Raw genomic sequence first — 144,179 nt, forward strand, 5'->3', positions numbered from 1 at the left:
TGCCTGCCATGGGGGAGACCCTTCATAAATTATTGGTCAATAAACATCTTAGTGGAGAATAGTTGACAGTCACTTGAGATAGAGCCTAGTGTTTTACGGGACAGAGGCAATTAATCCAAAAGGAAGAAAGGAACCTCAGAGGGGCTTGGAAGTTTTCCAAAAACAAACACATCAACCTTTCCACTCAACTTTACATCATTTGGCTTACATGTGTTCCGAGTTCCACCACGTCCAAGCATTTATACATATAATATTCAATTTGAGGGCAATGAGGAAGATGTGATTAACCCTATTTTTCTGATGAAGAAACCAAAGCTCAGGAAGGGTAAATTATTCACCCAAATTTATGGTATGAGATAGTGGAAGAGCATTAAGATCCACTCCCAGCCTGGCTGACCGTTCCCTACTCTGACTACTCCTTTGAGCATGTGCCACAGTTGTCCACCCCTGCCTGAAGGAAGTAAAAATTAATAGGGCCTTTGTGCTGGACTCTATGCATCCCATCTGTATTTCTGAATTGCCTGTCCTCTGGATGACTCCCCAGCCCTGTACCATGCTCCTCTGACCTCCAGACGTTCTAGGCATTGCTTTCACCTCCAACAAAGCACTCAGCTTCCTTTACTTCTCTTCCCAAAACACTAATAAAAATGGAAAAGAGAATGTTTGAACTGAAGTTTAATAGGTACAGCCAGACAGGCCAACAGCCCAGTGAGCCTTTCCCATTTTACATCTTAGAAATCATCTAATCTCCCAGACACAGCCTTCTAGTTCCAGGATGATGGTGTCTTCCACCTTGGGAGTGTTGGGGGTCAATGCCCCAGTCTAATGTGCCTGGGGTTGATCCCTTTATGCTTGTCTGACATGTATTTTATCACATTTATTTCCCCAGTCTGTCTTCTGGTTTTTATAATTTCTACTTATATATCTGCTTTACACACTCTGCTCAATTGTCTCCACATCCCCCTGAAATTTGGGTAAAGTAGATAAAATCTCTTTTGCTTTTGCCTCTACTCCTTAGCTTGAGAGTTTCCTTTAGATCACCTCTTTTCAGGTCCCATTACTCTCTGTCATCTGGAAAAGGAGCTGAATTCCCTCCCATTGATCATTTTTTCATTTGTTTAATGTCATACTTTAATTTCTTCCTCTTTGAGGAGGAAATTGCTCAATCTCTTTATACCTTTGCAAAATTTCTCAGTTTTGCATTTATTTTAGTTATTATCGTAGATACAATAGCATGCTTAGAAAGATGCTGTCCTTAACCTAAATGCCCATCAACAGACGAATGGATAAAGAAGATGTGGTACATATATACAATGGAATATTACTCAGCCATAAAAAGGGTCATTTGGGTCATTTGAGTCATTTGTTGGGTCATCTGTTGGGTCATTTGTTGAGACGTGGATGGATCTAGAGACTGTCATACAGAGTGAAGTCAGTCAGAAAGAGAAAAACAAATATCGTATATTAACGCATATATGTGGAACCTAGAAAAATGGTACAGATGAACCGGTTTGCAGGGCAGAAATAGAGACACAGATGTAGAGAACAAACGTATGGATGCCAAGGGGGGAAAGTGGCGGGGGGTGGTGGTGGTGGTGTGATGAATTGGGAGATTGGGATTGACATATATACACTAATATGTATAAAATGGATAACTAATGAGAACCCGCTGTATAAATAAATAAATAAATAAAAAAGAAAGAAAGATGCTGTCCTTATGGTGTGGACTTTGGTCTCCAACAACCAAGAAAAACAAATAACTTTGTGTAATGTTTTCCAGCATGAAAATTGAGTCACAAAATCTGAGGACACAGCAGAGAGGGCTTTAAGCCCCCTAAAATAGTAATAGTAATAATAATATCGGACAAAGTAATAAACTTTCACATACATACACTATCCAACTGATGGCCCTCCTCAACCCTTAACAACCATATAAGGTAAACAGGGCAGGGCAGTTTCCAGCAATAATAAAAAAAGAATTACTGACTCCAATGGTATGTACTCACAAAGATTTCTGCCCTTGTGTTTTGTTTGTTTTTGCCTTTTTGCATGTGACCTGGTGTACTCAGGTCTTCCTTCTCCTTGAGAAAGAAAGATTGGATTGGCTGAAATGCTCACCTATGAACTCAGAAAATTAATTCACTTTTCCAAGGTTTCTGTCAATTCCAGGAGGCTTATGTCTTATGTGTCTGACTCTGATTTCATGTCACTTCTCAACTCTTGGTCTCATTCTAACTCATACAGTTGTTTGCCCTCTAATTGACCCAGACATGGAACTCAGCCCCATTCTTTAATTTACACACACACACACACACACACACACACACTATGCCTTTGTAAATAAGGAAGACTGTATTAAAGGTCTGTGGACAAAGAGGAGTGTGTTTTTTATGTGAAAAAATAATTCAAACCTTCTAAAACTGGACATTAGATTTCCCTGTTCAAATGGGTAGATCTTCCTACCAATTTGGGCAGGCCACCTGCAATCTCTTCCTTCCCCTGTCTTCCTTTTTCTCCACTCTCTTCCCATCTCCCAAGTTCATATCCTTTTCTATGGGAGAACCAACTACCATCTTTTTATCAGGTCTCAAGTTCCTGTTGTCAAATTCTCATCTTTTGCCCCAAGCAGTACACCAAGGTGTTTCACAAAACAAAAACAGGAGGAAATCTGGAGATAGCTACAGAGATCATCTCTTTGAGTTACAAATACAAACAAGGAAACTGAGGCTCAAAGGCTTTATGTGACTTCCTGAGACTAGATAGTTGATATCATTTCTAATCCTCTGTCAGGTGCAAGACACAAAGCCTCAGAGACAAAACTTTCCAATAAAGCTCCCAGTGCCAGACTGTGGGCCTATTTTAAGATGCAATCAATTGTGCTTCCAACATTTTGGGGAGACATCATGGCCTTCTCCACCAATCTCCATGAGGTGTTTGTGAAATGAAATTGTGATGTGTGACCTGCTTGATACTTGCCTCATGTTGGTACTGGATTGTGGGTGTTGCCTCAGGAAGTGTAAACACTAATGTTATTTTGATTCCACTGTGTGTGATACTTACTGAGCAATACAGATGAAATTAGTTTCTGTTCCAGTAAACACCCAATTTAAAGAGTGTCTCTGTTTTTCTCCTTCTCTTTTATATTGTGTTTTTCCTATACTGTTCATTCCCTTTATTATAATGTGATTTGGTCTTGCTTTCCATTCATAGTTTCCAGCAGAAATAAAAATAAATACTTATTCCAAATGGTAAATGCTCACTAAGAGTTCTACCCTCATGTTGTATTTATTTAGCCTGGACTGAGCCCAGGGTTGCATTTTCTGAGTAAAAACAGCACACATTAGAGCACCCCACACAATCAGTCCCTGGGGATCCACACACCAGCTCTTCAAAACTTCCTGTGGTATCTCCAGACACACGTCCCCAGCACAATTTGGATGGGGCAGTCCAGGAGGGGTAGGACTTGAAACGAAGGAGGAGATCCCAAAGCTGGTGCTGAGAGAAATGTTCCTCATCCCACAGGGACAGCATGGTGACAGGCAGGCCTGGCCTCATCAGAACCTCTAGTGGAATGATGGATGTGTCCTGGCAGGGGGCAAAGTGGGGCAAATCCAGGAGCAGCAAGAAGGGAGGCAGCATGAGAGGAGTCCATGAGCAAGTATCAGGGTTCAATCACCAAGGTGGAGTTTGGAGATCTCCTTGACACCCAGGGGGCAAGGGAGTGTCGAGAGTGAGATAGGGCAATAACTCTCAAAGGACTGGGATACTGGGCAGGTTACCAAGATGAAGCCCTCACCTCATTCAACAAATATTTTGTGAACAACCACTATGTATCAGGCATTGCTTTGAAGGCTGGGGAAACAGCAATGACAAAATTAAACATAGTTCCTACCCTCATGGAGCTTATAATCTAGTGAGGAAGACAGATCATAATTAAATAATCCCAGAATTTGACTCATGATATGTGCTGTGAGGAAAAGGTACAAGGGGCTTTAAGGATGCACAATAGTGAGACTTCGCTGGGTCTGGGAGGTCAAAAGCATTGCTGAGGGAGTGGCATTTAGGTTGAGCTCTGAAGGATGAGCTGGCTATACCTGAAAGACATTCGCCAGAGAGAAAAAACCTCAAAGGAGAGGGAAATCAGCATGTGCGGAGCAGTCCTGCACTCAATAAGTATTTATTAAGTACCCACTATATGCTGGCATTTGGGATACATTAGTGAACAAACAGGCAAAGATCCCTGACCTCATGGAGCTTATATGTTTGCAGAATGTGAAAATGGAAAACACATAGGGTGAGAACTGGGCAATGCTAATCACCTCGATGTGGCCAAATGTAAATGGGAGAGCTTGGAGATTAGGCTGCAGGGTAGGAGGGGGCCAGACTGCAAAGACTTTTTCATCACACAGAGAATTATATCACAAGGAGCCCACATCCCTGGATTCTGCAAAGACAAGGGCAGCATCTTACTCATCTTTGTATCTCCAGCACTTAATACAGTACCTGACAGATGACAGTTGCTCAGCACATGAATGAATGAATGACCTTAGACAGGCCAGTGAACAATGAGAAGTACATTTTAGAAAGATAATCTTTGGTGAGAGGGAGATAAATTAGAAGTTTGGGATTAACGTATACACACTACTGTGTATAAAATAGATAAACAACAAGGACCTAATATATAGCACAGGAAACTATATGCAATGTCTTATAATAACATATAATAGAAAAGAATATATATATATATTCTTTTTCAGATCACTTTGCTGTACACCTGAAGCTAACACAACATTGTAAATTAACTATACTTCCATTTTAAAAAAGAGATTGAAAAAAAAAAAGATAATCGTGCAATACAGAAGATGGGATTGAGACAAGGAGACCAGCTGGAAGGAATTGCAGTTGTCTAGATTGGTAGTTGTCATATGGGTTTGCCTGTTTATTTATAAATTGTATACCTCAGTATCACAATACTGATATAGTCATTACTAAAACACACATAAAAATAGGAATTTTATTATTTTCTTCCTCTGCTCCAGTGGAGATTGTTCTGGAGACCAGTGCTCTGGATGATGAGGATTGAGTAGTGAAAGAGGCAAAGGAGATGGAGATGGAGAGGGGTGTGTTTAAGGACAAGTGGGGGGTCTGTGTCCCACACAGTACAAGAGCTAGACAGCGGCCAGCCCTGACAAGAAGGAACATACATGGATAGAAAATAGCGCTGAATTGCCGCTCCAAGAAATTCTACTGTCTGACCCACGTGGAGGAATCTGGTCAAACACACCTCATCCAGGATTAGTTGGTGTTTGGTAGGATAACCTGAGGGTGCGGTAAGAAGGGAGAAAAAGGGAAGGTGTCTAGAAGACATGTGGTTGAGGCCAAAGCAAATCCAGAGAAGGTAACTGCCTTCTGCCGAGGGTGTTTACTGACCTGGATTTACCTGTGAGTGGAAATCTCACCTGGGGCCTCAAGCTGTGAAATCAATTTACAGTTTATTCCCTCTAGTCATGAAGCCAAGAGGGGCAATAGCCAGAAGGCCCATCCACGCTGATGATTCATCCACTCTGGAAAGTCTTATAGGCAGAAATAGTATTTTCTCTGTCCGCCCAGACTCACACTGCCCATCACCTACCCTGGTGATGATGATCACCGCCATTTAAAGAGTATCCACCAAGTGCCAGGCATTGACTTAGGAAATGTACATTTAGTTAATGCTCACAGCAGCCCCGTGAAGGAGACATTGTGCTCTCCCTGTCCTCATGCTGTAGATAAGAAAAATGAGGATTAGGGACAATGACATTGTACCACCGGTACTTGTCCAAACGGAGATTAGAACCCAGGTATGTCTGACTCCAACTGCATTAGCTTTTCACTATACCTGCCTCTGCCTCATGTAGTTACTGGGAGCTGTGGGCTCTGGTCCTAGCCTCCCTTTTTGACCTTATCAATCCCCATGCCTGCCCTCCCAGGTGCTATGCTCTGCCGCACTAAACTTCCTGCTGCTCCCCTACACACCGTCTTCTTCATCATGCTTCTCAACTTGAATGCCAATGCTGTGGGTCCACAGGCCACATTTTGAATAATAAGGACGTAGAAACTCACTACAAATGCAGAAGCTCATTTCTGCCCCACCTCAGACCTACTGAATCAGAATCTTTAACAAGATCCCCAGGGGCTTTATATGTGCATTATAATTTAAGAAGCATTGGTCTCAACCTGAAATACCCTTTCCTTAGTTCTGCACCAGACCACCCTTTACTCTTTTGAGCATTTACTATGTGCTAGGCACTGTGCTTAGAACTGAAGACACAAAGTCAAATTAAATATGAGGCACAAACTTAAGATGATGATAATGTCTCCATGAGAGACATGTAAATAAACAGTATCTTTTAAAGGGTGAGTGCTATGAACAAGGTAAGGGTAAGAACAGGATGTAGGATTTTCCATACCTCACTATCTCTAAGCACCATCATAATACCAGATACCAAGAAAAGGTCAATGGTATTTCTGTAAGAAAGTAAAGGGAGGAAGGTAAGACATAGAAAGGGAAGGAAAGAGAAATGATAGAAGGAATTGCACTAAACTATAATTTCTAGGGACTTCCCTGGAGGTCCAGTGGTTAGGACTCTGTACTTCCACTGCAGGGGACACGGGTTTGATCCCTGGTCTGGAAGATCCAGCAAGCCACTCAGCGTGGCCTAAAAAGACAAATAAATAAAATAAACTATAATTTCTAAAATGACGACTCAAACAAGATATACCCATCAGTGACTTCCTCAAGGGGCATCTTCACTTGGACACTTGGATACCCTGATAACAAGATCACTGTAGCCCCCAATCCACCAAACTCTCCTTTACTCATGTGATTCATTTGGACAATGGTGTTATCATTCAGTAAACAATTAGGCTAGAAATCTGGATTTATCCTTGACTCTTCCTTCTCCTTTGATCTTTGTATAAAGCTATTAAAAACTGCTATTATTCTATTCATTCTTGTATTAGTTACTCAATGTCCAAGGAATGTTCTGAGTAGGAGGTCAGGGGTTGAAAAGATCATTTCTAGCTGAAGTGTTTGCAGAATTTCTCATGAGAATCAGGAGGTCAGAGCGTGTGGTCGGACAGAGATCTGAATCCTGGCCCAGCCGCTTGCTAGTTGTGATGTTAGGGCAGTCCCCCACTCTCTTTGCAGCACTGTCTGTAAAAGAGCATGACGATATTACCTCACAGACTTAGGTAAGGAATCAATGAGACATACACCATTGCTATTATTATCATTGTCATGGAGCAGGGTGGGATATGAACGTGCAGTTGATGACATAGCTTAAACAAAGAGAAGAGGAAAGGATGGAGACCTGTTAAGGGAATGGTGAGCCATCTGCTTGGCCTGAGGCCCAGGGTATAATAGAAGCAGAGGAAAAAAAGGCTAGAACAGCTGCTTGGGGTCCCCTCATGGTGTACTTCACTACCAAGTCAAGAGATCTGTGGTGAATTTGATAGTAACAAGAAAACACTGAACGTTTCTACAATAGGGGGAATCATGATAAAAATTTGCTCTGCCTTGACGTGTGGGAGGAGAGTGGCAAAGATAGAGATGGAAGAACCTTCAGGTAGAAACAGGGTAGTTGAGATTGGTTCAAAATGGTGGAGTAGGGCTTCCCTGGTGGCGCAGTGGTTGAGAGTCTGCTTGCCGATGCAGGGGACAGGGGTTCGTGTCCCGGTCCAGGAAGATCCCACATGCCGCGGAGTGGCTGGGCCCGTGAGCCATGGCCGCTGAGCCTGCGCGTCCGGAGCCTGTGCTCCGCAACGGGAGAGGCCACAACAGTGAGAGGCCCACGTACCGCAAAAAAGAAAAAAAAAAAAATCAACGGTTTATGCCTGCAGGAGTTCAGACGGGAGGAGGTACCCTCAGAAAATACTACCCTGGGGGAACCAGGGAAAGCAAGAGGGATCAGAGAAGCCAAGAGGAGAACTGGGATTTGCAGAATCATGGAATTAAAAGAAGAGCATCAAGTCCTGCAGATAAAGACTAAGATAAGGACTCTGTGGCAGAGACACGCACGAGTGACCTTCAACAGGACAGCTCACAGACTAGGGCATTCTTGGTAGCCTCTGCAGCCTACTGTAATGTGAGGCTGGTGGGAAAAGCTTGCTAAATATTGGCTACCTGAAGCAGCTGCCATACCTTGGGCTCAACGCATTTAGCAAAGCAGTCAGAGTCCATTGTCAGGGTCCACCTCCTGTAGAGCTTCTTAGCCTAGCCTGGAAGGGAAATTGGTTACTCTGACTTGAAGTGGTCATTGGAGGAGTTCATCCCAAAAAGAGTTGTTTCTTTAATCCTGTTCTCTTGGACATTGAAGATTCATTTAACCCCTTGCCTGCCTTCAGCCCATATAAGCAAGATAGAAATTATTTCCCTTTTTAGCAGTTCTGGAGGTAATTTCCCAAAAAATTTGGTAGTCTGTTCTACAGTTTCTAAAAACCCTTGCCAAGATCAACTAGAAAATAGGCCTTTGTGGCCCGAAGTTTCTAAAAAGCTCACTTGACAAATTGAATAATGAGTCAACTGATAGGAAAAATAAAGTCAGAGATTGCCCTGCTTCTGGAAAGATGGAGCATGGGGTCATTGGAGGCTAAGGGAATGGATTGTAAAGGGGGCGCAGAGGCCAGCGACCTGGAGAGTGTGCTCTAAGGGCTCTAACTCAGGGATCTGAGGGGCTCTCTCATGCTCAAGAATATCACAAGCATGAAGTACAAAGGAGTATTTGTGCTGTGCCCTGAGAATAAACTCAAATGAAGTTATTCACAAGGAATGATTGTCATCCAGGTCCTGTCATTGAAGTTTTTCCATTTCTTGGTGCCTAGAACTGATAACCCTTGAGAGGAGATTTCGTGCTCAAAGACAAAGGGCATCACTTTTACATCCAGGAAGGACGCTGGGGGGAAAGACGGTGGGAAGACAAAGAGGTACCATGCAGAAAGAAGCAGATTAAAAAAATATGCTCATTGTAGGTAAGGAGACAGAGCTTATAGTTAAGTTATGGAAAATAGCATTTTACCAGATTAAAAAAATAAATTTAGTCATTCAAACATTTATGGAGCAGCTCCTAGGTGCCAGGCACTAGGCTAGACAACAGGGCATGATGACACATCCCCTTGAGCAGTGTACAGCCTATTGAGGGAGACAACTGTGAAACAGCAGGAAAGGTGCTCACAGAGGCAGGTACAGGATGCTAATAGAAGCAGGGGAGACTTACTTCACCAGGAGGGAAAGAAACTTAAAAGAGCAGCACAGAGACATTGTTGTACTTCTGAAGACTTTGGTTTGAGCTACATGTAGCGGCCCACTGGCATTTGCAGGCTGAATGTTCATGGATGAAAATAGTCTCCATTGAGTGATCTGAAAGGTCCCTGTAGTGAGGTAATTTGCTGAGACACAAATCTGAATGGCCTGCTAGGAGGCCAGAGTGTACTTGCCAGCCACTTAGTTAGTGAATGAACCACACCCAACACCTGGCATTTGTGCACCAGCACAGCTTAGCTCTTCTCATTGACATCTATGTAGTAATTCTCATACTTTGATTGACTTTTTTTTTTCTTTGCAGAGTCAGAGGAATATGGAGTTAACAAGGTACAGATGTAATGAAGTAAAGAGTTTTTTTAATGGCAAAATTTATTTAAGTAGCTTTTGAAATTACCTTGGTGCCATATTTATAGAACCATTAAGAGTCTAAAAATGATCCCTTACATTTTTCAGTTACACTTTACTGCTTTTTATAGTGAAAATTATATGTCATGGTGACATTCATGATTCTGGATACTCAGGAAGGTCATGGATGAACCCTTTGAGAATGTCAAGGGTCCACGTCTGGGAATGATGAGTTATATTTTATTGGCACTCCACTGGACATAACATGGTCTCATTTTAAGTTTGAAAAGTAAGATATATTCTCCTTTATATAATTTTCCTATTTTGGAGAAGGCTACTATTGCCCTTCCTTATTTATGCAGGCGTACCATGTATTACCAGAAGACAAAGGATAATATTTATCCACAAAATTGCAGCCTGACAAGCAACTCAAATCAACAAAGATAACTAAATTCCCCCAGGTAAATGCTTTTCTCTTGGTCTATTTCTTGGAACTTAATAACCACTGAAACTCAAACTCTGGCTCCCTCCCCAAAATATACTCCATGTATCTCAAATTTAACATGACAACACACAACCTCAGTCTGCTTCCACTTCTGTCACCTTGTTTTGGCTATTAGGATCACATGTATTTAACTGAAGCTGGAAAACTCAGAGTTGACCAGACTCTTCCCCCAGCATCTCCTCAGTTACCAAGTAAATCAGTTTTACCTCTTAAATGACTCTCAAAAGCAGTCAGGCCTCTCCAGTCCCATGGCACTGCTCTAGCTCAGGGCCAAATCATCTGTCATCACAATATCCTGACACAGTGCCTCTAACCTATCCTTCCTCTATCCTCCAAATTGATATAGAGTAATTTTTCTCAAAATGCAAATCTTGCATTCATTAGTTTCCACTGAAGATCAAAATATGGTCCCATCAATAGCTAGTTCCTGGCCAGTGAGTCTGATGCCAATGGTCTACACATAACACTTTGAGAACTGCATTGACTGTGAGCTGTTTATGTCCCTAAACATGCTGTGTTCTTTCATACTTCTGTGCATTTTTGCATTTGTCCAACTCTCATCCTGCACTGCCCTTTCACTCTTCCACTCTTAATGAGCCTCTTATCGGACCTTCCAGATCCAGTTCAGATGCCACTACTTCAAGAGAGCCACATGTAAATCTCTTCAGTGCCTCTCCTATCTGGGTTCCTGTGGCCCTCAATACACACTATTAAAGCATGTGTCACTTCCGGGAAAGATGGCGGCGGAAGAGTAAGACGCGGAGATCACCTTCTTCCCCACAGATACACCAGAAATACAGCTACACGTGGAACAACTCCTACAGAACACCTACTGAACGCTGGCAGAAGACCTCAGACCTCCCAAAAGGCAAGAAACTCCCCACGTACCTGGGTAGGGCAAAGCGGAGAGATTCCCGCACAGAGGATCGGTGCCGACCAGCACTCACCAGCCCGAGAGGGTTGTCTGCTCACCCGCCGGGGCCTGCGGGGCTGGGAGCTGAGGCTCGGGCTTCGGTCGGAGCGCAGGGAGAGGACTGGGGCTGGCGGCGTGAACACAGCCTGCAGGGGGTTAGCGTGCCACGGCTGGCCCGGAGGGAGTCCGGGGAAAGGTCTGGAACTGCCGAAGAGGCAAGAGACTTTTTCTTCCCTCTTTGTTTCCTGGTGCGTGAGGAGAGGGGATTAAGAGCGCTGCTTAAAGGAGCTCCAGAGACGGGCGCGAAAGCGCGGACCCCAGAGAAGGGCCTGGGACGCTGCGGTTGCTGCCGCCGCCACCAAGAGGCCTGTGTGCGAGCGCAAGTCACTGTCCACGCCCCACTTCCGGGGAGCCTGTGCAGCCCGTCACTGCCGGGGTCCCGAGATCCAGCGACGGCTTCCCCGGGAGAGCGCACGGCGCGCCTCAGGCTGGTGCAACGTCACGCCGGCCTCTGACGCCGCAGGCTCGCCCCGCCTCCGTGCCACTCCCTCCCCCTCCCCCGCCGCCTGAGTGAGCCAGAGTCTACTAAGCGGCCGCTCCTTTAACTCCGTCCTGTCTGAGCGAAGAACAGACGCCCTCCGGCGACCTACACGCAGAGGCGGGGCCAAATCCAAAGCTGAGACCTGGAAGCTGTGAGAACAAAGAAGAGAAAGGGAAATCTCTCCCAGCAGCCTCCAAAGCAGCGGATTAAAGCTCCACAATCAACTTGATGTACCCTGCATCTGTGGAATACATGAATAGACAACGAATCATCCCAAATTGAGGAGGTGGACTTGGAGAGCAAGATTTATGATATTTTCCCCTTTTCCTCTTTTTGTGAGTGTGTATGTGTATGCTTCTGTGTGAGATTTTCTCTGTATAGCTTTGCTTCCACCATTTGTCCCAGGGTTCTAACCATCCGTTTTTTTGTTTGTTTGTTGGTTTATTCTTTTTTTTTTTTTTTTTGCGGTATGCGGGCCTCTCACTGTTGTGGCCTCTCCCGTTGCGGAGCACAGGCTCCGGATGCGCAGGCCCAGCGGCCATGGCTCACGGGCCCAGCCGCTCCGCGGCATATGGGATCCTCCCAGACCGGGGCACGAACCCGTATCCCCTGCATCGGCAGGCGGACTCTCAACCACTGCGCCACCAGGGAGGCCCTGTTGGTTTATTCTTAATAATTATTTTTTATTTTAATAACTTTATTATATTTTATCATACTTTATTTTATTTTACTTTATCTTCTTTCTTTCTTTTTCTCCTTCCTTCCCTCCTTCCTTCCCTCCTTCCTCCCTCCCTCCCTCTTTTCTTTCTTTCTTTCTTTCTTTCTACTTCTACTAATTCTTTCTACTTTTTCTCCCTTTTATTCTGAGCCGTGTGGATGAAAGGCTCTTGGTGCTGCACCCAGCAGTCAGTGCTGTACCTCTGAGGTGGGAGAGCCAACTTCAGGACACTGCTCCACAACAGACCTCCCAGCTCCACATAATATCAAACGGCAAAAATCTCCCAGAGATCTCCATCTCAACACCAGCACCCAGCTTCACTCAACGACCAGCAAGCTACAGTGCTGGACACCCTATGCCAAATAACTAGGAAGACAGGAACACAACCCCACCCATTAGCAGAGAGGCTGCCTAAAATCATAATAAGTGCACAGACACCCCAAAACACACCACCAGACGTGGACCTGCCCACCAGAAAGACAAGGTCCAGCCTCATCCACCAGAACACAGGCACTAGTTGGCTCCACCAGGAAGCCTACACAACTCACTGAACCAACCTTAACCACTGGGGGCAGACACCAAAAACAACAGGAACTACGAACCTGCAGCCTGCAAGAAGGAGACCCCAAACACAGTAACATAAGCAAAATGAGAAGACAGAAAAACACACAGCAGGTGAAGGAGCAAGATAAAAACCCACCAGACCTAACAAATGAAGAGGAAATAGGCAGTCTACCTGAAAAAGAATTCAGAATAATGATAGTAAAGATGATCCAAAATCTTGGAAATAGAACAGACAAAATCTAAGAAACATTTAACAGGACCTAGAAGAAGTAAAGATGAAACAAGCAACGATGAACAACACAATAAATGAAATTAAAAATACTCTAGATGGGATCAATAGCAGAATAACTGAGGCAGAAGAACAGATAAGTGACGTAGAAGATAAAATAGGGGAAATAACTACTGCAGAGCAGAATAAAGAAAAAAGAATGAAAAGAACTGAGGACAGTCTCAGAGACCTCTGGGACAACATTAAATGCACCAACATTCGAATTATTGGGGTTCCAGAAGAAGAGAAAAAGAGAGGGACTGAGAAAATATTTGAAGAGACTATAGTTGAAAACTTCCCTAATATGGGAAAGGAAATAGTTAATCAAGTCCAGGAGGCACACAGAGTCCCATATAGAATAAATCCAAGGAGAAATACACCAAGACACATATTAATCAAAGTGTCAAAAATTAAATACAAAGAAAATATATTAAAAGCAGCAAGGGAAAAACAACCAATAATACACAAGGGAATCCCCATAAGGTTAACAGCTGATCTTTCAACAGAAACTCTGCAAGCCAGAAGAGACTGGCAGGACATATTTAAAGTGATGAAGGAGAAAAACCTGCAACCAAGATTACTCTACCCAGCAAGGATCTGATTCAGATTTGATGGAGAAATTAAAACCTTTACAGACAAGCAAAAGCTGAGAGAGTTCAGCACCACCAAACCAGCTTTACAACAAATGCTAAAGGAACTTCTCTAGGCAAGAAACACAACAGAAGGAAAAGACCTACAATAACGAACCCAAAACAATTAAGAAAATGGGAATAGGAACATACATATCGATAATTACCTTAAATGTAAATGGACTAAATGCTCCCACCAAAAGACACAGATTGGCTGAATGGATACAAAAACCAGACCCATATATATGCTATCTATAAGAGACCCACTTCAGACCTAGAGACACATACAGACTGAAAGTAAGGGGATGGAAAAAGATATTCCATGCAAATGGAAACCAAAAGAAAGCTGGAGTAGCAATTCTCATATCAGACAAAATAGACTTTAACATAAAGACTATTAGAAGAGACAAAGAAGGACACTACATAATGATCAAGGGATCAATCCAAGAAGAAGATATAACAATTGTAAATATTTATGCACCCAACATAGGAGCACCTCATTACATAAAGCAAATACTGACAGCCATAAAAGGGGAAATCGACAGTAACACATTCATAGTAGGGGACTTTAACACCCCAATTTCACCAATGGACAGATCATCCAAAATGAAAATAAATAAGGAAACACAAGCTTTAAATTATACATTAAACAAGATGGACTTAATTGATATTTATAGGACATTCCATCCAAAAACAACAGAATACACATTTTTCTCAAGTGCTCATGGAACATTCTCCAGGATAGATCATATCTTGGGTCACAAATCAAGCCTTGGTAAATTTAAGAAAATTGAAATTGTATCAAGTATCTTTTCCGACCACAATGCTATGAGACTAGATATCAATTACAGGAAAAGATCTGTAAAAAATACAAACACATGGAGGCTAAACAATACACTACTTAATAACGAAGTGATCACTGAAGAAATCAAAGAGGAAATCAAAAAATACCTAGAAACAAATGACAATGGAGACACGATGACCCAAAACCTATGGGATGCAGCAAAAGCAGTTATAAGAGGGAACTTTGTATCAATATAATCCCACCTTAAGAAACAGAAACATCTCGAATAAACAACCTGACCTTTCACCTAAAGCAGTTAGAGAAAGAAGAACAAAAACACCCCAAAGTTAGCAGAAGGAAAGAAATTATAAAAATCAGATCAGAAATAAATCAAAAAGAAATGAAGGAAACGATAGCAAAGATCAATAAAACTAAAAGCTGGTTCTTTGAGAAGATAAGCAAAATTGATAAACCATTAGCCAGACTCATCAAGAAAAAAAAGGGAGAAGACTCAAATCAATAAAATTAGAAATGAAAAAGGAGAAGTAACAACTGACACTGCAGAACTACAAAAGATCATGAGAGATTACTACAAGCAACTCTATGCCAATAAAATGGACAACCTGGAAGAAATGGACAAATTCTTAGAAATGCACAACCTGCCAGGACTGAATCAGGAAGAAATAGAAAATATGAACTGACCAATCACAAGCACTGAAATTGAAACTGTGATTAAAAATCTTCCAACAAACAAAAGCCCACGACCAGATGGCTTCACAGGCGAATTCTATCAAACATTTAGAGAAGAGCTAACACCTATCCTTCTCAAACTCTTCCAAACAATATCAGAGGAAGGAACACTCCCAAACTCATTCTACGAGGCCACCATCACCTTGATACCAAAGCCAGACAAGGATGTCACAAAGAAAGAAATCTACAGGCCAATATCATTGATGAACATAGATGCAAAAATCCTCAACAAAATACTAGCAAACAGAATCCAACAGCACATTAAAAGGATCATACACCATGATCAAGTGGGGTTTATTCCAGGAATGCAAGGATTCTTCAGTATACGCAAATCAATCAACACCATATTAACAAATTGAAGGAGAAAAACCATATGATCATCTCAATAGATTCAGAGAAAGCTTTGACAAAATTCAACACCCATTTATGATAAAAACCCTGCAGAAAGTAGGCATAGAGGGAACTTTCCTCAACATAATAAAGGCCATATATGACAAACCCACACCCAACATCATCCTCAATGGTGAAAAACTGAAACCATTTCCACTAAGATCAGGAACAAGACAAGTTTGCCCACTCTCATCACTCTTATTCAACATAGTATTGGAAGTTTTAGCCACAGCAATCGGAGAAGAAAAGGAAATAAAAGGAATCCAACTCGGAAAAGAAGAAGTAAAACTGTCACTGTTTGCAGATGACATGATACTATACATAGAGAATCCTAAAGATGCTACCAGAAAACTACTAGAACTAATCAATGAATTTGGTAAAGTAGCAGGATACAAAATTAATGCACAGAAATCTCTTGCATTCCTATACACTAATGATGAAAAATCTGAAAGTGAAATCAACACTCCCATTTACTATTGCAACAAAAAGAATAAAATATCTAGGAATAAACCTACCTAAGGAGACAAAAGACCTGTATGCATAAAATTAAAAGACACTGATGAAAGAAATTAAAGATGATACAAATAGATGGAGAGATATACCATGTTCTTGGATTGGAAGAATCAACATTGTGAAAATGACTCTACTACTGAAAGCAATCTACAGATTCAATGCAATCCCTGTCAAACTACCACTGGCATTTTTCACAGAACTAGAACAAAAAATTTCACAATTTGTATGGAAAGACAAAAGACCCCGAATAGCCAAAGCAATCTTGAGAACGAAAAACAGAGCTGGAGGAATCAGGCTCCCTGACTTCAGACTATACTATAAAGCTACAGTAATCAAGACAGTATGGTACTGGCACAGAAACAGGAAGGTAGATCAATGGAACAGGATAGAAAGCCCAGATATAAACCCACATGCATATGGTCACCTTATCTTTGATAAAGGAGGCAGGAATGTACAGTGCAGAAAGGACAGCCTCTTCAATAAGTGGTGCTGGGAAAACTGGACAGGGACATGTAAAAGTATGAGATTAGATCACTCCCTAACACCATACACAAAATTAAGCTCAAAATGGATTAAAGACCTAAAGGTAAGGCCAGAAACTATCAAACTCTTAGAGGAAAACGTAGGCAGAACACTCTATGACATAAATCACAGCAAGATCCTTATTGACCCACCTCCTAGAGAAATGGAAATAAAAACAAAAATAAACACATGGGACCTAATGAAACTCAAAAGCTTTTGCATAGCAAAGGAAACCATAAACAAGACAAAAAGACAACCCTCAGAATGGGAGAAAATATTTGCAAATGAAGCAACTGACAAAGGATTAATCTCCAAAATTTATAAGCAGCTCATGCAGCTCAATAACAAAAAAACAAACAACCCAATCCAAAAATGGACAGAAGACCTAAACAGACATTTCTCCAAAGAAGATATACAGACTGCCAACAAACACATGAAAGAATGCTCAACATCATTAATCATTAGAGAAATGCAAATCAAAACTACAATGAGATATCATCTCACACCAGTCAGAATGGCCATCATCAAAAAATCTAGAAACAATACTGGAGAGGGTGTGGAGAAAAGGGAACACTCTTGCACTGTTGGTGGGAATGTGACTTGGTACAGCCACTATGGAGAACAGTATGGAGGTTCCTTAAAAAACTGCAAATAGAGCTACCATATGGCCCATCAATCCCTCTACTGGGCATGTACCCTGAGAAAACCATAATTCAAAAAGAGTCGTGTACCAAATTGTTCATTGCAGCTCTATTTACAATAGCCCGGAGATGGAAACAACCTAAGTGTCCATCGACAGATGAATGGATAAAGAAGATGTGAAGAGGGAAGGGATGTGGGAACAGATGTATATGTATGACTTATTCACATTGTTATAAAGCAGAAACTAATAATAAAAAAATAAAAAAGAAGATGTGGCACATATATACAATGGCATATTACTCAGCCATAAAAAGAAACGAAATTGAGCTATTTGTAATGAGGTGGATAGACCTAGAGTCTGTCATTCAGAGTGAAGTAAGTCAGAAAGAGAAAGACAAATACCGTATGCTAACACATATATATGGAATTTAAGGGAAAAAAATGTCATGAAGAACCTAAGGGTAAAACAGGAATAAAGACACAGACCTACTTGAAAATCCACTGAGGATATGGGGAGGGGGAAGGGTAAGCTGTGACAAAGCGAGAGAGAGGCATGGACATATATACACTACCAAACGTAAGGTAGATAGCTAGTGGGAAGCAGCCGCATAGCACAGGGAGGTCAGATCGTTGCTTTGTGACCGCCTGGAGAGGTGGGATAGGGAGGGTGGGAGGGAGAGAGACGCAAGAGGGAAGGGATATGGGAACAGATGTATATGTATAACTGATTCACTTTGTTATAAAGCAGAAACTAATACACCATTGTGAAGCAATTATACTCCAATAAAGTTGTAAAAAAAAAAAAAAAGCATGTGTCATAGTTTACAGGGACAAACTGTTCACAAGGTTATCTTCTCCAGTGATCCACAAGCTCTTGTCTTTGAATCCTAGTACTCAGCACAATGCTTGACTGCTTGGCTCCTGCCAGGCGGTCATTGTTTGCTGAATGAAAGGATCAGTGATTGAGATCGGTGGCTAAAATTGTAAAATGAGAGAAGTGTGTTATCAAAGGGCAAAACTGCTTTTTTGTTAACTCTAAAGTGAATCAAGGTACCGGGAAAGTTAAAATAAGGATGAAGAGTGCTTTTAGATCTCAACTGACTTTTAAATTACTCATCACATCTGTCCTAGCTAAAGACTAACTCTAGCCAGCCTCCTGTGCAGCCTGTTAAGTCAGAATATTTCACACTTGGACACCAGATCCAGCAAATGCTCAATGATCATGGAAGAAATACTTAAAGAGAAGCTATTGGCTTTGAAAATACAAATGTTAAAAAAATAAACTGCCCAATAAGACCATTTGCTAATTTTTTTTCTGTTTGGCATTTTAGACCACAATATTAGACACAGGGCATCATACTGTACACGATGTCCAATATCTGTGGTGGCAGTTTCTACAGGACAATTACAGTGAGGCTTTTTCTGTTCACTCATTCATTCATTCACAGACAACTGTTGCACAGCTACTATGTGCCAGTCACCATGCCGTGCCCTGGACAAGCAAAGAAAAGAATAGGTCCTAAGATTCCAGGCTTTCTGTAGGCCAGATGGATTACTACAAATGGGTACCCTGGACATGTATCATTAAGCAGTTACTATTTAAATCCAGCCCGGTTCCAAAAATGTTCTCAAGTTCTCCTTGTACTTAACAGGTCCCAGGTTACCTTGGGTAACCTCAAGAAGGCTGTTAAGCATTCTAATCCAGCTAGTTGGTTCTGTAAGGCACAACCTGTCTCGGGATGCAGCTACATTCAAAAGGAAGTGTTTAGGGTAAGTCCCTTCCTGCTCTAATTCCCCAATGTGCGGGGGTTTGTTGAAAGAGCGTTTTCTAAGAAGGAAAAGATTTGGATGAAGGCAGGCGATGAGTAAAACTGAGCTCGAGCTTCAATCAAAACTCTTGGGAGTTTTGGTGACTTGGTGTTAGGGCACGGAAGGATTCTTTGGGTACCTTCCCCATATACAGTGGTGGAAAGAAAAGCTTCCAGAGAAAACCCAGTCAGGGAAAGACGGAAATCCACTGCATGTAGCAACATACTGGAGCCCAGACCTCAGCCTAACTCTAATCCAACAAACTACATTATAAACAACGGGCCAATCTCAGATGTAGCTGCTCCCCTAACCCTCAGGCTGCCCCAAAGACTCACTGCTGGGTTCCTTCCTCGACCCTGGACAGCGCCGCGCCCTTCTCGGCCCCACCCACCCAACCAAGGAGGGGTCCCCACAGCCCCCACGCCCACCCCCGGAACACCACCCACCGCGGCCCCGCCCCTCCCAGGCCCCACGTGTCGGGCCCCACCCCGGTGCTGGCTGCCCTTTAAACACCCCCACCCTTACACAGTACCCCCCCAACCCCGGCAGCCGGACGGCAGCCGGAGAGGGACAAAACTGATGGCGTACAGCCAGTTTCCTCCGCGGATCTCGTCTGGGGTTGCCCAGCCTGTGGGGCCCTCCACCCTGGGCCACAGTCCCCTGGCGCCCCCCCCCAGCCCGCGGCGGCGGGGCAGAGGAGTGTCGCCGCGGCCCAACTGCGGGGCGGGGCCGGCGGGAGCGCAGGTCTCCGCCGCCGCCACTGCTGCCTCCGCCTGCCGCTCGGGCCGCCCGCTCGCCAGCCTCTGGGTGCGCTGCACGCGGGGGGCAGCCGCGGTGCAGAGGTTCATGCAGCGGCGGCGGCGGCGGCGGCGGCGGCGGCTGCTGCTGCTGCTGCTACCGCGGAGGCAGACAGACCCGGCGCTGCCGCCGCCGCCGCCGCCCTCCCCCGGCTACATGCCGCCGCCGCTGCCGCCTCCTCCTCTCCGGCGAGGGGCGGGGGGCTCCGGCCCGGGGTGGGCACCACTCCTCGCAGTGCCGCTCCCCTCCCTGCCCTCCGCGCTGGCCCTGGAGCCGGCGGGGGCGCCCGCCGCCTCCTAGGAGCGCACGCTCCGCGCGCCCTGCCGCGCCCTGGAGAGAGGGGGCGGGCGTGGGCAGGGGCGGGCGGGCGTCGGGGCAGCGGAGACCCGGCACGGCGGCGAGAGGAGGGGGCTGCCTCGGAGAATGCCCGGCGCCGGCTCACCGCTCCTAGGCACGGGCTGAGCCGGACCCGGAGCGGGCGGCGCGTCGCCATGCCGGTGTGACGGGCGCCCCCGGCTGCCCGCGCGGTCCCCCGCGCTGCCCCACGCCGCGCCGCGCCGGCGCCGGGCGGCAGGATGGGCTGTATCCAAAGCATTACCTGCAAGGCGCGGATCCGGCGCGAGAACATCGTGGTGTACGATGTGTGCGCCACCATCGACCAGTGCCCCACGCGCATCGAAGAGACCTCGCCCATCGTCCTGCGCTACAAGACCCCCTACTTCAAAGCTTCGGCCCGCGTGGTCATGCCCCCCATCCCCCGCCACGAAACCTGGGTGGTGGGCTGGATCCAGGCATGCAACCAGATGGAGTTCTTCAACACCTACAGCGACCTGGGCATGTAAGCGACCGGCCGCGCGGAGTCGGAGCGGGGTCCCTGGCCCCGGTCTCTTCTGATCCCGACCCTCCTCCCCAGCTCCTTTTACTGCCCTCCCCATCCTCTTTCTAAACCTTCCTCCCGCCTCTTCCATCTCCCTCCTCCCTACGCTTTTGTTTCAGTGACAGGGCGGGTGTGTGTAGGGAGGCTCCTCGCGAAGGCATTTTCTCGTGGTTTGCTTCTGACTCCCATGAACGCGAGAACGGTGCGATAAGGAGGGTTCGAGAGGCGGAGGTGGGGGTGGCTGGCTAGTGCCCTGGGAGTTTCGGGGCGCCGCCTGTGCTTTGTGGGGCTTCCCGGGAAGAGTTTGGGGGGGGACCTGTAGAGAGGAGTGGAGTGGAGTGCCGGGGGCGCGTGGGCTGTGCCGCGCGTCCTTTGGAGAAACCCGAGCGGGCTTGGAGGAGGAGGTCCCGGGTGTCCCAGCTGGACTTGGTGGTTCTGCCCTTGTTCCCTCGACTGTTGACTTCGAGCCCTTGTCCCCCGGGCCGGGAAGCCTGGAGGCATTTGCATCCGGAACCGCAAACCCTGGAGAGCCGCTTTTCTGGCTCGGCTCCCTCTGGACGAGTACTGGGGTGGTGGGAACTGGAAGGCACCGGGCGCGTCCCGGTGGAGCAGGGCTGATGGCCTTGTGCGAGCAGCCTCTGGCTGGCGTGGTGCGGTGTGTATCTTATGCTCAAGGAAAGTATGGGTCTCTTGTCGGTCTAAAGTCTTTATTTACTCCAAAACTTTACTGATTGCGACGCTGGAAGTGGTTCCCCAGCGCCCACCGCCGAATTCTGTTGGCGATCTGGGAGCTCTCCAACTTCTTTCAGCAGCGCCGCTGGGTGCGCGCCGGGCTCGGCGGCTGCGGTGGAGTCTCGAGATCGCGGCGACTCCTCTGCCGCCAGGGGCCGACAGCCTGCCCCGGAACCGCAGGCTGCTGACAGTCGCGTCCAGGACTTTTTTATTTACTAAATTTTCATGACTCCCTTCCAGCCTCCTTTCAGAAGTAGACTATGGGCAGTTGGCAACTACAATGGCTAAAAGGTCTGGGGCCTGCGTTCTACCTGCTGTTACAGTGTAGGTCTAGAGCACCCTAATTAGCTTGCAGCCTGTAGGGAAACCCTGTTCTGGAAAGGCAGCCTCATTTCGTTATTAACCTAAAACTCTAGAGTTCCCAAGTTTCATCTTTTGAATATGGATATAAGGTAGGAGAGTTTCCATTTTAAAAGGTCAGACTATCTCTTTAACAGCAGTTTGGAGGCTTTTTATTGCACTATGAGAGCATGTAAGCTAACACTAGTCATAGGTGCTAAAAGGAATTTTGACAGGTCTCTTTGTTTCTGCCCCCTCCCATCCCCACCCCAAAGAGTCTGAACTTTTCTCTTTAACCATAAAAGCTAAATGCTGGAGAAAGTTCCTTCCTAGGGAAGATGTGTGACAGCCCAGTTTCCTCTGTGCCTCTGCACATAGAGTGTTCTTGTCTTTCTGTATGGCAGCTGGATATGAGACATGGGGGACATACTATTTGGGGTGAGTCATGCCATTTAAAAACAAACACACCCTCAAAAGAATGATCATATCTGAACACATGTGTCTCTTAAAAGATTTTTTTTAAGAAACTTATTTTTTCCAGCCAAATCAGAGAAAGCCCCAGACAGGGCAAGGGCACCCTCCCTTTTGTCCTGTTGGCCTGGCCCTAATGGCAGTGTGCAGCCTTGCTGAGGGGCTGTAATTGCAGCCTGGGGCCCCTCTGGAGGAGGCTAGGAGACCCTGAGCCGAAACAGCCTTACTTTTCCCAAGACTGCACAGCCAAGGCTCTCTGTTGCCTCACATCTCTTGTAAATTAGTAATCAGAAAGCAAATAACTCATTCTTTCCGTAAAAGAAAATATATTCTACCTCAGGAGAAGCCGAGGTGAGTATAAACAGACATGGTAGTTGAACTTCCTTGACTATGAGAGGATATGCCCTCATGGGAACCTGCTTTAATGGGCATGAGTCGGTGCCTGCCCAGAGGGTCACATCTTCACTGACCCTTCCTTGCTGAATTCTTGCCTTTGGGATTTGGGAAAAAAGTTTTGCCTTTAAACTACCACTTTCAGTATTTTAAGATTCTTGGTTTTCCTGTTGTTGATGCCAGGGAGCAAAAATAGTCCCCAAGAAATCAGAGAGCATATTATTTTAGAAATGGGTCAAGGGTCTACCTGTCTCTTCATGGCTGCAATAATTGCTGTGTGTCTAAGGCCACTTTGAAGCCCGGATTTGATTGAACCAATTTCCACAAAATGTTTCTGCCCTGAAAACTTCGTCAGTGTAAACTTTTTGATGGAAACTCATATTGCATGAAAGTCACTGAAGTCTATTAGTTATTATGTCCACTTTAGCCAGTACCTTGAGTGGAAAAAACACTGCAGGCTGAATTTTCACCCCTGTGCAATGCTCTTGTTACATGAAGCATGACATGATGAGAGAGTGTAGGTTAGAAAGCTACCTTTTCAACATTTAAAAGGGACTGTGCCAGAGGAAACCCGCAACTTAAAATGCCAAGAAACTTCTATCTATAGGTCTAAAAGAAAACATGAGCTTTTGTGGTTTAAATTTGCAACATTTCCAAAAAAGAGTAGGTTTCTACAGGAGCATTTGAAATAGTTGATGGTCAGGATGGCCGGAGCTTAATTTGAACTTGAACTCAAGTGACTTGGAACTTCTTCCAATGATTCTACAGGATGCAGGCTATGAATGCTTGTGGCACCCACTTATTTCTCATTTGGCCCTGATGAGCCCTGGTCATGCAGCCCTGCTGAGACCACTGCAAGGCTTCATCCTTCAGGGAGAAAGGGCTACTGTATATTCTCAATCAAGCCATCAATAAACAAATATTTACCAAGCACCTCTGATGTACCAGCGCCAGCAAAGAAAACAAAGGAATAAGCACGCAGCGTCACTGATCCTCAGTGTGGGAGGTAGGGGCACACACAGAAAAAGCCAGTGCTCCCAAGCAGTGTAGGAGAAAGGCCAGAGAGAGGGGCAGGGGACCAGGCCGGGTTTTCTAGATGTGTAAGGACTCAAGCGGAACGTGAGAGGTGGATAAGATTCAGTGAGGCAAGGAGGAGGGACTAGTTAGTTCTAAAGGGGAAAAACAAAGGTATGGAGGTAGGAAAATATAAGGTGTCTTAAGGGGGCATGCGTAGGTAGTAGAGGAGCTTTCAAGGGGAAGAACAGCGGGAGATGAGGTCAGAAAGGGTCTGTTGGGGCAGGCCTAGGACAATAGATCTGGAAAAGAGAAGGTTAAGGTCAGGTCTTCTTAACCAGAAGAGTATAAGGAGGATCTTCATACCTTCTCCATGCCTCTTGGGCATACAGGAGCTTCTCAGTAGAGGCATGAGACCTTTATGATGGAACAGTTTCTTTCTTTTAATTTCTTTTATTGAAGTATAGTTGATTTACAATGTTGTGTTAATTTCTGCTGTACAGCAAAGTGATTCGGTTATACCTATGTATGCATTCTTTTTCATATTCTTTTCTATTATGGTTTATCACAGGATATTGAATAGAGTTCCCCGTGCTATACAGTAAGACTGTTGTTTATCCATTCTATATGTAATACTTTGCATCTGCTAATCTCAGACTCCCAATCCATCCCTCCCCGACCCCATGATGGAACAGTTTTGCACGCTAGAGTACAATACCCAAGAACAAAGAGTGGGGTTCACGTGCCAAGGATGAAGGTGAAACTGAGGTCAAGGGGAGAGCCGGCAATGGCTGGCTGGAGGCCCTTCCCACTCCCTTTGAGCCCATGTGCGTTGTCTTCTAGAGCCGTAGGGAAGTCTCTGGTCAGCTTAGGGCTGATGGTGTAGGATTTGGAGGACCTTGTCCTGGGTGAAGCTTGAGGAGGTCAGAGCTCACTCCTCTCAGGAGGCAGCTCCTGCCTGCCTCTCTACTCCTCCTTCAGAGCCGACACTGTTGAGGCTTTGACTATACCCACCCACCTCTGTTGACTGTTCAGTTCAATCCAAGCTGGTTTCTATCTGTTCCAAATTTGTTCTTGCTCAGTTCGTCTGGGCTTTTCCATGTTGCCAGATCCAGCAGGCACTTTGAGACACACCCACCTTTTCATCAATATTCCACATAGTTGACAGCCTCCTGTGTCTTGACTCCTTCCATCATTTAGCTTTCACACTACTTTTCTGGCTGTTCCTCTATCTGACCTCCTAGTACAGCTTATCAGGACATTTCTCACTCCATACTGGATGGACAGTAATTTCATCCATCCCAATAGCAGCAGATGGTCTCTGTGATACACAGTCACCTGCAGTGTAGGTGTGTGTGCCTACATACAATTTCTACTTGGCTGTCTGAAAGACATCTTGAACTTAATGTATCCAAACCCGAACTCTTTTTTTTTTTTTTTTTCGCGGTATGCGGGCCTCTCACTGCTGTGGCCTCTCCCGTTGCGGAGCACAGGCTCCGGACGCGCAGGCTCAGCGGCCATGGCTCACGGGCCCAGTCGCTCCGCGGCATGTGGGATCTTCCCGGACCGGGGCACGAACCCGCGTCCCCTGCATCGGCAGGCGGACTCCCAACCACTGCACCACCAGGGAAGCCCCAAACCTGCACTCTTGATCTCTGCTGTAGCTTCCACCCAAAAGCTGCACCTCCACCATTCTTTCCCATCTTAATAAATAACACCTCCAGTCCCTGGATTGCTTCAACTGAAAATCTGGGTGTCACTCTGGATCCTTCCCCAGACATCCAGTCCATCCTCACATCCTGCTGATCCCATCTCAGGACAGCCCTCATCCAGCCACCACGTCTACACCTTCCATCTTAGCACATGTCCCCATCACCTATCATTTGCTCTGACGGAGGATTTCTGACCAAACCTGCCACCTCCGTTCTTGTCCTCCCTCTAGTCTATCCCCCATATGATAGCCAGAGTGATACTTTAAAAACATAAATGCTGTCGCTTTCCTGCTTAAACCCTTTAATGACTTTCCATTGCAAGCAAGATAAAACTTGAAAATCTCTTCCCACTCTTCGGATTTCTGTTCTTAAGCCCCATCAGCCTTTTTCCATTTCTTCAAAGGAACCAGCTCCAGCCCAGTTCAGAACTTTTCCACGTGCTGCTCTCTGTCTGAAGGGCTCTTCTCGGCCACCCTTGTCTAGCAAATGCCTACTCTCCATTCAGGTCTCAACTGTTACCTGCTCAGAGAGGCAACCCTGAGTTCATAGTTTAAATTAGGGTGCTCCTGTTCTCTTGAGGAATACACTCTTCTTTTAGTTGTTACAGTTAGTAAGCAAGTACTTGTATGTTTATTTAACATCTGACTTATCTACCAGAATATAAGCCCCATTGAAGCAGGTATTATATCCATTTTATTCTCTGTGAACAGTGCTTGACCCATAGCACATGTTCCATAAACATTTGATAAAAATAAATAAAGGAGCCATTTTTCTGACCTCAAATAGTCTGTGTACTATTCAACAAATCATGCCTCTGCAGAATTAGCTTCTCATATAAAACCTACGGCAACCCCACAAAGCTGACCAACTCTTGACATTCCAGCAGTCACTTAGCACATACAGTTTAACTCCGCTGTGCTTCTGTGTCATTGTGACCTGCATCGTCCCACCAGATCCACTACTCCTCAGCCCAGGGCTCGTGTCTGTCACTTCTGTCGCCCTGAGTTGTTCTGAGCACCACAGCAAACACTGAAGCCTCACTGTCACGTCCCCTACTACAAAGTGGCATTCACTGTCTGCCCAAGGAGATGGGACATAGGAACCTTGTCGTAGCACAGTTCCACCTGCATCATTAACTCGCGGCCTGAACCCCAGGACTTCTGGAGGTGATGGCCCTAGCAATCACTTCAACACCTTGCCTGGTAGGGTCATCGCCCCCAAAGTGAACACCTCCCCCCTTGTTCACGGCTGCCTGTGCGGCATGGCTGTGAGTGTGGCTCTCACCGGTCATAGAGATGCCTCCTTCGGGTATTTTGCTCTTGAGGGCCAACTCGGCTCATCTGTCCTGGGAGCCTGATGAGTCTCCAGGTGCATTGTCCTACCAGGTCCAATGCGCCTCAGCACAGGGCTCACATCTGTTACTTCCTCTGTCTCCCTGCGGAGACTTGCATCAACAACCATCCCCCATTCCCATTACACCCCCCAGTCAGGGGCCTCGTGATCCGGAAGTAGCAAGAGCTGTTCCTCATCAGAAATGATGGGGACCCTCAGTCCCAGAGCATCAGATGGGAAAGCAGGATCCAATTCCGTTATTAAAGTCCCGAGTGCCCTTGAAGGGGAGGCGGCCTGACCCTTTGCCTCTAATCTTCTCCATCTCCGCAAAAGAGGAGCAGCAGAGGATTAGCTGGTCTTATCAGGAAGCATTAAGCTCTCTGGAGATAAAGTGCAACTCTGGAGCTGGAGGGGAGGTATAGGAGGAACAGGGGGAGGAAACGCATGATTCAGAAAAGAGAAGGGGAGAAATAAATGGGAGTTAACCACGAGTTGTGGCTTGTGTAGCCTGGGATGCTGAAATACAGGTACACGGGATGGAGAAAGCAGGGACAGGTGAGCTGGGAGGTGTTGGACTGCAAGACGTCAGCGACCTTCCACGTGACAGCAGAGGCAAATGCTGTTTGCGGGTCAGGTCTGCAGATGCTTCGTGTTCCAGGTTAAAGAAGGCTGGCGATTGCATGAGGAAATGCAGAATCTGGTGTAAGATGCCAAGATCCCAGATATCCCCTTTCCCTCTGATTTGTGTAGCGCTCTGATCTTGTCTGACCCTCCCTATGAATGACCCTGGGAGCTAGAAGCTACTATTACACCCGATGAGGAGACTAAGGCTCAGGGGGGGGGGGTCAGATGAGAGCATACGTCTAGTAAGTGGCTGAGCTGAATCTTTGTGAGAGTGTGGAGCCAGGAGGGCAAGGGACCAGGTCCATCCACTGCTGAGAAGCTCATTCCCTGGGAGCAGGGGGAGGCCTTCTCAGCTCTCAGGGACCCCAAGCTGGCCAGTCTGGACTGCAGGTTTTAGCCCCGTGCTGTCTTCGCCAGAATCTTCCCTGGGGATCACATGTCAGCTCAGATGGACAGCCCTGGACCCCAGCAGGCAGTCACCCAGACCACTCAGTTACTGGACTTGTGAGCCTGTTCATCCCTCAAACACTCCAGACAATTGCTGTTTGGACAGATGATTAGGAAGAAAAAGAGGACCCCCTTCTGGTGGTGGGAAGGACCCCTGGCTCTACCATCAGCCCATGGGACATTCCGCTGGCTCCCAGGAATTCTTATATTATTATTCCTCTTCCAAGGCCCCCTCAGGCCAGTGTGTTAGCTGTGTGGACCCTGCTCCCTTGGTGGCTCCGATACAAGCCAGTTGGAACTGTTCACTGTGCCAGTTGAAGGTATAGCAGCTGGCTCCCCAGCACAGGGATTCGAGTCAGAAAACCTGGGTTCGATTTTCAGCCGTGTGACCTTTGGCAGGTTCCTTAACAATCCAGTGTCTAGTTTGTATGCATGTAAATAGACAATGAAAAGATCTGTCTTGTCTCCTTGGCTGGGGGGTCAGGAATCAAGTGAGATGAAAAGTGTGAAAGAACTCTCCAAACTGTAGTGTATTGTGCATGTGTTATTTTTTATTATTATAGAGTGTGGCTGTTATTATTACTAGAGAGTGACTCTGGATCAGCCTCAAGGGACAGGGAGGTTTTGGCCCTGTGGTTTCCCCTGGCAGAGAGAAGCATTTACCCTCTGGAGAGGGGTCCCTCATGCATCAGCCACTGCTCTCCCACAGCCCCGCTCAGAGCCAGAGGGGAGGAGAGAGACTCGCTTTGTAAACCCTCCAGAGCCAGGGCTGTTTTCCATTCTTACTCAGCGGAGGGTGGTAGCTACTACCTCTTGTCCCACCCAGAGGTCGCCCTCCCAGATCTGCCCCGAGCTGTGGGCTCTGAGCAGCATGCAGGACCCTGGCCACTCCCAGTCCCTGGTTCACTGCCTGCAACTCAGCCATGTCCTCATGGGGACTGCCTGCCCCGCCCCCAGGTCCTCCTGAGGTGTATCAGTCAGGCCCCAGATGAGAAGCCAGGGACTCGGGGCTGGGGTGATACTAGAGCATGTAAGCCATGCTGTCCAGGCTCAGGAAGGTCTGCAGTTTCCAGCCTGGGTGGACGATGAGACCCACATGTGAAATAATTCGTGTCCGAAACGATTTCTAATATATTCTTTCCAATATATCTTTAGTATATCTTTAACATATACTTCCATGATTTTGTTTCCTTATAAGAAGAAACCATGAGGAAAGAAACCATGAAGAAGAAACCCTTTATAAGGGGACCTCACATAATCCCCAAACAATCATGGAACCTATTTAGGGTAAACATTTTTCCCATTTTAGATAAGCAAGCTGATTAGATAAGTAATGTGCTCAAGGTCACTTGAGGTCATGAGGGCAGGCGCTGGTAGAATCAGGGCTCCCAGCTCCCGCCCTCGTGCCCTCCTGAGCCAAGGGCACGGTCAGCGCCAACCCGGGAAAGGAGGTGGGGATGCGAGAGGTCATCCTCAGAGAGCCACGTGCTCAGAGCCATTCAGCACCCCAGGGTCAGTCGGCACATGGGCACTTTTGGGGGCATCATGTATGGCCTCTGAAGACAAGAGAAGGTAGATAGAAACGTCTAAATATGGTCAACAGAAGCAAAGAGAAATTTTCAGGCTGTCTGATTAAGAAAATAAAAAAGGCCATGTGCCACGTGATGGCACCTTGGTGGCTGGCTTCCTCTCTTGAGACCTGACCTTTCCAAGCTGGCGTGTGGGCTGTCAGGCCGGGGTGCTCCGAGGCTGTCAGAGGTCTGGCTAATGGGAAGCAATAAATCAGCATTCTCAGTCTGCAAGCTCTGCAGCATCCTGAGGGGGCATGCAGGCCAAGGAGGTCATGGCTTGAGGGCATGAGTGGTGACAGGGACAGCCTTTGGCAAACCTGAGAACTGCCAGAAACAGACAAATGAGATGTTCCTTTGCCCTAGGCGTGGGCGGGCGGAAGGGTGCGGGAGCTGCTCTGTGTGGGGAGGGAGAGGCTTGACAGAGAACAGGATGTGGCCTTCTCATTCTTCCACCTCCCAAGAGCCACCAGCTGAGCCTCCATTCCAAAATGGCAGCCTCCACGGCTGAGCCTGGGGAACTCACTTCAAGACCAGGTTTTAAGCGACTCAAATATTTGAGACTCCGTTTCAAACTTCCATAAATAGCCTTCACCTTGTTTAAGGAAGGAGAAGAGATTTGTGCCAAAAAACTAAACCCAAACTCCTGTTGAAGATTTCTTCTTGGCCTTCAGAGCCAGGGAGCCTGTCTTGCTGGGACATGTGTACACTTTAAGGAGTGGGCAGGTATCTGCTTATTGTCTGTCTCCTGAGGCCATGAACAACATACTCAACTTAATGATGATCAACTTAACGTTGAACACTTATCCAGTGCTAAATGCTTCGTAGGCACTGTCTGAGAGACAGGTGCCATGCTTTCCCCATATTAGAGATGATGAAACAGAGGCCCAGAGAGGGTAGGTAACTTGCCCAGCATTACCCAGCTCATAAGTGACAGATCCAGGATCAGAAACCAGAATTCCAGTGATTCCTTATGGTGTTTCACTGCCACATTAAGAACGAATGATTGCACGATACAGTGAATGAATGAGCAAATGGATGAGCAGGGAGCATTCAGGCTATTTCCTGAGTGCTTGCTTTTGTCCTTGCTGTGGGGACCTGGGGAACAAAGGGTTGAAATCACTTTGGAAACAACCAGCCTCCTCACCTCCCAGCTGGTTTGCTCAGCTGGTCAGGGCATGTTAATGAGATCGGGGTCTCGGGGTCAGACCCAGGAGGCCATCCCAGCACCCAGGTCAGCACTCTGCCCTTCCAGCTGCCTTGCACATGACTGCTTCCAGCTGCCAGTCATAGCAGAGTCTAGATGACAGGGCAGAGAAACAGCCGGGAAAATGCACGTGGTGGATCAACAGAGTCCTCCTTGACTTGGGGGTGTCAGGGCCCTGTGGGCAATCGTCTGGCCCAGCTGCTCATTTTACAGATGGGGACACTGAAGCCCAGAGAGGACACTGAACTCCAGCGAGGGAGTGCTGGAACTGGGCCTCAGACCCAGGTCCCTCCGACTTCACAGACAATTGTGTTCTTCACCACCGGGCCACACCGGACCTGAGGGGGAGCAGGTTGCTCACTCCGTGGGTCAAGGCTGGGGGCACCCCTGGTCTGTAAAGCAGTCATCAGGGGTCACCACCACCTGTTTTTCCACATCCCCCGTCCCCCGTTTGCTGGGGGGCCGAGTCTGTGGGCAGAGATGGCCACGGGCCCAAGGGAGGAAGCAACACAGCCCTGGGCCGCACAGAGAGGAACTCAGATGGGCCCAGGGGATGTCTACACAGTTGCCAGGAGCAGAGAAACCAGCCTTTTCCCAGTGTCCATAGGCAGTGATTAGCAAGCCAGAAAACAGAGGGGCTCCCCAGAGACGCCCATCACAGATGGCAGGAAATGGGAGGGCTTGGCAGCCCAGGGGAGGAGGGGTGTATGGAAAAATTGGAAACTGAGATTCAGCGTGGATGCCCAACAACACAGAAACCCTTTTCTCCACCCCTCAACACCGCCCCCCTCCCAGGCCAGGTGCTGATGCCATCCCTGGGCCCCTGGGCCCTGCCCACAGACAGGCAGGATAGCTCCATGGCCCCTGGCAGCTCCAGAAGAAACGGGATCCAAGTGGTATCAGAGATGACAGATTGTGAGGGGGCCAGGGCCCTCCCCTGACAGCAGGGCTCAGCTGGGCAGCCCCTGGGGAACAGAGCAGGTGGGGGAGTCTGAGAGGGAGATCCTAGCAGCCTGGAGGCTCTGTTTCTGTCGTGGCTTTTAGTTGGGTTTTCTCCATTTTCTCCCCCCCCCTTTTATTTTTTGTGAACTCGATACATTTTAGCATAGGGGCCTGAGCCAATTGTCCTGTCTGCTTACTCTAAAGGAGGTGGGAGGCGGGGAAGAGCAGGAGCCAGCGGGTCGGGGCTACAATACAATCTGCTTTGCCCTCGTTGGGATCTGAAGGGACCGAGTTTGTGCCTCCGAGCAGCCTGTCACCTCTGCCTGTCTGGCTGAACCCAGGATCTTTGCACCACTCCAGACTGCCTTTCACGAGGAAGACTCTGGAAATCCAGTGCGATGTCAGGGGGTCTGCCTTCCCCATACACGGTCCCATTCCAGCTTTGGCCCTCCCTCTCAAAACTTGCACTTGGGACCTACATCTGGCCCTCCCTGGAGGAGGAGGCACCTTTAGGTCTCCTGGCCTCCTTGGGACTCTCTCCATTGTCCCACCAACCTGGCTTGGCCTTTTCAAGTCCTGTTAACTCTCAGGGCTCCCTGTACCTGTCTGATCAGCCCTGCTGCCTGATTTTTCAGTATTTGAAGTATATGAAGTATATTTTTCAGTATCTGAAGGCTCTGCCTGCCTTCGTCCCTGTCCACCACTTGTGCTGTCTCTGTGTCCATCTCAGTGTCTCCCTGCTTGCTCTCTGACCCTCTGGTTTCCCTGCTCGGGCCAGGCACTCTTCAAGCTGCTGGGCCTCAGCCAGACGCCTGCCCCCAGGGCCCCGTCCTCCTGGGTCCTCCCTGTTGGGCTTACTCTCTCCCTCTGAGGGAGGAGACACAAATGCAGAGGGGACCGCCGCTGGGGGAGCCCATGAGATCCTCCTTGGCCCCTCTGAGACTGCACTGGGCTTCCACTCTCATCTCACGAGTAGGGATGCTCTTTATGAGGAAAATTTCTTGTGACTTAAAGGGGCAACTAAACTAGAGTTCCAGAGGTCTGGTGAGGAAGCTGAAACAGCTAGGACCCGAGCATTGGGGACACCCCCAGAGTGGGTGGGGGCAGGGAGGAGGGGATTCACTGGACAAGCATTCAGGGCTGGTCAACGCACAGCCTGTAGCAGAGAGAGGGAGCATGGAAGGGGGTTCAGAACATGCTCTACTGCCCTTGCCTTCTCAGCAGCCATCAGAAAGGCCTGGGTGTCAAGAGAAGACCCTAAGATAAAGAGGACAATTGACGGGGGGTGGACAGGACCCAGGGAAGCCACATTCAGCCTAGTTCCTGTCCAACAAGTCAGGACAAACTCTTGACCTTTTGTCCTGCCGGGTGTGAAGCTGGGGGCGGGGGAGGTGGGGTCCAAGCAAAGGTGGCAGCTGCTCTCACCGCCTCCCCGCCCCGATGCCAGAGAACAGCCACCCCCCCCAGAGTCTTCTCTGTGGAAAAGCCCCCTAAGGTAACCATCTCCAGGCGGGTGGCCAAGCTGAGTGGCCCCAGCTGAGAGGCTTCTGCGACGCAAGGGAGGGTAGGAGCTGGGAATGCCAAAGCGGCCCCTCTGTGGTCGAGGCAGGCATCCTCCTGCGCTGGCCAGTGCCGGCTCCTCTCAGATGTGTCTGGAGAGCTTGTCTTTTCAGGACCTGAATCCCACAGGGAATCCAGACCAGCTGGGTACCGGTGGGGTTGCTTAGTCACTGTTGAAAAGACTTTCAGAGATGGACCTGCTGCATACTGATACCGAGGGTTGGACCTGGAGAAAGGCTGACGGAAAGGGGTCACGGTGCAAATGTAGTGCTGAGGGCCCGTTTCTCCCGCAGTAACCACCAGGCCTCAGTGCCGAATGGAAGGGGGGAATCTGTCCACATGAGGAAGGTGCATTTGCCGACATGAGAAAGTTTTTCATGGAAACCCCGTCTGTCGACCTTAGGATCTGTGCACCGTTACTTTTTTATGAAGCGGCCAATGTCTTTCACCAAATGGATGAATAGTGGTGTGGGTCCAGCACTGAAGCCGAGACGCTCGGGCACAACCCCCACGGGGGACTGTTTGCGACCACTTAGAGTTTAAGACGGTTTCCTCTCCACTCACATGGGGCCACAGTTTCTGCGGTTTGTATCAATGTCTTCAGACTCAGGATTGAGGAGTCATAGGCCAGGTACCCCACAATTGGACAAACAGCCACCACTGAGCCCAGAAGAGTAGGGATGCTTCTAGATCAGAACCCAGGCATGTTTAGGTGGTTATTCTAAGAAGGAAATCCCCTACTTGGATGCCGAGAGGGTTTTTTTCCAAGATTTTCCCTCAGCATCTCGTGCTTCCTGGAATGTCTGGGCATCAGGATTGGGATCTAGGATTACACGCAAGTGTTGATGACTTTCCACGAAAAGGAAAAGCATCTTGGGGTGTTGTCGTGCCATTTTGAAAGAACAAAGGCATTGAAAAAGTATTCTCTTAGAAACACCTCTGATTAAGTGGAAGCAGAGTAGCCAGAGAAAAAGAAGTGGGTGGAATGGTCAGGCTGTCTTCCCTGGGACAGGTCAAGGGCTAAGTATATATCCAGAGTTCAAGAGCGCAGACCAATTTACAAGGTAACAAGGAACTCCTGAGCTGTTATAACTCTACATGCAATCATTTCCAGTCTCAAGTGTTCATTTTCTTCGGATGCCATCCCCGTTTGTCAGCGGTGTGATATATGCATGACCCAGGACAGAACTGAGATGGGTCTCCCTGGGGGAAATCACTTTCCACGTGAGTTCAAAATCCCAGTTCCGGGTCACTCCATCCAACTTCTGAACATTTCTGATTGGCTTCTATGTATGCTTTAAATGAATGTGTTTTCACTATTTCTTATGTCTGTAAGCTCAAGTTTGTTAGCTGTGTTATACAAATATTCTATATTCTTGCCAAGTTTTATCTGCTCGATCTATCAATTACTGAGAAAGTCTGTTGAAATTTCTCCCTCTTGCTTGTGTGTTCATGACTCTTCCTGCAGGGCTGTCCACTGTTTCTTTATACGTTTTGAGGCTGAGCCTGTTTACCTCTTTGGTTTTCAGTTTCCTCTTCATTTCTGACCCCTGGGGGTTTATTTTGCAAGCTCAACTGTGGATTCAGTAGGACATTTGTAATGGAGGGTTTTTTAAGATATTTAGTCTACCACATTATGATTTACTTACTAGATCCTTCTGTTCCTCAGCCATAGACAAAGCTTTCAGTGGCTACTTTTTCTGGTTTGAATGAATGTCTTTCAAAGCAAGTTGTCTGCCTAGGCAAGGCGCATTGATAAAAAGAGCTGAGGTTTCTTAGCACTCTGACGCTGGGGGTGAGAAGGAGAGCCAAGGCACCATGGGGATCTTGGGTCCACAGCTAAGGACGAGAGAGTCCGTCAGACTCCCCCTGGGCACTGGGCACGGCTGACAGGCGCAAACTGCTGTTTCCGTGGACCCATTGTCTCTGCGGTATGGTAAGCGACTGCTGAATGACTACTGCATTTGCCACCCATCTGTACACACTTCAGGGCCCTGAGTTGGCCTTGACAAGCTAGAATGTTCTGCTGGAAAAGAAGCTGCTTTCCTGAAGAGCCTCAGGACCCCGCTCGAGCACAGCCATCCTCAGTGTCTCTCTGCAGCATCAGAGGCTCGAGTTGGCTCCAGGATTCCACGCTCTTCTTCCTTGGGCCTTACCCCCGAGGCTCATTTTGCACTGGCATTTGGCTTCTGGCAGTTTGTGAGCTTGTTTTGCCTCCTTCTCTTCCAGATGGCTCTGAGAAGGACCAACGGGAGGCGGGAGGGTGGGAGGGAGGCGGGGTGTGCCTTCCAATAGCTGTCTGCTCTTTGGAAGGCATACCCAGGGACCCCTGAGAAGGCACGCATGCCTGGCATGGCCCTGGCACTCAGGCTGATTCTCTCCAGAGATGGAGGCAGGAGGGTGGGGATTCCCTGCATTGAGCTGTTCAGGGCTGTGGAGATCTCAGGGTGGCTGGGACCACGTAAAGCTAGACTCCGATGACAAAAGACTAGGCTAGCACTTCAGCATTTACAAAAATGCTTTCGTGTATGTTACTTCTGCTGAACTTCATGCTCACTCTTAGACATGATATTATTGTCCGTGTAACAAGGGGAAAACCAAGGCTCCATAAGCTTAAGCGATTTGGCAGGTTAAGTGCGGAAGTGGCCACACTTGCCATCTGATTCCAAATTGATTGCTCCCTTTAGGTAGCTGACGCTGGAAAAAAAAAAAAAAGTGATAGAACTTTGGAAGCTGAAAAGATGTTGGAATTCCCAGGTCTGACTCCTTTATTATTTTTCACAGGTTAAAAAAAAAAAAAAAAAACAGATGTTAAAAGAGGTAAAAGGAATTGTCCGAGGTCATACAAAGAGTTAAGTGGCAGACCAGTTGAGATCCTCGAAGGATTGCGTTTATTTAAAAATTTTGTCTGTGTTTTCGATAGCCGTTCAATCCAGTGAATTGAATTTTTTTATGAAATCTTGTCATTTCTCTGGGAAACACACTCCAAAATGGAACGACAGTCTACAAGAATGGCCTTGCCTAATAGACAACTGTATTGGGAAGAAAGGGTCTGAACCACGATTGTCAACTGGGCCTCCTGACTCCAAGTGGTAGAATGAATTGTCTCGTCCCTCATGTCCATTTAGTACCCATTCAGAAATCTGAGCTGTGTCTCACCCACTCGACTGTCAGGGTAAGTCCTTTCCTAACCCAGATATCCAGCATTGTTTCATCACCTAATAGGGACAAGACAAACATGAGATGCTAGGTGTTTTACACAAATTACACCTCATTTAAAGTTCATTTAAATTCATCTTACCTCTGTTTCACTCATAAAGAAACTGAGGCTTTTGAAAGATCGTGTAACAGTGCTAGAACCAGAATTTAACGCCAGGTTCAAAGGACTCCAAATCTATGCCCGGACCACCATTATTAGTATATTATTGCTTCACCTAAAAGAGAAAAGTTAACTTCATATTCCAGGCAGGGCTTGAGAATGCTGGGAACAGCAAATAATTTGAACATCTGATAACAAAACTATTGCAAGCACTCTTACCAAACTGCACGCATATGAAAGGTATGTCAGGATGTATCTGTAAGCCAAAAAAACCACTCTTGAAAGAATAGTATCAAAGGTTTGAATTCTTTGTGTTACCAGCTCTCTAGACCCCTCACATCTTACCTTGTATTCATCTGGGGCTTCTATGTGGGTGGACCACAGAGTTAGAGAATCGTTGTCGTAGTTGGTGGTGTTAAAGATGAAGCCTTAGGTTAAAAGGAAGAGTGTGCCACAGTGGAGAAGGGCATGGCTTTCAGAGCCACTGGTCACTGAAAATCTCCCTTCATTCCTCTTTGACTGAAGGCAATGTAGTATTAAAAAGCATGGACCTTGCAGCCTCTGCACATAGGTTCAAATCCTGCCTCCACCACTTACTTGCTGTGTAACTTCAGGTAGCTTAACCTCTCTGTGCCTCTGCTTCCCCATTCATAAAAGGGGGTAATAATAGTTCCTACATCATAAAGTTGTTAGGAAGATGGAATGAGTTTATAAAGTGCTTAGTTATAGCACCTGAGGCATTGCAGGCACTATGTTTTTGTTACATTTTTTTTAAATGGGTGAACAAATAACTAGATGGACAAAAATTTACTGAACACCTGGTATGTGCCAGGAACTGTGCTGGGAAGTGTTTCATACTGGGAAAAAAAACCTGATGTGGTTGTGTAAAAGCCCTTTATCCAGCTGGATCAGACAGCTGATGTTCTGAGCACCTTGGTACTTGGCATTGTGCTGAGTCCAGCATAAGCTTCGTGGTCAGGGAGCTCACCCAGAGAAGGGAGAACCCTATAGATGCGTAAAGACCAGTTGACAACCACCATTAAGTTGCCTTTTCATCCAGCCTTCTCCGGGCAGAATTGTGCCAGTTCCCTAAAGCAGCCTTATTAGGTCTCACTTGCTCATCCCTGGACTCTGTTCTCAGATAAGATCTGGCCTGAGCGGGCAGCAGCCACGAGCGGACTTCCCCAGGCCCCCTGCTCACTGATTCCCATCTGAGTGTTATTTTGCCAGCATTGTACCTGCTTCTTATCTCTGGAACCACAGCGTTCCAGTAAGAGACGCCAGCTGTTACCTTTAGCACCCCCTAGGACATTGCTGGCTGTCCTCACCTCACACACAGCCTTCCCCGTGTCCATTGCTGGCTTGCGAAGCTGCACTTTGTTCCTTCCTGACCACCTCTCTGCTCATCTCCCCCTAGATGTGATCGCGCTTAAACCCCAGGCAGGTGAGAACCAGACTCAGAGCTTAAAGCCCTGGAATTAGGTTATGAGCTCAGAATTTCTAGGAACGCTGATGGCTTTGTGTGTGTGCTCCGTGGCAGGGGATGAAACCTGCAAAGAGGAACTGTAGGTCATTATCACAAAGTTGTAAACTGAGCTTGAGCACTGAATACTGGGGAAGGCTAAGGAACTAATGCTCCTAGAAAAGGAAGCCCAGGAAAATTCCAGGCCCCACGAGCCAAAATGCAATGAACACCAATGCTCAGGAGGCTCTTTGCCTCTGCTGAGAGGTTGACAGAGATGTCCCCCGAGACTCACTCCCCGCTGTTTGTCCACTTTGCCATCCTATTGGCCTTATGGGTTCTGAATGTGAGTGCCAGCTTAATGTGCCACCCCTGACCCAATAATCAATAAGGTTAATTCAGAGGTAGAAAAAGTGACTCAGACAGGATCCTCAATAAACCCAATGCTTTGTGGTCCCAGATGCCATAAAACCCTGAATGAAGAAGGTAGAAATTGGCCCTTGAGGTCAAAAGCCTTGTCAACAAAATGGCAGTGGCAGTAACTCTGAGACATTAGTCCATTGAACAGAAGGCCTAAAGCACTCCCCTGAATTGTCCTCAGGGAAGATTCTGGCCCTTCCAAGCCATGTTACTAATGACCATCCTTCATTTTGGTAATAAAAGCTTACAAAGTGCTTTGGCTCATAACATTTGTTTTGCTTCTCAGAGTAACTATGAGACTAAAGGTAGAGAAGGTATCATTTCTCTTGCAAATGAAGAAACAAAGACTCAGAAGTGGTATGAGTTGTCCAAGGCCAGAAGGGTGCAGACATAGCAAAGTGTCTTCTGACTCATTATGCACTGTTTGTCCACTTTACCATCCCACTGGCTTCTGGGTCCTGAATTTGAGCATCAGCTTAATGTGCAGCCAACCAAGAAAAAGAGTCAATCCCCATTCATTTGGAAAACTTGCATGGATGGGCCCCATTGGGTGCCACAAATGTGTCAGACTTGAGCTTGTCTTTGATCATATACGGACCCAAGACTGGACATTCTGCTGACTTTTGCTAAGATAATGCTTTGTGGCCTCTCTTAAACTCATGAAGCAGCTGGAAGGGAATTGGCGGAAACATCTGACTCTTCCTTCACACAGCGCAGAGCAGGTGAATGTCCTGTACCGCTTCCACACACCCCATTTGTTTATTGAGAAGCCCTCTTTTCCTTTGAAAGCCCAGGCAAAGCGCTGATGCCAAGGTGGAATCTGGTACCAACCTGCAGGATGCCCTGGAAGGCAGGACGCCAGATGTGTTCTGGAATGATATTTTTTGCCATTCAGACAGGTTGGGCCGGTGGAAAATCATCCAGAACGTAAAATCTTGCCTCAGTTCCATGTCTAGGAGGAACCTCTGACTTGGAAAGATGAACATGATAGAAACAACCTTGATGGAAGAGATGAGAGTCTGAGGCAGGGATGGTGATGACTGCAGTGCTTGGCATCCTGGGGATGTCAGACAAGGGTTCAGCTTTTTTTGTCCCAGGGCCATTTGGGGGGCACATCCTTCACTTTGACTAGAATGGACTCAACCTAACCTGAGGGCATCCTCCCACCTGTCTTCTCTGGCAAAGTTTGAGATCCAAGGAACTGGGGGCTGATGTGTACCTTTCAAATGATAGTCAAGCCTGGCAGGTGTTGAGTCCCCCTAACACCCACCCCATCTCTGGCTCTTTCAAAGAACCCCCAAACTTCTTCCTTTCCTAGGCAGGGATTTGGAAGAGGGAGTTGCTTTTTTATGGAAAGATGAATGAATTCCTAGGGGAGCCTCTGGGTGAGGTACCATTGTGGAGAACAGAGAGGGGGGTCTCCCTGGAAGGTCCCTCCTTCCCCTGTGGGCTCTATACCTTTGATGTGATTTTTCCCCTTTGCAGCAGAAGATTTTGCCCTGAGCAGAGTTAGTTTACACCTTGTTGCTGAAGAAAATAACTGAGGTTTGAGAAATAAACAGCCACCCACTCCCTGTCTGTCAAGAGCCAGTACAGCTTAAGATGAATAGGAGACCTCTCTGCTCCCGTCTCCACCCGCCCCGTTACTCTGTGCGTCTTCCTACCCCATCATGAGGACAGCCAGCCTCCCTCCCTGTCCCTGCCTCCCACCTTTCAGAACTGAGCTAATCCTTCAGGAAATATTTAATGTTCATATGCCTCCCTTGCATAGAAGCACTTTAAGGGTTCCTGTGATCCTGGATTTAAATCTGTCGCTTTCATTTCCTATGAATTTATTGCCATCTGTTGATTTCATTCCTGTGACACCCACATCAAGATCATTCATAAGGAGGATGAGACCCATTCCTAGACCCCCTCTTACACACAGCTCTTTCTTCCCATCCAAATGCCGGAGCATGCGTGGATCTGTGAAAACATATTTTCTCTCTCTCTCTCTCTCTCTCTCTTTCTCTCTCTCTCACACACACACACAGACACACACACACACACACGCATTTGACAGACTACAGACTGTCGGGCAATTTTACGTTTTGGTATTTATTCCCTGAATACTTAGCAGTAGAGACCTGCCAATCCCTTTATTCCTTGGGAACCCTGGTTACTGGACCCACTGATTTGGGTTCAGGATTTCACCGGTGACTTATCAGCTGTTTTGGCTGCCTTGTCATTACTTACTCCTTGATAGAATCTCCTTTTTTATTTTCATCAAAGGTAGGTTAGTAGGTTGTGTCTCATCTGTCCTCCAGGCCCTGTAGACATCTGTTCTCTCCCCATCCCTCCACCACCCCACACCCCTGTGATGTTTGTAGGATGCGGGTAAGGACTAAATGAGATGATCCACGCCAACTGTTTAGCATGGGGCCTGGTTAAGGGCTCCATACATATTATTATTGTTGGTGTTTTCGTATCTGCCAGTCTTGTTGTTTAACATGACTTACTTAACTCATCTTTCTCGGATCTGTCTGCCCTCTTCTCTCCATCCCCACTCCTTTAGTGCAAGCCTCAGCTTCTCACCTGCCTTAATGCCATGGCCTCCTTACAGGCCTCCCTGCCTCCCATCTCCACACTCTTCCCCTCTACCAGCCATCCTCTGCATCAGAGTCAGAGCGAGAACCTCAGACTATCAATCTGATCAGGTCACCCCCTCCTACTTAAAAGTCTCCTGGGCCTTCCCTGGTGGCTCAGTGGTTGAGAGTCCACCTGCTGATGCAGGCGACACGGGTTCGTGCCCCGGCCCGGGAGGATACCACATGCCGCGGAGCGGCTGGGCCCATGAGCCATGGCCGCTGAGCCTGCGCGTCCGGAGCCTGTGCTCCGCAACGGGAGAGGCCACAGGAGTGAGAGGCCGACGTACCACAAAAAAAAAAAAAAACCAACAAAAAAATGTCTCCTACAGTTCCCCATGCCCTTCAATATAAAATTCAACTCCTTAGCAAGTTACCCTGAACCTTCCCTGCTTAGGGGACCAGAGGCATCTCTTTTTTTTTTTTTTTTTTTTCAGAGGCATCTCTTATCCATCTCATCTGCCTGTCCCTCCTTGGTCCCTCAGCCAGAGCCGCACCAAATTACATGCAGTTCGCAGCCAGGATGTATCTCCCCAGAGAGCCTTCCCTGGCATCCTCCCCCAGCCTGGATTCGGTGTCCCTCCCTTCCACTGCCCCAGCCTGTTCCATGTGTTAATAGCTAGCACTTATGTGTTCCCAGATATTTCATATCTCTTAACATTTAATCCTCACAACAACCCTATGAACTAGGCACTGTTATTATGGCCACTAACAGATGAGGAAATTCCAACATAAATGATTTGTCTAAGATCTCACAGCACTTTTGAGTTGGGCTTTGAACCCAAATGATCTTGGCTCCAGAGTCTACACCGTAACCACTGGGCTCTTTGGCCTCTGGTGCTGTTGGCCAAACCATGTCCCTCATGGATTGAGCTCCTTGACCTGAGAAGCCCTGTGCTATGCATGTTTAATCCTGGAAGCTGTCTCCCTGCCTCAGGGTATAAGCACAATTCCTTTTCAGGTAACCCTTCCGTCAGTCCATTGTTCTAGGCCTGTGAGACTCAGTAGATTTAAGATTAACCTACTTTATGTAACTAGTTGCCCATACATCATTCCATAGAAAAAGGCCTGGAATGCCTTCATGTGTTAGAACTCTGGGGTCAGAGACTTAGAAGACAAGGCTGCACCCTTGGGGAACTTATAATTTGGTTGAAATAAACAAGATTATACACAAACCTAAAGGAATGATAATGACGCTTCAAATCACAAACAAAACCAGTTTCTTTGTCTTACGGTCAGTCCTCATATACAAAGAGTCTCCCACTTGTCCCAGCTAGACCCCAGTACACTTGACGAGAGGGCCAGCGTAGTGTAGCTCAGTACCCGGTACTCGGCAAGTGCCTCTCCATGGACTTAAGGCTTGTGCTGGTGCCCTGTGTCCTAGCCTCAGTTATGCAGTCTTCCCAGGCCTGGGTGAGGTCACACAAAAGACCCAGACATCCGGGAAATTCCAGTTTGGAAGTGGGTTTCTGGGGATGTAGTCCCAAGCTGAAATAGACCCAAGTTGTTCAGGATTCTAGAGCCTCATTTCAGTGCAGTCTGACCTCTCCACCCACTACCAATTATTTTCCATTGCACAGCATCCCCTAGTGACCTACCTGGGTATAGATCTCCACAAGGCAGCAGTTCCCTTCCTTGCAGACATGCCCCAGGACAGAGCAGGGCCGTCTGCCACTGTGCCAATCACCCGCGTAGCCAGTCTGCTCACGGGGGAACTGTGCTCAGAGCACGGAAACCCAGGACCTCCCGCAGTTGGCACATCTTGCCAGGAGTGCAGGGAGTACCACGTTTTTGTGGAACCAGATCAGCACCTGTCAGCCTGCCCCCTCCCCTTCTCCAGCCCATCCCGCCCGGAGCAGTCCTCCTCCAACAGAGTGGGGGGCACTTGCAGTCTGTCCCTGGCTTGTATGGCTTTGCATGCATCAATGTGGGTGCAAAAGACAATGCACGCTGTCATGGACTGCCTCTAGAAGCAGCTAGGACAACCAGAGGTGGCTGCCACTCATCTGTAGGTTACCCTTTACCAGGCCGCACATGGATATGCACCTCCCATCACCTCCTCGTAGGAACACGCTTTCCTCTTCTGTAAAATGGGGAGAAATATGCCTTCCTCGCAGAGTGTTTGTGAAGATCCTACATCTGTTTGTTTAACAAACTTTTTAAGTACCTGTAGGGGCCCAGCTTCTAGCACATAGTAAACACTCAATTGAAATAGTTTTAAGAAACTCTGTCTTAGACGAAGTGGTTTCAAAGCTACATGGAAAATACACAGGTAGCAGTATTCCAGCTCCTTTCCTTCAGTTGTTTGATGCTGTTCGGATATGCAGGGAAATGGGGTGTCTTGCTCAATAACTGGAGTAAAACTCATGGAGATTTCCATGTCCCCACACCTCTGCTTGTGATGGGGCGCTTGCCCTATCAACTATTTGTCTGACTGTGATGTAATTGTATGTTGACTTATCTCTCTGTTGCACTAGAGACCATGAGGGCAGAGACTGTCTCTGTGCACCTTATATGTCATTGCCCCAGTGGGCATATCATACATATTTGTTGGACCACGGTGGGTGAGCCCTTTACGAGCATCCTGCCGGCTCACTGGCCCCGCCTTCAAAGTCAAGGGAGCATTGCTAACACATGAAGATTTCCACTTTGTACATACTTAATGCCCCTCTAATTTAGCTACTTTCACTTACAGAGGTAGCCTGGGCTTTAGTGTCTGAAGGCCAGATTGCAGCCACAGCTCTGCTGTGGGTTAGCCATGAATTTTGAGCAAGTCAGGTTGCCTGGTATCTCTAAGCCATCGTCTCTTCATCTGGAAAATGGAGGCATTAATAATGATACCTGCCTCACAGGGCTGTTTTGAGAGCGAATAGGATGATGGGAAACCAGTTTGTAAACTTCCGGACACTTCCCCTCCTCTCCATGCTACAGACCAGTGGTCAGGACTGACACAAATCTTGCCAAAAAAAAAAAAGTCTTCTTTGTTGTGTTTTATCATCAAGTATTTTCTTAGAAACCTCAGCTGTTTCCTAACAATTGGCAACTTCGCCCACTGTTTGCAATAAGGGAAACTGAGGCACACCCTATGACTTATTCATCATCAGCATCCTAGCAAAGGACAGAGACCTTCTGCAGGGCAGTTTCCTCATCCCACCCTGGAGCAGAGATGATGGCGCCTCTCTCCCTCCTCTGGTCAGATTTATTAGTTGTTCTATCATTTCCTGAAGGCCCAAAGCTCTGTATTGCTGCTGTCTGGCTTCCCAGATTTATAATCACGGTCTCTCGGCGCTAACAATGTCTGGAGTCTAATTTGCATATTCACTTTCACTGTCCAATCCAAATCCTCCCAGGCGGCAATCCAGCTGGGGCCAGTTCTCTCATCTGATTGTGGTCTCTGCTCTTTCCCAGCAAGTCAGCCTTCTCTCTCCAGGACAGGGGCAACGCTTAGGAAGTCTCATGTTGGCAGTGGATTGTGCAGTGGATGAAAGAATGAACGTGGGATCTGCCCATTAGAAGGTTTGGTGGGGAGGAGGATGCGATGGGTAGGTAGCAATTCTGCTCCTGGAATATCCTAGTCACTACTAGAAAAAGGTTATTTTCTAGCTAAGAAGAGTCTGGCTCTGCTGTAGGGTGTCAGACACGTGTGTGCTCTTCCCCTCTCTTCCCTGCTTTTTTTTTTTTTTTTGCAGTACGCGGGCCTTTCACTGTTGTGGCCTCTCCTGTTGCGGAGCACAGGCTCCGGACGCGCAGGCTCAGCGGCCATGGCTCACGGGCCCAGCCGCTCCGCGGCATGTGGGATCTTCCCGGACCGAGGCACGAACCCGTGTCCCCTGCATCGGCAGGCGGACTCTCAACCACTGCGCCAGCAGGGAAGCCCTTTCCTGCTCATTTAAAGCAGTCCTCCAAAAAGGTTTGGAGAAATCTGCCTCCACCTTGCCCCACATCCTGCATGGCCTTCATCATATCCTGCCTTCGAGGGGGCCCTGGCAGTGGTGGTAGGGAGGCTGCCACCCTGCTCTGCATCGTGAAAGAGTCCAGCCTCTTGACCTTCATCTCCAAAGTAGGACAGCCCAACTTGGAGCTGCATGAGAAAGCAACAGGGCTGTTCAACTCTCTGGCTGAAAGAACATACTGTGCTATTTCTGGGGCAACACAAGCCTGGCTGATGGTGTCCACAGGAAGAGTAGCCCAGGGGACTTGCTAGTCTGGTTAAGACGAGCCCTACAGCCCCCTCTGCCAGCTGCTCGTCTTATATGTATCGGGGTTCAGTCTGAAACCAGTGGCAAACCCAGACCAGGCACGTGTGGGTGGTGCTTGTTGGTGCTCAAATGCTACCTCCTCCTCCAGGAAGCCTTCCCCATCTCCCTGATGATGACTTAGGGGCTACTCCCTCTCCGTTCCCTGTCAACTCTGCCCCTCTATCACTGTGGCCATCTTGTTTGTTTGCTCAGGTTTCTCCACTAGACTGTAAGTGTCAAGTGTGTAGAAACTTATTTTTCCCAACTTTGTAGGCTCAAAGCCCAGCACAGTTCATAGGACACACTGACCTGTCAGCAGTGCTTGTTGAATGAATAAAAAGTCTGATTGCATAGAGAGCCATAGTGGTTGGCTTCTTTTTGGAGACGCCTGTTTTTGCTACTCACAGGAATAGCATCAAAAAGATGGGAAATACATTGGTGTGGGATTGTTTTTACCTACAAAGTTTCTGCAGCATGGAGCTTATCTCAGCTGTTTCTGATGTTGGCCTACCTGCTACTGAATAAAGCTCTGAGCCCAGGCCTCTCCATCTAACATAGCCACTGTACCTTTATGGGCTTCCAAATCCTTGTCTGTAAAATGAGAACAGGGACTAGCTAGGAAAATTTTCAGGTGTTCCCCTTTGCTGTTTTGTGATTCTGGAGCACTTCAGAGAACACCCAAAGATGGCAAAAGGTCTGGATATTCTTCATATAATGTTCAAGGGACTGTTAGTACTTAGGGAGGGAGGAAGAAGACTCAGGGACATGCCAGCTGTCTTGAATCTTGAGGTGCTTCTATATAGAAGATGAAGAGGATCAGACTCTCAAAAGGCCCCAAGGGCTAGAAAGAAGACCAATCATTAATTTGTTCAATGAATATTTATTGAGCACCTGCCATTTGCAAGCACTATTCTAGGTAATAGGGACACAGTAATGAACAAAACAGACAAAAATCCTTACCCTCGTGGAGTTTACTTTCTAGTGAGCAGAGACAATCCAAAAATAAAATAAATGTATTGGGTCAGAGCTTCTTGGACTTCCAAGGTGGGCTGCCTGGGAGCTATTGTTTGCTGTGTTCAGGGATACTTTTATAAATGAGTCACAGGGGACTCATTTATCCATAGTTATGGAGCTAGAACTAAGTATTGGGACCAGGATAGTATGACATAGTGAAAAAGTACTGGACTAGTAGTCAAGAGTCCTGACTTCAAATTTCATCTCTGCTACTGTCCAGATGCGTGACTTCAGATATGTTAATTTTAATGCTTAGAATTTGTTTCCAGTGGCTGGTTAGACTAGATCTTGTTAGTTCCTTTTAGCTCTGCAATCTTATGAGTCTGAGGCTGGTTAAGATGAATGGTCTCTCTGTATTCTAATGCCTCTAGGCTTAATCATGGTCTCCACTCTATGGCAACTCTCATCCTAAGAGAGACAAGGTAGATGCAGTGGCTGTTGTTATGAAAGGTACCAAAACCCAGTACTTCACAAATGTGCAAGGCGAGGGGTGGTTGCCTTTTCCTGAGATCACTGTGATACTGAGGCTGAAGAAGGAGGACCTCAGAGGATAGGCAACTTGATTGAAGGACCAATGAGAGTGAGTCAGGAGGAAGGGGAGGAGGAGATAGCAAGCAGGGGAGGTGGAGATGGAGCCTTTGATGAGGAGAGTGCAGAAGTAGGAGACAGACAGAGGAAGCCCCTCAGTGCAAGACCCAGGAATCCCAGCCTCACTCCCGTGTAAGCCATACTGCTGAGAAGCTGGGAGGCTACCTGCAGTATCCCAGGTTCCAATCACACAACTCATGTTCATTGACTAGGCCTGGGACACAGCAGGCTAGAAGGGATGAGTGGAATACAAGAGGGTGGAGCTTCCACCTGCAGTCTCACGCTCTCCTCTGCAACATACATGGGACCAACTGCCTCCCAGGGCTCTGGGGTCAGCTTCCCCTGTTAGCCTTGATTCTCTCCCATTCAGACTCTTCCTGAGCTCCTGCACACAGGGCTATAGAGAGAAAGCCTGCAGGTGTGGAGCAGATGCAACTGAAGCAGAATCTAGGGCTCCAGACTCCTCACTTCCAATAATACTGCTCTACGTTTTTAGGGCTGCTTACGCCTTTCAATGTTTTCGTGTCTATTGATAGCATCATGGTGCAGCAGCAAGAACGTGGGCCTGGGAGCTTCAAGTTCTGGGATTCTGGCATTTCACTTGGTTTTCAGTAATTCTGTGAGAAAGATAAAACAGGAATTATCTCCTCTAATCTGAAAGTGAGGAAACAGAGTCATAGGGGACTCATTTATCCATATTTAGGGAGCTAGAACTAAGTATTGGAACCAGATTAGTATGACAGTGAAAACATACTGGACTAGCAGTGAAGAATCCTGGCTTCAAATTTCCCCTCTGCTACTGTCTAGCTGTGTGACTTCAAATACATTAATTTTCTGATAGACTTAATTTTATTATCTATGAAATAAGTAGGTAGACTGGAAAAAGAAAATATGACAGATAGGTAACATCTTTGGTCCTGTTAGCCCTTTCCATACCTGTGGCAGACATGGCTGATCAATCACAGCACGCTGCTCCCCAGAGCAGCCCCAGAGTCCTCAGTACCATGCTCCCCAGCAGCCCACAGCCACTGCTGAAAATCAGAGTTAGCATGTAAAATGAAAATGCTTGTCATCCCCCAACTAGCTCTCCAGGTTCTTTTCCAGTCTAACATTCTGGGCATAGAAACCTGGTTTCCTCCCTTCCAGCCCATGCTGTTTCCACTATGTCAGTCTGGAACATTCCTTTTCTACAGATATTTAGAAAAAGTAATAGAATGAGACGATCTGGGTTCAGGCACTTTCTTTTTGCCTTACAGGCTTAGTTTAATTCGAGGGTAATAACACCTACCTCACATTGTAGTTGGAGTCAAGGTGAGCAAGCACTTTACTAAACTGTAGAGTGCAGTACACGTACATTCACTTAGCAGACACTCAGTGAGCACCTGCTGTGTGCCAGGCACTGTACTAGCACGTGGGGTAGAGCCTTATTTGTACTAGGTCAGGCCAGGAACTTGAGTCCCCCACCAGGCATCTAGATCTTCTTTCTGCTCAGGGACAGAGAGCCTAGACTCTTGGTCTGGAGCAAGCACACCCACAAATGTGGGTGAGGTAACGCAGGACCTTGGACAGAAGGTGGATTTGTCCATCCTATAGCGTTACTTTCCGTAAGTTCATTGCTTTTTTCTTTTGGCAAGTCTTCCTGTTACCCCCTTCACTCACTTATCTGCTCTTCAGCTCTTTTATTTTTGGTTATTACTTATCAATAAAGTTCCGCTGCTATAAAGAAAGTGAGAAGTAAGGGGTCACAGTTTGCAATAACACTGGCAGTGAGATTGGCAGCGCTGGCAGCAGCAGTCAGGGCAAAAAGATGAGGCGTCTGGATACGGCTGTCCTGTTACCCACGTCACCGATCTGCTCTCGGGGGCCCGCACACAGCTAGAAGTCTGCTTCCCCAACCTCACACCCTGTCCCTGCAGGCTCAGGCTTTCCATTACCCAGGCTCTGGGAAGATTAACGTGTCATCCTTAAAGCACTTGACACTTCTTGGAAAAAGCCATGCTGTGAATTCAGACATTGGTATAAGACTGAACTCATTAAATCTCTGACACCTTCCATGCATTAGAATTCTTAGAGCCTTGTTCTGTTACATCTTCCGTGTCCTTTGTTAGTTCCCAGCTGGTCTTATAGACAAGCAAATTACTGGCAGGGTTTGGTTTAAGACACTGTACTTAGCCCATCTTAAAATACTGGTGAGTGGGGCTTCCATGGTGGCACAGTGATTGAGAGTCCGCCTGCCGATGCAGGGCACATGGGTTCGTGCCCCGGTCTGGGAAGATCCCACATGCCACGGAGCGGCTTGGCCCGTGAGCCATGGCCACTGAGCCTGCGCGTCTGGAGCCTGTGCTCCGCAACGGGAGAGGCCACAGCAGTGAGAGGCCCGTGTACCGGAAAAAAAAAAAAAAATACTGGTGAGTGACAAGTCCCCCTCAAAGGGGCTACGTGAAAAGATTTAGTGTTGAGGCTTGCAACGTTTATACATTCCTTCTGCTCCATCTTGCAAATGCAGGAACCCCTGGGGATTTCCTGAGTCTTGAGAGACTAGATCTCTTCTTAATACATCAAAAACCAGCTTTTGGAAAGTGGGTTTGGTCTGTACTGATTCTAAAATACCTCAGATTATTAACCTTTGCACTATCTCTGTGGAATGCATACAGATTGTAAATCTATTTAGAGGAGAGAGAAACACATTTGGGCACCAACCTCCCCTCTCCACTGGACAGACGCCATGGTGTTGAGTTAGAAGCACTCTGTGCCTGTGTCATTTGGGGCTGGTAACCCAAGAACCCTGACACCTCCATGGAAACTCTTCCATTTGGAATTCTTTCTGGCCTGATTGCCTCTCCATCCCTCTCCTCCCCTGGCCACAAAAGGAGACTCAGCGAGTGCCATCTATTTGCCCTTTCTTTGAATCTTCAAGGAGAATGTCTCCACCCAACAGGTCTCATGCTATCGGGCTGAATAGAAAAGCAACGGAAGCTTTTTCCTTACTGTTAGTGAAACAGACAAGGGACAATGCATGCTTTCGATATAAATCGTGATCTGGAAGGATTCAGGTAATGAAACCTGAATCTTCATAGAGATGGTGTTTCCTGCTATCCCATCTCCCAGCTTTAGATATTGGAGTCAGTTAACCATTCCCAACATACCTTTGTTTAGAAAGGAGTTGTTTTCAGAGTTTTGGACTTTGGAAACAAAAGAATGCATTTTCATGATGCCATTGCTGTAATACTGTAGTTATAGATTATATATTCCTGCCCCTTGGACTCACTCTTCATTTTTCTTCTGGGACAGACACAAACCATGTCCACACAGGTGTGTAAGAAAATTCCTACTGAAGTAGGTTCGACCTGGAAGACATCTGGAGAAGATAAAGCCCTGTAGGTGGACTGAACTCTTTCAGGAAACTTGTAGGAACCTCAAAATTGGCCTAATTAATGTTTTTGCATAGTAAATATACCTATTTTCATTGTAGACTTAATTAGCTTCTTTAAAAATAATTCTTCCAGTGAAAGTTGTTAATGGCTTCTCATCCTGACCTGCTGAGCACAGCCAGAGAGCTTGATAGTTTTAGGTCAAATAAAAGGAAGTAGTACTTTACGCTGCAGGTAGTAAATGTGTAAAAATTGTTACTCCTAGAAACAGTATGGACTGAAATTATAAATAGATTCCAGGAATGAACTTTCAGAGAGTCATGGATGACAGATATAAATGGGGTTATTAAAGGGAAGTTAGGTAACATTTTCTAAATGCTTAAAATTAACATTACAGATGGGTCTCCCATATTTTCCCATGACCCTTGGTGACACCACCATCAGGGGCTCTGGGTAAGGTGGGGTGAATGCTGATTTGACCTACTGAGGTGTTTTAAATTCTCATGCTCCATTCTTTTTAAGCCAGTTTAACTAGTTTAACCTCTAGTCTTTCTTTCTTTCTTTCTCTTTTTCTTTTTTTGTTGACGATGATGCTGATGTTCTGATCTCTTTCAATCGGCCACTTCTTAAGAACTCTCTGAAATGATTTGGAAAAACCTACAGGGTACTACAGTCCAACCATAAGACAGAACTCCTGAGCTCCAATCCTGCCTCTGCCACTAACCAGTTGCTTGACCCTGGAGTGTCACTGCAGCTCTCCTCCCTAGTTTTTCATATCTCAAAGAAAGGGAGTTTGATTAAACCCCCTCTGAGGTCCCATTGGTGGCAAAATTCTATGAATCTATAAATAAATATGATATGCACACTCATTCAGGGAATACCTAGAATAAAAGAATAGTGGGGTGGAGAGACTGTTTTGTCTTATTTTTCAAAAAGGATAAAGTAGACAATTTCCCCCTTCTGACAGGAAATGAACATTATAGGGGCAGTGCAAGGAAACCCGTGTCAGCATCAGGAAACTCTCCATAATTTCCTTTTCTTTGAATTTGGTAGAGGAAGTGAGAGAGAGAGAATGAGGAACTCACAGTGTGTGTGAGAGTGAGGCAAAATCTGAGTTCAGATGTGGCTCAGTCACCAGCAGATCCCAGTCTTTCAATGGTAAAATGCAAATAGTAACATGGAACTTGTGGGGTTGTGGTGAGGCAGAAATGAGATTAGTGGCATAAAGTGTTCTGTCCAGTTTCTGGTATAGAGTCAGTGTTCAATAAATAATAATGTTTAGAGAAAGGAGAGAGGTGTTCCAGAACAGGACAATTATAATGGCAAGCTCCTCGTAAGTAGCCATCAGGGAAGGAGAAGCTGGTGCAGCTGAAGGAATCAGCCTGGGAAAGGTTACAGCCTGCAGCCCACGGCAATGCAAAGTCCGCTGCAATTAACTGGGTGTGAAATTAGCGGTAGAAAACGTTCCTAACCAGTAAAAATCAAGTTGAGTGTTCCACATTATATCTGTATTTTTTCTTTCTTTAAGGTTGCTCAATTTTGCAGATTAATATTGTTTGAAAGTTGTATACATTTTAATAAATCAGTGGAAATAACAATTATACACTTGCAGGGACTCCCCTGGTGGCTCAGTGGTTAAGACTCATGCTCCCAATGCAGGGGGCCCGGGTTTGATTCCTGGTCAGGGAACTAGATCCCACATGCATGCTGCAACCAAGAGTTTGCATGCCACAACTAAGGAGCCGGAGAGCCACAACTAAGGAGCCAGAGAGCCACAACTAAGGAGCCCGCCGGCCGGAACTAAGACCCAGCACAACTAACTAAATAAATAAATAAAATATTTTTTAAAAAAGACATTACCAAGAAAACCTGTTAAACAAACAAACAAACAAACAAAAAACAGTTTTACACTTGTGGAGTTTGGGGGGATTCCCCACATGAACCAGATATCTTGTAGTTTGGTTCACATCACTGCCACCTGCTGGAAGAGTATTCAAATTGTAGGTTCTTTTGTTTAAGAAATTGTACCTTCTGCATATGTCTTTGGGAAAGATAACTCTAAACCTAAAGTTATACAGAAACAAGCATCCTCTGCTAGAGGTCTTGCAACCTGCTCTTGAGAAAGACCAAAGGGGGCATTATTAGGAGTTTCAAGCACTGCATGCAGCTGCTGGATCAGGACATTCAGTTCTGCAAAGCTCAGCCCTTCACCATACATGAAGCCAAGAGAAGAACACTGGGGTCCAGACTCTAGCGGAAATCCTGTTCTCAAAGATAAGAAGAGAGCCACTCTGTCATTCCCAGAGTCAGCAATGTCCCTTTCCTGCCAAGATCCTGCCAATTTAATAAACATTTAATAAGCTGCCCATACCTTCCCTCATTGTTGGAAGCACAAGTTTCCCAGCAAATCCCCAGCACTGCTGAAGACCTTGGACTGGCCCCAGAGATTGTTCCCATATCCCTGAAGAGATAAATAGTCCTATTTGTAGTCCTATTTGTCCGCTCTTTGTAGCGGACACTGCTACAAACTGCCCTACTGCTTTCATCGTGGTTCATCTTGGGAAGCCAGCAGATGTTATGAAGCATTGTTTCATCCCACCAATGAGCTGGTATTATAGCTCAAGTCACTGTTTATCTAATAATACATTGGGGCCATTAGCAACAAAGCTGACCTTACTGGTTCACATAGTTGATGAATATACTACACTTTATAGTGGTTCCTGCACAGAAAGTAACTGGAAGCAAGTGGCCTTTGAACTTGGTGCCTTCATCCTAACCTGAGAATCTTTGTCTAATGAGGCAGAACAATTTGGCAAGAGGGAACAACTGTTAGGTGGAGAATGATGCACTGGAGGGATGGGGGGAAGCTGTCTCTGCAGCACCTTATGGTGGTAGAAGGAGAAGGGAGATGACATGGAAAAGCCCTTGTAATGATGGCTGACGTTTAGCAGCCAGTTGCTGTGCCCACACTTTCTGTGCCCTGTACAAACATCTCATTTAATCCTCAGCAGTTACTCTATAAAGGTAAGTAGTAGTATCATCCCCATTTTACAGATGAGGGAACTACAACATGAAAATTACATGACTTGCATACTGTTAAGTTGCAGTGCCAGAATTTGAAATCAGGCAATGACAGTCAACCTCAGTGTGTCGTTTTCTTCATACTGTGAGTGTTGGGGGAGAGGAGATTTGGAACCACCCCTCTAAGTAGCAAAGTGAGAACAGAAAAACCAAACAAACACCTTTCAGTTGTTTATGTGAACTGCTTAATCCCCGTGTTACACAATAGTAATGATAAGATATTGCTGAACGCATCATATTCACTTTATTACAAGTTTTTTTTAATAATGTCGGCTAATACATGCCCAGTCTTCATAGTCTATTGTGCTTACTGTAGAGACATCTCCTAACAAATTTTTTTTAATTGGTGAAAAGTGTACTTAGGTGAGCTTTTATGGCCTTCCCTGACTTTCAGCCTCAGACCGAAGCAGAAGTCTTGCTCAACTGAAGTCAACAGCTTTGAACAGAGTGAAAGCAATGCCTATGTGTCACTGTCACTGCAAAATTTAAGACCTAGGTCTTCTGCGTTCAGCTGAACATCTGCTCTTTGGGGCAGGGCTTTTTCAAGTCACATGTCCCATGCTAGATGGGTCATAAGCTTAGGCCCTACAGTCGGCACATTGCCACATAGCCTTGCTTTTTCTTTCATAAGACATGCAGGTTATTGGAGGTATCCAATTGGGAACTTCTTCAACATCCCTTGGAGATCATCCAGCTTACCCTGAATCCCGGGGACATGGAACCTCATACAGTTTTATACAGTTATCCCTATTCTTCCTCATATTGGGCCCACATCTGTCAAATTTTATGCTGTCCATGAGTTCCAGTTCTGCCCGTGAGAGCCCCTAAGATATGCCTTTTCACAGATCCACATGGCTGCCCTGAAGATACTTGAGGAAAAGCTCTTGCCCCTCAAGTCTCCTGCTCTCCCCATCAGTCTTCCTCAGCCCTTTTCCATCCCACCGCTCTCCTGTAGGTGGTGGGTTTCAGGGCATGGGCCCACATGCTCAGAAAAAGTGGCATCTGGTCTGTCAAGCCCTCCATGCCAACATGCTGCCCCTCTGCTCTCTAGAGTCAAGAAATTCAGTAAGAGAGGTTTTGTGTAGGGTTTCCCAGCTGACATTTCTCATCACTGGATATCAACTCTCCTTGGGCTGCTTCCCAGGCTGCATACAGCACTTGGAGTAAGGAAAACTGACCTTGATATTATTTGGTCTCTGCAAAGCCACTGTCTGCTGGAGGCTTCAATTATCCATTGATGGGAGGGGGAAGTATTTTCCTCTCCCTGGAACCCTTTCCAACATGGTCCAGTGGAGTTGCTTCAACCCTAGAGCAGTCTGGCCCTGCCTACTAGGATAGGGGTCAGCTGCACTCTGGGCTGCTGGCATTGCCTCCCACTGTCTTGTTCAATTTGGAGGAGCTATAGATAAGCGCTCTGGAGCAGGACTGGGTGGTAGACCAAGTTATCCAACCTGGGCCCACACCCTTGTGGTCACTTTGGCATCTACCAGGCTTAATAACAGCATCTCGGTCCAGTCTGGTGCTCCTGAGTTCCTGCCATGGTGTCTGGCTATGCAGATGGATGCATAATCTAGGAGAAAGAGCACAGTGCTAGGAATAAGGGAACCTGGAGTTAAGGCCTATTCCTGCCACTTAAAGTGCTGTGTTATCTTGGGGAAGCCACCTGACTTATCTGTGCCCCAGTTTCTTCATTTGAATTGTGGGGTTAATAATGTCTTTTTTATATTAATCCAGGGTTTGTCAACAGTAGCACTATTGATATTTTGGCCCAAATAATATTTTGTGGGGGGCTGGGAGGGGGCCTGTCATGTGAATCGTAGCATGTTTAGCAGCGCACCGGGCCTCTACCCACTGGATACCAGTAGCTTTTCTGCCTTGTGATAACAAAATGTGTCTCCACTGGTTGGGGGTCCGCCTGCCGATGCGGGGGACGTGGGTTCATGCCCTGGTCCGGGAGGATCCCACATACCGCAGAGCAGTAGGCCCATGAGCCACAGCCACTGAGCCTGCGCATCCGGAGCCTGTGCTCCGCAACGGGAGAGGCCACAACAGTGAGAGGCCCGTGTACTGCAAAAAAAAAAAAAAAAAAAAAATGTGTCTTCAGACATTGCTGAGGGTCCCGTGGTGGGAGAATTGCCTCAGTTGAGAAGCACTGCTTTAAATGATAGGATTATCCAGATACATTAAATAACAATGTGTGCAAATACAGGACATCAGAGTTATCATCATCATCCTTTAGCATTTTGGTCTTCTCTGATTTGACTATAATTCTGTAGAAGCAGAAAGTAGAAACAGCATATTCTATACCAGACCCCTACATGGTCCAGCAAGTAACTTGATAAGTCCGTGCTTTACTTCATGCAGTTCAAGTAAGTCTCCTTCTTCTAACGTGTTTAGTATCGACTGTATGTGAAGAGCCAGAGAGATGAGAAGCCATGCCTATTTTCATCGATGATAAATTCCAGTGGGAGGAATTTTTAAGCACGGAAATGACTGGAAATGCAGAGTGTACATACCTAAGACCAGAAAGAGACACTCAGGTAGCAGAGAGAAAATGCTTCATGAAAGAGGTGCTGTTTGGGATAGGCCCTGAGGGTCGAATGGGATTTCAGTAGGGAGCAGTGTGATTAAGGGCAGAGAAGCACATAGGACTAGAGGACAAGGTAGCAGGAGATAAGGCCTCGTGGCCAGTTTATGAAGGTTCTGAATGCCGGGTTTGCAGGTTGTCCTTAGCTTGGTGGGCAATGGAGAGCCATGGAAGGTTTCTGAGTAATGGGATGGCATGGCCAGGACTGTGTTTAAAGGGTTTGGCAGTAGTGTCTGGGGTGGATGGGAGTGAGGAGAGGCCAAGTACAAGATGACTGGGGGACCAGACTAGAGTGATAGTGGTTGGAGTGGAGGGACGAGGAAATGGAGAAGAAAGTACAAGGGGAGAAACAACAGGAATTGGGGGCGGGGGGCAGGGAGGAAGGGAAGGAGGCAGAGGGGACTACAGCTTTGAATCTGATCCCTGAGAAAGAGGTTTCCATTAATAGAACAGGAGGAAATGGAGGAAGATCCAGAAATCAGGAGCTCTGGGCACCAAACAGGGGCCAGGGAAGAGCATTAAATGTGTGGGTTTCCCGAATCCTCCCGCATCCATCCCTGTACACAGTCTCGCACACTTCCTGTGGGAAAAGGCACACAGTCGTTTGCTCAGTGCTTTGTTTTTTCAGTAGAGATGGGCTTCTCAAATCCATTTATCATTTTTTAGGGACTTTTTATCTCAAAACAACATTCAGTGAAAAAAAGAAAAGAAGCTCAGCCTGGGGTCTGAGTCCCTGTGCAAAGCGCCTTTTATAAGCAGAAAGAATCAGAGTATGGAATTAAGTAATTTAACAGCAGGAACAGAATTGCACACAGAGCATATGCCATATGCTGCTTTTTCCTAATATTCTAACAATACACCGGGACGCTCTAAATCTATATACACAGGAGTGTGCCCACAGCAGGGGCTCTGAGCCCAAATTGGTCCAGCTGGACTTCCCGCTCACACACCCAGGCAGGAAAACAGAGGCTGGACCCTTGAGTGTGTGAGCAGGTATCCCCATGTTTATGTTCCCACAAAAGGCTTCCATCCTTCCCAGGGACACCTCTGTCACATTCTCATCTTGTCCCCTCAGCAGGTGATTCGGCTTTGGTTTATTTTTCCTCCCATGAACCTTCCTTTACCTCCCCCGCCCCCCTGCCACTCTTTTTATTATTTTATTCCAGCACACTCTGCAATTATGATGTTGAGATCCTTAAATGCATCTAAGAAGGGACAATCAAAGGGATGGCTCCCAGGACACCTGTCCGTCTTCCACCCTACATACATGTTCAGTCATTAATATTTATCTGCTAACCAGCTAAAGGGATGCTCCATGCATCTGTGGGGCTGACACAGGAAAGAAAGCCATCCTACCTCAGCCACTCTCGCTGACAATCCCATGCCAGGTTTGCTCCCAGGGGGAGAGTGGGAGGAGAGGTCCAAGGACCAGGTCCCCTGGCTCTGGTTTATAGATGTTGGCAGTGGGATCCATCTATGAACCCTTCTCTCCTCTATTCTCCAGCTGATGATCAAAAAACTGAGCCGCACATGTGGATAGCTTTTCACGATTTCATCCATGTTAGCCAAGCCAGCTGTCATGATGGAAACGAACACAGGTATTAAGCCCCCATTTTGTGGAGGACTGAGGTGCAGAGAAGTGCGTGACTCATCCAGGGCCACACAGCTCCCATGTGCCAGAACAAGGACTGGAACCCCAGTCCTCTGTCCAGGCTCCTGCCACATGGCAACTTCTGTCAAGTCCATCACCTTTGCTTCCTTTTCTCCAGCTGCAGGCTTTCTCTGGTCCATTTCGCTGATGATTAGGGCCTCCATGGAGTGAGGAACAGCGAGGGAGGAAGAAAATAAATGCATAAAATAAGTGACTAGAGTATGAATAAAATAATGAGGAGTAAATAAATGAATAAACAAAGGAAGGAAAGGTGACGAGCAAAGAAGAAAAGCTTAAGTCCTGGGAATATGTCTAATTAGGGTGTCAAAATGATATTTGTTGGCTGAGCTCTCCTATTTCTTGGTTTACACATTTCCTTTAGCTCTTGTGTCCTAGGCTTTTATTTTATATAAGTTTTCTGATATCCCCACAATAAAGTTTATATTAATGAGGCCAACTTCACAGATTGTTTTTATCAGATAGCAAAATGCCTTGTCTGGTATGACGGCTCTGCGTTTTATACTGGTTATTTCAAAGATAATCACAGGTGCATGCTCAGTAATTCTGTGCAGATCCATTTGCCACCTGACCCACCAGGGCTATCGCAGGTGAGGTGTGATCTTGATACCATCCTCAGCCCGCAGGTTAACCCCAGCCCGCTGTCTGTGTGATCTCGCATCTTGGTGCAGCTGTTTCACTGACTTCCCCACATGTGCAATGGCTGTTCAGACAGATTGGCGAACTAAATTTATCTTTCTCTTTCCATCATCAAGTTTTCCTTTGCCAATGTCTGTTCAAACTGGCAAGATATTTTTGTGGCAGCGAGTTCTATTTCTACTAGTAATAACAATAACAACCATTTAATAAGCACCTATTATGTATCTAACACTTTAAACAGAGCTGTAAGCACATACAGTAGGGCCCCAGCTGATGGGAGAGGGAGTGAGGAGACTCAAGGTTGGGGACCCCTGGAGCACCAGATGGGAGTTTGAGGACAGTGGACTCACCATGTGTGGGGACAGATAAGGGGGATGATGCTCCCCAGTCCCAGGGAAACTCCAGGCTCCCCACTGGATTGGTGGTGACTGGGGGCAGTGGAGGCTATCAGTACATATCCTGTCTCTCCGTATTGCTGCAAATGGCATTATTTTGTTCTTTTTTATGGCTGAGTAATATTCCATTGTATATATGTACCACATCTTCTTTATCCATTCCTCTGTCAATAACAAGGATCTATGGTATAGCACAGGGAACTCCACTCTGTATTCTGTAATAACCTATGTGGGAAAAGAATCTGAAAAAGAATGTATATATATATATATATATATATATATATATATATATATATATATATATAACTGATTCACTTCGCTGTACACCTGAAACTAACACAGCATTGTAAATCAACTATACTCCAATAAAAATTTTTTTAAAAATACATATCCTGTCTCTGTCTGAGGCAGGGTTGAACTTGGAGATGGATTGTCACTGACTGCAGCTCCAAGAAGCTGGGGAAGGTGATAGGGGAAAAAAAAGAGGAACTGCCAGCATTTTTCAGAGCCCTGGTACATGCATCATTTCATTTAATCTGCACAACCATATGAGGCAGGAGTGATTGTTTCCATTTTACAGGTAAGGATATCTGTCATATGTCATAAGTCTTGTCACCCGGCAAGAGAGAACACCCAGGCTTCAGCCTCAAAATCTATTGCTCCTTCCACCATGCCAGAATTGGACAAGAAGATCTCTAGGATTCCTTCCAAGTTCAGAAACTTCTGAGTCTTGGGCCCCACCTAGCCTAACTTGGTTGCAATGGGAGGATATCAAGAAACTTCCTGGTTTGCCATGTGTGGAGAGGGGGAGTGTATAGTATTAGTATATGCACATAAGCTTGCCCTGCCTCAGTTTCCTCATCTGTAAAATGGGGATAATAATGGTACTCATTTTATGGCCTACAAGGCCCTACCTTATATGGCCCCTCATTGTCTCTCGTCCTCATCTGTCCTGCCCTCACTCCTTCCCAGCCTCACTGGCCTCCTCAGCACTCCCTGAACACCCCCATCACATTCCCACCTTCAGGCCTTCACACTGGCCATAATCTTTGTCCAGAATGATCTTCTCCCAGATATCCACATGGCCTATTCCCCACTTCCAACAAAGTTTTGCTCAAATATCATCTTCTCAGTGAGACCTCCCTGGACCATCCCCCAGCACTCTCTGTCCCTCTTACCTGGGCTACTATTTTACCCATAGTATTTTTCCCTAACCTACTACATATTGACCTTGTTGTTTATTACTTGTTTATTATGTTTATGGCTTGCTCTCTGTATTCAAGTCAAAGTTCTTTGTCTGTTTTGTTCGGTGCTGTGTTCCAGGTGCCCAATACAGAGCCTGGCATATACTGGTGCTCAGTCATGCTGTTGAAAGGATTAACATGGATTTGTAAGGATTAAAGTAGACAGTATTTGTTAATAGCCTAGCTCAAAGCCTGACCCATAGCAAAGACTCAGTAAAAGGCTGCTCTCATTGTATCTGACTTTCATATCGATTCATTTGCTGTGGGGTTGTATTGGTTCGAGGTTCCACTGGAGGGAAACACGAGCCGTGTTCCATGGTCTGTCCATTATGGGCACAGTCCCCCCTTGCCGCCCATCTTCCTCGTGGACACAAATAGACTATTTCATGGAGCTCTGTGACCCACTGGGGCAGGTGATCAGAGTCAGTTTCAATATGCAACTGGAGAAACCAAGTCAGGGAGCATTTGATAGCTTGTTTAAGGAAAGACAATGAGTCAGAGACCTGCCTGCCTGGCTGTCCAGCAACTGTAGGAAAGTGCAGCTAAATTGAGGAATGCCTCAGCTCCGGGAGAGAATACCCCCAGCGCAGCACACCCTGACACAGGCCTTACCAAGTTATGTATAGAAAGGAACTGCGATTGTGAGAGCTCAATGCAGAAGCCTCCTTTTTGGTGCCACTAAGGAAGTCTCAGCGAGCCATAGGAGAAGTCAAATTTGCTTAAAGAATATGGAGACAAGTTGGAGAGAAAGAAAGTGAGGCCGAGTCAGCCAGAGACATTCCACAGAAATGGCCTGGTGGGCAGCAGGGCTCTGGCAAGATTGTTTGGTGTCTGTGCCCCCCCCCCGCACCCCCCACCCCCCACCCCGCCCAATACCGTGACCTCCAGGACACAGGCATTGTGGGACTGGACGTCTCTGACCCCATTCCTTCCACGGCCCTGCAAAATCCAGCTCCCAGGGGCCCAAGTAGCCTTTTCTCCTTCCATCCTCCTCCTTCTATCACCTAACAGAGAAAGTTCTATTGAGTTCTATCAGGCAGTATTTCGTGAGTGCCAGCTCAGCCATCACTAGGTGTGTGAGGATGGCTGTCACCATCCCTGCCCCTGAGGGCTCACAACCCAGCAAGGCCGACTGAGGCTCTTCAAGCCATTTCTAGAGGCAGTAGTTAGAAGCACAGACCCAGAGCCAGCAGTCCTGTGTTTGAACTTGGCTCTGCTATTTATTAGGTCTGTGATCTTGGGGAAGTTACATAAGCCACCTGTATCTCGGTTTCTTTGCTTCATAAAATGAGGACTAATAATTGTGCCTACCTCATCGGGATTTTGTGAGGGGCAAATGAATTAAAGTATGTCAAATACCCAGAACAGTGCCAGGCATACAGTAAATGTTATATATGTTTGTTTTTATTGTCATTATTATTGTTTAGTGTTATTCTGTAATAAGTGATATAAAGATACACAGGAGTGCTAGGAGCCCCAAAAGAGACTTTAATCTGGGAAGGATTCCTGGAGGAAGTGACAATGCACTGAGTCTGGAAAGATGAGTAGGCATTACCCAAGCCAAGAAGGTGGAAGATGGTCCAGGAAAGGGGTGTTGGAAACCATATGACATACCCGAGTGTGTTAGGAGCTGCACGGAGGCAGGTGTTGCTACCGTATAAAGTTCCAGGCAGGATGCTGAGGGATAAAGCTGAAGCAGGGTCAGATCATGGGGCGTTTCATCAGCTCAGCACCCTTCTCCTGACTTCTTTTAGCTCAGATTCCAATCTACTTCCCACTTCATCTAGGCCCAGGTACCAGTCACCTTCCCAGTTCTACTGGCCACGAGAGTTATGGGCGGATGGGCATGTGCCCCAAGCTGGCCAATCATAATGGTCCCCTGGAATTTCCGCTGGGGCCTGGGTGGACCAGTCCACTGTCCCTCGTGGCATGTTGCTGGAGGAGTGTTGTTCTGGGTGACTAAAGGCCTCTTCCCCACTGTGGCATGGTCCCCATAGTCCCCAGTCCTGGCCCCCCAGGTCCAGGAACTGCCCAGTTTCCTGCAAGCCTGCCTCTGTGCTGTGAACTTTCTCGCTGTCCTACCAGCAAAACTGTTTTTAGAATCTCGGCTTCTTTTTTTTTTTTTAACATCTTTATTGGAGTATAATTGTTTTGCAATGGTGTGTTAGTTTGCTTTATAACAAAGTGAATCAGCTATACATATACATATATCCCTATATCTCCTTCCTCTTGCGTCTCCCTCCCAATCCTGACTTCTTCAAGTGGGTTTCTGATATTTGCAAATGAAAAAGGCCTGACTAATAGACGACGCCGCCAAGGAGTTGGGATTTCCTTTGCTGAGCAGTGAGGAACTATTGAAGGGTGTTAAACTGGGGTCAGTTGGGCCTTTCAGGGACGTCACCCTGATAGCAGTGTGGAGGATGAATTAGAGAGAAAGGTTGGAGATGGGGACACCAGTGACGGGCTATCACCCTCATCTAGGAGAGAAGTGGCGAGGGCCTGACCTGAGAGAATTGAAGTAGGAATGGAGATGACAGGCTGATCTGAGAAACCAGAGGTGGCCCAGAGCAGGAGGGGCCAGGCGCTGACTGACCATCAGCTGGGTCTCTGCCCATGAGGCCCAGGGCCTAAAGGTCGCTGGACCAGCTGCAGGTGGCCTGGCTTGGAAGGTCAAGGCCAGGAAGCGGCAGGCGGCAGAAGCAGCAAGAAATTCTGTTCTCCCCTTTCAGCAAACCCTTTCTGCTCAGCACACTGTCACCTTGCCGTGCCAGGTCTGCCCCCCAGCGCTCTGCTGTCTGTCACTGCCGAGGGATTTCTTTTAAATGTGTTTGTCTGTTTTCCCATCTTCCTTAGAGTGGTTCCTCATCAAAAGCAGACCCTGCCCTCTGCTGCTTTTGTAACTTCCTCCTGGACCTCCCAGCCTGACCATGTTTCCCCCACACAGAAGAGGCCTCCCACAGCTGTGAACAACCCGCTCCATGGGATCCTAAAGACAGCATGAGGACCGAGGCTCCCAGGAGGGAGGAGTGGAAGGGGAAATGGCCTGAGAGTGGGGGAAATAGCATTTTAAAAGTACATTCTATGGACCTGAGGACATGGGGAGGGGGAAGGGTAATCTGGGACAACGTGAGAGAGTGGCATGGACTTATATACACTACCAAACGTACAATAGATAGCTAGTGGGAAGCAGCCGCATAGCACAGGGAGATCAGCTCGGTGCTTTGTGACCATCTAGAGGGGTGGGGTAGGGAGAGTGGGAGGGAGACGCAAAAGGGAGGAGATATGGGAACATATGTATATGTATAACTGATTCACTTTCTTATAAAGCAGAAACTAACACACCATTGTAAAGCAATTATACTCGAATAAAGTTGTTAAATAAAAAACTACATTAAAAAAAAACCTACATTCTATGGAATCAACTTAAGTGTCCATCAACAGACAAATGAATAAAGATGTGGTGTGTATACATACACACACACACACAATGGAATACTATTTAGTCATAAAAACGATTGTAATTTTTTCATTTGCAGCAGCATGGATGGACTTGGAGGACATTATGCTAAGTGAAAGAAGTCAGAGAAAGACAAATACTGTATGATATCACTTATATGTGGAACCTAAAAAGTACAACAAACTAGTGAATAAAACAAAAAGAAGCAGACTCACAAATACAGAGAACAAACTAGTGGTTTCCAGTGGGGAGAGGGAACAGGGGAGGGGAAATATAGGGGTAGAGGGAAAAAGACAAAAGGGTTACTGTGGGATTATATGAAATCATGCATGTGAAACTTTTGAAAATTGTAAGGCACTATAGAATTTGAAGAATCATGCAGTAAAAAAAGTTTAAAAGGAAATTTTTAAAAAGGAAAAAAAGTACATTCTGTATACCAGAGACTTTACAAATATCATTTCATTTAATTCTCACAATAATCCTGGTAGATACTTTCTATCCCCATTTTATAGGTGAGAAAGCCAAGGTTCCGAAAGATCAAATGACATACACAACACCATGCAGGTGCTAAGGGAAAACATGAGGATTTGAGCCCAGCTCCCTGGTGATTCTCACCTTTAGACTGATTTTTTTAACCATTTAAGTGTGGGTTGCTGTTATCTCTAGTCCAACATCTACGATTATCTAAGATGTGAGTTGGCTGACATAGTGCTGGATAATAAACTTTACAAACATACGTAAATATCGAGCTGATGGTATCTTCCTTCACATTTGTTATCTGATTTAGGAAGAGGTGGGTTGCACTTTTGAGAGAACCAAGATGAAGTACAAAAGTTTTCTTTCCTTTGGTTGGTACTTTCCCTCAATTCAAGAGCAGCTACCATCACTGCCTGCTAGAAAACTTGCTCATCTGGGCTGTTTGTTTTCCACCTCTTACACTTTAGGCAGATCTGTGTCCTGGGTAGAGCAGCAGTCTTCTGCTTACCAGCTATGGCATCACACCACACGTGCTTGTCCCCTCCCTTAAGGAAGATTCTATTCCTTATCTTGTCTGAGACAAGAAAAAAATCCATCTTCCAAGTTGCTTCCAACTCCTCAAAATGATGCAAGTCTACCACACAGATCTGGGAATTAGTCTGTGATTCAGCAAAGCAGTCAGAGATGCAGGGATATGACAAAGAGCTGTTCCGAACATTCAGGAATATAGGCAATGAGTATACAGTAGGAGCTCCATAGTGCCTGATTGGGAGTTGTCCTGAGGGCTGTGTATCCCTCTGGGAGGCTGCCATGTGAGCCTTATGTGCTCCGAAGGTGGGCTCTCCCATGTGAGGAGAGGCATGGGGTGACGGATAGGAGTGAGGACCTGCAGCCAGACAGCCTGCTCCATCAAGTGTAACTGTGGGCAAGTAGCTTATCTGCTCTGTGTCTCAGGTTCCTCATCTGAGAAATGGCAATAACGGCACCCAGCTCATGGAGTTGTGAGAATTACCTGTTAACCCACATAGAATGCTTAGGACAACTATTAGTACGTGATGCTCAGTGGGTATCAGTGAAGATCATTACCACGCTTAGACCCTTGTCCTGGGCCCCATGCCTTAGAGGGCCCTGCACTCCACAGTGTATGGAGTTCTGAAGGGCCAAGGAGACGTGTCTGGACTCCTCCTTCTAGACCATACTTCAGGTACCAGGACCTCAGAATTCCCTATTGAAACAGCCTCATGCCTACTTCCAGGACCCTTGTAGACCTTTTCCCCAGGTCTACCTCCTAAGGGTGGACTCCACTGCCTTGGGAACCCCCAGAGGCTCCAGGTGACCAAAGGTGGTGGTATGGATGGAACCTGGACCTGTGGACTTTGGTGTCCACGCCCAGGTGTGATCAGCCCCCTGTGGACCACAGTGTCTGCACCTGTTTGTATGGGGCCCCCTTGTGGCCTTTCGTGATGTGGGTGTCACTCCTCTTGTATCGTGGTGTCCACATCCGTGTGACTGCTGTCCCTCACCACCGTGGTCCAGCAGAACTCGGTAGAACCTGAGAATTCTAAATTTGAATCTAGCCTTCCAGACATGAAGCTTGTCAAGGTCAGAGAAGGGCACATATTTTATTTAGCAATTTGTAGGATTGATTTATAACTTTTAAATACTTAGTCATATGGTATGTGGGCTTTAAAAAAAAAATTATTGTCCCAGACCCTGAACATTTTAGGGGAATTGGGGGAATGTGGTGATGATGTTGGTGGTAAAGAGGGAGACGGAGAGCGATTGCTGAGCTGATGCTCTGGGGACCAACACCTGAAGCTGACGGCAGGACTGTATTGATTTGCTTTCTCACTTCCTTCTTCTGCTAACTGTGGCCAAGTAGAGAGAAGGCAGAGGTGTTGGAAACTTAGGTGCAAAGGCCAAAACAAATGGTGTGTGCAGATGCGGCCAGGGCTTCTGGAGTCAGGCCGACCCCTCCCGCCTCAAGCATTCATCCGTTCACCCTGGTTAACCGTGAGCTCTCGGTAGAGGTCCCCGGCTCCCCAGCCTCCCTTCTCTTGGAAACAGCTCTCAGCTCCTCCTGTTTTCTCCACCCACCTCACTCCAGATTCAGCTGGAATCTGGTGTTTTTACTATCTTCAGCATCCCTGACAGTGGCCCTCAGGGACCCCTCTTCAGGAGTCCCTGGGGCCTGACTGAGCACAGTTGTCTGTACATCTGGCACTCTCAGCAGCCCAGATCAATCCATATAATTCACACCAACATAAACAATTGTATTTCCACGCTAATCGGGTTTGTTCTTCCCTCCCCTGACTCCTCTGTGTCTCTTCTCCAAATGACCTTCGGCGTTTCCACTGGCTATCGTTTCAACATGACACGCAGCACACCCCATGCATCTCTTCCTCGACCCGTGTTCCTGCAGCTGCTGGGCACCTTGCTAAGTGGGTGAGGCACAGTCAACCAGCAACAGCGGTGAAAGAAAGTCCCCAGGTTTTGCGGCGGCACGGAGTAATAGAAAGCACCCAGACACACACGAATTCAGAGCACAGCTCCACCACTTAATTCCTGGACATCTTTGGACCAGTTACTTAACTTCTCTGAGTTGTGGGTGCTACATGTATAAAATGAGGATAATAATGTTGGACTTAGTGCTGTGCAAGGATTGAGAGAGATGGCACGTGTAAAACCCCTAGCACAGGAACTGGCACAGATAGATTCTCACTAAATGTAAAGACAAGGACCTTATTTACCGTTCATTCCCAGCACCCCACCCAGTGCCTGACATAATATATGTTGGTTCTCATCTTTGCGCTGGGAGGAGCTGACTCTGCTGAGAGGGGCGGGCTGAGTTCAAAGGTACAAGTAACAGTAGGTCCACTGGCCGAGCCCCAAGCAGAGCTGCCTCTGTTGATCTGTCTTCTCTCTCATCCTTAGCTTTCCTCCCTTGGCTGGGAAAGTCACCCTTGAAATTCGAGCTTGTGTCAGAGCTGGGCAGGAGTCCTGTGGCCCCAGGGAACCACACACATGTCAAAAGTCTCGCCTTGGCAAGGCTTGAGGAGTCTCATGTGGCCACTTACAAACCTCGTCCTTTATTCTCTGGACCACTTATGTTAGGACTGCTGATGTGTCTCAGTCTCCTGCATGAATATTCATTCCTATCTGTCTAAGAGAGATGTGTAAGAGAAGTGGAAATGCGGAAAATTTAAAGGCTTATAAAGGGCAAGGAGGAGGAAAACAGCCCTTTTAGGGAGGCAGCTGGAAGAAGGGTGAAGTGGGTGCTGGCTTTCAATTGATACTCTCCTGGACAAATACAGATCATTCTAAGGGTCTGATTGGTTCTCATCCCTCTGGGAAATCTCCCACGTGGAAAGTGGAGGCCTGACCTGGGCCTCAGATTGGCTGTTTGTTCCTTTAAATATGATTGTGGGTAGATAGGGCTTGGTTTTGTTTTGTTTTTTTTACCCTTTGCATTGTCTCCTTTGGAATCTCTTACTGCAAAAGAAGGTAAATATCAGGTACTCATACGTTTTGCTGTTTGTAGCAGATGCCACCAAAGTAATTGAAGGCAACTGGGTGTGTTAAAATCATTTTAACCCATCAGGGCTGCTTGGAGTAATTTCCCTGGAAAGCTGTGAAAAGGGTTTTCAGGTTGAACTCGAGACCGTTGTAAATGTGTCCTTTTGTTGGATAACAGAAGGTGAATGCTAATGCCGAGAGGGACTCGGGGAGCTGGGTGAGTGCTTGTCTTAGAAGCTCTTAGAAGCTCTCACTGCCTCCCAAGGCCTCAGCTTTCCTGGAGTAGTGGTTTGGAGCCAGCTCTGTAGGGTCGGAACTGGCAAGCGTGAGGCCCGTCATGTGGCCGGCAGGGGAGTGGAGTAACCGTGTGCCGGTCTGTCCACCTCTGCCCCTCAGGCCCTGGGTCTGTGAAACGTGAATGTGGCAGGACATTAAGAGGTGCTTGTACACAGACCAGCCAGTATTGGGACACTATGGGCTGAGGCAGAGAAATACAGGCCTGAGCATCAGATGCCGTGGTTCTTGTCCCGACTCAGTCACCAACTAACTCAACCTAAAGGAAGTCACTTAACTATGTCAGCCTCCATTTTCTTAGCTATAAAATGGGGGATTGGATTAGATTGAAGCGTGGCAAACTTTTTCTCTAAAGGGCCAGAAAATAAGCATTTTAGGCTTCACAATCCATTTGGTCACTGTTGCAACTACTCACCTCTGCCATTATAGCACGGAAACAGCCAAGATAATATGTAAATGAATGGACGTGGCTGTTCCAATAAAACTTTATTTGTAAAAACAGACAACAGGCCATAACTGGCCAACCATGGATTAGATGACCAATAAGGTTCTTGTTTTTTAATTCACAATTTTTTTATTAAGAGCTTTGTTGAGGTATAATTGATATGCGAAAAACCTCTACATATTTAATATTTAATTTGATGAGTTTAAAATTAAACTCATATGCATACACCCATGAAACCATCAGCTCAGTCAAGGTAATAAACATATCCAGTAAGGCTCTTCCTAACAGTGAAGTTACACGTTTATCTTGTGAAGTCACAAAACCCATTAGAGTGTGAAATTACTGCTGATTTTATTTGCTATGTGATTAACTGAAGTTACACATTAGATAGCTACCTTGGTATATCCTTTTAAAAAACCTCATAGAATGTCAGACTCTTAGAGCTTAAAGGGTCTTAGGGACCATCACCTGCTCCATCCTGGAAGCCCCTCTACAAGTTCCTGACTCCTGGTTACCCGTAGTCTGCACTGAGCTTCTCATCTCAGGAGACAGCCCACTCCATCCAGGCCCCTCCCACTGTCAACAAGTCCTCAACGAAGGCAGACTCTGCTTCCTTGTGACTTCCCCCGTTGGTCCCACTTGTGCATGCTCCATGCTTCTACCGTCTCCTTCTACCCTCATCTCCCACAGATGAGTCGCACTTCCCCTGTCGAGTCCAAGAGGTTTGCCTCAAAGGACCACTTCAGCGCTGCCTCCTTGCTTCCAGTTGAAACCTGGCCCACCGCTCCTGGGCCCCCCCACCTCTTCCCCAGCTGCCTCATGTCAGGCTGGCTCCACGCAGGCCCAGACTTTTGGAGAGAGCACTGTCACTCCAGGAGGACTGCGTGTTAGCTTTGCATCCCAGCTGCATTCCCAGCTCTACATCTCAGACTGCACTTGGTTCAGCCCCTGTGCCCTTCCCAGATATCCAAAAGCTCTGCTTGTGTCCAGCCCCTGGGCCCCAATTATCCAGGAATGTTTAGAATACATGATAACTCTTTAGGTATTTAAAGTCCACTCTTTTCCAGACTAATCAGACCCCCAGTGCTTTCAGCCTACCTATACACCCACAGTTCAGCCATTCCTACCATGAATAAAACAGCTAACTGCCTTCTCAACAGAAATCTATGCTAATGAAAGCATATATCCATAGAAAAATAAGTGCCATTAAAACTGGAATGAAACAGTGGCCCTAGAAACTATGCTTCTCAGGTGGGAATAAATGGATGCTTATATTGTTAGCCTATCAGAGAAGCAGTAGCTTGTGCTGACGAGGAAACGAGGTGTCGGGGGAGCCAAGACAGTAACAGCTGATCATCTAAATGAACAAAGAAAAACTTGCTATTTGGGGTCTATTATTTCTGCTGTTGTGTTTATTGAACACCGACAGCAAACTACATGCTCCACACAATGCCATATTAGGCAAGAATCCTCCCCAGGGACTTGTGTCTTTCCCTAAACTGTCAGGGGAAGCAGAAAGAGACCACGGAAAGGGAAGAGTCAAGATAAAAGTCAAGGGACATGGTGACTCCTCAGCCAGGACAAGATGGCAGGGTGGTGCCATTAAAAACGAAGCGTTCCTCAGGGTTAAAAAAAAAAAAGACTTCTAAGTCTCGGACTCTTATCAATGATGATGATCTGATATGTTTGGATGACTTTTTCTCAGTCGCCTACAGCTTTGGTTCCCAGTACTTGGAGTAGAAAAATGTGAGGGCAGATGGGATTTGGTTAGCTAATCTAAAGGGTTGCTACCTCTCTATTCTTCTGTAGCTCAGACTCCAGTCATTCTGTGTTTGGAGGTTTAAAAGCCAAATTTGTTTTCTGATTCATATTCAGACAGACATTGAGTGAGTAAATGGTTTGGCTCTTTCTTGAAGGGAGTCAGGTCTCTTCTTGTGTGAGTTCTGGCTGGCCCCATCCTTGGCTATATCCCATGTAGCTGTTTCCTGTTCCACCCAGGCTGCCAATTAGAAGTGTTGCTTATACTAGTCTTCCAGGAGTAGCCGTACCAGAGAACCAAGGTTATGCTCCTTAAGTAACTCGTGACTCAACATAATTTTTAAATCATGGAAATTAATTCCACTACATATTAATGGGATATTTTTTCTTGAAAAACACTTTTAAAAATTCCTGTGGAATAATTAAGTCAATGAAAATAGTCAAGAATGTTTTGAAAATGAGGGACTTGCCCTATCAAATACTGAAATACACTTTTATTAAGTAGTTTTAATTGACAAAAAAATAAATGGACAGATGAATGGCACAGAATATAACACAGAAGTAGACTATTACATAGTTACAATTTAGCTTGTGATGAATGGGAGTCACATATATTTGGGGGAAAGAGAGTTTAAAGAAATACTAGCAGGATGATTGATTAACTCTTCTTATTGTTAAATATGTAGATCTTCACTTCATACCAAAAAATTATAGAAGGAAACACACAAAACAAGTCAAACTAGCACAGGTAACTTGGTATTGAATCTCAGAGCGGAGGAGGTTCTAAACATAGAGCAGTAGTTGAAATCATATATTTTAAGCATAGAATTTAAAACAGGAGTGGAGAGGAGGGAAAGAATGAATAGGCGGAGCACAGAGGATTTTTAGGGCAGTGAAACTACTCTGCATACTATAATTGTGCCTACATGTGATGCATCTGTCATACATTTGTCCAAACTCATAGAATATACAACACCAGGAGTGAACTCTAATGTAAACTATGGGTGATAACGATGTGTCAGTGTAGGTTCATCCGTTGTAACTCACGTACCACTCTGGTGGGGATGTTGATTATGTGAGAGGCTATGTATGAGTGGGGGCAGGGCATATATGGGAAATCTCCTTATCTCCCACTTAATTTTGCTGTGAACCTAAAATTGCTCTAAAAATAAAGTCTATTTTAAAAAAACTAAAAAAAAAACAAAACCCAAAAACAAAGGGTCCTGAGACCTTGGAGTCATCTGTTCTCATCCCCCCATTTTACAGATAGTTATTGAGGCCCAAGGGGTGCTCGGGGTCACAGAACCAGTACCTGAACCCAGCCAGTGTTCCCCTAGGAATCGAGAATGGGTGTTTCAGCTGAGGAGGGTGAGTTTTCCATAGGACATCTCTGATTGGAGAAAATACCCTGGAAAATGAAATACATAAAGCCTAGGATTATTGAAAGGACACTCTCTTCTTCCTGAAGGGACCTAGGAAAAAGAGCTTCTTAACCATGGAATAAGATTTGTGGAAAGCACTTCACTCTAAGTTCGTTGGGGATTGTTTGGTGTTAAACTATGACTTTGCCAATCTGCGGATGGAAATTTACTCCCCAGCTGGACCTTGTTTATAGAGAGAGCATGCTCTTCTCTCTCCCTGGCTGAATGCCTCTTGCTACAGAGAAATGCAGCTCTGGATAGAGCCAAGCCTGTTGTATGTGGCAACAATGTCCCCGTCCCGGATGCAGAAAAATGGCAGTGCAGGGTGGCCACCTCTCACCTGGGGCTTGGGGAGCAGGGTCAGGGTCCCATCTCTGGTTCTGGTTGGAGAAGACAAAGAGCCCAGAAGCAAACAGGTGTCTACACACATGTGTGAGCAATTCCAGTTACCACTGGAGCAGATGCCATGAGGGTGGCTCCAGCAGCCCTACTGGTGGCCACGATATGCATGGAGTCCACACGATGCAACCAGGCCTCTGGCCGAGAAGCCTGGCTTAGATCTTCACAGACTGAGTTACCAGCTCCGGTTGGCTCCAGGGGGAAGGAGAGAGGCCAGGAGCCTGTGTGCTCAAACCCAGAGTCACAAAATACGTAGGAAGAGAAAACAGTGCGGTGAGTTAATAGCAGTGTTTCACATCTGTCTGAGGCTTTACAGTTTTCAAAGCACTTTCACACCTATGACGCTGTTGTTTCTTTAGAGAACAGGTATTATTATTATTATTGTTCCCATTCTATGCACAATGAAGTCGAGGCTCAGAGACATCAAGGGACTTGACTGAGATAACAAGTGAGCAAAACTGGGTCCATAACACAGCTGACTTCTGGCTTATTTCACAACTCTTCCTGCCAGCTTTGGTGACATCTCCTCTGGAAGGCCTTTCCTGAGCCCTCAGCTCCTCCAAGTGCCCCCTTAACACTGACCATGGGGTCCTGGACTCCCTCTCTTTGTCCGTCATCCCTCCCTAGATCATAAGCTGCATGAAAGCAGGGTGTCATGGCTATTCATCGGAGTATCCCCAGGTCCTAGGACATGTCTGGCACATAGAAGGTGCACAGCAGACACCAAGAGTCCTTTCAACATGGCTTCCAGGGCCCATAGGATCTGCATCACCCCTGGGCCCACAGCCCCTTTGACCTCACCTCTACCCACCTTCCCCAAGCCGACCTCAAATGTAAGAAGTACTTCCCTACTCCAGGGCCTTTGCTGGCCCCTCTGCCCGGAATCCTCCCTCCATCACTTCATTCCAGTATTTGCTTAAAATGACAATGGGACAACATTCCCAAAGAGGCCTTCCCTGCATCTCTGTCTTAAAAAGGAGCCCCATCCTTCATTACCTCTATCCTGTTTGTCTGTTTGTTTGTTTGTTGTCCTTTTCTCCTACCACGTAAGCTCCCTAAGGGCAGGAGCTTTGTTTCCTTTTCTACTGTGACTCTGAGAGCTTAGAACAGTCCCTGCCACTCGGCAAACATTTATCGAATGAATGAACAAACCATGCTGTTCCATGTTAAGGCACCAACAGCTGCTTTCCTGTTACATCTGGAGAGCATAGTGGTACCACATACCCCTCCTATTCCCTCATTCCTCATCCTCTGCCCTCCCCCCAAAAATATTTGAGACCCTCCAGCTCTATGCTAACAATGAGAGAAGGCTGAGGGGAACCTTTTGTACATGATCAGACTATCTCCCCGGGAGTCGGGAGCCCTGAGGTTGATGTGGGTCAGACACAGTCTAACTCTGCAAAGATATTGGCTAGCACAGCTATGGTTTCTGAGTCTTGGTGGGGGGAAAACAAGAGAACCTAAGCTACACTGTTGTCTCTTTTGAAATAAGGAATCCACATTGTTATACTGTGCTGGGCAGGCTCCACATCTTCTTCTTCTGTGTCCTCTGAGGTGACTAGCACAGGGCTGAGGAAAGGGGAGTCAAGGCCACCACCCCACCCCCAGCCTGTTACAGTGCAGGATGGACTACATTTTTTCAAGTCCTGCTGGAAATCTCCTGGCTGGAAACCTTCCCAGATGCCCAATTTTCTTGCTTGAAGTGCATTTCTTTTCTCCCTGAAAATTAGTACAGGAGAATTTGTCTCCGTTATAAACGCCATCCTGGTGGCAAGAGAAGAGTGTTCAGTATTCGCACAGAACTCCCTAAAGGCTTGATGTGTACAGACCACTGTGCGAGGGGCTGCGGCTCCTAGGGAGGGGATGCAGGGGGAAAGGACAGGTCACCCAAAGGAATTTCCATGGACTCTGACTTGGGGGATGTGTAAACTGACCCAGGACCCCTCTGTGTCAAGACTTAGGAAGAACTGGCTGTAGGGCTGAGATCAGGAAATTGGGGTGCAGAGCTCCATCCCAGAAGAGTCACATGCCCCATTCCTTATTAAACTTCTCTTCTCCCCTCAGTGACCAAAATGGCAGGGGGCTTGGACCATTCCTACCAGGAGACCCAAGGGAAGGCAGAATTGGCCTTCTCTTTGGGGACAAGGGCTCAGACCACAGGAATGTATTCATTCTTTGAATAAGTCCATCACACCTAAATATATAGCAGCCCTGTTCTGGACCGTGGATACAGAGAACTAAACTGAACCTAGGCCCCGCGTTCAGGATGCTTCCATTCTGCAGGAGACAAACATATAGATACGTTGGGACATGGTGGGAGATGAGGTCAGAACATGGAGAACTTTGGGAGCCTCACTAAGGAGCCTGTCCTTCATTCTGTGGATGATAGGGAGCCCTGAAGGGTTTCGAGAAGAGGAGTGGTTCGCTTAGGTTTTCATTTTCAGAAGGACTCTCAAAGGGGGGTTCTTAGGAAGACAGTTGACTTGGATTCCTCATGGAGGTCCCCAACCTCCCTTGACCATGAGCACCACCTCCCCCCACCTCCCCCAGCTGGACTGGGTGCATTTGCCACACACTCATGCTGCCCCGGACTTCTCCCTGCTGCAGCACTCATCCTCATTTAGGGTTGCCTGTTCTCTTGTCGTGTCCCTCACTAGAACGGCAGGCACTAACTTATGCGCATTATTCTATCCCAGTGGCCAGCATTGACACTGCCGGTGCTCACTAAATATATACATTTTTTTTTTTAAGTTTTTTTTTTTTATTTTTTGCGGTACGCGGGGCTCTCACTGCTGTGGCCTCTCCCCCCGCAGAGCACAGGCTCCGAACGTGCAGGCTCAGCGGCCATGGCTCACGGGCCCAGCCGCTCCGCGGCATGTGGGATCCTCCCAGACCGGGGCACGAACCCGTGTCCCCTGCATCGGCAGGCGGACTCCCAACCACTGCGCCACCAGGGAAGCCCTAAATATATACATTTTTAAAAAATGAATGTCAAATGGAATTATTGCAGTAGTGCAAGAGAGAGAAAATCAGGGTCTGGGTAAACTAGAGCCACGACAGCAGGAGGATGAAAGGAAGGGAAGGACGTGCAAGGCGGTGGACAGCCCTGGAGCGGTCAGCGTTCCTGGCGACCTCAGAGCAGCAGGAGGATGCAGCAGCCCTCTGCCTCCTATCCCTCTCCTGCTTTTCTCGTTTGTAAAGTGGGGTTTTAACACCTCCCAGGGATGTTGTGGAGATGAAAGCAGGTGTGAAGTGGCAGCTGACCGCCTGTGTGATTGGTGGATGCTGGGCTGCCTGTTTCCCCAACGTGATCCATCTCTGGACTCGTAGGAGCTGAGCAAAAGAGAGGCACAGTTTGAAGAAGGTAAAAGTTCACTTTTCTACCTGTTACTCCCCCCTCTGTGTCCAAGAGAGCACCCACTGTCCTGGGGAGACCACATCAACCAAACAGGCATACCTGCCTCTCACAAGCTCCTGGATTCTCTGGCCTCAGCAGCCAGTCTTTTCTGAAAGATGACAGATCTACACCAAAATCCATTCGGAAAAATCCTGGCCACTCTGTGACTGAATGAACGGATGAATGAACCAATGGCCTGTAGCCTGAGCTCTGCCATTTACTATGACCCAGGACACCCTCCTGAGCCTCAGTTTCCCGACCTCAAAATGGGCATTAGACTATGTTCTGCACAGTTCGTTTCAAGAATTCAGTTAGATAGTGCATGTGTGAGCACCTCAGAAATCCTAATGTGCAATAAAAATGTCTTTTTATCATCACACATTGTATCCCCCAGCAGTGCCTGACATAGCGGTGTGCACAGAGGGGACCTTTGGCTGAATATTAAGAGCATAGATGATGTCTATTTGATTTACTTACTGCCCTGAATCTTGTTATGTAAAAAATTTGCATGCCAACAAGTACCTGCAGGGTGGTGGATCCCAGCATGGTAGGGGGTGTTACTGGTTCTGATGGGCTGCCTCCTTTTGCCCTGTGTTTGACCTTAATGTTTATGCGTTTGGATCCTGACACTGCTCCTACCAGAAGTGGCATCTTCCCCCAGCCTCCCCATCCTACACGGCAGAGCTGAGATCTCACAGCTGCTCCCATCTGCATGCAGACCCCACCTCCTTACCCTCCCTTCAGCAACCCATATGTACCAGGAAGCACCAACTCATTTCTGTGCAGGGCCGTTCAAGGAAACACACTCAAGTGTGAACACACGGGAGGCCAGCTAGAACAACACAGCAGGGCCAGAGCCTCTTTGAAGGGAGGGACAGCACGATTCCAGTCCTCCAGGCCTGCCAGAGGAAGTAAGTGGGATTCCTGCATTTCTGATGTCACATCAACAACCCAACAACCCATTTGTTTTATCAGATTCCTCTTTTAAATGCAAGTATTCCTCTTTTAAAATGCAAGTATTCTTTCAAATGCAAAACTCCTAATGGTCATTCACACCCTGATGAAAATGAACTTTATTATATATTTAATTGCTAATGCTTACAAAGCCTTCCCTGTGTTCTCTCACCACACATTTAATTTAATCTTTATAACGTTGTTGGAGTGATTAGCTCTGCTTCACAGTTGAGGAGACCGAAGCTGGAGTGGTAAAGTCATCTGAACATGCAGCTACAAATAAGAGAGATGGAATTTCAAATCCAGCTTTTTTCCCCTTGCAAAGAGTCTCTTTTCACTAAACCACATTGTTTCCGAGGAAGCCTGTAGGGGGCAGGACCCTGATGGGGACGGGCTGTGAGTCCGGAGCCTGCAGGAGGGGAATCCTGGCAGAGGACAGCTAACTGTTCTAGAGGGCCGTCATGAGAGTCAGCTTGCTCATCCGCTGCCCACCCCCCAACATCCAGCCCCCAACCTGGGCCAGGACGGGGCATGCGGAGTCTGGGGGGCCAGTAACCATCTTCAGGCTGAATGACCATCAGGTGGGGCACAGCCAAGCCTGATTCATGATAGGAAGTTTCTGCGGTTTTATTTTTTAATTAGAAAACAGATTTGTTTTTAACCTCTCATCTCTCTAATTTAGCCAACTTAACAATGTATTTTAAGTGGGTTTCCCAAGAATACAGAGTCTAATGGGTTCATACCCCAGCTCTGACACCTGTTAGTGACTTTGGCTGAATTATATAACCTCTCTGGGCCTCAGTCTGCACATCTGTAAAATGGGGGTCACCTAGTATGTGCTTCATAGCATTGTTGCAAAGCTGAAAAGAGGTGAATGTATAGAGTACTTAGCATGGAAGTACTCCCAGAATTGTAGGTGGTTCAGGGCCTTGTTGTCAGATCCCCATCCTCCTTGGTTTGAGGGCAGGAGCTGAGACAACACCTGCCTCTTGGAGTAACACAGCACCCAGCTGCTCCTTGAATAGTGGGGCGTCTGCAGAAAGGAATGGCCAGAGTGGGACATTAGTGTGTACTCTGCTCTTCATCAGGGAAATCCGTGAATTAACGTCTCCCTCAAGGCCTTTCCTCAGGTATCTTATCTGAGGCAGTGCCATGAGGGCTGAGGGCCCAGAGCTTGGTCTGGCAGCATTTGGAGGATGATTCTAAGGGAAAGTACCCTTTCGGGCTCCAGAGGTTTCTCTCCAAGGTAATTCAGACTGTTGACCTAAGAACCTGATTAGTGCTTTTTTATAAATTGGGTGAAGTGAACAGACACAGAGAACAGACTTGTGGTTGCCAAGGGGGAGGGGGGTGGGGGAGAAATGGATCAGGAGTCTGGGATTAGCAGGTGCAAACTATTATATATAGGATAGATAAACAACAAGGTCCTACTGTATAGTACAGGGAACTATATTCAATATCCTGTAATAAACCATAATGGAAAAGAAACAAATAAAAAGTAAATAAATTGGGTGAAGCAAGGTGAAGACTGGAAGAGAACAACAAGGCTGTACTCCATAGAAGCCTACTTTGGGCTTGGATCTATATTTTCTCTTGACCTTTCTCTCTGTTTTGTGTCTCTCCAGGGACTAGGGTCGTGAGTATGATTATAATAGAAATGTGATAAATGAATAAGAAAGCTAATCCCTAGTAAATCCGTTCTGAAGAGGGAATGACTAAGCTGAAAGAGAATTGCAGACAGAGCCAGTGGGGAGATACACCCCAAGAATTTAGACAGAAACAGCAATGCCAGAGAGACCTGGCTGCTTATGGAGATGAGATTGCAGAATTATAGCCAGGGAAGGCCATGGCGCTGAGTAATGTCTCCTGTTGCTAATCAAGTCTTTGAGAACCTGGATCATGCAACTTACTGAACTCAATTTATATTATCTTAGGCAAAATCACTATGACCTGGATGGAAGCTCAGCCAGAGAGCAATAAAGAATGGAAAGCCACAGGTAATGAACTAGCCTCTGGGAAGCCAGGAGCCCTAGTTTCTGGCTGGTTATATTTTAAATATTACAGAAAATTAGATAACATTGAACATTTGCCAAGTACTTATTAAGTGCTTCGAACTCTGATGACCTGCACTCATTGGATCCCCTCAAAAGCCCTCTGCAGAAGGCATCCTGGTCTAGTAACCACCTGACAATTTTCTGTTATAAAGACATATTTTGGGACCTTGTGGATCTGACTTTTCTCCCATTTCAGGTGGCCAAAAGCAAGTGGTAATTCCCAGTTATTTGTAATTAAAGTAAGAGACTTATTACATTTCTAGAACAGACTGTAGGTACAGCACAGACGCTGTACGTGAACCATGGTCAATGTGTCCTTGCCGGATGACAGCTGTTCTAGCCTGTGTTACAAGTTGTCCTGGACTCGTCTGAGACTTCTAGCTTTCTCTCTGCATTGGTGCAATCATCATATTAGGCGTCTTGACTTGACAACCAAGCTCTGAAAGTAGAGGCCCATTTATTGGGGTGCAGAGAACAAACGTGAAACCCAGTATAACCTTATCCTTCCTATTCCTGCCCATGAGTCCTGGAGAGAGTACCTATTTTTAACAAGCCATACATTTGGGGTCTCCTTGATGCAGAAAAGAGCAGATGCACTGAAAAATGTGTTCCTTGGACTCACCTCAGCCACCTAAATTCCATAGTTGCTTGATCCAGGGAACATATGAAAGAGAAGGGTCAGGTTCAGGCCAGCATTTGTGGGATGGTCAGGAGACCCCTATCTACAGTGGTCCCATCAGTTGTCTTCACACAGAGGCCTAATGCTTTCCACCCTCCAACTCTGGTCATCAAAGAGAGTTCATACTGGTCACTTGTTTTTTCACAACTGTGGCATCCTTCATTTTTGCTCAGCAGGGACCTTTCAGGTTTCTCGGTCATTCCTGTCAACATTTACAGGGCATAGGACCTCCCAAAGCTTGATGGTATAGTGCCAGCCCATGCTCACACTTGTAACTTCTTAATTCTCAGTATTACATGCAGAGAAGCTGGAGGCTCAGAGCTTGTGTCTGTCCTGAGCCATGTCATCCCATTGTATCTTCTGTCTCACTCCTCACAGGTCCAGATGGGCTCAGCTTCCCGGAGCTCTGCCTGATGAGATAGCAGAAGCTGAGTCTTTCATAGTTGAGGGCCACAAACTCTACTCTCCCAAAGCTGAGGATTAGCCAGCAGCCAGCATGCTCATGACATGTGCTCATGGCATCAGGGGCCGGCAAGCAACAAAGAAGCAGGGAAGTTAACTATTAGCTGGGCTTTGGGGAACAGCTCACGGGAGGAAAAGCCAGGATTGCTTACCACTTGCCTTGGCCTCGGCCAGAGGAAGAAAAGATACTGAATAACAACATCCAAAACAGCGGAAGTAAGAGAGCAGTTGCAGTCTCTTACTGCCTGACTCTTCAAAGGTGCCCACCTGTGCAGAGAGAGGATGTGAAGTCAGGGTTTCATGAGACCCAGTATCAGGGCCAGTGAGAAATCCTGTTCTTTTCCTTTTGAACACAGCTCTTCATCATCGCTGGATCCTAGGACTCCAGCCTGGTTTCCCTGGCAACTAGGCTGGCTTCCAGAGGCAAAGGTCAGGGTACGGTGAAGAGGCAGGCAGACCTGCCATGATGGGTGTTCAGCGCCGGAAGGCCAGCTGGGTGAAGAGAAGATGAGAGCATTGAAGCTGACCTCTCTGACGACTTCAGGGCAGTCAGAGACATTCCTCTCCTTAGTCCCCATCTTGGATGATGAAACTGAGGCACAAAGCAGAGAGGTAACCCGCCCTAGGTCACGTGGCCAGGACATGATAGAACCAGGAATTAGATCCTGAGTTTTCCTTCCTTCCAAAGAAAATGCTGCCACTGACCAGCCACCAGGAAGTTGTGTGCTTAAAGTTGTTTCTCTTGGAGAAGAGACGGGGGTATAGTGATGTGCATGGGGGGCTCTTTGGGCTGGCCAGCAGGGTGAGCTTCCAGCCCACGGTGGAGGCAGACCCAGCTCACCACCCTTGCCAGAGCCGCGGCCCACATGCTGACCGGCGACGGCCCGTTCTCAGCAGTGGCTCCTGGCTAACCACCGACAGGGGCCCAAAGGGGAGCTGGAGGTCCAAACATGTGTTCTTCCCACCAGTCAGAACAAATCAGGATGAAAACTTGCTGAGAGCAGCAGAGAGGCTCCTGGGATGACTGGCAATCTGGGTTTCTTAGAGACAGACACCCTGTTGGTACCAGATGTCATTTTAAGCTAAAAACCTATGGTTATGTCGCTTAGATGATCTTCTTTATTTACCCTAACCCATAATCCAGAAGCCGCTCTAGATTGAATGTGGGCCATTAAGCGTTCCTGTGAGAACCACCGTTCAGTATTTTTAGGTGTTGTCATTGCCACATGGGGAGTTACCTTGCTGTCTGCAGCTTGCTGAACTTAGGATGTGATTATCTCCGTGTTTATTCTGACTGTCACCAGTCCTCGGGAGGGAGTCGGCACCTTCCTCCTCTCTGCCGGTGGAGTGTCTCCACCCACAAGAGTTCCTGATTCCATCCCCTGCTCCAGCCCCAGAGACCTTCTGGGATGTGGCGGGGGAGGGTCTGAGCCTCACTCACTGTATCTATCACTCGGGCAGTGCCCTGCCCATTCCCCGCAGCCCCTTTCTTGGCAGGGGTGAAGAGAGGGCTGACTGAGGAGGCCTAGGAGTCCCTGGGGTGCAAGAGCTCTGGGGCAGAGACAGGGAGTGAGGATTCTCTGCCAGGGCAGTGCCTGGCAGTCTGTGCCCGGAGGCTCTGGCTGTACTGTTCCTACTGAAAGCGGTCGTGGTGGCCTTCCTTCCAGGGTAGTCTGTAACCTCCCCTCCCCGGTGGCACATGACAGCCCACGCTGCAGAATCGAGAAGCTGTGAAGCTGTGTGCCCACGACCCCAGAGGTGCCCAAACCTCGGGCCAGCACCAGACCTGCCTCCGTGTCTTCTGACCACTCCATCTCCGTGAGCTCTCCTGCCTGCCTGCCCCGGATCCTGGCCCACTGGCCACCTTGACCGCTGCCTCTACCTGCCCCTCTGCCTTCTTTTTGACCTGCCCAGATTGCTCCCCACACCCCTGGTCTCACCTAGGATGCCTGTGCACTCCTCTGCCCAAGTCCTCCTGGGCCTGGACTGCCACCACAGTGGGACTGCGGAACGGGAGGGGACTGTGTGCTGAGTTTTCCGTGCTCAAAGGAAGGGAAGGGGAGGGGTGGGAAGCTGCCACCACAGGGCCTGGCAAGCCCTTGGGCAATGGGAAAATGCAGCCAACTGAGGCCCGGCCTCCTGAGCCCGCATGTGTGCCCGCAGCCCTGCTTCTGCAGGGGCCCGAGGACAGAGCTCCCCCTGCCTAATGAGGAGACACAGGAGCGGCTTAAGTGTCAGAGCAGCCTGCCAGCTGGGCCACCTCTGACTCCCCACCTTGGACAAGCTGCTTCAGTTCCCTGAACTTGTGTTCTTATATATTAAATGGGTCTAATAATATCCACTGTGCAGAAGCATGGTACTAAGGATTAAGGGAAGAAATGTATGTAAAATGCTCTATCCTGGGGCTTCCCTGGTGGCGCAGTGGTTGAGAGTCCGCCTGCCGATGCAGGGGACACGGGTTCGTGCCCCGGTCCGGGAGGATTCCACATGCCGCGGAGCGGCTGGGCCCGTGAGCCACGGCCGCTGAGCCTGCGCGTCTGGAGCCTGTGCTCCGCAACGGGAGAGGCCACAACAGTGAGAGGCCTGCGTACCGCAAAAAAAAAAAAAAAAAAAAAAAATGCTCTATCCTGTCTGGCATGTCATAGGTGCATAAACCACAGTAACCAGTACTACTCTTGTATTGCTGTCACTACAACAGAAGCCCCATCTTGTTCCTCCCCTGCACATCTCAGCCTCAGTTGGCCCCAACCAGCCTCTGCTCCTCCCAGGGCTCCTTCCAGAATATGTGACCATTTTGATTCATGGCAGCATCCATACGGGGCCAGAATGTTCACTGCAGAAGAATTCAGGCACATTCTGTCCCTGCATCTATAGGACTGTCTTGCACTGTCAGCCTTCTAAGTACACACTGTTTGAAGCAGAGGGAAATCTGCTGTGACAGAACATGACAGCAGGAATCCAGACTCATTGCAGTCCTGATGCAGCATGGCCAAGGGCAGCGCTGGGTCCACCTTGACTGCAGAATGCCCACTGCAGCATTCTGGCAGAGAGCAGATGTCAGCGTAGCACACAAACCTCCGGGGAGAGAGGCTTGGAGACTGATTTCACAGGGAGCACAGGATACTTCCTCCTTCCATAGTGGAGTGACAGCCTTCCACTTCTGTGCCCCCACTCCTGGCGGCAGCCTCCCACTCCATCGGGACCGAGACTTTCATTCCCACCATCTCTGTGTGCTCTTCAGTTACCACCATTTTTCTTTTGGCTGTGGGTATGGACACTCCCCTAGGCGCATTCCCCCTCAGATGACTTCTGCTCTGGGGCTGCATTCAGCACTTGCTGTTTGAGATCATCCCTGTATCCCAACCTCCTGCTTCCCCTCCCTGTGCTGGGCCTCTGGCTCTATAAAGCATGGACTCCAGAACACACACACACACACACACACACACACACACACACACACACACACTCACTCACTCATTCACACTCCCTGTGTGCCCCCATTCCCTGTTCCCCACATCCCCACCTCTCCCCTGTGCACAGTCATTGATCCCGAGGTACACAGTCCCTTCCTAGCAGCCCTATCTTTATATCATCCGAGCCAATCAGGAGGTATCAAGTCTTTCCTGAAAATCAATTCCTGCCTTACCTTCAGTGCCTAATCTATATCTGCTCGTTTTCTCACTTTCTTTAAAAAAATAATAAAGATCCCTTTCCATGTGACCCGCTTGCCTGCCATTGCCAGGCCCTTGAGAAGCCTCTGCTGATCAGGATTCTTTTATTCTGCATAGAATTGCTCTTTGACACACTTTTCTCTCATGAGTTTGTTGTCCGTTCGTGTAGCACAGGTTCGATCTCTTAGAGCCTTTAGATGTGAGAAAGGCCCCGAAAGATATTCGATGACAAAGAAGGCAAGCACCCTGCTTTCAAAGGGGTTCTGTGAACTCTGGGTCCCATAGAACCTGGCAGGGAGTAACATTTCAGCCTATTTCCTTCTGCTTTTGGCCCAGGGGAAAAGGAAATAAAACGTAACAAATGCCCCCCCAAGACTCCATTTTTTAAAAAATCTATTTTATTGAGGTATAGTTGATTTACAATGTTCTGCTAATTTCTGCAAAGTGATTCAGTTATAGATAGATAGATAGATAGATATACACACACACATACATTATTTTTCATATTCTTTTCCATTATGGTTTATCACAGGATATTGAATATAGTTCCCTGTGCTATACAGTAGGACCTTGTTGTTTATCCACTCTATATATAATAGTTTGGATCTGTTAACCCCAAAGTTCCAATCCATCCCTCCCCCAACCCCCTCCCCCTTGCCAATCCCAGGTCTCTATAAGACCCGTTTTTTTCTTGGTAAAAGTAGTGGGAAGGGCAGGGACTTAGAATAGCTGCTTGAAAATTAGAGTTTATTAGCAGCTGCCTATTTTTCCTGCTGTTCACGACCACCATTCACAACTAGACTTGAGACACAACTTGGCCACTTTTCTGGGTTATTTCTCACAAACTGACATGCCCCATTTTAAGGAACTGGAGATACACACACACACACACACACACACACACACACACATATATTTAGAGAAACTTATAAAACCAGAAAACTAATGGGTGCTTATTTATGTTACATAAAGATTTTTCTGTTCCAAAATGCTTCTCTGTGAGGCTCCTTTAAGGAGTAGCTGCCCCAATATATTTGTTGCTTTACATATCCTTAACTACTGCTGAAGTTCCAAGTGGATTTGAAAGAGTGTAGGTTTGGGGCTCAGGTAGGCCCAGGTTTAATTCTGGCCTGGCCACGTAGTGGCAAGTGAGAAGGTCTCTGAGATCCAGTGTGCTCCTCTGTAAAATGGACATTGTTGGGAGGATTGAACAAGTTCCTTATTACTTCATTCATCAAAAATGTAGATTAGAATAACATCTCTGAGAGCCTCTTTTACCGTACCACACAAAAAGAACTGCGCAGAGGTCACCAAATTTAAGAGACTCTATTTGGGGTGGTTGGACCTAAGATAAAAACTGTGCCATGTACACAAAATTCACTTTGTGGGGCTCACACCTAGGGCTCCCAAGGGTCAGGACTGGAGTTCTGGGTGGGCAAGGCTGGCTTGTAACTGAGGAGTATGGAATAAAGGAGAAGCCAAGTCTGCATCCTGGATGACAAGAACGGGCTAAGGAAGTTTGAAGTACGAAGACTGATGGGCAGAGATTAGGCAGAGAACCAGAAGTGAATCCAAGGCAAAAGGTCTGTGGAAGAGAAGAAACCGAGCAGGACTAACTGGGTGCAGGAGGGTGGTGGTGGGGGGCGGGAGTTGAGACCACTGATCACCTGGAGGGGTCCCTTTAAACAAGCCCCCAGAGTGGGTAGGGTCAGGAACACCAGGCAGGTTTGGAATTCAGGCTATGCAGAAGGCAGGCCAGCCCGGGACCCCCTTCTGGAGAGCAGGGCCTGGGTCCCACCATCCAAAAGACAGTTTCCCATGGCTTTTTATCTCCCCCATCAGTGCTCGCATCCTTTGGCACAGATGATTAACATTGATGGTAGTTCATTAGCTAATTGTTTCTTTTTTTTTTTTTTTTTTTTGCGGTACGCGGGCCTCTCACTGTTGTGGCCTCTCCCGTTGCGGAGCACAGGCTCCGGACGCGCAGGCTCAGCGGCCATGGCTCACGGGCCCAGCCGCTCCGCGGCACGTGGGATCCCCCCGGACCGGGGCACGAACCCACGTCCCCTGCATCGGCAGGCAGACTCTCAACCACTGTGCCACCAGGGGAGCCCAGCTAACTGTTTCTTGTTCATGTTTAAGAAGTGTATTATAGACAGTTTGGACAGATCTTCTTCCTGAGAGTCAAGTTCTGGAAAATTCTTCAGAAAAATGGGCTCTTCATACCTAAACCTCCCACCCGTTCTGTATTTCAGAGAAATGATAGCTCAACGGTGTCAACCACTGAGTTTCCAGGTTCTCAGGCCAGCCTGCTTCAGGGACGGCAGTGGGGCATGTGGTAGGAAACATACAGAATGTGGATAGAGGCTCAAGACCTGTCTCCATCGCTTACTAGCTGCTGGACCTTGAGAAAAATCAGTTAGCCTTTCTGAGCTTTGGTTTCCTTGTCTATAAAATGGAGAACATACTGTCTGTTTCATAGGATTAGCATGAAGATTAAACGAGATTATGTATAAGAGGAGTATGTTGTGAAAAGCAGAGGATGAAGCCAGTGTTTGGCTGTGGTTGTTTTCCCATTCATTGTTACCGAACAGTGTGGAGCCTCTCCGTAGCAGCAGGAGGTGGCAGGACCCACAAGGAATCACTCTGGAGACCCTACCTCCTCGCACCAACCTGACCAGGCAGCCCCGGGGCAGGTGTCAAGGCCGCCACCTCCCCTTCAGCCTCGTCCTCCTCGCTCTTAGCCCAACGTTACGTTCAGGTGATTCAGACATGACTTCTACCCCGTCTGCCCACACCGCTCGTTAAGGCCTTTGCGCATGCTGCTTCCTCTTCCGCTATTCATTCTTTATCCAGATTCTGCTCAGGAGCCAGCTGGCCTGCATTCAAATCCTGCATTACCCTAGGCTAGTTTCTTTACCTCCCCAAACCTCAGTTCCTCCCCTGTAAAATGGGGACAAGGCTAGTTCCAGCCTCACCAAGTGGCTGTGAGGGTCAATCAGCTAATGCGTGTGAAGGGCCGTGAACGATGCCCGCACAGAGCAGGCAACTCCATCAGTGCTGTCAGTCGTTATTACCACCACCATCCTCTCCCAGCAGAAGCACTGCTGCCCTCATGATGACATATCTCTGTCCCCAAATATCCCACATTGTACTGAAGTAATCTGCCTCTAAGTCCTCCCCAAATAATGTCAACACTCCCTGAGAGCAGGGACCCTGTTTTAGTCCTCTCACTGTTGTGGCCTCTCCCGTTGCAGAGCACAGGCTCCGGACGCACAGGGTCAGCGGCCATGGCTCATGGGCCCAGCCACTCTGCGGCATGTGGGATCTTCCTGGACCGGGGCATGAACCCGTGTCCCCTGCAGCGGCAGGCGGACTCCCAACCACTGCGCCACCAGGGAAGCCCGGGACCCTGTTTTATGAGTCTTGATGTCCTCTGCACCCAGGACAGAGCCAGGCACATGGTAAGGGTTCAAGAAATCAGGGAACTGATTTAAAATGAGCCATATCTCTGGGGTGGTTTTTCTTTTTTTTTCTTTTTTTTAAATACCATTTTCTATTACATAAGTAATTCATACATAAGAGTATACGGCAGAAAATAAAATCACCCACAATGCCACTCTCAGAGATAACATCATATTTCAGTATACACTTTAGATGATTTCTGTCCTGTCTAATGGCATTTGAGCTAGACCTGGGGTCTGGAATACAGACACTGTAGTTGGGTGAGACTTCAATGTAACTTCTTCCCACAATTTATCTGATTATGGTTGAGAGCAGGATGCTGCTAAGGGGAACTTGGCACACTTCCTTGCCTCCATATCCATTTCATCATGATTGTTTTGCTTTGTTTTGTTTTGTTTTTTGCGGTGCGCGGGCTTCTCACTGTTGTGGCCTCTCCCGTTGTGGAGCACAGGCTCCGGATGCTCAGGCTCAGCAGCCATGGCTCACGGGCCCAGCCGCTCCGCGGCATGTGGGATCTTCCTGGACCAGGGCACGAACCCGTGTCCCCTGCATCGGCAGGCGGACTCTCAACCACTGTGCCACCAGGGAAGCCCATCATGATTGTTTTTTAATCGAAGTATAATTGACCTACAACACTATGTTAGTTCCAGGTGTATAACATAGTGATTCAATATTTCTATGCATTACAAAATGACCACCATGATAAGTCTAGTTACCATCTGTCACCATGGGGTGGTTTTTCTTTATTATCGATTTTGATTGGGACAACATTCCCTTCGGTGGGTCTAGTCTTAGCCATAGAAGGGTGAACTTAACCTATGATCTTGGATGGCTTGTACCCTGTTGTTGTCATCCAAGTGGCCTCCTCCTTCAGCTCATGGCACCTACTTCTCCTGATGACTTTTGCTTTTCCAGCCCAGTCTTCCTGTTGCACAAGGGTCAGTTTCAGTGGCTGGGGCATTGGTCTGCCCGTCCGTCCAGGGGCTGGACTGGTGAATGAGCAGGTGGTATCATGGTCCTGGCTTGGACAACAAAGAGTTATCCCCATGGCTGTGTGCTCAAGAGCCCCGAAAAGTGACACATACGATACAGGGCTTCCTGTTTCCCAGTTTTCATGTTGACATCTTTCAACCCACATGAGAGCAAAGGGTCAGGAAGTGAACACTGGGAAGAAGAATTGTAGGCCTGGGCGGGACAGGAGGAGTATTGTGTATCTGACCTTGATATGAACCTTTCTATTATAAAAGAGCTACATCTGCAAGAGGCTATTACCAGCTTCCTGTTTAGCTTTCCATCCCTGCCTGTGCTGTTCAGCTTTTTCATTGCTTCCAGAGGACTAAGAGCCCCAGTGTGGCCCAGGGAAGGTGTAAGCTGAGTCTCACAGAGCCCATGCAGCGTTTTTGGCCACAGGGCTCGAGACCACGAGGGAAAGCTGCTATTTAATCCCCACTGCAGTTATGTTCACAGAGCCCCTGCCTCCCAAAGACAGTTCCCTCCTGCTGAGTCCAAGGGATACACGTGAAGTCCCAACTCCCTCAGACACCTGCAGGGCAGGGCTTCCCCTTACCGCAGGGTCACGGCAACATGGGCCCGTCCATGGAGCCCTCTCCTACTTCCGGGTCCATTTCCCAGCTCCTGGGGCCCTCTGGATGCCCCGACTGCACAAAACCCCATCAGGAGGCAGCATGTACCCTTTCTGGGAGCCTCAAAACAGACCATCCTTCAAGGCTGCTCCTGTGAAATCTTAAATTCAAACAGTCACCCTCAGGCCTTCCACTGGACTCATCTTCCGTCTCACAGACCCCTCTGCCTTCTTCCTGCCTCCTTACCTCTCAGGCACGTCATCACCATCACTCTTTTTCCAACACCCTCCATCCTCTTGCCTCTTCTGCAGACATTCACCCTTCCACACATTCATGAAATACCACTGTGTGGCAGACTGTGGCAGGTGCCGGATCTATAACAGTGATCAGAGTTGAGCTGTCCCAGTCTGCATGAAGAGACAGGTGTTAAACCATAAACACACTCATATATGTAACTGCAAACAGTGATATGTTCTATGAATCAGCAAAAGGACAGGGCTCAATAAGAGAGACCTAGTTTAGTTCAGCATTGGGGGAGGGTGTGTGCAGACTAGAGAAGGTCCCAGAGGAAGTAATACTCGCACTGAGAGCTAAGGATTATTCAGAGTTACCCATGCAAACAGTGGGAAAAGTGCTTTCCCAACAGCATGTGCCAAGTCCCTGAGGCAGGGAAGAGCGGGCATGTTTCAGGACTATAAGGGAAGCTGGTGGGGATAGAGCCCTGAGAGCACAGGGAGTGGAGTGTGAGATGAAGCTGGAGAAAGATTCAGAGGCCAGATTAAGCAGGGCCGTGTGGAGCAAGTTAGGGCTCCAGGTTTTAGTCTACCTGTGATAGGAAGCCTTTGAAGAGTCGTAGAGTGGAGAGGCCACCAACCCAGCAAAACCCAAACCCCAGATTAATCCAGCATCTGCTTCCTCTGCCCCTACTCCTGGGAAGAAGTTACACAGCCCTCCGAAAGTCAGGTGGGCTAGACTGATCAAGAAGCCCTTCACATAGGATCACAGGGTAGAAATGGCTTGGCCGTAGCTGGAAGTTACTCAATGAAGCCTGAAAGTTGTAATGGGCATAAAACCTAACATTGCACTTACTTCTCATGTAACCCACATGGTGAATCCGTAAGGGGGCATTATGATCTCCATTTTACAGCTCAGACAACTGAGGCCTAAGAGAGTCATAATGTAACTCATGCGAGTCATGTGGCTGAGTGACAGTCAGGAAAGTGGTCCTGGATCTTCTGCCTCCCAGTGCTTTTTCTGCCCCACCCAGGCAGGGTCTGCAGAAGAAAAAATATTCCCTTGGAAAGAGAGTGAGGTCAGAGTGGACCATGGTGTGGCTGAAGGGCCATGCAGGTGTGATGCTGGTGTTCCTTCTGAATCCACGGCAGCTCCCACATTGGCTTTGATGGGCTTCTGAATAAAGGAAGAGTCATAAAGCTCCTGATTTCAACTGAACATCTGAAAAGCATGAGGTTCCAGAGGCCTCTGTTGAAAGCCAGCTCTCCTGCTGGCTCTCAGGCTGAAGCCAGAATCATCAGAGCAGAGATGATCCATCCAGGGGCAAAAGGCAGTCCCCTGAGTGTCTGATAGAGGTGACCAACAGCTTGAGCAGAATTGGCTCAAAGCATCCAAGCCTGGACTTCATGTTGGGGAAGGCTGACTCCTGAGCCACCGCCCCTGGGGTGCGGAAGGAAACAGCAGCAGACACAGCGCTTCCTGAAATCAGTTGCATTTCAGTACACTGATAATGACTATCTGAAAAGGAAATCAGTAAAACAATCCCATTCAAGATACTAAGAACAAGTGCCCTCTGCCATCCCAGCACCCCCAGAATATTCTCTGGTTGAGCGGCACTCCTCACCTTCCTCTTTGCATCAAGGTCATCAAACCCACCAGGAGCCAGGTCACAGCCAGCTTTGTGTGCCCTCCCTCATATTGCCTTGGACACAAAAGGACTTCAAGAATTACGTGCTAAAGGAATTAATTAAACAACCAACAAACAAAACAGATTGGGGCAGGTGGTGTCAAAAATACAGTTGTCCCGGGCTTCCCTGGTGGTGCAGTGGTTGAGAGTCTGCCTGCCGATGCAGGGGACACGGGTTCATGCCCCGGTCCGGGAAGATCCCACATGCCGTGGAGCGGCTGGGCACGTGAGCCATGGCCACTGAGCCTGCGCGTCCGGAGCCTGTGCTCCGCAACGGGGAGAGGCCACAACAGTGAGAGGCCCACGTACCGCAAAAAAAAAAAAAAAAAAAAGCTTCTTGGGGCTTCCCTGGTGGCGCAGTGGTTGAGAGTCCGCCTGCCGATGCAGGGGACACGGGTTCGTGCCCCGGTCCGGGAAGATCCCACGTACCATGGAGCGGCTGGGCCCGTGAGCCATGGCCGATGAGCCTGCGCGTCCGGAGCCTGTGCTCCGCAACGGGAGAGGCCACAACAGTGAGAGGCTCGCGTACCACACACACACACACAAAAATACAGTTGTCCCTCAGTATTCATGGGGACTTGGTTCCAGGACCCCCAGAGTATACCAAAATCCGGGAATGCCCAAGTCCATTATATAAAATGGCATAGTATTTGCATATAACCTACACACATCCTCCCATATACTTTATTTTTTATTTTTTTATTTTTTCTTTGCCGTACGCGGGCCTCCCACTGTTGTGGCCTCTCCCGTTGCGGAGCACAGGCTCCGGATGCACAGGCTCAGCAGCCATGGCTCATGGGCCTAGCCACTCCACGGCATGTGGGATCTTCCCAGACCAGGGCACGAACCCGCGTCCCCTGCATCGGCAGGCGGACTCTCAACCACTGCGCCACCAGGGAAGCCCCTCCCATATACTTTAAATCATCCCCAGGTTACTTATAATACCTAAGACAATATAAATGCTGTGTAAATGGTTGTAAATACAATGTAAATGCTATGTAAATAGTTACCAGGACACATGGCAAATTCAAGTTTTGCTTTTTGGAACTTTCTGGAATTCTTTTTCCCAATACTTTCAATCCACCATTGGTTGAACCTGCGGATGCAGAACCCTTGGATACCGAGGGTCAGCTGTAGTGTAACTTTTTAAAATTGAAAACACAACACTGTCATGTAGGAGGCACCCAGTTTAGGAGAAAGGGTGCAGCGTCTCTCTTGGGCTAAACCTCAGCTCTGCGCTTACTAGCTGGGAGAATGTACACAGGTTACCTAACTTCTCTCAATCTAAGTTGCTGCATTTCTAAGTCAGGGTTTTGCCTCCTTCACAAAGACAGTTACGAAGACCAAATGAGTTGACAAAGGACCTAGCATGGTGCCTGAAGCATAGCAGGAGCTCAAGAAAAGGTACTTTCCTTCTGTCTCTGGAGAGCCGAGTGCTTAAATATGGGCCATGGAGGCAACTGCTTGGGTGTGAATCCTGGCTCCACGGCTTACCAGCCACGTGATCCCAGGTGCCTCTTAATCTTTCTGAGTCTCAGTTTCCTCCTTTGCAAAATGGGATGGTGGTAAAAGAAGCCACCTGGTAGTGTTGGCACAGATTCAAGAGAGCAAGTGTGTGAAGCATTTACCTCGACCGTCACCCAGAGGGGCATCCCGCCTGGACATGCTGTACTGGGGGAAAACTTAGAAGCCCCTGCGTGCTTTGGAATCTCTCTGCCCTCTAGTGTAATAAGACCCCCGTGAACTCCTCTGTGCTCACATATGTGCGCAACTACCTGCACCCAGGCGCCCCTTCTGTGTGCTAAACAGGGACCTGTCTAATAAATCATTTTCACAGCCCTGTCGCCAGGACACACACGGAGCCGCCGGCATCCTCACATTGTCTGCTCCCAGCTTCGCTGCTGCCGGTAACTCCCCACATCTGCTGCCCCGCTCAGCGGGCAGTGAAACATGGCCTGTGATGAACACGCAGTGGAAAGTTAATGAAAACAGTAAACTCTGATTTTAAAAGTCTGTGCCGCTGCATAACTCCACCTCCATCCTCAGCCTGGTCCCTGCTGTGAGCCTGTGTCTGCCTCCCTCCTCGGCTTAGACTAATGAACCTGACCCTTCCCCACCCTTCCCCTTCTCTCCTTGGCCATTATTTAGTGAGAGATGGGAGCTCCCTAAAGAAGCAGTAGAAGGACTTGGCAGCTGGGAGAAGGGGAACTGGCGTATCCACAGTTTGCGAGTGCAGCTCCCATCTTCCCGGCCACACCTGGCCCAGTGCTGGTGAGAGAGGACTGGTCCCAGCAGCACCTGGCAGTCTTGTCTCTCTGCCACCATGCTTCCCCTGGGGACTCAGCTGTAGTTTCACCTGTACAGAGAACCAGTGTTTGGGGAATCAAGTTAGGGGACACAGAGAACCAGTACCTTTGGTTCCGGGCAGCAGGTGGGCACAGGTGCTAGAGAGTTAGGTTCATACCAGCTCAGCCACCTACGTGCTTTGTGACTTTGCCAGGTGACTTAACCTGAGCCTCAGGTCCCTTATTTGGGGGAAGAAAATAGTCGAGGGAGTAACAGTGCCTCCTTTGAGGTTGATGTCTCAAGCATTTAGTCGAATGCTTGGCACATGGCAAGCCCCCAGTATATATTAGCAGTTCTTATGAGTAGTAGCAGTATTAATAATACCTGACTTCTGAGAGTCTCCCCTCTGTCTGCCTTAATCTTCTCAACCCTGTCACCATGGCTGTTTTGCTCAATCTGATTCCTCTGGTCTTCTTCTTGCTCCAATGAACAGATCTCTGGCTTTATTTCCCAGTTTCCAGACTTTAGGCTCCTCTAGACGCTGAGGCCAAGGACCCCCCTCCCCAGACCTTGCATTGACCTTCCCCCCTCCCCTGCAGTACCCAGATCCTTGAGTCGCAGCCCTGTGGGACGTTCCTCACAGCCAGCCGATGGGGTGGGCAGGAGTGGAAGGAGGCAACCTTCTCTCTTCCCCAGGCTGGGATCAGTGAGCCTCGGGCAGCTCTGGTCAGAGGAGCTAGGTTTAAACAAGATGACAGCAGACATGTCCAAATCCTGGTCACTTCTCCCTGGGTCCCTGAGACCTCTGTAACCAGAGGCAGGGGAAGGGTAAGGATGCTCTCTGATACCAGAGGGTGGGCGGTGCCCCTTCACTCCTGCTCAGACACTGTGCCCAGGAGTCCTGCTGTGGTTCATTCATTCATTCATTCATTCAGATGGTATATATCTAGTGACTTCCTGTTCATCTTGGGGAAGATTTGGCAATCGTGTCATTACCAATATCCCCTTGCCCTTGAGGAATCTTTGTCCTTAATCATTTCCAAATTGGATGGGAAGAAATCACAACTGCTGTCCAGGCCAACAAATAGGAAGACTTCTGAGTTCCGGCCCCAGCCCCCATCCATGTTAGGTCCAGATGGCAGAGTGGGGTTGGCAGAGTGGCTCTCTCCTCCTCAGCGGGGCCCCCAGCCAACCTTCCTCACATCGTCTTCATCAGATACATGTGCCACCATTGGATTCAGCCCACAGAAAACTAGCTGTATCTTTGTTAATAACAGTTAAAGCTGCAGATGTTCTGGGCTAAAAGAGTCAATGAGACTACAGGGCGTGCAGTGCCAGACTGTGTCAGCTCACCAAGACGGGGTAAATGGGAGGACCCCAACACGTCCTCCTCCAGGGATCAGCAGAAGATTCCTACTAGGAATCCCACTTGAATAACAAAAAAAGAAATAAGCAAACCACACCTCCTCCCAGTCAGGGACAAGGAACAAGAGGAAAAATGCAAAGAAAGAAAGAGGTTGGGTGTTGACAGTGTCAAAGGTCTTTCATCATCACAGGAGCTCCTAGATTCTAGGCCCCAGTGGAAACTGTAGGACAGGGCTGGCTTGGGGCTGGGATCCAGGTGGTGTGAAGGCAGGAGCGGTGTCTCCTCCCACCACCCAAGGCACAGACTGAAAGCCTGACAACTGGCAAGTCAGAGACACCCATCAGGGCTCAAGAGTTGTAGTGACTTCCCAGCTGAAGGTAGTGCAGGAGACTCAATCAGGACGGTGCCAGACCCTGGAGTGGAATGTGAATGGGGACCCTGGCCCAGTGTAGACCCAGGGAAGCTACCCTGAGTCCCCAGTGGCCTCGGATCTCAAGGAGAACCAGTTGTGTGGGATCCTGTGTTCTGGGGAGAGCAGCCCATCCCTGGGGAGTACCCACTACTGTTCTCTTCTGAAAGCAGAACTTCTTCCTCTATGGCCCTGAAAATCCCACTGGCCATCAGTACAAGGACTGAGGCCTTTGGTCAAAGAACATAGGACTAGACATGGCCTTATTCATGAGATTATTGTGTATTCCACCCTCTCAGTTTTATAGATGAAAAAAATTGAAGGTGAAAGGGCTCGCGTTGGAGAAGGTAGCCCAAAAGTCATCCCAGAAGAGCATGGGAGAGTGGTCTCTGGCCAAGCTAGCAGCTTCCAAAGCAGGACCCTTCTCCCATGAAATCGCATGCAAAATTTGAGAGGGTTGGTGTCCTAGGTCCTCTCTGTTAACTACAAAGTCTGACTCAATGTTGAGAAGAAAACCTCAAAAACCTTTGTGAAATGAACATGTGGATGTGTGTCTTTCTTGGTGAGTGTCATGAATGGATCATCTCTCTCTCTCTCCTTCAGTGTCCCCATCATGTAAATGAAGGGTGGCCATCTACCCTCCTGTAACCTTGTCAGTATGGAAGGGAAATACTCAGGTGCCCACATCACCTGCATTAAAGGAGGAAATACCTCTTACCCTTTGAGGATGCTTGGGTCCCAACCAGTCAACATTCTCCTTAAATGAGCAGTATCTGTAATAACAGTTCCCATTTGTGAAGCACCTACTCTGTGCCAGGCACTGCAGAGATTGCTTTGCATAGGTTTCTCATTTATTTCTAAAAGCAACCTATAAGGTGGGTTTTATTATTATTCCCATAATACTTGGCAACTGAAGACCCAAGAGGCCTAGCTGTTTGCCCAAGTCCGCATGGCCCTGCAGGCGGTGCTGTCCAGAGCTGCACACAGGTCTGTGTGAGTCCTCCTCGCTGCTCCTCCGTGTCACCTCTAGCTGCCCCTCGGCCTGCCCAGCTCAATTCAACCTACATTATGTTGCCACTCCTCTTCCTCTTTTTTCCCCCAAAATGCTTCACCCTCATGATACACAATTCTGTGAAGCAATTCATCTCTTTTGATTACAGAATAAATACAAATTAATTCTTTTTATATGAGAATATATACAAAATAAAAATAAAAGGAAAATATCCATAATCTTATCATCATACTTTTAACATTTTGATGTCTCCATCCAATAATGTCTTCTTTAAATTTTAACTGAGGTTCTACCTGTAGTAGCAGAATTCCAAAATAAGAAGAAAAAAAACACATGTCCACTTTCCCTCTTCTCTTGTCCACTCTTTGTCTGCTTTGAGGGGTGGAAGTAGAGGATACAGCTGACTGCCATGGCCAGCTCATGAGCCCCACCACCTGGTGCCTCCGGCCTCTCCCAGCACCTGGGTGGGGTGGGGGGCGGGCTCCTGGGCAATGCTGAATGTCAGAAGGACGTTCAACTCAAGCTCCAAGCTGGGAACCTCAAGACGCTCCTCCCAATGTGTCTTCAGACAATCCCTTTGCATTCCTCTGGTCGTCACATCAGGCCTGTTCCCCTGGTCTCTTGAAGACCCTTCCCCATAGCATCCCCTCTGCCGCCCTCTGGAACTAACCTCAATAGCCGGCCCTGCCTGCTCTGCTGGAAACACTCCGCCCACTCATTGCAGAAGCTTGAAGGAAGCTCCTGCTCTGGGCTCTCTGGAGGCGCAGTGAGGCCTGTCCTCGAGATGCCTGCAGTCTGGTGGGGAGACTGGCACTGTTGGGCAGCCCCTCTCAGGAGGCGACTTAGAGCTGCTAATTGAGGGTGAAAAGGAACCAAGCATTGAGAGAGCTGGGGGAAGAGGGTTCTGGGCAAAGGGAACAACAAGTCCAAAGGCTCAGAGGTGGGAAGGAGTTTGTCTTGTCCCAGGATGAAAAAGGTCAGTGTTGGGGCTGTATAAGGAGCTAGGGGGAGGTGGTGGAGATGAGACTGGAGAACTGGCAGGGGCCAAATAATGCAGCGTGGATGTTCAGTGCAAGAGAAGCCGTCATCGAGGTTTTCAGAGAGGTGAGGCAGGATCTGACGTACATTTCTTAAAAACCACATTCGTGGCTTGTGGGGGCAGGGCAAGCTTAGACATGGGGGTCTAGCAAGGAGGTCATTGCAGTGGCCTGGAGAAAGGAAAACTGATGAGGAGCAGTGTGGTGGCCATGCACATAGAGCGAAAAGACAAATTCTGGCGTCTGACCCACCAGGATTTCTGGCCGGTCACCTCAGGCTGGCTGTGAGCTCCTTGAGGCCAAGCACAGACCCTCACATGCCCAGCAGAGTGCCCACGCCTGGCCAGCTCTGTAAGGGACACAGCCCGGGTCCTCATTCCCGCCCTGCAGGCACGCATGAGGATGCTCCGTGGATAAGGCTACCGAGGCCCACAGCTCTCTCTGTGGGGAAAGGCGCTTTGCTCCAAGAAGCTCAGAATTGGAGTCAGAGGCAAACCTTACTCAGACATGACCCAGAAAACTGGCCGCTGATCCAAGACCTCAGGGCTGTCAACTAGGACGAAGCAGCAGAGGTCTCTGAGAACCCAGCCAGGACAGGGCTTCGAGACAGTAACTGACCTCTAACTGGTGAAGAGTATATACATATATTTTTTAAATTTATTTATTTTTTTATTTTTGGCTGCATTGGGTCTTTGTTGCTGCGCGAGGGCTTTCTCTAGTTGCGGCCAGCGGGGGCTACTCTTCATTGCGGTGCGTGGGCTTCTCATTGCGGTGGCTTCTCTTGTTGTGGAGCCCGGGCTCTAGGCATGCGGGGTTCAGTAGTTGTGGCTCACGGGCTCTAGAGCACAGGCTCAGTAGTTGTGGCACACGGGCTTAGTTGCTCTGCGGCATGTGGGATCTTCCCAGATCAGGGCTCGAACTCATATCCCCTGCACTGGCAGGCGGATTCTTAACCACTGCGCCACCAGGGAAGCCCAAGAGTAAATACATATTGAGAAGATGTCTCCAGTGGTAGAGAAACGCAGTCTAAACCGAACATGAGGGTGGCTGACAAAAGAAACCTTTCGGTTAAACATGGAGCCTCGCCCAACACTGATGACTCTTTAAAAACACTGGGAATTGTCTTTCCTGCTGTGGGGGAAAAAAAAATGCCTCCCTGTGTGCCAGAAAGAAAAGGATGTGGTCAGGAAGGAAGGGCGCGGAGGCAGAGGTGGGAGGGTGGTATTTACAGGCTTCTCGGAGTCTGACATAAACAGTGCAGAATGAGGGAGAGCCTAATTTTAAAACTTACTCTGTAATCATGGTGCAGACCATCTGAGAATCGGGATGTGTGCCAGTGCTGGGGCTGGGATTGGTGCCTGAGTGGGCTGGGAGGCTACCCAGGGGCCATGGGCTTCGTGACTCCCTGGGTGATACAGGGTATTGGCTTCCCGCCAGCCCCACCTCCGCCCGCTCCCAGCCCTGAGCTCTGCTGCTTCCAAAGGGTCTTCTCTGCACCCTCTCCCCCTCGACCTCCCTGCCCACCATGGACTGCTGTCTCCAGAGCCTCCTGTGCAGGGGTTTGAGGGGGAGGAAAGATGCTGGGCACTGCCTCTGCCAAGTCAGAAGTGTTGCTGAGCAGGAGGCTTCCCAGGACATAGGCACATGACTCTTCTCAGCACTGGATGGAGAGGAAAAGCTGAATTCTCAGAAAGCGTAGTGTTCTCTTTAACTAAACCTTCCACGTTCCTGACTGGTAACTCTATTGGTTTGAGCCATGACATAAAGAAACAAGGTAGGGGCCTCTTTTCCACCCTCTAAGTGCAGTAAAGTTTACACAGCGGTCAGTCTTCTTTAGGAGCAGACGCACTGAGGCGGTTAGACCACAGACTCTCAGAACAGCGCCTGGCATGTGACCAGGACTGATACCCAGCTACAGAACTGCCTCTGCTCTGCCTACACTAACCCTATAGTTGCTGGATTTGGGACAGGACGAGGGCCCAAGAAGGAACCTGGGTAGCCAGGGAGGACGCTCTTGGGGAGAGGGGAGTCTCTCTAGCCATCGTTCCAAAACTGTTTTAATATCTTAACAACAGATATGGTGAGAGCAGTGTGTGCCAGCTAATATCATCCATGACTGTTATAATTTTTCAGAGCCTTTGGAGCACTAATTTAGGACCAGGGAGTCCCTTTAGGGAACACGTGTGATTTAGAATAAGATCTTGTGTTCGCAACTCACTTCTGCCCAGCATTAGCTGTGTCACCTTGAGCAGGTTCCTTATTGTGTAATGGAACTGGAATGATGCCCATGTCATGCGGTCCATGTAAGAAGTAGGTGCAATGCTGTTTCCAAGAGTAAATGTTAATACTAAACAGATGTGAATAAAACTCGCATACCCAGCGAAAATTCAGGGTTGGAACTGTCCATGGTTCCAGAGCTGTAGATATAGATCTCTCACCTGTTACCCACCCCTAATATTTGTAGGGTCCAGGGGAAGAATGAAGGCCCACGTACCGTATTTAAAAATATTAGTATTAATTTTAAGCCGAACTAACAAAATGATAAATGTATAATTCAGACTAACAGAACACTACGTTCTATCCTCTGACCTTGACAGATGTGTCTTTATAACAACCTGAAAGCCAGGTTCAGGTTTAGCATTCTTGGATTCCAAAAGTTCTGTGCCAGATGCAGCAGCATAGGAATAGCCAACCTTCAGCCCCTGCTTCCATTTCTCTTCCTTCCCCTTGCTCTGTACCATATTGAGATATGGACCATCACACATATGCATGTGAACATTTAACACGTGTATGTCCAAACTCCATGCATACCCCCAACAAACAGCCTTGGGGCCAGGGGTGTACACACAGGTGGAGTGGTCCCCTTAGGAAAACAGACCGGGAAAACAAAAGCCTGTGTAGACCCTGAAAGCAAGTTTGGGGCCATCTGAGCTGGATCCCAGTTACCTGGAGGGTGGTCTAGAAGGAGGGGCACAGGTTCTAGGTGGGCATGCCCTCTTAGTCCCACAAACTCCTTGCCCAATGTGTGAGGGCATAGCCAGAAGATACTAGAGTGGGTACCTTTAAAGTGTTGGGCCAGGCAGGGACTTCCCTTACCTAGGCCTAGGGGCAGTACCATCCTGGATGGCCTCCCCTGGGAGCTCTACAGGCTTGAAACCATCAGTCCTCTCCATGTGTAGTTCCCCTGACTCCCATTCCAGTCTCCATCAGGAGACAGTAATCTCAGCAGTGTCCCTGAACACTGCCCACTCCCTGCCTTCAAGAATGCTGCTGCTGGCCCCCCATCCCCTTGATGACCACAGGGCTTTGGCAAGAGCCAAGCAAGGCTCCATCAGAGAGGTTACTCTGGCCCTCAAGGATACTGGGAGAACTGGCTAGGTCTGGGTGGAGACCCAGACCTCAACCCAGGGACCACTTATTTGAATGAAATGCTTCACATGCGCTTGTTTGATTGAGATTTGTCTCTTTCTTCTAAAAATGGAATGCAGAAAGCACGTAGGTTGCAATAATCGATGTTTTCATTATTAGCTCCATTGGCGAGTCCAGTAGCTGTGAGCTTTGGGTCAATGGCTGATTGTCTGAAAGGAAAACACTGTGTTTATCACAGTGAGGAGAAGGGTGGTTGGAGAAGGAGGGGAATGAGATGATAAGAACTAATATTGACCAGGTGTTTACAGTTTACAAAGCAGTTGCTCACAGATCATCACTTCATTTGATCCTGGTAATAGCCCTGAGATTAAGGAGGCGGGGTTATTTTTCTTCCCATTTCACACATGAGCAGCCTGAGGCTGATTTGCTGAAGTCAGCCAGCTGTCACCTTGGGACTGACATCCAAGACTCCTGAGGGCAGTCTTGGTTGCTTCCTCCATTCACCACATCAAAGACTTCAAGGAAAGAGAGATGAAATTTAGAACTCAAAGGAGCTCTTCCCACAGTGTGATGCAGTAGAAAAGGCAGAGTTTGGGGCCAGGGAGGCTTGCCTTTACACCCTGGCACCACCCCTTACCATCTATATGGCTTTGCCTAGTCCACTTTTCCTCATGGATGAACAGCATATCATAATCCCTACCTCATAGAGTTACTATTAAGTGCTTGCATGTGGAAGGGTTCAGTGGCTGTTCATTTCCTTTTTCTCTAACGCTGCCCCGTCTCTGTTCCTTACTGATACCTAACCTTCAGTGTAACGTACTTTGTGCCACACTGTGTTAAGTACTTCCCTTCATTATGTCATTTAATTCTCACACCAAGTACATCCAGTAAGTCCTGTTCTTATGTCTATTTGATAAATGGGGAAAACTGGTATAGAAATGGCAAGTAACTTGTCTGGTAAGTGGTAGCTACTAAGTGGTAGCACTAGGTTTACAAGCCTAGACAGTCTGGCTCCAGAAATCCTGCCTTCAACTTCTTTGCTTGATCAGCTCTCTACTTTATCTTTCTTGTCCCCTTCATTGCCCAACTTCTTGAAGGAACTCCCTGGACTCTCCATCTTTTCTTGTGTTTATTCATTCCCTCCATAACCCCTTACAGAATGGCCTCCACCAGCATATCTTTACTGCTGTCTTGATAGTAAATCTAATGGCTTTTTCTTAACCCCATTCTCTTCCATTTGTGTGGCTGTTGACAGTGATGACTCCCTGAAATTCTCTTGACTTTGGAAACAAGTTCTGCCCCCCCTTCGCTGGCTATTCTACTTTTCAGATTCCTCTTTGTCTTCTGGCCATCTAACAAGCCCCCTAAGATCTCTGTTTCGTCCCCAGAGATCTCACCCATCCCCATCACATCAACCAATTCTCCCCATGCAGATAGCTGCCAAATTTACATTTCTAGCCCTGATTTTCTCCTAAGCTCTAGACCCAACTTTGCAACTTCCTAAAAGCAGCAGCATCCCAACTGAAAATAGTCTCCTCCCATCTTTCACTTCAGATCAATTCAATGCTTATTTATTTAACAAATAATGTTGAACTCCTGTGTGTCAGGCACTGTTGTCGGTACTGTAGATATAGCGGTGAATAAATTGTCAGTACTGGAGATATGGCAGTGAATAAAACATAGGAAATCCCTGCCTTCTTTGGGGTTATATTTAGGGAGTGAGATGAGGAGAGATAGACCATGAGCTAAGTAAATTATGTAAATATTAGACAGCGCTATAAAGAAAAATGAATCAGGAATGGTGAGGGCTGGCGCAGGAAGTTGCCAGTTTGAATATGACTGTCAGGAAATATTGCACTGAGAACATGGTATTTGAGCCAGGAATGATGGAGGCAAGGGAGCAAGCCTTTCAGATAATTATAATATAATCTGGGACCTGTAAAGATCTGGATATATCCATGGGAGCACAGAAGAGAAGGCTTCCTGGAGGAGGTGATGCATGCAATGATTCTCAAATGTCAAGTAGTTAAACACAGTGAGACTTTAGGAGAGGAAAGAGCAGTGCAGGCAGATGGCACAGCGTGAGCAAAAGGGCAGAGGTGAGAAACAGCATGGTATGTGGAGACAGGGAGGCCAGACTGCAGAGGGCCCCATATGTCCTATTAAGGAACTTGAATTTTATCCTGTAGGTGATGCCAGTGATGTCCAGGTAAAGGAGACTTTGAAGGGTTTTAGGTAGAGAAAAGACATAATCAGATCTGCATATTTGTACATGAGTGCAGCCTAAAAGATGAATTGGAGGGGGATCAGGATTGGATGCAGAGAGACCAGTTATGGACCATTACAGCAGACCAGGTAAGAGATGCTGAAGACCTGGATTAAACAAGGGCAGTGAGAGTTGAATGGAGAAAGGGAGATAAATTCAAGCATCACTTATGGGGCAAATTCACAAGATGCAGTAACAACAGCTTTGGCAGTCTAGGAGAAGGCAGAGGAAAAGCCAAAGATGACCCTCACTTCTGTCCTGGAAGACAGGGTGAGCAGTGGGCCAATGCTTGCCGCAGAGACGGGGGAAAGGGCCAAGTTTACGGTGGATGTGGTGAGTCTGGTTTGGGCTATGTGGAATTTGAAGTGATTTTGGCATCCCATTCAAAGTAGTCCTAATGGTCATAGAGTGATTCCAATGGTGCTGTTATTCTTGGAACTTATCAGGAACTATTTGAAAGCTATTATGAAAGCCAATTTATCAGCTACATAAACCAGTCATGCATTTTACAGGCAAAACTCTTCTTGCAAAAATAAAAAATAAAAAAGCCACGACCTTGGAATGCACATTAATAGCTATTTTTCATAAAAGAAATAAAAATGATATGATACTTTTCAAAAAGAAATCTACTCCCTGTTCACTAGGCTTAAGTCCCTATTCACTCTGCTTAAGTCATAATGAATTTTGGCTGCTTCCAAAATCAAACCCTCCATTAATCATGTAGTCCTGGGGCCCCTGGGGCTATGGAAAAGAACATGCCTCAGACCTGAGGGATTTCCAATAGAGCAGTAGCCAAAGTCACAACAATGGATGGAACGAGTGTGTAGCCTCCCAAGGTCACCATGCCCATTAACTACACTCACCAAGTGCCTTTGTGTTTTTTTTGGTTTTGTTTTTGTTTTACATCTTTATTGGAGTGTGATTGCTTTACAATGTTGTGTTAGTTTCTGTTGTATAACAAAGTGAATCAGCTATATGTAGATTTTTAATCACAGTTTCAATTTCAGTGCTTGTGATTGGTCTGTTCATATTTTCTGTTCCTTCCTGGTTCAGTCTTGGAAGGTTGTACTTTTCTAAGAATTTCTCCATTTCTTCCAGGTTGTCCATTTTATTGACATGTAGTTGCTTGTAGTAGTCTCTCATTATCCTTTGTATTTCTGGTGCCTTTGTTTTGATGTGATGATTAAGAAGTCTATTTTATTTCTCTCTTCCAGAGAAGCCTCCAAGATAAGGGTAGCTTCCTTCTTTCTCTTTCAAGACAGGCACAAGAGTGCAACTTTATTGTATTATCTCTGTTTTCAGAAAATCTGGGACCAAACTAAGCTTTGTGATTTTCCCACAAAACTGACCTCTAGACCTGGGCCCGAGTCACTGCTCACATAGCTCTGGATAGGAAAATGGAGGAAAAACATGAATGTAAAGACTCTATAGACAAAGTAATTGAATAGAATGCCAAGCTAGCCAGTCCTGAAAAGGTCAGTGTTATAGCAAGCCAAACTCCCCAGGCAACATGCCACAGATGGCCCGGTGTTTAGGACAGGAGGGCAAGTACAATTTTACACTATTGGGAATATTTGTCCTCCAGTCCCACAGAGGAAACCAAAGGCCAGCAGAGCCTGATCACTGTAAGTCAAATGAAGAACAGGGTTGAAGCAACACAGAAAATGAATGCCTGGTGACTGAATAATTGTCACAACCCTTTGACTCGGGGCACAAAACTGCCTCCAGTGTGACCATTTCATCAACCCAGCAGACAGATTGGTTCTCACTTGACCTGACCGTGTATGATTATACCCCACTCAAACAACATTTATTTCCTTTTGTAGAGTAAGAAGTGGCTGCAGAATTATCTGGGAGCTACTCTTTGGCCCAGCTACAACTAACATGGGTAACAAAATGGTAACTGAAGTCTCCAACTTTATGCACCAAGTCAATTCCTCTTACTTAATTTCTGCCAAGCATTATACACTGCAGTTTTTCCCAGCGGTTATCAAGGGTATGGAGGCAAGAGAAAAGGTTCTTGCAGCTGTGGGCTCACCTCCTCTCCAGGCAATCCAGCCTGCCCTCCCTTCAGGCTGGGGCTGCCTAGCATCGGGAGTACTGTGGGGGCAGCAGGAGGCAGCAGTCAGTTTCTCCATGTCCCTGTGCGAAGGATTCTGAGACAGTTCAGTATTAACCTGGCAATACAAATCCCTTTTAGGGCATTGGTATAAAGTCCTGCAGGGAAAGTGGCACCCGCTGGCAGCAGCTTATGGCATTGGAACAAGCTTCTAAATATTGTGCCCCAGCATGAGCCGAAGCTGCCCTCTGCCTCTTTACGAGACTCTCCAAGACCAACACACACGGAAGCAAAACTGGTGAGGGGTTAAGTAACCTACCCAAGATCATACAACTGCAGTATGGCTGACAGGGTTTTGGTGCTCTGGCCGGGTGTCAGGCCTCTGAAGGAGGAGAGCTGATTCCAGACATTGGTCCAACAGATACCTCCCAGCTCCACATAATATCAAATGACAAAAGCTCTCCCAGAGATCTCATGCTCAATGCTAAGACTCAGCTCCACTTGACAACCAGCAAGCTACAGTGCTGGACACCTGGTGCCAAACAACTAGCAAGACAAGATCACAACCCCACCCATTAGCAGAGAGGCTGCCTGAAATAATAATAAGTCCACAGACACCCCAAAACACACCACCAGACGTGGACCTGTCCACCAGAAAGACAACATCCAGCCTCATCCACCAGAACACAGGCACCAGTCCCCTCCACCAGGAAGCCTACACAACCCACTGAACCAACCTTAGCCACTGGGAGCAGACACCAAAAACAATGGGAACTACAAACCTGCAGCCTGTGAAAAGGAGATCCCAAACACAGTGAGTTAATCACAATGGGAAAACAGAGAAATATGTACCAGATGAAGGAGCAAGGTAAAAACCCATCAGACCAAACAAATGAAGAGGAAATAGGCAGTCTACCTGAAAAAGAATTCAGAGTAATGATAGTAAAGATGGTCCAAAATCTTGAAAATAGAATGGAGAAAATACAAGAAACATTTAACAAGGACCTAGAAGAACTAAAGAGCAAACAAACAATGATGAACAACACAATAAATGAAATTACAAGTTCTCTAGAAGGAATCAATAGCAGAATAACTGAGGCAGAAGAACGGATAAGTGACCTGGAAGATAAAATAGTGGAAATAACTACCACAGAGCAGAATAGAGAAAAAAGAACAAAAAGAACTGAGGACAGTCTCAGACACCTCTGGGACAACATTAAACTCACCAACATTCGAATTATAGGAATTCCAGGAGAAGAAGAGAAAAAGAAAGGATCTGAGAAAATATTTGAAGAGATTATAGTTGCAAACTTCCCTAACATGGGAAAATAAATAGTCAATCAAGTCTATGAAAGAAATAATGAGATCACTGAAGAAATCAAAGAGGAAATCAAAAATTACCTAGAAACAAATGACAAAACATGACGACCCAAAACCTATGGGATGCAGCAAAAGCCGTTCTAAGAGGGAAGTTTATAGCAATACAATCCTACCTCAAGAAATAAGAAACATCTCAAATAAACAACCTAACCTCACACCTAAAGCAATTAGAGAAAGAAGAATAAAAGCACCCCAAAGTTAGCAGAAGGAAAGAAATCATAAAGCTCAGGTCAGAAATAAATGAAAAGGAAACAGTAGCAAAGATCAATAAAACTAAAAGCTGGTTCTTTGAGAAGATAAACAAAATTCATAAACCATTAGCCAGACTCATCAAGAAAAGAAGGGAGAAGACTCAAATCAATAGAATTAGAAATGAAAAAGAAGAAGAAACAACTGACACTGCAGAAGTACAAAGGATCGTGAGAGATTACTACAAACAACTATATGCCAATAAAATGGACAACCTGGAAGAAATGGACAAATTCTTAGAAAAGTACAACCTTCCAAGTCTGAACCAGGAAGAAACAGAAAATATGAACAGACCAATCACAAGCACTGAAATTGAAACTGTGATTAAAAATCTCCCAACAAAAGCCCAGGACCAGATGGCTTCACAGGTGAATTCTATCAGACATTTAGAGAACGGGCTTCCCTGGTGGCGCAGTGGTTGAGAGTCCACCTGCCGATGCAGGGGACACGGGTTCGTGCCCCGGTCTGGGAAGATTGCACGTGCCGCGGAGTGGCTGGGCCCGTGAGCCATGGCCGCTGAGCCTGCGCATCTGGAGCCTGTGCTCCGCAACAGGAGAGGCCACAACAGTGAGAAGCCCACATACCACCAAAAAAAAAATCATTTAGAGAAGAGCTAACACCCATCCTTCTCAAACTCTTCCAAAATATAGCAGAGAGAGGAACACTCCCAAACTCATTCTACAAGACCACCATCACCCTGATATCAAAACTAGACAAAGATGTCACAAAAAAAGAAAACTACAGGCCAATATCACTGAAGAACATAGATGCAAGACTCCTCAACAAAATCACAGCAAACAGAATCCAACAGCACATTAAAAGGATCATACACCATGATCAACTGGGGTATATCCCAGGAATGCAAGGATTCTTCAATATATGCAATCAATCAATGCAATACACCATATTAACAAATAGAAGCATAAAAACCATATGATAATCTCAACAGATGCAGAAAAAGCTTTCAACAAAATTCAACACCCATTTATGAGAAAAACTCTCCAGAATGTGGGCATAGAGGAAACCACCTCAACCTAATAAAGGCCATATATGACAAACCCACAGCCAACATCATTCTCAATGGTGAAAAACTGAAACCATTTCCTCTAAGATCAGGGAAAAGACAAGGGTGCCCACTCTCACCACTATTATTCAACAATGTTTTGGAAGTTTTAGCCACAGAAATCAGAGAAGAAAAAGAAATAAAAGGAATCCAAATCAGAAAAGAAGAAGTAAAGCTGTCACTGTTTGCAGATGACATGATACTATACATAGAGAATCCTAAAGATGCTACCAGAAAGCTACTAGAGCTAATCAATGAATTTGGTAGAGTAGCAGGATACAAAATTAATGCACAGAAATCCCTTGCATTCCTATACACTAGTGATGAAAAATCTGAAAGAAAAATTAAGAAAACACTCCCATTTACCATTGCAACAAAAAGAACAAAATACCTAGGAATAAACCTACCTAAGGAGACAAAAGACCTGTATGCAGAAAATTATAAGACACTGATGAGAGAAATTAAAGATGATACAAACAGATGGAGAGATATATTATGTTCCTGGACAGGAAGAATTAACATTGTGAAAATGACCCAAAGCAATCTACAGATTCAATGCAATCCCTATCAAATTACCAAGGGCATTTTTCACAGACCTAGAACAAAAAGTTTACAATTTGTATGGAAACAAAAAAGACCCCAAATAGCCAAAGCAATCTTGAGAAAGAAAAATGGAGCTGGAGGAATCAGGCTCCCTGACTTCAGACTACACTTCATAGCTACAGTAATCAAGACAGTATGGTACTGGCCCAGAAACAGAAATATAGATTAATTGAACAGGACAGGAATCCCAGAGACAAACCCATGCACGTATGGTCACGTTATTTTCATAATGGAGGCAAGAATATTCAATGGAGGAAAGACAGCCTCTTCAATAAGTTGTGCTGGGAAAACTGGACAGCTACATGTAAAAGAATTAAATTAGAACACTTCCTAACATCATACATAAAAATAAACTCAAAATGGATTAAAGATTTAAAGGTAAGGCCAGACATTATAAAACTCTTAGAGGAAAACATAGGCAGAACACTCTATGACATAAATCACAGCAAGATCCTTTTTGACCCACCTCCTAGAGGAATGGAAATAAAAACAAAATTAAACAAATGGGACCTAATGAAACTTAAAAGCTTTTGTATAGCAAAGGAAACCATAAACAAGATGAAAAGACAACCCTCAGAAAGAGAGAAAATATTTGCAAATGAAGCAACTGACAAGGGATTAATCTCCAAAATTTACAAGCAGCTCATGCAGCTCAATATCAAAAAAATAACTCAATCCAAAAATGAGCAGAAGACCTAAATAGACATTTCTCCAGAGAAGATATACAGATTACCAACAAACACATGAAAGGATGCTCAACATCACTAATCATTAGAGAAATGCAAATCAAAACTTCGAGGTATCACCTCACACCAGTCAGAACGGCCATTATCAAAAAATACACAGGGGGCTTCCCTGGTGGTGCAGTAGTTGGGAACCCACCTGCCAATGCAGGGGACACGGGTTTGAGCCCTGGGCTGGGAAGATCCCACATGCCGCAGAGCAACTAAGCCCATGTGCCACAACTACTGAGCCTGCGCTCTAGAGCCCATGAGTCACAGCTACTGAAGCCTGCGTGCCTAGAGCCCATGCTCCGCAACAAGAGAAGACACCGCAATTAGAAGCCCACGCAGCACAACAAAGAGTAGCCCCCGCTCACTGCAACTAGAGAAAGCCCGAGCACAGCAACAAAGACCCAGCACAGCCAAAAATAAATAAATAAATAAATAGATTTATTTTTTAAAAAATCTATAAACAGTAAGTGCTGGAGAGGGTGTGGAGAGTAGGGAACCCTCTTGCACTGTTGGTGGGAATGTAAATTGATACAGCCACTATGGAGAACTGTATAGAGGTTCCTTAAAAAACTAAAAATAGAACTACCGTATGACCTAGCAATCCCACTACTGGGCATATACCCTGAGAAAACCATAATTCAAAAAGAGTCATGTACCACAATCTTCATTGCAACTCTATTTACAGTAGCTAGGACATGGAAACAACCTAAATGTCCATCGACAGATGAATGGATAAAGAAGATGTGGCACATATACACAATGGAATATTACTGAGCCATAAAAAGAAATGAAATTTAGTTATTTGTAGTGAGGTGGATGGACCTAGAGTCTGACATACATAGTGAAGTAAGTCAGAAAGAGAAAAACAAATACCGTATGCTAACACATACATATGGAATCTAAAAAATACGATCCCGATGAACCTAGCGGCAGGACAGGAATAAAGACGCAGACGTAGAGAATGGACTTGAGGACATGGAGAGGGGGAAGGGTAAGCTGGGACGAAGTGAGAGAGTGGCATGGACATATATACACTACCAAATGTAAAATAAAAAGCTAGTGGGAAGCAACCGCATAGCAGAGGGAGGTCAGCTCAGTGCTTTGTGACCACCTAGAAGTATGGGATAAGGAGGGTGGGAGGGAGACGCAAGATGGAGGAGATATGGGGATATATGTATATGTATAGCTGATTCACTTTGTTATAAAGCAGAAGGTAACATGCCATTGTAAAGCAATTATACTCCAATAAAGATGTTAAAAAAATAAATAATGAAATAAGCTACAAGGATATATTGTACAACACAGGGAATATGGCTAATATTTTATAATAACTAAGTGGAGTATAAGCTTTAAAAATTGTGAATCATTATATTACACACATGTAACATATTTTGTTCAACTATATTTCAATAAAAATATTTAAAAAGAAAAAAAAAAATAAAGTTGTAGGATATTCTGTCACTTCCTAAGAGAAGAACTTCATTTCAAACAAGACTTCCACCTCTTAGCTGATGAGTGGAGCAGTCTCATTTCTTTCCTTAATTATTAAATTCTCATGCAACATTGCTGAGAGTCATTCTTGGTCCCAGGAAAGGATTTATGGAGGATGCATAGCCAGGTTCTGCTGACTAAACGTCTGCCCCTAGGAGGACCCAGTCCATCTTCCCATGGCAGCTCTGGGAGCTGCTAGCCCACTGGATAGCCTGAATGCCCTCCACTCTGGCTTCCTCCAGCATCATGTAAGGACACTTCAGAAGGCAGTGTAGCACAGTGGTCAAAAACATAGACTTTGGAGTCAGACAACTCCAAGCTCCACGTCTTACAATCTGTAGAACCCTTGGCATGTACCTTAACATCTTTAAGCCTCCACCCTCTCATGTGTAAATGGAAATAAAAATGTATTTATTTTGTGGGATATTTTGAGCATTAACTGAGATGACATAATTAAAGTACTCAGCATGGTGGTCAGAATAGTGCAAGCATTCAGTAAGTATCAGCTATGACGATGATGATGAGTAGTCCATAGCACTGGGGGAGAAACATGGGCTAAGAGTAGGGCACATATCCTCCTCCTTCCCTTTCTTCAAGGTTGGGAGCAGCCAGGAGTAACAAAGTACCCAGAATAGCAAGTTTGCTAAACTAAGCAATTAGACTTCCAGGCTGGACTTAAAGTTGATGGGAAAACAGCATAGTAGAGACTATGTATGCCAGCCTATGGCACAACTTGCACATTGAGGTGTTTTCCCAAAGGTGACCATTATCTCCTGTGTTATTAGTTTCTATGTCTGTTTTCTAAATGCTGGATTGGCCAATGACTAGAATTAAACAACTTTCTTTGTTAAGTAGAAATTCTACTACTTTGATTTCCTAGGAAATCAGTATAACCTTTAACCTTACCTCCCTTTGCCTTCCTTTCCACCTGATACTTCCTTCCAAGTATGTCAGATTTCAAGCACCACCTTTTCTTAACAAACCTTAGAGATGCGCATACTTCCTGAAAAAGTGGTTTTTGCAATTGAATGCCTCTAGGTAGTTCATTACAATTGCACCATTCCAGCTAATTGATGCCTCTTTGTGGGTCTCATAAATGCTTCTTTGAGCTTTTTGCTTCCAGTTGGACCAGCTATGGCTTAATTTAACTTGTTCTGGTATTGCTTTTTTATTTTTGATTTGGTTTGATTTGTTCTCATTTAATCCCGAAATAGCACAGCATAGAACTTTTTGACCTGAATTCCCCTCTGAACTTCCCATTTTGCCCAAGTTGACTGTGATAGTAAGTGGTGGGCATCTCTCCAGCTTTTGAAAAATTCATTCAAGCCTCTTCTTTTCTTGTGCATCTCTTCTGCTTTGCCAGGTCAAGCTGGGAACTGCCTGACTTGAGGGAAGGGAGAGTAAAAGCCATCAGTGACTCAGATGGGGTGAGCTACCCTTGGTACGGGAACACCACAGAAACTGTGACCCTGGTTGGCCCCACCAACAAGATCTCCAGGTTCTCCGTCAGCATGAATGACAATTTCTACCCCAGTGTGACGTGGGCAGTGCCAGTGAGTGACAGCAATGTGCCACTGCTCACGAGGATCAAGAGGGACCAAAGTTTCACTACCTGGCTGGTGGCCATGAACACCACCACGAAAGAGAAGATCATTCTGCAGACTATCAAGTGGAGGATGAGGGTGGACATTGAGGTGGACCCTCTTCAGCTCTTGGGGCAACGGGCCCGGCTGGTGGGCAGGACTCAGCAGGAGCAGCCCCGGATCCTGAGCCGGATGGAACCTATCCCCCCCAACGCACTAGTGAAACCCAATGCCAACGATGCCCAGGTCCTCATGTGGAGGCCCAAGCGGGGGCCACCTCTGGTTGTGATCCCTCCTAAGTAGAAGCAGACTGGCCTGACTGTGTGTGGAGCACACGCCACTGAGACACACAGTGAGGTTGCCAGGGATGGCAGGAGCCAAACTGAGTTTCTGAGCCAAAGCAGACCTCGTGGTTTGCCAGCCTTTGCAGCCACTTGTGAAGAGTAGAGCTGCTCCTTGGGTGGTAGAACCATAATCCTTAGGAAAAATCCCTTCCTTTTAGGAATAAAGAAATCACTGATTTGACAGACTTGCTGTGATTACCATGCAAGTAGCCATATTTTGGAGCTGACCAGGATGATTCTTTGAACTATTGACCATTTCTTTCCTGTGAGATGCAGGGGATGGAAACAAAGTTAAACAGTGCCTGTGGCAAATGCTGCTTCCCAACCAATTAGACGTGGGAGTGAAAACATCCACACCAGGTGTTTGTAAGACATACAGTTCCACTGCCCAACTGGAGGGTGCTGGGGAAAGGGGCGGAAGGAAAGTCAGGTGGTGAAGAGAATGGGCAATGGAAGGCGGAGGGAATAACTTGTTATTGCAAAATAATACCTGTGCATGTCTTAGTTAATCACCAGATCGTCAACACGCTCACTGGAATGAAAGAAACACTAAGAAAACTGGAGACATGTTATTGGTTCCATTCTGAGGGAGAGCCTCCTAGGAACTGTCCAAGTTGCTGACCGTAGTTCTAATTGATGGTGGCTCCCAATGGTTCCATCTACCCACCTCTTTCCAAAAACTGCTTATTTAACGTATCCTCAATCACAGTATTTGGATAGATAGTTCTGTATTCTGCAATAGCTGTAATATTTGGGGCCTTCACCGTGTTTTTAGTGAAACCTGAATTGTGATTTTGTTTACAGCTGCTTATTGTCCCCATTACCAGCCCTAAATTTACAAAAAGATAAATGTTTATAAGTCATGAACCCATGTAGAGTTTCAAGAACATTTCTACAAGGAAGAATAGTATTTTTACTCTTACACATTCACACATGCAAGCACACATGCCAGGATATATTTAGCATAATTACTAACAGATTTGCCAGCTGTACCTGCATGTGTGCTTATAGGCTTTATGCATACCCAGTACATATACTGTGTACTTATATATGTTTATTTTAGCTCAGTTTCACAGAAGCTCAACTCTAACTGCTTGAGCGTTTGTGAGAAAGTGCTTCATAAGTCTTAACTTCAGACTCTTAATGAAAATCTGAGTTACTCACAGTAAGCAAACCTGTATTGCTGAGATCTTTAGTCAGGCCAATATAAACTTTTAAAAGTATCCAGTCTTTACCATATGGATCACCACAGAAAGAGCTTTTAAATCACTACAAAAAGAGTTTTTCCTTTTATTCTCCATAGTGCTAATTTTGATGATAGATAGATAGATAGATGATAGATAGATAGATCCTTGTTCAAACCCCCCCATGCAAAATAATTATAAAACTCTCATAATATCATCGTGGATTTTATGGGTAGATACTGCCAGTCTAATTTCAGAGATGAGAGAGTTACGATTCAACACAATTATTACAATTCCATGGTTGATTCCAGTGACCTGTCTTTTATCAGAGTTCGAAAATGGAGAAGGAAAAACAGGAGGACTTGTTTATTACTTTTATTAAAAATGCAATTTAGTCTAATTTTCTCCAGGTCACTTCAGGTCCCAGGAATTGTGCTTATTTACATGAGAGGGTTAACAGATCCACTCCAAATTATGTAGTGTTAATCTCACACCCCAACCACCAGCTACTCTCTTATAGATCAGTTATTGATGTCAAGCTGAGCTATTTATAACACCACGTTAATGACACATCGGTGACTCACAGAAGACCTGGAGCCATTCCATTTAGAAATAATTCAGCTATTACATTTGGATTCCTCTGTCGCTTCCCATGTTATGCCTCCTTGTTTTATGGGAGAGGTAGTCCCAGAGAGCTCCATGGTTTAAATATAAAACTGCTTAATTTCCACGCTGATGTCAGAAACAGGACTCTCTCCCTGTGATTGAATTAGATGCTACCCTTATGGAATTCTGGAGTGTGGATACTTATCCTGGAATCCAATCCCTGTTGGCCCTACCTTAAGAAAACCTGATATTTAAAAATCTAAAATTGTAACAAACAGAAGGTTAATGAGGAAGTATTTTTTACATTGCAAAATACTACACAAGATTTCTGCCCATTAAAATAAGATGTTACTTACACAACTATGTTTACAGCATAACTTTTATTGTATTTATAAAGCAAGGTGCTACATACGTAGCTAGACTTGTTCCTACTGAAAACTCACACTTTTCAGAGTTTTAAAAGAAATGACCTCCCACAAGTTTTCTGGAAAATTATGTAACAACAAAAATGAGAAAAGTAGATGGGAAAGTGCTTATGAAAGTTAAAGGCACTGTGCAAATATACATTATGATTATTTTCAGTGATACTGTTGTGAACTCCATAGTTGGGTCTCTCAATTCTGAAATCAGCCTGGCAGAATGCTCTATTGCCCTGCAGCCTATTATTTTAAAGTTATAGTTGCTTTACAAGGAAATGATCCCTTTTCTTTCTATCCTTAGATCATTACCTTTCAGCTAATCAGGATATTGCCAAATGAAACTCTCCAACAAGAGAGAATACACCTTGAAATCTCTGTTGGGGTCACCCCCATCCTCCCATGAGGCCTTTCTTCCCCTGACAGTCCCTGGGTCTGACGCCAGATACCATCAGCTTAAAGGGGCTCCTGTGGTGCCTTGATTAGGTTTTAGTTGGGTGGTCTTAGTACTATATTTGGATTCTAAACACATATACACACAACAGTTGGCACAAGAGTTTTTAATTCCTGTGTGGAAAAGAGCATTTCATTAGGTCACAGATTCTTTAGTCACCTTTGAGGTTTTTTTATTCCATGATCTCAAGGAAATTGAGGTCGAGCTATATTAGCTCATCTATTCAGGGTCACATCATTCAAGGGGTCATAATTAGCAGCAGAGCCAGGAGAAGACCCTGGGTCTCCCATGTCTCATATCACAGCATGGTCACACTTACCTAAGATCCACAGTTTTCCCCTTGTCTCCAGCCAAAGCATTGTCACCAACCTTGAGCCATTCACCCTTTTAGCAGTAGAAACCATTGAATCCATCCTTTAAAGAATAGGGGGAAATCCTTGTCACAAGTATGTTCAAAAAATGAATGTTCCTGGTTTCCTTCTATCTATGCAAGCTGTTCTGAGATTGAACTCTTAATCTGGGCCCTTTGCAGCATCCTACATTCCCAGTTCATTGCTTTGGTCCACAGCACCCGGGAAGGTTGGAGGCGAGTTCCTTCTCCTCCTCCCCTTCCATGGGCCTTTTGGCAACTCCCTCTTTCCTGGTGCTAGGAATATTCCACAGGTCAAAATCATGTTCTCAGCAGTAGTTCTGAGCAATAAAATAAAAGAACTACAATTTATGGAGTATTTTACAAAAGGCTTCCACATGCATTTTCTCATCCCCAGACAGTCTTAGGAGTGTAATATTGTTGTTGATATTGCTATTATTATCCCCTTTTTACAGACAATAAATTGAGATCCAAAGGAGTTAAGTGACTTATCCATAGGCACACAAATAGAAAGTGTCATGAGTTAGGATTCAAACTGAGCCACTTGGCTCCAAATCCCATGCTATTACACTCTACTGTGGTGCCTCCCGCGTTGTTCCCTGCCTAGAGAGCACAAAAGAGAACGAAGGAAAGGAGAAAGCAAGTCACTGTCACCCACACAGTCATGTAGTCCCTACCAGTCTACTAAGTGGACGTATTAAAATAAGAGAAGTAACGTTGTTTTCTTATGCAGAAAACTGTGTAATCCCCAGGGAGATTTGCCCAGAAAAAAGCCTGTCGGGGGCTGCCGTGTGGGAGCTGGCTGTCACTCGGCATCTCTTACACAGTACTGGTAATTAGTGGAGTAGGAAATCTGCTTTCCAGGCCTGAGAATCCCTGAAACACCATGAGCACAAAAGGAGGAGGAAAGCACGCATCCCACAGCTGAGGTCCCAGCTGAGCAAGGCCCTGCCATCCGCCATCCCTCAGTGCGTCAGGAGCAGCATGTGGGGCAGAGGCATTGGAAACAATGGCTTTCTAAGCTCCGGTTGGCACCTTGAACGTTCTTGCTAGAACTGAGGGCACAATTAAACATTGCCAGAGCCAGCTCCCGACTGAGTTGCAAAGAAAGATGTAAACACACACACACACACACACACACACACACACACACAGACCCGCTACACTCACACATGCTTCAAGCTGAAAAGAAAATTAATTAAAACCCCAATGAACGCCTGAACTCTATAATTAAGCCTAAAAGATCCTTAGATAGAAAGGGAGGGGAGCGAGCAAGCTCAGTGCCCAGAGATATTTTTACCCCAGAGTCTTATTGCCATTAATTTCTTCTGAGATCTTGAGTACATCTGGTTCCAGTTTCCCTGGTAGGACATCTGCCTATGGAAGGCCTTCAGAAGAGTTGCCAGCTCAGTGGCCAGGGGACAGCCAAGGTTGTTTGGCCATCCTTAAACACTCTTGTAGGAATGCCTCTAGGGAGACGGAGCGCTGCTGCTCACCTTGGTCAGCCACGCTCCGTCCCATGACGGATCCCATCACTAACTCACCTCAGTCCTTCTAATAATTCTTTTGAGGTCTGCAGTGCTTTACAGTTTACAAAGGGTTTTTACTTTCCTTTGTGTGGAGTAAAAAACATCTCTATTCAAGATAAAAAATCTTAGTATTGGTCTAATCTTTCTCTTCTTATTGTTATTAATAACAATAACTCCCATTTGATTAGTATGTTGCAGTTTGCATAGCACAGACGCAAATATTTTGTCATTTGATTCTCAACAATCTTATAAGGTCTGCTTTATATCCCCACTTTACTGACGAGGGATTTGAAAGTCAAGTGACCTGTCCAAGGTCACACTAATATCAGTGGTGCTCTTAAGATTTGAATCAGTCTTCTGGCACCACACTTTTACTCCATTCTCACAGAGCATTTTCTCCCTAGTTAAATGCAGGCATCTTTCTCTGCCTGTCCAGCCACTGCTATTCCTCAGGCAGGGCTGACGGCCTAGCACAGGGAGTCTTTGCAGGGTCACCCTAATTGATCTCTGGATGTACTTTGTCCGGACAGAATAAGCTGTCCTGAAGAGTCTGTGTTCAGCTGTCTCAGGGTCTGTGCCCTCAGGTGATTTCTCTCCTCTTCCACCTTGGAAGAGTACTCTGAGACAGGAGGCCAGAGCCCAAGACCTCAGCATGACTTGAATTTTCTAAACGCAGCTGATGAACTAGACCTTTAGCAAATCACGTAATTCATCTCAGCCTCAGTTTTCTCCTTTGTTAACTGAGCCACTAATACAGCCCAGCCAACATCATAGTCAGGAAGACACAGCAGGATGATGTCTGGAAACACTCCAAAATGTCTAAAGTGCTGCCTGATGTAAGGTTTTGTAACTTCAGTAGAATCATGCGGCCCAGGGTTAGTTGCAGGTCCTCAAGTGCCATCGAATTGGAAGCCCAAGACCATCTCAGGGAAACCCACTGTCCCTGCCAAGGGAGACATGGCCTTGGGGGAAGGTGGGGTTTTTGAGCTCCCCCTGCCCCCAGACCCCTTGATGGAGAGAGCGGGACCCTGGCAGTCAAGAAAAGAAAGGAGACCACTGCATAGCTCTGTAGAAAGCAGCTCTGGACAGAATTTATAGCTGGAATTCCAAGAGTTCCTTTCCTTTTGGAAAGGAAAAGAAGTTGATCGGATTTAGGCCGGACTTGAAATCCCAGCACAATTTGCCTAGTTTAAGTCTCCTGGAGAAGCCAGCCAGGGACAGCTATGTTTTTCCTGTCACTGGCTCAGGCAAGAGATACAGAGGGAAAGATTATTAGTATTATATGTATATATAATTTTATGTGGGTCACCACTGGCCTGTCTGTCCCTAGATGGTTTTTGATGCCCCACATCTTGGCTGGGATGCCACAGTTTGTAGGTAACATTACAGATTTGGTCACGTGGGTGCACATAAAAGGAGGAAATACTTTTTCCAATGCTGCCTCCACCCCTAAGCTGTCTCACCACCGTAGAGGCATATTTGGCTGTGGCCCCTCTCTCTGCCAGCCTTGCCTGCTATAGCCCTATTCCACATGGCCCCATCTGGACCAGCCACATAGCCTGCTTCAGGGCTACTTCCCAAGGCTCCCTGCCCCAAACCCCAATCTGTGCCTCCCTGCCAGGTGGGCCCCACCACAGACTTTCTGGGGAGAAAGGTAATTTTGCCCAGCTGGAGAGTGGTCCTGAAGAGAGCCTGCTATCTCTTCTCACCAAGACAAATGTGAAAACAGGCCTTTGGGAAGCAGGCCACGTGGCCTTGCAAAGGAGGCTCTTCTCTGCCTCCGGGCTCCTGTTTGTCCTTCACTAACCCAGAAAACATGGCCTGACCCTTAAAACAGCTGAATGCTGGGTCAGAAATGCCCGGGAGAAGGGAATATAGACATTCAAATTGCAGCAGTGAGGGGAGAAGGCCAAGACACAGCAGCGGCAGCCCAGCTGCCCTCAAACCGCCCTGGAGACCGTGAGGGGTCTGAGAGTGGTGCACATGAAGCATTTGAATGGAGAGATGGCTGAGTTTGGGGCTGATCTCAGGCTGGCTGAGACCCAGCATCACTAGCGGCAGGGAGGAGACAGGAGGGAGGACGGAATGCTTTGCTTCAGGCCAGACCCGGGACTAGCGTGAGCCAACCAAGGTGCCTGGGCTGGAAAATCTAAGAAGGTGCTCACTCCTGTTTGCAAGCTCTGATTCTGTATCTGCTGAGAGGGAGCCCCCTTCGGTGTCTGCCCTCGGCACCTGGCTTGCCTCACCCCAGCCCCAGCCCCAGCCCTGCTTCGTGCCATCTTCTAGGCACTGTTCTCTTCACAAGAAGAGCAGATATGGGAGGGTGTTGTGAGACCTCCCTGGATAGTCACTCTTACAAGTATTTGTAGGGGGGTGTCTACTGTGTTCCAGGCTAAACAGAGTCTGCAGGAAACTTTGGAAGCCACTCATTTTCCCCTTTGGAGTCACACATCACAAAAGGAACCCCAGAATCTTGGCAAGTGCTCCCTTAGTCGGCCTGTCTGGCCCAAGAACTCAGTGAGGATGGCTAAGGTGACAAGGCAGCACTCTGTCAAGCTCTTTGAGCTCTTCCAAAGAAACGCACCGGGGAAAACCTACAGCCACATCAGTACGTACACGGCTCTGGTGACGAAGGGAACAGCTGGTTCTCTTTCCATCTGCTCTCATCCCATCACCCCCACCCTCCAAACCAATTAGAATATTCCACACAGACGTGATCCAATGAAACGTTAATTGGAAAAATAACAGGAAAGATAATACATGCACTTCAGGCTAAGAACTATTTCAATAAACTGGGCTTTGAAAGCAAGACAGCCAATTAGATTATTTCCCACTTCATTCCCTCACGTACCAGAAACTATAGAAAGCTATTACTTCTAATTAATTAGGAAAGAAAGAAGGACACTGCGTATGCATATCACATGAACAGGGACTGAGGAGCTACCCCACTTACCCCTTCATGCACAGTGCACACGCATGCATGTGTACACACACACACACACACACACACACACACATATCAGGGACTAAAGACTTATCTACTATCTCACCTGGAGAATTTCATGGGTCTTCTGAAACAGCGAGAAAATACCTGCTCCTAAGAGCCACTCACAAAATCAAAAAAGAGAAATGCCTTCTTTGGGCTGTTTATCAGAAAGGAAATGTGGCATTTCTTATGAGAGAATAAGCAACTCTAAATTCACTTGGATTCCAAACTTTCTGCAGCCGAAACAGTCTTGTCTTTTCCTCTTCAGTAAAGGAGGAAGCATCTCCCAAGCCTATTTCAAATGCTCAGGAGGGTCTAGTGGACCAGGACATCTGAGACCCCTGAGGCCTGATTTTTGAATTGACTTTTTATTCTGCAGGTCACCTGCACTTTTCCATCTGTGAAATGGGATGAAGACCTATCCTCAGTGCCACAGTCACCCCTTTAAAGGTTTTAGGCTTGTGGGAGCACACGGACATAGAGCTCTGACCTTCTTGTGCCTTGCCTTGGGGAAAACTGATAGACAGAACTCAACCATGCCGTTCAAATATTTTTTGTACAAAAATTATGCTAACCCAAAGGCATCCTTATTGTGTAATTAATATAATATGAATAATATGCTAATGAATATAATAGTCATGTAAAGCAGTCATCATGATGATACGACTTCTGCACACAGGCAGTGTGGTGCATCGGCAACAGAGAGACTCCGAGGTTGTCTCACAGCCTCTGCACACCTGTACCCACTTGGCACTCTACTCTCCCCCATCACCCACCATGTCTGTCACTCTGTGCCATGCGTGACATCAAGGGCTGGCAGAGCCTAGCACAATAAGTGTCTCTGACCAATTGCTCACTGCAGGAAGAGGAACTGGCAGTCATTGACACTAGAGCATGGTAGCTATTCCAGAGCACAAGGTGTAGGGAGGGACAGTTTCTAGAATGGCTTCTAGGCTACTAACTCCCCACTTGCTTGTATACTGGGGTTGTCTGCAAACTTCAAACAATTGGAACAAGTTTATTTGACCATCTTTATAAGAACTTGGAATTTGGCTTCTTTCTGAAACGGAAACCATGCCTAAAATTTGAAAATGCAACAGTGTTCATTTAGAATCATAAGAACTAGTTATGCCCTTATAGCAGTACATCCCTGTAAGCAAACCCAGCATGTCAATAATCCAATGAAACAAAGCATACAAAAATGATCAGGGAAGAAAGAGGAAGATGTCCAATGCTTGGATTTACCTCAGAGCAACTCCTTTCATACGTTCAAAAATACCCTTTTTATTTTAAAAATTCAGTTCACCACTTCTTCTTTAGGACCACCACTATTACATGAAGCAATATATACAAGTACCCCAAAAAATAGTGGCAAAATGTTTTCTTTTTTTAAAGAAAAACTGATTGACAACTTCAAGTTGAATAATACAGGCATATTCAAAAAGTTTTAGCACAGTTGAAGTATGTGCCCATGCACAGGTATACTGATTCTTGCAAATTACCTCGTGCCTTTGGATGCTGAGAACCAAAGCCATGGACGGTCTGGAATTCCCACCCATTTCTATAGATCCTTTTGTGCCTTGCTGATGGGTTACCCCTATAAACGATCTAGAATCCCTTAATATTATTTTAGTTTTTAATCATTTTTTTAAAGAACCACATAAATGCTATAGACCATCTTGACAGAGCAATGCATATGTAAATAAGTACCCATAATTTTGCATAAAAATCTCAGGGTCGTCGTCCCCTTGCAATCTATTTATGCAGCCCAGATTATGAACATCTGCTTTTAAGGAATGACATTCTTTGGTCACTGTCTTAATGCCCATTTTATTTACATGTCTCCATGTCCACATACAGGTCACCTAGTACGACAAGGCACACCCAGGAGCAGAACCACATGGCAGAGACTAAAGAGGATGAAATGAGCGATGGCTGGTGGCTCCAGAAGCTGAAGCCCTGGACAGCTGATTTCCCATTAAAATGGGTGCCATCCTACCTGTCTCCTCGCCATCCTCCCATCCCCTCATCCCATGACCTGTACCCCTCCCACCCCACCACGTGCCATGCAGCAGTCTCCATGGGCTAGCTGGCTGGCTGGTTGGCTCCTGGGGAGCTGTGTTAAAGTGAGAGTTGTGCCTGCTGTATCTTTTTTTTTTTTTTTTTTTTTTTGCGGTACGTGGGCCTCTCACTGTTGTGGTCTCTCCCGTTGCGGAGCACAGGCTCCGGACGCGCAGGCTCAGCGGCCATGGCTCACGGGCCCAGCTGCTCCGCGGCATGTGGGATCCTCCCAGACGGGGGCACGAACCCGTGTCCTCTGCATCGGCAGGCGGACTCTCAACCACTGCGCCACCAGGGAAGCCCATGCCTGCTGTATCTTTTTGTGTGGAAAGAGTAGGTCCATCCAGATCTCAAGTCCATGCCCATCCCTCTAAGTGAAGCTGGGATGAAGCACTGGTCAGCTTGGACTTCAGATACCTAAAATGTTCCAGCGTTGGTTCCCAAACCCTGCCTGCCCTCCCTACACTTTTGGGTGAAAAACAGAGGGAGTATGTATCTCCCCTCTTTCTCCCTTCTCCACATGGGTGGCCATTGTTAATACTTTCTCTAGATTTCTCTGATCCTTGGAGAGCCAGAGCCGAAGCAGTCTTATTTCCCCTACATGGCCAGGCTGGGTACCTTCGGGTGACCAAGGGCAAAGTGTATGTCACTAGGATCAGTGGGGTGAGGGGAGAACCAACCTAAGAAGGCAAAAAGTGTGTGCATTATTTTATTTATTGCCTTGTTTATTGATTGATTTATTTATGAAATATGTATTTATTATACAGCAGAAAATCTACTCCCATCTTTGAAGCACCCAGCCCCAGAATTTGTCTTCTTGGCCCCATGGGGCACAGTGAACTGTTCCTCTTTTAAATGACAGAAAAGAGTGGGGGAAATTCTCTCCCTCTGCCCAAACACCTCCACCTCAAGCAGATTTTAACCAGAAGTGGGGTTAGAAACCACCAGCTAGTGAGGCTGTAAAGCCACACACATCAGCAGAGGCTTGACTGTCCAAATAGAAGCCCTCAGAAGCCCCTACCCCTACCCCCTCAGGTCAGTCCTCCCCTTCTCCTTCTTCATGTGCATGATGGGGACTAGCTACTCAGCTCCAGCCTGACCGTCTCAGAACCAGACTTCTCAATTGCTCTGGTGTTGTCTTCTTAACTAATGCGGCATGCACACTAGAGACACCCGAGGAGCTTACAGGAAACCCAGTTCTGGTCCTCTCCCCAGCTCAGTCCAGCAGGATCTCTGGGGGTAGCCTGGCCCTGGTATTTTTAAAAGGTCACGCAGAGGATTCTAATGTGAGACTAGAGCTGAGAAGCACTGCTCATGTCTTCTCTCCTTTGCTTCTTGCCACCACCCACATCCTTCATCCTTTATTTCCCAAGCTTTCTTCAGCACCAAGAATAGGAAAAGGCCATTGAGGAATGATGAGTTCTCTTCCCATTCCTCCAGCCCTGAACTTTCCCCATCTCTGACCCTTCCCACTGAACTTTCCCCATCAGGTCAACCAACCTAAGCAGATCCCTGGAGAGCTGGCATGTCCCTCTAGTTGTACATAGAGGCTGGTGCCTGCAACCAGCCTGGGGGCTGCTCTCAGACAACTTCCAGCTTTTCTTAGAGCAGAAACCTACCCTTTCCCAGATTCTTTCTCTACTTGCCCTTCCCCCAGGCTCCCAAACCCCAAAGCTGGAGACATTTATTCTCCAAATCCCAATCCAGGTGGGAATGCCCGTTCCCAGTCTTTATAACCCAAGCCTCGGCCATTTCTGCAGAGCCACCTGAATTGAATGCAGGTCTACTGATAACAGAGAAAGGAGTCACATTGCCCCAAGCCAGTCCTTTCCCCCAAGAATTGGACAATCCATACCCCAGATGGCTAAGAAGAGACACCTCACATTTCACACTTACAAGATCTCCACTGCTGAGTGTGAGTAAATGTGTGTGTGTGTACACATGTGCACACACTATATACAAATCATAGAGATATACTACATTCATAATAGACTCAAGTGAATTCTATATTGGATATATACACAGAATGTTGTAATATCTACAAACTGTTAGACACACCACACACACACACACACACGCACACACACAGTCTAGGGAAACTTGTGATGTGGGAAGAGTTGTTTTTGCTACCCCATCTCCCTCAAAGGTTACTTTCTTGCCCCCAAGTAACCTCCTGGGGCAACTAGTATGTCAAGCACACCCTCAGCTGCCCAGCTGGTCCCTTTCCTGTATCCCATATCACCAAGCCTTGTTTCCCCATTAGTCAGAATGTCCCTGCCCTACGTCCCATCTCTCAGGGTCCTACTCTCTGATAGATGACAGACAGTTCAGTCAGTGGGTGCTAAAGGGTTGATTGTTACCCCTCCCAGGTGACATTTACGTTTTAATGGGGGCTACAGATAAATGCCTTAATCTGAAGGAGTGGCCCTCATGGTGGGAATTTCAGGCACAGTAGTGGGCCAGTAGGGGAGATTATTTTTTATCAGAGGGGGACTTTTTACAACCCCTCAAATCATACCTATCTCTAAAATCAAACCTTCATCAGTGCATGAGCACAAGCAAGCACACTTAACCTATATACACTTTCCATAATTTTGAGACACCTCTCTTATGCTGGCCCTATGTTTAAAAATGAAAAAAAAAAAAAAAAAGGGACCAGCTAAATTAATTGAAATCTCACTGGGAAATGTAGCCTATTTTTCACCGGCCGCCAGCCATCTGGCCCACCCTGCCCTGTTCCATTTCCCTTCTGCTCCTTCTCATTTCTTCTCCTACCACATCAGTTCATCGACTTGGATGTTCTCTCCGTGCTCTCCTCACCCATCTCCCCACATGTATTTCCTTCCTTTCCTGTTTCCCAATTGGAATTGTGCTGTTTTTCGGTGTCGTCAGGACAAAGAGCAGGTTAAAAGCATGAGCATGTGTGTATCACTTTGAAGAAAGAGAACCCAGGTATTCTGCTACAGTTTGGAGAAAAACCCAACAAAGGAAGAAATGAAAGCTGGCTCTGCAGAGTGCCTTAAAAATGACTTTAATTAGGAAATTCTGAGTTGTCAGTCTTTGGATGTTACATAAACTCAAACAGATGTTGCATTTCACTTCTCTGGGATTAAAAAAATGTTAAATACAGTATGTATTCAACAACAACAACAACGTCTCTTTTCTTTTTAATTTGGTCCTTAAAGATGCAATGCCTGGTTTTCCAAAAAGCCCAGGGAAGGTCCCAGGGACATACTGAGGGCAGATGCAGGAGTCCTGCCCAGCTAGGAAAACTTGCAGACTAAGGCAGAGCGCTGCAATCACTGTTGGTCCAGAAGGCAAGTCTCAGATGAGAAAGAAGCTGGATGACATTGAGTAAGGAACAGAAAGGGGTCCTCGTCCTTCTCCCTGATAATGCACTATCTTAGTCTGTGACTCAGTGCTGTGAAATTGGGGGAAGAAGAAATTCTAGAAACACAGAGGGCAAATCTTGCCCTTCCATCCTCTCCCCACCTCCACTCCTCCCTAGAGCACCCTTTGATCAGTTTCTGCTTTGCTTTTGCTAAATGATTTTCCTTTAGCTTCACACTTGCTACCCAAGGTCAGACTAAAACAAGATATTCGGAAGAGTCTGAGCTCCCGAAGGCAGTTAAGGCTTCTGGGATATTGCCTTCTCTCCCACAGAGCTGCATTTTTAAATGATTGGACCGCAGCTAAGCAAGGGTGGGAAGTATAGTGGGGATGAAGCTCTTGACCTGTACTTGGATTCTGAAAACCCGACGGAGGTAGGAGGAACTGAGGACCCCGCCCATCAGAACCCCGCCCCCTGCCTCTCCCCACCGCCTCACCCCGACCTGCTTTTCTGCTTTGGAAGCCAGTGCCTGACTGGTAAGTGCCTGGTGTCCTCTAGGTACCAGCTGTTCTTTCTACTGCACCTATTATTCAGATCTGTCGTGGCTATTTTAAATAAGAGGTGTGCCCATTCTGTGGGATCAGCAGTTTTAAGGGGGCCGAGAGTCACTAGTTCATATTCTCTCTCTCTCCTCTCTCTTTCATTCTCTCTCTGTCTCTGTCTCTCTCTCACACTCACACACACACCGCCACCACCACTCAAAAGAGGGAAAGCAAGAAAGGTACTGATATAGAGAGTGGTAAATAGTGGTTTCCACCCTTGGAAAAAAATATTTCTCTATCATGCATGTCATGAGGTGAGGGGAGTACATTTTTAAGCATATGTATTTATAATCTAAGACATCCCCAACCTTCACCAACTCAACCAAGCAACACATGCTCAGTTCTATGGGAAGCGGCTTTGTAGACACATTTTAGGCAAGGAATTTCCGCATCTTCTCCGTTAGAAAGTGTGATCTGAGGTACACTCTCTGGGAAAGGGCAATTTGCACTTTTTTCCTAGTTCATTTATTTTAAGAAATAAACCATGCGTTGGTGGTGGCTGAACACACCAAGTGTGAATGCATGTGTATATACAGGTCTCCCCCACTATCCAATAAAACCTTTCATTAACCGAAGTGGCGTAAAGCGAAGAAGCAGTTACCTCAGGACACATCTTGCTAACGGATGCACAAAACAAATTGAGACAAAGCACAGATGCTTACAGACACAAGTCAAAGCCTTGGCAGCTTGGTGCTAAGATGCTGAGTGTAATTCCTGGGGAAGGAGCTTGGCAGGGCCACTGTCACTGCTCCAGATGCCTGCTGCCTGTATAAGGGCTCCTGCAAAAGAAACACTGAACTTTCCCTTTTCACCTTGTAAAGCAAAAATCTTCTTCAGATTTATTTCCATTAGCAAAAACAGGTACTAATGTAGGTCTTTCATAAAAGTGAAGTTTCATAAAACAAACTTACAAAAAGTGGGGGATACCTGTACAGTTCAAATGTACAGATGAGGTTTGGGGAACATAAGTGATAGTTGAGGCAAACTGAAATTATAAGGGGTATTTCTTTTTCACTTAAAAAAAACTGTAAAGTTCTATGTTAAGCTCCGTAATGGTTTGGAAAAGGAAACAGGGATGTATTTGACTTTTTTAAACCTAACTAATTATATACACGTACACTTAAAGAAGAGATTTGGGGGAGCAAAGACAGAATATTCAAACAAAAACTATGTATTTATTGCTATTTCTGTGAAAAGAACGTTACAACTTAATCAACTTGGAGTACAAATATGGTCGTCTTTCTTTTCTTTTTCAAATTCATTACTTGAACTTTCTTGGGTCCTGTTAGCAGAGAGCTCAGCAGTCCCTTCTTGAGGCTCCCCACCCCCCCATTTCTCAGGGACCCTGGATCCTGAACTCATACCAAAAAGAGTCAAAACACCAAGCAGAAAGAACAGGGTCACATTAACCCGTTCTTGCCCTGCCTTCCTCCTGCCTTCCATGGCCACTACCTGAGGGAAGACATCCAGGATGCCCAGGACACAAGCTGTCCCCTTGATACAGCTTTGAGCACCATGCTTTGCTCAGTCACTATTCTCAAAGGATGCCAATGGGGCTGGGACTGGAGGCCCTTCCAGAATCAGTCCTACTGTGTGCTGAAATCACCTTCCTGATGAATTTCTACACCTTTGCATTATACCCAGGCTGACGACCTGAGCCCTTTCCTCCCCGGGTCAGCGATCTCAACTCATCCTGCTCTTAGCCTGGTTCTGGGCCCCTTGAAGATCCCAACTTCCAGCCTGGGGAGGAGGAGTTGGCTTTCATTGTCTTACAGAAAGGCCCAGGTTCCCTTTGCAAGTTGCTGCGTTTCTTCCGTGCCCCCTCCCTGAAAGCCCACATTTGCATAAGTGAAGGAAATCACTGGATTGATCCACAGAGCAAAAAGATTTTTTATTTCAACAAATACTTATTAAGTGACCATCATGTGCCAGATACTACATTCTAGATGTTGGGCATTCCTCAATGAACCAAACAGACAAAAATCCATCCCTCCTGGAGCTTCCATTCTGGTGGGAGGAAGGACAGACAATAGACACAATAAATAAGGAAATTATATAGTGTGTTAGATGGTGAGAAGTACTATGGGAGGGGGGAAAAAGAGGGATCAAGAGTTCTAGAAGATCTGCCTCCAGGTGAATTTCTGTGTGGGCTATATACAAAGAAGCAGTTGTCAACTGCACTTACTAATAACAACAACATGAATAATTATGGCCTCTCCAGGCACCCCATTTAATCTCTGCATTAACAGGCATCCTTTTCCATGTAAGGCTTGAGATCTACGCTTTATGCATTCCAAAGCAGTCTCAGGTTAATTGTCTCCTAGTTTAACCTATGAGGACTTCATTTACTGCAGCTGAGAGAAGTTAAGTGACCTTCCCAAGGTCACATGGCTACTAAGTGTCAGAGTGAGAATTCCAATAAGGCTCTCTTGACTCTATTGTGTGATTTTTCTCAATGCATTTGTAAAAAGCACAAGACATGAAGCCAGAAGATCCAAAACTGAGATCCAGCATTGTATCTTACTAGGCGTGCAAAACCGTGAAAAATTCCCTGCAAATGTAAGATAAGACTGGATTTGAAATTACATCATAAATCATAAGGCACGGTACAAATGTGATGCTGTAGGGCAACTCTGCAGGCTGCCTCAGCATTCCACTTACCTACTATCTGTGTGATTCATTAAGTAAATAAATATAATTAAAAGGAGTTATTTTTATAGCCTGCTGCACACAACTCCCAAAGCAGTTCTTACTAAAGTCGGACAAATTAAAACAGTATATATTTTCTGTCTGTAAACTAATTATCTGATTCAAGTAAATTCAAAGCAAGCCCACTTCAAAGGTGTTCTGTAACAGCAGGTGCGTAATCACACTAAATGTATTGAAGAAGCACTGGTACACGGGCCTTGTTAGGAAGTTCTGAGCATCAGTGTGGAGAAAAGGACACTCCTGTAACAGATCCCAGGGGTTCAGTTGTGGCTGTGAGCAACCAGTTGGATTTCTTGTCCTATTCCAGGCCTCTGCATCCTCTTTGTTGACTTTGCCATCTCAGCAGTTGGAGAATGCCCACCAGTGAACACAAAAAACTGTCACATTGGCCTGAAAGGCAGCTGGTACTGACCCCATTCGTTTAAGCTAGGAAATAAGACCGAATATGGCTTCTGTGAAAGCTCAGAAGATGCAAACTACAGGAGGAGAGGTGCTATGGACTGGATATTTGTGTACCCCACCCCCCCAAATTCATATGTTGAAGCCTTAGTCCCCAAAGTGATGGCATTCGGACATGGGGTCTTTGGGAGGTAATTAGGTTTGTATGAGGTTGTGTGCGGGAGGAACCTCCATGATGGGTTTGGTGCCCTTAATGAAAAGATCCCAGCTTGTTCTCTCTCTCCCCCCCTCCACCATCCCTCATGTGAGGGCCCAGGAAGAGGGCCCTCACTAGAACCCAATCATGCTGGTACCCTGATCTTGGGTTTCTAGCCTCCAGAAGTGTGAGAAATAAATGTTCGTGGTTAGTTAAGCAATCCAGTTTATGGTGTTCTTGTTCCAGCAGCCCAAACTAAGACAAGAGGCATACTCTATTTTCTGAAATGGTTCTTAAATATAACTGCCCAATCCCTGCGCTTCTACAAAGGGAATGTACTTGCCCTTGGGAAAAAATTTGAAAGTTCTACAAAAATAAAGTGCACCTTTATAGAGCTGCCAAATGTTGCCTGCTTTCTTCTCCCCATGGTCAGGGTGGGAGGCTTTAGAGCAACCAGGAAAGACAGTAACCTCTTCATCCACCCTCCCAGCTTGGAGGATGTATAAAAAGTATCCTCACCCTGCTTCCGCAGCTCCTACCATCAAGATCCCAAGAGAAGTTGGATAAAACCACCCAAAAGACAGAGAAACCTTGATGAGCCCAGGTTCAAGACGAAGGAAGTAGGCAAATCTCATTTTCATGTGTAAGAATAGAGAATGAACCAAGATAGATGATAAAAGAACTTCGGGAAGAAATAAAAAGAATATGGGAAAAACTAAAATCATGATGATCATAGTTTTCAAACCGAAAATTCATGTCACAGATGAGACAGAGACACAAAATAAATCAAATCTATCTGCAAAATTCTGGAATTTGCCTTTGTCTCAGCCCCACAGCCCAATCTGTGGTGTAGCCATTGTTCACTCTAGTGAGATTATCTACATTGAAGATGATGGGAAGCAACTATTTTCCTATCACTGAGGAAAGACAAGGAGAAATGGGCTCCAACTGAAGCTGTAAGGATCCCTAGTTAAATTTCTGAGCGAGTAAAAAATGGTATCTGGTGGAGAATGTTTCTTCTCTTCCTAACACCCCTCTCCCATCCCAAATAGAGGGGTCCATCTGGCAGCAGCAAACACAGCAGACTGGAGAGTTTGTCCTGGGCAATTCGGAGTTGACTCTGGCCCTTTCTTTCAAATACCAAAGCTGTAATCTGATGGCTAGAAGGACCCCCCACCAAATGCCACCTCTTTAAGAGAGCCCACCTCCCGGACAAGCAGCCCAGTGGAAAGCAAGGCAACTTGGGATGCCCATGGCCAGGTTGCATTTTAAGGTTGTCAAGAGGTCTCAGGTCGTCTGACTCTCTGGAGTGTTTAATGATATTCAAATGTCTCTTCAAGGTCAAATAAAGAGCTACCTCAGGGCTGCTGTTCATTTGTAGTGATAATTTAGACTGAGAGAGAAGTGAGCCAGGCCCCTGAGAGTTAAGGTCTCATATGCCCCCCTGACTTGCAGGCTCCTCTCATTCCCAGATTCAGAGATTTCTAAGCACTTTCCATTGTATCAAACCTAGAAGTTTATAAAGTTTTGTCCCATAGAATATCTCAGTTTATCCTACCAGTAACCTTGTGGGGTATTATGAGCCCGTATTTGCATAGGAATAAAAAAAGATTCAGTGAGGCTGAAAGACAGCTAATACATGTTGAGCTGGAGCTGTAATTGGAGTTTCCTGGTCTCTGGTCTATGCAGGGCACGTTGCAAGGCTCCAGCTTGGGAGTTTAGAATGAAGAAAAAGCCCACTTATCATCGGTCAGGCCATTTTAGAGATGAGAACACTGAGGTCCAAAAAGTCATTGCATTTTTCTCTTAGCTGCAGGACTTACCCGAAGCGCAGGGAAGAGGTACCCGGATCCCCAGCATGCGGCTGGTCAGGGTCTAGCCCCAGGTTCAGGGATGGAGAGGTGGCCAGTCCAGGGAAAGGGCCTTCGAGAGGTGAACCAGTGGGCAGTCACTCTCAGCCCAGGCTTCTCTCTCCCCTGTCACGTTGAGACAGGCAGGGAAAGCCGCAAATTATTTCCCATGGATTTGTGCTCTCCTGGAAAGCTTCTGCTGTATCTCTTCCACCAGAGATCGACCCTCCAGGCACAATCAGCCTCCATCACAAGAGCAGGCCCCAGTACTAGAATTCTCCCTCTGAACCCTGCAGCAGGGGAGGGCTGAGGGCCTTCTTGGGGGGTAACAGCAAGTCACCTACTTCATGTATAGCATCAGTTCTGTACCTAAAGCTACAGAAGCAATGGGAGGGCCGGGGAAACCACCTGCCTTTGGATGAGAGCCCCAAACATCACAGAAGCTCACAGAGGGCCGGCCCATGCCAGAGATGGCCCTTCCACCAACTCATCAAGAGTTGGCGCTCACGTGCCTGCTCAGTCCAGCACTGGGTCCCGACTCCCACTCGAGCTCCTTTCTAGCTGAAGGCTTCTGGAGGACCAAGGTTCCCTCTGCTGTGGGAAGGGGGAGCAGAGGCGGCTGTGTCGGGGAGCCTTGCTAAGGCCCCGCGAAGGCTGGGCTAGTCCAGCCCTGAGGAAATCCCCCTCACCTGGCCCCACTCTAGGAAGGGTTATTTCAAGGGAATTCTGGTCTGACCCACCTCTGTGAGGGAACGATGGGATTTCCCTCCAATCTCTCCCCTCATGATTTGCTCCTGTGTCACCTTCCTATGGCACAACCCCCATCTCCCCTAAAGACAGGGGAGGGGTGCTGGGAGGTCTCAGGGGGGACGGAACGAAGACCGGCATCACTGTAGTGATGGTGTACACATGGCGAGGCTGGGGCGCTGAGTTACTCAGTAAGCAGACAGCCTGGGATCCCAAGGGCAGAGAAGCCACTGCAAAAGCAGAAGGAGAAACAGCAAGAAAGCTAACCAGGGCCCCCGGCTCTGTATTCCCTCCTCCCCCCACCCCCAAATAAAAGATCTTCCTGCTGGTGAGTTCAGGTAGGCAGAAACCAGAAGCTGTGAACAAGGACATTCTTATATCTCTGTTTCACACCTTTGTTGCCAAGTTACGCTAAGAAAATACTGCCTTTGGTGAGAGCAGGGAGGGGGTGGCCCATTCCGTTGAACAAACATCCGAGCAGCATCTGCCGCGTGGAGGATGGGAAAAGGGGCCGCCACTGTCTTCCTAGTCCCAATGCCCCAGTGAGATCGTGAAGATGCTGTGACAGGATCTGGCAGAGGGGTATGAGGCCTCTCTGAAAGAAATCGGTGGGGCCCCAAGTCAAGGGAGCAGGGGTTTGGAAACCGGGCGGAGGAACTTCCCAGCGATTTCTCTTGCAATGCACAACCACCCCTCAGCAGAGGTGCAAGATGGGCCCAGCCACGTCTCTTCAGTCCCATTTTTCAGTCCTCAGAAATATCCATGTCTCTATTATTTATTCAACACACATGTAGGGCACACCTGCTACGTGCTAGGCACTGTTCTAGGGTTGAGGGACCCAGGAGCGAGCAAGGCAGGCAAAGCTCTGCCCTCAGGAGCTTACATTCTAATTGCAGGCTGGGGAGTGATAGATAATAAAGGCAATTTGTAAGCAAAATATAAACTATGTTAATAAATGCTCTGGAGGAAAATAGAGCAGGAGATGAAGATGTAGATTGATGAGGGGTTGAACATACGATGGCCAGGGAAGTTTCACTGAGAAGGGAGCATTTCAAAACAGACTTAAAAGAAGTGGGTGGGAAAAAAAAAAAACCGAAAAAAACAGGAACAGAGCACAGACATTGAAACCTGATAAACCTGGACACACACAGAGCCTTTTACTTCCTAGCAGAGGAGACCTGGGCAAGTCACTCAATCTCTGAGACCTCCAGTCCTTAAAAAGTGAAGGATGATACCTACTTCACAGGCTTATTGTGAGGATTAAATGAGATAATGCATAAAATGCTAGATCAGCCCCTGTCACATGGTAGGCACTTAATAAATGGCTGCTACATTAAAAAAAAAAAAAAAAAAAGGTGGGTGAATCATGCAGATACCTAGGGAAGGAGGCTTACCAGGAAGAGGAAACAGGCAGTGCAAAGGCCCTGTGCCTGGAGCAGGCCGGATGTGGATGCAATCGAGGAAGAGCAGAGGCCCAGTGGGGTGAGAGTGGAATGAGCTTCGTCTTTAAGACCCAGCATGCCAGGAGCTTATTCAAGAGCACTATTGAGTCTGAACTGACACTGCCCACTGGTCTTCATCAGAGGTAAGGATGCCCTGGCCGGGTGGCCAAGCTTCCCGTGAAGATTCTGCAGTAGTTCCTAGGTCTTTGACAGGTGATGGAGGTGATTTCAGAACTCTGAATGGAGAAAGGAAGGGAGAAAATAAAATGAGGAGAAGCAGGTATAGGACACTTAGGGACCGAACTTTGCGAACATGTCATGCTGTTCTCTTGGTGTCTTTGCACAAGCTGTCCCCTCCACGAAGGCCCTTTGCTCCCTGCCCCAACTCATGATGCAGTGCCCAGTCATTCCATCTGCCCACACATACCTCTGTACTCACATCAGCTGCTCTGCAGTTTGTTTGTTGTGAGCTTCTCGAGGTCAAGAGCAATACCGTACACCCAGGACCTCAGAATAGATGTTTGTTGAGTGAATGGATATGAAATTCTAGGATCACAGAGCTTTCTTTAGAACCTAGTGCTCTGAGGTTATTGCAGCCAGTGAAGGGAGCATCTACACTGGAGCAAAACACTTCCTTTCTGTAGTTCCTTTCCCACTGCAGCTGTGGGAAGATGCATTAGGCCCTTGAAACAGTCCATCTGTCCTGTGCCCCATGGGCCTGAGACTCGACACCCTTAGTGTTGGGCCGGGCCTCCCCAGAGCTGGAATCGACTGAGCACAGCCCTGTCTCCGTGAAGACTTGGAAAGGTGATGGAGGTGAGTGGGGAGGCAGGATGGGGGTGGGGGATCCCATCACTGCTACTAAGTGCTTATACGATAAACGCAAGCAGGAATCTACATCGGTGCCATTTTTAGGGGCCCAGCAGGAAAAAGAAAACTTTCATTGGCTTTGGTTGCTTATCTTTTGCCAAAGTGAGATTTCAGCCATGGTATTTGCTATTTCAAGAGCGCAGGACTTACTCTCAAATGCCCCTATCACAAAAGACCCTTTTGCAGGAGCCAGTAACCAGTGGAAGTTACACTTCAGTGAGAAGAGGCAGCGGCCCAGGTGCAGCCACAACCTTCCCCCAAATGTCCATGAAAGCGCACTCGCAAATGACATTTGTCTTTCACACCTTATGCACTCACGGCACTGCCCCTGCCTCTTAGCCATCACACAGGAGCACACCAGCTGCCATTGAAGGTGTCAGTGAGGCAGATGTATTTGTCTGGGGCACCAAGGTGTGAGAAAACAAATCCTTTGTAGAACAAATGTGTAGAATGCTTATTTATTTGTTAGACATTTCAAATCATGTTTTCTGTAAAGCTGGCTCCCAGGCAAGAGAAGCTGCGTAAAAAACATCTTGGGGGTTGAGATGATTAAAGCACAAGCGTGAAGTAAAGGAGAGCCTGAAACACAGCCCTTCAAACAAGAGGGAAAAACTTTCATCTCTTGGAAGAAGGGGCTCATAAACTAAGAATAGGGTAAGAAGGAGACATACAGAACACCCTTGTGCCATATGTGATTTGTTTCCATGTACGTGTAATAAAGTTGTTAATTCATCATACTTAATATGTATACCTGTCCCACATCTTACAGTGATATCCTTACCATTCCTATATATTTTCTTTTCAAGAAGCATTGACACTACACTTACCGAGCTTACTAAGTGCCAAGGCTTAAGCACCCTCATTTCACCTTCACGACAACCCTGCAAGGTCATGCGTGGAATGACTACTTTACAGGTTTTTCAGTAAGAAAGCTGAGGCTCACCAGCGCTAACTCACCCCAGACCACCCGATCGGGAAGTGGCAGTATTATCCTAAAATCCCAGCCATCTGGCTGCAGAGTCCCTGTCAGGCCACCTTCTTGTCTCCTGTCAATCCTGAACAAAGGGATCTGGATGAAATTAGGGAAAATGTTCCAGAGAAAGGATGCTCTGTTTAATACAGACCGAGAGGCAGACGAGGCAATAGAAGCAATCTCTTCCCTCCTCTGGCCTGGACACATTTCCTGTTTTCTCACTTGCCTTTTCTAGAGTATTTGCTTCCCCTGAGTCTCAGCAACACCTTACTCTACATTGTCTCCCAGACTGTGTGGACAAGACAGCAATTAGCTGTTCTCACCTCCTGTGAGCTCCTTAGTTTCTCCTAATGAAGCCTCCATCCACAGCCCCTCTCTCTCCTTCCCTCTCTCTCTGTCTCATACACACACACACACACACACACACACACTTCTGATCCACTTTCACATCTGTCGAACCAACATTCTTTTACCAGAATATTGACTCTACACGAAGTTGACTTAATTCCAGAGACTGGAATAAACACTTGATCCAAGTATGAATGGGAGTAGAATGAATGAACTGGATGAACAGTGAAGATCTTTGTACCCAAGGCTGTATTCTCGTGCTGGGGGACGTAATGAAATAAGCATGATCTTCTCTTGGGAGCCTCAGGGAACCCCAGTGCCGGTACCCTCCGTGCTGTATACTGAGTGTTTGTGTCCTCCCAGAATCCATATGTTTATCCCAATGGTATTAAAGGCTAGGGCCTTTGGGAGATAATTAGGTCATGAGGGTGGAGCCTCATGAATGGGATCAGTGCTCTCATAAAAGAGACTCCAGAGACCTCCTTTGTCCCTTCCATCCTGTGAGGACACAGCGAGAAGACGGCCATCTACAAACCAGGAATCGGCCCTCGCGAGACACGGAATCTGCTGACACCTTGATCTTGGACTTGCCAGCCTCCAGAACATGAGAGACAAATACTGCTCTTTATAAGCCACCCAATCTATGGTAATTCATTATAGCAGCCCAAAAGGACTAAGACACTCTCTGAAAAATACCTATCTCCACCCCTGGTGGGCAATGCCATGAGTTCCTATCGCAGGAGGCTTTGATGCTATTAAATGCACTTGCCCCTGAAGGGTAGCCTGGGGTGATGATGAGAGAGCCCCTCCCCCCCACCCCACCCAGGGCTGCTGTGTATGGCTGCAGACTGTACACCCCACAACTCTAGGGGATACCATTTACATCATAATGGGTGGATATATTTTGGCGACAACTTTTTGGCAGATGGTGGTCAAAGCTCTAGTCCTGGTGCTGCCTGTCCACCGTGGGACAGAACCCACTTTATGCAGACTGTCTTGCTGCCCGCGACCCCTGGAGGGGGTGCAGGCATGCTCAACCGTGTCTTCCGGGGTCTTTTCTTTCCACCAGAGCTTGTGCTTCCTGATGGCTTCAATCTGCCGCCACCCCATGACCTCCTTCTTCATCTTGACCAGGACCCGTGTCCTACTCTCCATAGGAGACCTTGCCTGGGGACTCTAGCCCAGGACTTGATGGTCGGTTGCAGGGTGGGGAGAAGGGGTTGGAGTGGGCAGTCAGGGTCCAAGGGAGCTCCCACTGTTTCCCAGCAGACCACTGTAGTCTCTAGCTCAGCTGCTCTGTCACGGTCCCTTGTGGCCCTGGGCTCCTCTCATCGCCCCAGCCTTGGGGGGGTCCTCTTTGGAACCGCAACAATGTTGGAGCTACCAACGCTGACCGGGCTGAGGTTCTCAAGGGCTCTCTTCCCACCTGTCTGCTTTCCATTCCCGGCTTCTTAGGAAGCAATAAAATGGGAGACACACTTGCACCTGCCCCAAATACTCACCTTGCTGCAAACAATGGCTTCTGGTGATTTAGATTCCACGCTCTCAGTGGGGCCAGGCAGAGGTTCCCACAGCCCTGTCATTACACTTCTTGTTCCGAAGGAATCTGAGGCAACTCTTTTGAACTGTCTAAAACAGGCTGGTGTATTTATGTGTAAGCAAGCCAGCCAGCCAGTGAGAGCAAGCCCACCTACCCGGGAGGGTCGAGGGCTCGATCACATGAATTAATCCAGGAGCCTGGCAGGACTCAGGGCAGGGGAGCCATCAATAAAACATCAAAGGCCAGCGCCATTAGAGGAAGCAAAGCAGGATATTTTATTCATGACTGTATTTTGAAGGGGCTTGCTCATGACTCACAAATTATTCATGAGCTTCTATTTTTAAATGCAAATTACAAGGGTGTTTAAAGAGGCAGAACTGCTATACCCCTTTGGTACCCCTCTGGGCTATTTTGGGGAAAGACTGTCCCATTCCAGGTACAGAGCCTCTTTCCTTTCAGAGTTCTGTCCCACAGCACGGTCATCATTGTTCCCTCCCGAGGGCCTCTCCTGGCCAATCAGAAGGTAGGCCAAGCACCTGCCTCTCAGGCCCGCCTTTCTGCCACTCACTGTACCAGGAGCTCAGCTCCTAGTCAGTCAGCACCAGAGGCTGGTTGCTGCCACAGGGGCTTCAGTGATCACCTCCTGCAGTGTTGATGAACTCAGTGTAGGATCTGGAGATGGATTCTGAATCTCCCAGCGTGCTTGTTTAAGGTGAAGATTCCTGGGCCTCTCTGACTTTCCAAATCAGACTTCTGTGATAGGGTCTAGGGATCATCATTCTAAATAAATTACCCCAAGTGTTTCTTATACAGAGTGCAATTTAAGAAGCACTGAGCGAGTCCAGAGGTTGTCCAACTTTAGCATCTAACAGAGTCACCTAGATGACTTGTTAAGACACATAGCTAAGTCCCAGCCCCAAAGTTTCTGATTCAGTAGGTCTAGGGCGGGCCCTGAGAATTTGAATTTCTAACAGGTTCCCAGGTGATGCTGATGCTGCTGGTCTGGGGACCACACCTGGAGAACCACTGACCTCCTGAAGACTGTTGAGGCCTGGGTTTGACAAAGGCCACACATGTGGGTAAAAGAAGAGGCTTACCCAGAAGGTCCCCAATCCCCAGGCCTGTAGGCCACTCTAGACTGATGCCTCCCATCCCATCCTATAAGCCTTTCCCGCTTTTGAATGTGTTCCCAGGGCCTTCTGGCTTGCTAGAATATGCCCAGAGCAGTGAGATAATTTAAATATCATGACAGCTTTAAGAAAAATTTGCAAAGTCCTTCTCTTCAGTCCTTCATCCTAGAATTCGTCACATAGATTGCAGAGGCATCTGCTTTACAGAGTATCCTGCCTACATTTCTTGACCCAGCAACCACCAATTAAGCACTTACTACGTAGGCAACATGATGGGAAAATACAGAGTTGCTGCCCTCAAAGAACACAGAACACAGGGACGCACAGAACACAGCACACAGGTTCAAATACAAACAGGTAATTTTAATTTATTGTGATTATGGGAAACAGTGGTGTTTAGGGGAACACTGAGAGGGGCACCGTATTTCAGCCTGGGTTGTGAGGCAGAGGCAACACGTCCATCCTTCCAGAGCTGAGTCTGGAAGGATGTAAGGAGTCAGCCTGTCAAGAGGAGTGAGGAGAAGGGAAGATCAGCTTAAACAAAGGCACAAAGATGAGAAACAGCATTGGTCCAGGGGCAGCGGAGGTGGGCTTCTGCAAGTCTTCAGTTTGTGTGAGAGCATCTTTGACATTCTAGAGTGATTCATCCAGTACTTGGAGAAGATGCAGTGGAGAGTGAAGAGGTGGGAGAAGTTGGAAGTGGGGAGCTTCCTCAGCTTTTATGCGATGAGCCAGAAAGAAGAAGAAAGTGGAGCCATGAGCCTGTGACACTGCATGAACGTGACCTTGACCATCAGCCTCCAGAGGATCACTGCTCCAGTTGGGAGAGAGTAAGGAGAGAGAGTAAGGACTGGGGCTGGCAGACAGGCTGTTGGCAAGGTTTCTGACGAGACCCTGCGGCTGGCCTTGGGGAAGCCAGGATCCTGACTGGCTTTCAGGGGGGGTCCTGCAGACTCACTCACTCACGGGCTTCTTCCACCTCCTGCTTCCCAGTGTCCAGATTAAATCCATTCTTCGGGTCCAGCTTAACCACATCCTTTCCCAAGAACACTTCCCTGCTCTCCCATTTAAATGTAAATTTCCTCTCCTGTCCTAGGAGCTTTGGGTGCATTTGATCTCTGCCCCCTTTATAGTTTATAAGATTACCTTGTGTACTTGTCATTTCCTCAACTAGACCAGGGCTCTTGAGGGCAGAGGTTATCGTTTAGTCATTTTCAAATCAGACACGTAGCACCTGGCATAATGTCTAGCACACAGCTGGGTCTCAAAAGATGTTGAAGAGATGAAGGAATGAGTTGAATAAATAATTGAATGAAATTATTTCCCAGGGTGGCCTCATTCCCAGGAAGCAGGCCAGCTACCATGTGGTTGGAATGAAGAGAAGAGCCAGGAGGAGCTAACTGGTGATCACTGGGTGTTACTCACAGACAACCAGCCTCAGTAAAGGATGGGGCCCTTCCTGAACCTCCCACAGGCCAAAACTCTGAATGAGTGATGCAAAGCCATCCAGCCAGAACACCCAGCACCCAACCAACAGACAAGGGTCGCAGAGCCCCAGATCCATCAGAAGCTGACGGATCACTCTGTGAATGCTCTACAGATAATTAGCTGTGTGCACTGGGGACTGAAGGCACTTTGGGAAAATAATTATAAGGTCAAGGACTCAGCCAAAGCAAAATCAAAATGAAATCATATGGACGGCTGAGGTCCGGAAAAAAGATGCTCTGGTCTCTGAAATCCCATCAAAATAATTAGGAAAGGAAAGTGAGGCTGAGAAGAGGGATGAGAGAAGAGGAGAAAAGTCAAATGCCTGTCCCTGATTCATTGGAGAATCACAGACCCAGCCTGCCAGACGGCCTTCCAGCTCTGCCTTATCACACAGCTGAGGGTGGCGGTTGTGCAAAGGGTAGGGAGGGTTACCCTGTGGGCACCACTTTTCTTTCTTCACGTACGTACAGAAGCTCACTCACCCTGGTCTCTCTCCTCCTTGAGGCAGATCTGAAGGGAGAGTTTCAAAGGAAAAGTTTAGAATCACAATGCCCTGCTCTGGAGTTGCTGGCAACAGGGAACACTCCAATTATTCACTCACAAGATCAGGGAGTCACGTGTAAAGCAGTGATCGTGTGCCCAGGTCGGCACCCTGGGCTAAGAAGAGGTGGGTAAAAACAGTCAGACTCCTCCCAGGCATCAACAGCTTATCCCAGGGCTTGGGGAGAAGATCAAGGCTCATAAAAGCATTAGAGAAACCACAGGGCAAGCTGCGAGTCACTGTCAAGCAGAGACACACCAAGGTGGCTGGGCTGGAGTGTCCATCCCAGTGCAAGCGATAGGCAGGTATACTGTGCAGAGACTTTAGAAACAAAACACTCACTAAAAGCAGATCTGCTTTCTATTATCACCGTTGCCACAGCTAAACAATATCTGTGATAGAATATTCCTCCTCACAGGCAAAGATGGCTCCTACCCATATGCCACTGATGTTAAGATAAAGATTCTCAAGAAAGGGGAGGTTAACGTAGGTTAGAGTACGTGAGAAGCCTTCTCAGGTGAACAGAGTTTGAGGTTGAGCCTTGATGGGTGGGAAGAATTTGAATAGTGAGGGATAAGTATAAGGATTCCAGTCAAGATTCCACAGCTGTGTCTACGGCATTGAGGAGCATCCCCCACGCCCCACAAAGACTTCCTATTGGTTGTCGATCAACGATTTGGTGGAGGAGTGACCTCTGATTGGGGCTTGGTGCCCTGGAGCTCCTTGTGGGACTTTAAAGGAGCCGGGAGGAGCTCGTCTCTTGCAGGCAAGGTCTGTGGTGTGCCTGAGGCATATGAGAGGGTGTGGGCAACATTCTTGGAAGAGAAATGAGGTGTACTAGACAGCTTTGATTGGGGTCCGAGGGCACGGAAGTGAAAAGAGAAGGCATTTTTCAGAAATAGAAAATGGAATACACAGGAGAATTTATTTCCTGGATTCCACAAAGCAGGTAACAAAAATTGAGCTCTCAAGAGAATCAGTCCTCCAAGCTCCAGGGTGAGGCCTCTGTTCTGGGGACAGGCTCAGACACAGCATCACTTCTCAGCAGGGGGTACTGAGAGGCGGCTCCAAGTATCTGAAGGGTTATCAGGAAGAAAAGTGATGAGTCTAAGTGTACAGCTTCAGAGGCAGAATTAGGCTCAGTGGGTAGAAATTATAGGGAGGCAGATTTCAACCCAGCATTAGCCTGATGTTTTCTTGCCATTAAAAATGTCCCCCAGTAGGGTACGCTGCTTGAGAGGTGGCCAGCCCCCAGTCACTGCACGCAATCAAAAAGTAGCTGGACAATCACTCATTGGAGGACTGTAGGATGCCTTGGCCAATAGTCTAGCATTGAGCATGGGTCTTGAGAACCACCAGGAGGGGCCTCTTTAAGTCTGAGATTCTGTGATTTTGAGTCCCTTCTTTGGCCAAGCTCTTGGATTTAAATCATGATACCCAATATTCGGACTCACCCAAACCAATGTGGAATAGCAGTGACCATCCCCAGGGACACGTCCTCCCTGTTAGCCCAGCAGAGCCCCGCCAAGCATCACTGGAGGGAGACAGAAGAACCATTTGCTCTCCTGTTTATGAACAGTCAGGGTTAGTAAAAAGAACACTGGCCTAGGAACCAGGAGACCTAGGTTTTGCTCTTAAACCTGTCACTAACTAGCTGTGGAACCTTGGGCAAATCTCTTCTCGGGGCCTGGCTCTCCTTATCTATCAAATGAAGATTATTCAGAGTAGTCCTCAGATTCTCCCCAGCTCAAAGCAAATCTCTTATACTCTTCACACCTGAGAAAATAGAAGCAACCAGCTAAGAATCACCTCGCCTTACTGCCTACCTTCCTTTGAAGCCACACCCCCTGCCTCTCCTCCTTTGTTCAGATGGGAAAGTATCTTCACCCCTCTCTAATGTCAACTTTTCTGCTTGTGTGCTGGACCCTGTATCTACTGGAGCACTTTGGTCCTGAAATTATCCTTTCACTGTCCTGTATCAACAACTTTCCCCTCCCTAGCAGATTATTCCCATCAGCACACACACATGCCAAAATAGCTACAAAATACATCCTGTGGACCCTGTTCAGACTCCAGTTTAAAAAATCTACTCCATATAAACATTTTTGGGACAATCAGGGAAAAGTGAACTCCTACTAAATGTTTGCTAGTATTAAGAAATTTGTTTTTAATTTTTAGGTGTGAGAGTGGTATTGTGATTGTGTTTTTTTTTTGGTTTTTTTTTGTTTTTTTTTTTTTTTTTGCGGTACGCGGGCCTCTCACCGCTGTGGCTCTCCCGTTGCGGAGCACAGGCTCCGGACGCGCAGGCTCAGCGGCCATGGCTCACAGGCCCAGCCGCTCCACGGCATGCGGGATCTTCCCAGATCGGGGCACGAACCCTCGTCCCCAGAATCGGCAGACGGACTCTCAACCACTGCGCCACCAGGGAAGCCCGTGATTGTGTTTTTTTAAAGTGCTTTCCTTTAAAATACGCCAGAGGGCAGAAGGAGTAGGCGGGGCTATGAATGAAACAAGATTGGATATGCGTTGATCACTGTTGACACTGAGGATACATGACGGTTCGTTACACTATTTTCTCTACTTTTATATGTCTGAAAATTTCCAGAATAAAAATTATAAATAATGAACAAGTAAATAAGGCACAAGGCTCTCAGCAGATTTCACATCACATCATGGTAGAGTCTTCCCAGGGTTCCAGCTTCTTGGCAGGGAGGAGAGGTAGGTGAGCTCTGCAGATAAGAGGACTCATCCCCCAAAGGCCAGTCCAGCAGACAGAGAAACAGACGTGATGAATCCCAGGCTCCAGGTCTACAGCCCTGGTGGTGAGATGTCCAAACCAGGAGACCTCAGTTAGCCAGCCCAGCTCTCAACACAACTGGTGGTCCATGATAACTCCCATTTATCCAGTGCTTTACGGCTTATTTACTGTATTCTTCACATGCATTTTCTCATTTCATCCTCACCATCCCTTTGAGGTTGCTCTCATTCTCCTCCATTTTGTTGATGAGGAAGCAGACTCAGAGTGGAAAAGTGACTTGCCCAAGGCAGACCTAGGACTTGAACCCAAGTCTTTCCTATGAAAGTCATGTTCTTCCCCTGTCTCCTCATGGTGAATTCCTTGAGGATAGAAACTATTTTTACATTTTTACAATTTACATTTTTTTTTACATTTTACATTTTTAGTCTTTGAATCCCATGTGCAAGAATCATTCTGGGAGCATCATAAGATTTCAGTAAATGTTTTCTGAATGAATGAATGAATGGGTGTGAGCTGTGCCTCATGTTCCTTGTAGATACCTCTTCTCTCAGACAAGTGTTTATCACAGCCTGTGTCACAGGTATAAACGTGTATGTCTGCTATCTCCCCAAGTGGATTGTAAATTCCTCGGTAGCCAGAAGGGGTCTTTCCACGTTTCTGTGGTTCCTATGAGACATGGGTCAAGAGGCAGTCTGGGTAAAACGGTTGGGAAAAGAGGCACAATGATTCCTTGGCATGGTAGTAATAATTATCTCCATAAGAACACAGTCCATTTGTTATTTTCTCACTCGATGAACGATTACAGTTTTGTTATCACAGAATAAATAGAGCCATAATTTATTATTCACATACTGATTTCTTAAACTGTTGACATAGATCACTCTTCTGACTTTTATAAATTATTGCCTCTTCATCATTAAAAAGTCAAATTGGGATGCTGGCAACTATAACCCCTCTCCATCTCTCCACTGGCTACACTCACCTCAGGGTCAAACACTGGGCAAGTGGGAACCATTCTCCATGGAATAGCATTAGAATTCTCAGAGCCCATCAGCGGGTTGGCAGAGGCTAAATGGATATCCAAATTCACTGAGAATTCTAAGTGCCATGGCTCTGGCAAAAGGCAAGTGTTGGCACTCTCGGGCACACTCTGAACAGAATCGATTGGTTAGCAGGAAGTGGGGAGGGAGGGCTGGGGAAATGCAAGGTTTAATTTCCTTCCATGGCACCCTGCCAGCTGGATATAACGGCAGCTGCTAATATATTTCAAACAGCCAGTTTCATGCAACGCTGGTGGTGTAAAAGCTGGGTTTTTGTCAAACCCTGGGAAGCTAAAATGGTGAATTGTGAGTGAAAGCCTAGTGCTGGCATGGGCCAGGTGGGCATGTTCACAGGCCTTGACCCCAGCAGCTCCAGCTGGGAGCAGCTCTTCACCAGCCCTGGCCCAAGGTCCTCCTGCCTAGAGGGAAGTGTCAGAGTGTCTGCCAGGAGCGGCATGTCACCAAAACTACCACGCATTTTGAGTCAGCCTTGAAAATTCCTAGGGATTTCGGAAACAAAAAGACATCAAGAGGGCTCAGACCCAGATAGGCACAGAGCAATCAGGGTTTTTAATAAGCAACGACCTGTCTGTGCAACTCTGACCCTCACACATTTGTGGTATCTTTCCTGTAGGTGGCCCCTCCAGGACTTGGTTGATTTGATTGAGACACTGACCAAACAGACTGAGCTGACATCTAGCCAAATCATTCTAAGGCACTCCTATCCCTCCTCCTCCAAGGATCTGGGGGAAATGGACCCCTAAACTCCCTTAATACCACTGAGGAAGGAACCTATGGTGAGATGGAGTCAAGGTAAATGGAGAATCACTCAAATTAGCATCTAACTTGGCCCTTCGAGGAAACTGTGCCAGGTTCCTGGGGAGAGAAGGGCTGCGATTCAAAGTGATGCAAATGAAGCTTTGCAGCCCTTGAGGCAATGAGAGCTCTGCGGACGCTGAAGGAAAGAGGATGTGCTCCTACTCTCACCTCCCTTGTAAGGAAGAGAACAGTAGCAAGAGAGGCCATTCAGGGCACAGAAGATGCAGTCGTTGCTATAGGCCTTCCTCCAACCCAACCCCATCCTCAGCGCTGTTCGTGGCCAATCCTACCTGAATTGTCAAGGAACCAGGATCCACTGCAATCCATATTAAAAGGCCTTTCCAGGTTTTAGTTCTGGGTCTCTTGGCTCCAACAAAGTAGACACAACTGCAATGTGGAAAACACACAATAGGGGTACCCCCTGGTACAGGGCAGTAGCCCTGGACCCATGCATTAGTAAGGGCCCCTCAGATGCTCCAGGAACTAAATCAGACCGTTGTTGAAATGCACCCTGGGTACTCAATCTCATTACAACATCGCTCCTATGCCCAAAAGTTCCATCTCCAAAATAATGAAAGCAAACTTTGTGGGACCACATGGGATCACATCCATGGCTCCACTCCAGGGTCCTCATCCCTGACTCTGGGCTCCCAGGGCACTATCCCTAGACTTGAATGCAAAGCACTCTGGGCCTACATTTTCTTGGGGAGAGAGTTCATTGCTTT

The 144,179-nt window shown here is 46.9% G+C and overlaps 1 protein-coding gene across 1 annotated transcript; it reads left to right on the forward strand.

Annotated features, from left to right (window-relative positions):
• Positions 1-20,567: 20,567 nt before the first annotated feature.
• Positions 20,568-111,077, forward strand: FAM78B (family with sequence similarity 78 member B; the record flags this gene model as incomplete). Its single annotated transcript, XM_082612994.1, has 2 exons — positions 20,568-20,830; positions 110,502-111,077. The coding sequence occupies 2 exons, from the start codon at positions 20,568-20,570 to the stop codon at positions 111,022-111,024; spliced, it is 786 nt and encodes a 261-aa protein (XP_082469120.1). The 3' UTR covers positions 111,025-111,077.
• Between the last annotated feature and the right edge of the window lie 33,102 nt (positions 111,078-144,179).

This window comes from Mesoplodon mirus, assembly GCF_964341445.2.
Source record: "Mesoplodon mirus genome assembly, chromosome: 3".
NCBI lineage: Eukaryota > Metazoa > Chordata > Mammalia > Artiodactyla > Ziphiidae > Mesoplodon > Mesoplodon mirus.